The sequence below is a fragment of the Monodelphis domestica genome, chromosome 3 (genome assembly GCF_027887165.1).
Source record: "Monodelphis domestica isolate mMonDom1 chromosome 3, mMonDom1.pri, whole genome shotgun sequence".
In the NCBI taxonomy this organism is placed as follows: domain Eukaryota; kingdom Metazoa; phylum Chordata; class Mammalia; order Didelphimorphia; family Didelphidae; genus Monodelphis; species Monodelphis domestica.
In genome coordinates, this window is record NC_077229.1 from 99,694,519 (window position 1) to 99,838,697 (window position 144,179).

Consider the following 144,179-nt stretch of genomic DNA (forward strand, 5'->3'; position numbering starts at 1 on the left):
AAGACAGTGTCTTGTTTTAAATCAAATATAAGGTGGTCGCCAGGGAAATATTCCCAATTATGAAATATACCCAAGTCTACTGGGTTTTATAGAGATTTTAATTAATACAAATGAAGATTTAATGAAAGAGAGAAAGAGAGAATAAGGAATTAATGAGAAAAGGATAGGCTGGCCCAGGGCAGCCCTGGCCAACCCAGGTCTAAGCCCTAAGAGAAAGATCAGTCAGTCCTTAATCACTCACCACAAGATCTGTCCAAGCAAGGATTCTAGTGACACCAGGCCAGCTTCATCTCAGCTGACTCCACCAGTTCAATCCTGAATCTGAATGTGAATCTGAATGTGAATTTCCCCTCAGCTTTATCTGAGGTCCTATTTAAAGGGAATTTTCTCCTATGTCACCTCCCCTAAGTTTTTACATCTATCAATCACAGTAGATGTTTTTCAAAGGACAGACCATTCTTAATTCATACCTAAGAAGTCTAAACTTTTGAGTAATTCATGCCTGAGTAAGTTCTCACCTCTTTGCCTTTTGCAAGTTCACAAGTTGCCTGACCTTTATAGGTACATAGCACCCTTTTGTATTAGTTCTAAAAATAGGCACAGCTTAAGAACTTTTTGCCTTATTATAAGTATGGGTTTAAGTACTTTTCATGGTTCAGCAAAGAGTTTACAACTTTATCTTCCTCTAAAGTATGCTTAAGTAGGGGTGGAGTAGAGGTCTTCACATTCCTGATCTAAGTAGAAGTCTCACATTCCTGATCTAAGTTCCTTCATTGTTTAAAATGGGGAATGGTTGTAACCCAACCTTATGAAGTAGGGTCTGGGGATTTTTTAAGGTTTACAATCCTAACCTTATGAAGTAGGGTCTGAGAATTTTTAAGGTTCACAATCCCCCCTGAATGATCACTGGGAGACTAGTCTCCCCATTGATCATTTAACATAATCATTTTGTAATCCTAAATGCACTTCTAACTATAGATATATACAATATTCAATTTTCTAAGAGGAAATTAGAAATTAGAGTAGTGAGGGAGGAATAGAAAAGAAAGAAAGCAAAACCGATGTTTTTCTAGGTTCATTGACAGAAAACCAAATTAGGGGCAGTCCCTTTTGGCATAAATGTATACATTTACAATAAATGTTCAATCAATGTTCAGTTCAATCAACCATATCCAAAGTTCATTCTTGATCTTCTTGATGTAGTCTGGGTTTTCTGGCATCTTTCTGCAACAATTTATTCTCTGGATATAGAAGTTTCAAGCTTCTTTCTTGAAGATCTTTTCTCGAACAAAAATCAAAAATCTTGGATTTTTATAAAAATACAATCTTAAACAAAAATAAAAAAATTCCTGGATTTTAAATTAAAATACAACCCCCCCTGAAGTAGGCGTTAAAAAACATCCAGTTCAGCTCAGGATGCAATGTTGAGTTATTGGGGTGTATGAGTCAATTATCAAAAGAAGAGAAAAACAATAAAAAACATAAGAAAAAAACTCAAAATGGGTCCTTGTATAGGTCCCATTTAAAGTAATTTCTATACCACAAGTCTGTAGGACAGAATGCAGTAATACTTCACTTAGCCATTTGCAGCCAAGACTACAGGAAGTTGCCATAATATAAGAAGGAAAAGAACTAGAATTGTATTTTATAGGGAAGTGTCATTCCTTTGTCTGATTTTTTGTCATTCTCAGGGATATAGGGAGCCAGAATGATAGTCAAATTTTGTACTTGTATGAGTACTTCACAAAAAGTGTAGATACAAGGAAGTCCTATGACTTAACTTATGTCAAGCACCGCAACCTCGAGTCTCACATTAGTATTGTATGGTCTTTTGGGCACTTTTCAGGTTAAGTCTGTGCTCCTTGTTTTTTATCCCTTTTTCTGGAATCATACCTAAACATTAATCACAGTCCCATAACATTTTATCAATAAATGGCAGGTTCCCATAGTTTAAAGCTTTTGGGTTTGCATTGACATTATAGCTAGAATATATATATTCATATATATATGTATATATATATTAACTTGTATTACTGCAGAAAAATATTAATATTAATTATGTGTACCTTTAGTACAAGAAATGAGAAAAAATCAAATATTCTAATCAAAATAAAAGAAAAGCAATAATAAAAATAAGGAAAAAATCAGTAATTCATTGTGCCTTTGAAAAACAGCATCCATTTGTCAATGGATTATTATCTTCAATGCATGTGATAAGACACAGTCAATCAGTATCAGCAGAAGATGCTTTCTTCACATGTGAGCAATGAATCCAAGAGTCCTTCTCTCCAATCTTTATAGATGTTGGAGTTGTTAACAATATTTGGAATGGTCCTTCCCATGAAGGCTGAGTTGCTCCAGTAAGCTTGAAATTCTTAATATACACTTTATCTCCTGGGTTTAGGTCATGAAGAGAAAAGTCTAGTGGTCTGGCTTGTACTTCAGCTCCGGATTCATGAAGTTCATGAAGTTTGTGCTGTAATTCCTGTATATAGGAAGCAATAGTAGTGTCTCCCCCTGATAGTGATGTATATGCAGGGGAAAAAGGTTTAGCCTGTATAGGCAGATGTCCAAAAAGTATCTCAAATGGTGAGATGTCTAAGTTTCTTCTAGGCCTGCTTCTAAGATAAAATAGGGCCAGAGGGAGAATTTCAGGCCATTTTAAATGTGTCTCAGTGCATAATTTTCCAATCATAGTTTTAAGTTCTTTGTTCATTCTTTACTACTATTTGGAGTGGAGAAAAAAAACTGAAAAAGGTTAATTAATATCAACAAAATCAATAGAGTCTAAGAAGAACCACCTTCATTGTATTTAGGACATTCCTTGGGCACCCCCCCTGAAGGGCACTTTCCTGAGGGGCATTAGCACCTCAAGTATGTTTTGGACGAGCACCATTTCTTATATATTGTTGTTGGGTATTATCATTTTCTTCATTTTGAGCATTGTCATTATTTTCCCAATTCCTATTTCTATAATTTTGGTTTCTAAAGTTCTTATTTCTATATTCATTATAGTTATTTCCATAATCTTTATTATAATTTCTAAAATTTCTAAAATTCTGGTTTCTATGACCATTATCATCATTTCTATAGTTATTGTTTCTAAAGTTGTTATTAAACTGTGTATTTCTTCTAATCATCTTAAGAAAGATTCCACATTCCATCATTTTGTGGCCCTTCTTCTCACAGAAGTGGCAAGTTACTGATTTATTTGTGAATTCCCGCAAAGGGGCTATAGTCTCTCCCTTATTTTTCAATTGTCTCTTTAACATTTCAATTTCTTTCTTTAAATCTTCCACTGATGTATTGTCTTCCTCAGGTCTTTTTACACGACCTTTATAAACATAGGTTGCTATTCTCCTCAGTTCTTCGAGGTCCATAGAGTCCCAATTAGGACAGCTAGTTTTAAAGTAGTCTTTTACCACTGAATAACAATTCTCAATGAATTGCCTACGTATTTGTCTAATGTCTCTTTCTCTGGATAAATCAAGGTCCATATATGTATTCCCTACGTCAATAAGTCTGTCCATAAACTGGGAGGGTGTTTCATCAATATGTTGTCGGGTTTTTTCAAATTTTGACCATTTTTCAGGTCTATCAGAGCAAGCTCTCATGGCTGTCAATAATGCTTCTCTGGCCTGGTTTAGTTTTGTGTAATCTAATTCAACATTGGGGTTCCAATGTGGATCTTCGGTTGGCCAATAATGTCCTCTTCTACCTTGTTTTTTATTAGCCAGAGAGACGATATTATTTTTCTTTCTCTTTGTTAATAATTCATCTAATATATTCTCAACATCCAACCAAGTGGGGTCAAAAGTTCTGAATATGTTCTCTAATTTTTTTATAATTAATATTGTTTCTTCCTCAAATGATGGCATATCTTCCTTCAATTCATTTAAATCCTCAGGGCTAAAAGGTGTATGATGTCTTACAGATACCAAGTTTCCACCTTTATTAAAAGTGGGTATTTCCCTTAAAGGAAATAACCTATCTGAATTATTTGGTACTCCTATTTCTAGGCTTCTTGCTCCATTCTCAGTGGGGTAAGTATGAGAAGGAGAAGAGTTGGGCACACTGAAGGAGAGGGTTTGTTGTTGTCCCATAGTGCCAGAAAGATCAGAGGTAGGAAGGATCTGAGAATTGAATTGAGCAGGGTGGGAAGGAGGAGCCAAGGAAGAAGTGTGAAAGGATATAGAGGTGTTAGGATTGGAGGAATCAGTAAGGTGTGAAGTGGAGGCATTAGAATCAGAAGTATGGGTAGGGTGTGAACTTAGAGTGGATTGTATAGGGTTTGAAGCATGGGTGTGGTGTGTACTAAGAGTTGAGGGTGTGGGGTCAGAAGCATGAATAGTGGGAGGAGTGGGTTGGTTAGAAGGGTTAATGTTCAGAGCAAGTTGGGACAGAGATTCTTATAATGATCTTAACTCTCTTTTAATGTTTCTTATGAAAGCTACAATCTCTCCCTGACTTTCCTCTATAAGCTCAAGCCGAGTACTTAGTTCTGCATTTTGTTGAGTAGTAGAGGGAACATTCAGTTGGTTTGACTGAGAAGTGGGTTTTTTAAGGAAATACAATATTACAGCTATAATAATCAAAATCCCAAGGGGGGGGTACTGTGTCGATTATACTTTGCCATAAGTCCCGTGGTATGAGAAATTTTGGAGAGAAAAAGAATGCAAATATTACAAGGTTGGTCATGGAGCTGAATAGCCAGTTTTTAAGTATGTTGTGAACTGGCTGTAACCACATATTTTTAAAGTAACCATGTGGGAAGCAGGACAAGGCCAAAAGCTTTCCCAGGTTTTTTTTTTTTTTTTTAGTCCTAATTTATGCAGTTTCTAGCCAGGGCCTTAGGACCCTGTTACTAAGATCTAAAAGAGTTTAATTTAAGGAGAATCAAAATATTTTTTTACTTACCTGTTCTTACAGCTGTATTTTTGAAGCCAAGTTAGCAATGTTTTTTTTTTTTTTTAAATCCAACTGACTGATAGAGCAAGTAATAAAGCAAAGAGTTAAAGGAAAGAGATTTCACAGAAACTTTTTGAGGGTTTTCTCACCAACCTTGTGGTCAGCCATAAACATGACATCCAGGTGGAACTATAAGGCCAGTAATAGGTGATGTAGAATTGACATTTGATGAAGTCATCATCAACTTCTTCAGGCAACCAATTTTTGCCATGATCTTTCAGAAACTTTCACTATTAACTTTCAGAAGCTTTTCATCCTCACTACTAACAATATCAAAGTCCTTGGTGAGATGAATTAATGTTGTTTACAGACCTCTCTTCTGCTTTAGGAATTTCTCCTGGAGCTGTGGGAACCACATTTGAGCATTGTATCTAATTGTACAATATCATCTCTCATTGTTCAATGTCAGTGGAGTCAGACCAAGAGTAGAATAGCCAAGAGAAACTGAGACTGACTAAGGGCCCTTTTGACCAGTATCCACTGATCTGCCTGACTTCTCTTAATAGCAGGGTGAATAGATTGGAACCAGTTAGAAATTATCTCTGCATACTCCATAATATCTCTCTCTCTCTGCTTTTTATTTATTTTTCACCATGAAACAACTTTTAAATAAACAGATGCATAAAAAAATTACATGCAAAACCACAAACTCCACATTGTTTACAACTTGCTTAAAGTATTTAAAATATTTTGTGCCCTAATATAAACACCCTCTGCTTTTGAGTTCCCTTTGGATTTGTCTTACTATTTGTATTTTATTTTAAAGTTAATGGGGGGGTGGCAAAGCCAAGATGGATGTGTAGTAGCATGGAAATCCTAAAGTTGATCTGAATGTCCTTTCAAATCAATCTTTTAAAAGCATTTCAAAAGGACAGAAGTCAAAGCAGGATGAGCAAAGGGGCTCTCCCACATAATCCAGCATGAAAGTTAAGCAGAAAAAGGGGATTTCTACATTATAAAGGGGTAAATCTGCACAAGATTAGGTGAAGACTGACCCCCCTACCCTGTCTACTACACCAGTCATACAGCCAGGACATAAGCAACCTCTGCATTCTAGGAGATGGGCTACACCAAAGAAAAAGCACCAAATGCACCCCTGGAGGTTCCAGGCCCTGACAGTGAGATTAGAAGCTTAATAGCACTAGACTCACTTAAAGGCAGAAGTGGCAGTGTAGCAGCAGCAGCACCAGAAGATAGCCTCAGGGCAAAATGCTATGAAACATGCTACACCACCAAAAAAACCCAACACTGCAGACCTACCCCTGGAAATTTCTCATTGAAAAAACAATTGACTTGTAAAAAAAGAGAGACAATTTGAGAATTATTGGACTACCTGAAAGCCATGACCAAAAAAAAAAGCTTAGGCATCATATTACAAGAAATAATCCAAGCAAACTGCCCTTATATTCTTGAACAAGAGGACAAAATAGACATTGAAAGAATCAACAGATCATCCCCTACATTAAATTCCCAAATGAAAATTCCCAGAAATGTAATAGACAAGTTTAAGAGCTTCCAGGTGTGAACCTTAAAATTCTCAGACCCTACTTCATAAGGTTTTGGTTAAGACCATTCCCCATTTAAACAATGAAGATACTTGATCACGATATAGGAACTCTACTCCACCCCTACTTAAGCATACTTAAGTATGGTGTCTCTCAGAACACTAGAATCTTGCTTGGATAAATCTTGTGGTGAATGGATAAAAGACTGACTGATCTCTCTCTTAGGGTTTTCAGCCTAGGTTGGCTCATGCCGGCCTAGGCTGGTCTAGCACTTTTTTCTCATTATTTCATTTCTCTCTCTCTCTCTTTTATTAATTCCTCATTTATATTAATTAAAATCTCTATAAAACCCAGCTGACTTGGTAATATTTAATATTTGGGAATTTTCCCTTGGTGACCACCTTATATTTGATTTAAAACAAGACACTGTTTTGAAATCATATTTTCTGCAGTCACAATTTAAGCCAAAACACTCTTTTATCTGCCACAGTTTATGCCTTTCACTACTTTAATTGTCACACAGGTCAAGGAGAAAATACTGTAAGTGGCCAGAAAGAAAGAATTTAGGTATCATGGACCCCAGTCAGACTTACATAGGATCTAGCATCTTCTATACTAAAGGACCCCAAGGATTTGAATATAATATTCCAGAAGGCAAGAGAACTGGATCTACAACCAAGAATAACCTACCAATCAAAACTTACTATATACTTTCAGGAGAAAGTATGGTCATTTAATAAAATAGAAGGTTTCCAAGAATTACTGAAGAAAAGACCAGAATTAAATGGAAAATGTGATTCCCAAATACAAAATTCAAGAGAATCATAAAAAGGTAAATAAGAAAGAGAAAAATTTTAAGGGCTTCAATAAAGCCTAATTATTTATATTTCTTTATGGAAAAATGAAATCTATAACTCTTAAAAATTGTTTTCATTGCCGTGGGAAAAGAAACAGAGAAGAAAAACAACTGCTTGATCACATGGGTCAATGGAGATATGACTGGGGATGTAAACTCTAAATGATGACCCTGGTGCAAATATTAATAATATGGAAATAGGTCTTGATCAATGAAACATGTTAAACCCAGTGGAATTTCACATCAGCTTTGGGAGGGGGCTTGGGAGAGGGGAGGGAAGGAACATGAATCTTGTAACTATAGAAAAACATTCTAAATCATCTAATTAAAAAAATTTTTAAAAAATAGTTTTCATTACCATAGTAGATAGAAGAAATATACATAGGCAGTGGGAGTGGGATTAAGCTGTTTAGGATGATATGTAAAAAAATTAGAGGAAAAAAGAAAATTGTAGTAAAAGAAATGAAAAGGAAAAGGTAAAATGGGGTAAATTATACCAAATAAAGAGGGGCATAGGATAGGGGGGAGAATACTGTTATAAGAAAAGGAGAATGAGGGTGGTGACAGGTAATACTTAAATCTTAATCTTATTGGAATTGGTTCAGAGAAGGAAGAACAGTCAGATTTATTGGGGTATAGAATCCTATCTTATCCTATAGAGAAGTAGAAGGGGAATAAGGAAGGGGTGTGTGGGGAGGGGAGTAATATAATGGAGGGAAAAGTTGTGGGTGGTATGATTAAAAAACCTAAAGAGAAGTAGGAGGGGATTAAGAAAGGAGGTGGTGGGAAGTGGAGAAAATAAGGGAGGGGGAAAGGGAGGCTGATTAAAAGCAAAACACTGGTATGGAGGGGAAGAGTGAAAGGAGAAAGGACAGGATTAAAAGAGGAAATCAAAATGATGGGGAATATAAAGATAGTAATCATAACTATAAATATAAATGGGATGAACTCACCCATAAAATGGAAGTGGATTAAAAACCAAAATCCCATTATATGCTGTTCATAAGAGACAGAATTGATGCAGGTAGACAAACACAAGTAAAAGTAAGTTGCTGGAGCAGAATTTATTGGTTATCAACTAAGAAAAAGAAGACAGGAGTAGCAATCATGATTTTTGACAAACTAAAGCAAAAAAAAAGATATGATTAAATATAAGGAATATAATATAATATAATATATAATATATTAGATATAAGGAAGGTAATTACAACCTGACAAAACACAGTATAGACAATGAAGAAATATCAGTACTCAACATATGTGCACCAAATGGCATAACATCCAGATTTTTAAAGGAGAAACTAAAGGAACTTAAGGAGAAAATAGATAGATAAACTATACTAGTGGGGGACCTCAACCTTCCCCTGACAGATATAGATAAATCAAACCAAAAAATAAGTAAGAAATAAGTAAGAGAAGTGAATGAAATCTTAGAAAAATTAGAGTTAATAGATACCTGGAGAAAAGTGAATAGTGATAAAAAGAATATACCTTCCTTTCAGCAGCACATGTTACATATACCAAGAGTAACCATGTACTAGGGCATAAAAATGTCACAAACAAATGTAGAAAAATAGAAATAGTAAATGCAACTTTTTTCAGATCATAATGTGATAAAAATTATAATTAGTAAGGGTTTATGGATAGGCAAATTAAAAATTAATTGGAAATTAAATAATCTAAATGTCCAGAACTGTTGGGTTAAAGAACAAATCATAGAAACAATTACTGATTTTATTGAAGAGAATGACAGTGAGAAGATAACATATCAAAATTTATGAAATACAGCCAAAACAGTATTCAGGGGAAAATTTATATCTCTGTGAGCCTATATCAGTGATGGGGAACCTTTTGAGCTTGGTGTGTCAAAACTCACCAAAAAACTGAGCATAACTCGAGTGGTGGGTCACTTTGAGAAAACACCATAATTTCAATATTTTTCTAGTTTAAAGAACAAAAATATATCATTGTAATATTTAACTGTATTTAATAAACCAAAAACTAATATTTACCTTACCTGCTTAGTGACTTCTTTTTTCATCTGTCAGTCAGTTTCTATTGTTGACCTTGATATTATTTGACTTGTGTGGGTTGCCATGACCTAAGATAAGTGAGGGGAAGGGGAATTTCTTTAACTAACCTGTCTATTAGTGACTTTTTTGTTGCTGAATATCATTGGATAAATCTTCAATTGAAGGTTGGTATTTTGTACACTTCAAGCCCAAGTAAGCACTACTAACTTCATCTGTCAATCTGTTTCTTTTGTTGGTTTTGATATTATTTAATGCTGAGAATAAGGTCTCACAAAAGTATGTAGAGGGGAAGAATTGTGAGTAAAACCATTGTTATATTTTTCAAGGTGCTAAAAGTATATGGTAATGGTTCCACGCCCTCCTCTGTTGCCCGTGGGCCAGAGGCTTGCCAAGTCTTCCACTGGCCTGGCCACACCCCTTCCCTCTCCAGCCTGCCTGCCTACATGCTCTCCTTCCCTGTGTGGAGCTCCTCCTCCCTGCCCCCACAGGAGTGATCCCTAGCCACCTGGAGAGCACCTCGAGCTGCTCACCTCCTACCCCAACAACCAGTGTGTGGAGAAGCCCTCTGTCCCCCCTCTCCCCCAATGGCCGAGGCCATGGCTATGGGAGTGTGGCTCCCTGGGCAGCTCCCAGGCTCCAAGGTGCGATAAGTCCACATGAGGCTGTGTGTCATCGAAAATGGCCATGTGTGTCATAGGTTCACCATCACGGGCCTATATCAATAAAAAAGAGAAAGAGGAAGTCAATGAATTGGGCATGCAACTAAAAAAAACTAGAAAAGGAACAAATTAAAAATCCTCAGATAAAGACTAAATTGGAGGTTCTTAAAATCAAAACAGAAATTAATAAAACTGGAAACAAAATAACTATTGTACTAATAAATAAGACTAGGAACTGGCATTTTGAAACAAAATAGATAAAGTATTGGTTAATATAATTAAAAAAAAGAAAGAAGACAATCAAATTAACAGTATCATGAATGAAAAGGGCAATCTCACTTCTAATAAAGAGGAAATTAAAGGCAATTAGTAGGAGCTATTTTGCCCAATTATATGGCAATAAATCTAGGTGAAGTGGATGAATGTTTACAAAAATATAAATTGTCTAGATTAACAAAAGAGGAAATAGAATACTTAAATAATCCCATATCAGAAAAAGAAATTGAACAAGCCAAAAGGAACTCCCTAAAAAAATCGCCAGGGCCATATGCATTCACAAGTGAATGCTATCAAACATTTAAAGAACAACTAATCTCAATACTCTACAAACTATTTGAAAAAATAAACAAAGAAGGAGTCTTACCAAACTCTTTTCATGACATAAATATGGCACTGATTCTCAAGCCAGGAAGACCAAAAACAGAGAAAGAAATCTATTGACTAATCTCCTTAATGAACATAGATGCAAAAATATTAAAATACTAGAAAAAGACAACAGCGAGTTGTCACAAGGACTAGGTGGGATTTATACTAGGAATGTAAGGCTGGTTTAATATTAGGAAAACCATTTGCATAATTTACCATGTCTTCAACCAAAATAACAGAGATCACATGATAGTCTCAATAGATGCAGAAAAAGCCTTTAACAAAATACGTCTATTTTTATTGAAGACACTAGAAAGTATAGGAATAAAAGGGACTTTCCTCAAACTAATATGTAGTATTCATTTAAAACCATCAGCAAGTATCATCTGAAATGGGGATAAGTTAGAAGCATTCCCAATAAGATCAGGAGTGAAGCAAGGATGCCCATTTATCACCACTACTATTAATATTGTCCTAGAAATGCTAGCAGTAGCAGAAAACTAAATTATCACTCTTTGCAGATGATATGATGGTATACTTAGAGAATCTGAAAAAATTAACTAAAAAGCTAGTGGAAATAATTAATAACTTCATCAAAGTTGCAGGGTACAAAACAAACCCACACAAATAATTGGCATTTCTATACATTTCCAATAAAACTCAACAGCAAGAGCTAGAAAGAGAAACTTTATTTAAAATCACTCTTGGCAATATAAAATATTTGGGAATCTATTTGCCAGGACAAACTAAGGTATTATATGAACACAAGTATGAAACACTTTTCACACAAATTGAACTAGATCTAAACAATTGGGAAAAAACATTAATTACTCATATGTAGGGTGAGCTAATATAATAAAAATGTCAGTCCTATCAATTAGTTTACTTATGTTGTGCCATACCTATCAAACTATCCAAAACCTTTTTTGTAGAATTAGAAAAAATTATAACAAAATTCATCTGGAAGAACAAAACACCAAGAATATCAAGGGAACTAATGGAAAAAAAGTGAAGCATGGTGGCTTAGCAGTCGCAGATTTTAAACTGTACTGTAAAGCAGTGATAATCAAAACAATATAGTACTGGCTAAGAGACATAAGGCAGGATCAATGGAATAGACTAGAGGCAAATGATCTCAGTAAGCTAGTGTTTGATAAACCCAAAGATGCTAGCTTTGGTGACAAGAAACTATTATTTGACAAAAGCTTTTGGGAAAATCAGAAAACAGTTTGGGAAAAATTAGGTTTAGATCAACATCTCACACATTATAGTAAGATAAATTCAAAATGGGTAAATAACAAATATAAAGAGGGAAATTACAAATAAATTAGGTGAACACAGAATAGTATACCTGTCAGATACATGGGAGAGGAAAGAATTTAAGACCAAGCAAGAGACAGAGAACATTACAATATGTAAAATGAATAATTTTGATTATATTAAATTAGAAAGGTATTGTACAAACAAAACCAATGTAACTAAAATTAGGAGGGAAGCAACAAACTGGAAATATTTTTTAATAACAAAAATCTCTGACAAAGGTCTAATTTCTCAAATTTATAAGGAGCTAAGTCAATTGCATAAAAAATCAAGCCATTCCCCAACTGACAAATGGTGAAGGGACACAAATAGGCAGTTTTCAGATAAAGAAATCAAAACTATCAATAAGTACATGAAAAAGTGTTCTAAATCTCTCCTCATTAGAGAAATGCAAATCAAACCAATGCTGAGATACCACCTTATACCTAGTGCATTAGGCAATATGACAGTAAAGGAAAATAATCAGTGTTGGAGGGAATGTGGCAAAATTGGGACACTAATATATTGTTGATGAGTTGTGAATTGAGTCAATGATTCTGGAAGGCAATTTGGAATTATGCCTAAAGGGCTTTAAAAGAATGCATGCCCTTTGATTCAGCAATATCACGACTAGATTTATATCCCAATGAGATAATAAAAAGGGTTGTATAAAATATTCATAGCCATGCTCTTTGTGGTAGCAAAAAATTAAAAAATGAGGGGGTGTCCCTTGCTTTGGGAATGACTGAACAAAATGTAGTATATGATGGTGATGGAAAACTATTGTGCTATGAGGAATGATGAAGTGCTTTATTTCTATATGTATTGTAAAGACCTTCATGTCCTGATGCAGAATGAAATGAACAGAATCAGGAGAACATTACACACAGAAACTGAAACATTGTGGAATGATTAAATGTAATCAACTTTGCTACTAGTAGCAATGAAATGAATGATCCAGTACAATCCTGAGGAACTTATGGGAAAGAATGCTATACACACCAAGGGAAAGAACTGTGGGAGTAGAAATGCAGAAGAAAAGCATATGATTTAACACATGTTTATATAGGTATATGATTTGGGGTTTTGGTTTTAAAAGATGACTCTATTACAAAAATGAATAATATGGAATAACCCAGTGGAATTGCTTGTCAGCTTTGGGAGGGGGAAGGGAAGAAGGGAGGAAGAGAACCTGAGTCATGTAACCATGGAAAAATATTTAAAAATAAAAAAAAACATTTAAAATAAAACAAATAAAACTAATGTGGGGAAGACCTGAGTGTAGTGAAATACCCTATACTTCTGGTAACTGGGAAGGTTAAGGGTATTTGGATTGATTGAGCTTAGGTCTGAAACTAATTTAATTTCTGATAGGATGTCATCCTGCAAAGATTGGCATCAATATCATGAATTCCTAGGAGAAACAGTGGAACTTCAGGCAAGACAACTAGGAAAGGTGAATCAGCCTACATCAGAAATGGAACAGATCAGGGGCAGCTAACTAGCACAGTGGATAGAGCACCAGGCCTGAAGATGGGATGATCTCGGTTTAAATACAGCCTCAGATACTTCTTAGCTGTGTAGCCTTGGGCAAGTTTTTTTTTTTTTTAACCCTAATTGTCTAGCCCTTGCCCTTCTTTCTTAGAGTTGTTACTAAGTGAAAATAAAGATTTAAGAAAAAATAGTGAATAAGTTTTTTAGATGGTAATGAGCCATTAACCATAAAAAAGGATACAAGCTTACCCAAGGAGAAATTTCCTGAATTCTCTAGGGATATTAGCTGGAAATCAGGGACATGTAGGGGGCTCAGCTTTTCCTTCTCTGCCAGCAGGAGAATTAGTCTCTTTTGGTTCCCTGGAATCAGTCTTGAAGTGTCTTGTGTGTGTCTCTATTAAAATTAAAATGAAGAATGTCTTTCATTTCCAAAGCCCTCATACCAATTCCACTCCTCTAGCAGGAACTCAGCATTGAGGCATTCTTACCATCAAGAAGGAGATTCCTATGCAAAGTGCTCCAGCCTTGAAATCCAGGTTACATATATAAAAGAGTTGGATCAGATGAACTCCAAGATTCCCTCTAGCGTTCTAATTCATATTATAACAGTTTCACCAGTTGTAACTACTCCCAGGGTTTATGCCAGGTCATGAATCACTGTGTGACTTGGGTTGGAGCGCACAACAATGCAATCTCTGAAGCACATGAGTCAAAAACCCACAAGTGAAAGGGGAGTGTTGTGAGAGAATGGTACTTCTGACTTATTTATCAACACCAGCCTGAGCATTTTCTGTCTCTCTTGTTCCCAAGATAGGTCCATTGGAGGGACCTCCTTGACCTATCATCCTCTCTGACTCTAGAGGGCTAGGACAACATAGGAGATTGTGCCAAAGACCAAAATATGAATCTTGAGGCCCCCAGATGACATCCTGGTTTGCTTTCTCCCTTGTCTCAGCAAAATTCTTTGGAAAAAAAAAACACCTCTGCCTCTAGTCACCTGGGAAGAAAAAATCCTCATGTATTTGAAGGATGAACATATGAAAGACAAATTAAATGTGTGTGGCTTTTCTTGAGAAGGCAGAACTTGGAGAAATAAATGGTTAGAAGCAAAAGAAGCAGATTCTAGTTTGAAAACAGGAAAAACTTAAAAAACTCTTAGTCTTCCAAGCTGTCTAGAAGTAGAATGGATTGCCTTATCATATCAGGATCTTTCCTTCAGTGGAGGCCTTCAAACAGAAGTTGGATAACCACTATATTGCAGCTGTTTTAGAAAAGACTAGTTTGGCCATTGTTTAGACTAGGTGGCCTGAGATTCTTTCAAATGATTCTATGGGTAAGGAAGCCAACTGTTTCTGGGAATAGCACATCTAGGACCCAAGTGACCCAAGAAAGAATGCCTCTGGATGACTGTAATATCCCTGGATTCTTAATCCTTAGTGCCTATTGGATACTTTTCATAATCTTAATGACATGACCAGATATGCCATTGAAAGAAGTTTCAATGGTTACCAGGATATCTGATTATGTCAATATCAAGGGCCAATACTTCTTTCAGTGACCAACATCCCTGGCAGTTACCTAGATTAGTAAGGGAACCAACAGATCTTGTAATGTTTACAGATTTTGAAGAAAACAGATTAGATATAACTAAATAGACTCATTTTTTCCTAACCTTCTTTTTGATTTTAGAGGCATCTCCACATAACTCCCATCCTACCTACTTTTTCTCTTCTCAGAAACTAGTTGCTTTAATAGATCAAATGATAAAAGGAAATTGGGTGGCATGAAAGTCAGAGTGGTAGACTAGAAGTCAAGAAGTCACGAGTTCAAATTCTATTTCAGACACTTCTTGTCTATGCGATCCCAGGAATTTCACTTAATTTCTCTCAACCTCAGTTTTATCATCAGTAAAATGGGAATAATAACAACACTTATTTCACAGAATTGTAAAGATTAAACGAGATAATGTGTGCAAAGTACTATATAAAAGTTAGCCATAATTATTATTATCTGCAATATTTTTTGTAATGGTGAACTGAAATTCCTCCATATCTTCCCAACCTAGGTGATTCTTTTCAAGTGACTCCATATATTCTTTTTTTAAAAAACTCTTGCCTTCCATCTTAGAATCAATACTTTGTATTGGTTCCAAGGCAGGAAAGTGGTAAGGGCTAGACAATGGGTATTAAGTGATTTACTCAGAGTCATACAACTAGGAAGTATCTCAGGCTAGGTTTGAATCAAGACCTCCCAATTCTAGGTCTGGCTTTCAATCCACTGAGCCACCCAGTTGCTCCCCACTCCATATATTCTTAAAAAATATTTTTAAAAATTTTTTATTAAAACCCTTACCTTCCAGACAGAAGCCCACTCCATATATTCTTGAAGGAAAATTACATATTGGAATATGTAAATGGAGAGACAGAGCAAAGAGTCAAAGGTGACTGAATCATATGATCCTGGATGACTATGAAGAATGGTGGTGCCATCAATAGAATTGCCTTTACTTGACTTTGCATCAAGAAACATTTAAATGCTTATTTTGGGAAAGTCACCAGAAGGTGTTTTTATTTACAGGCTTTGATTTTGTGAGAGCATTCTCTTATAACAATGACTAACATGGAAGTATGTTTTGCATGACGATACATGTATAATGCAGATCAAAATGTTTGTCATCTCCAGGAGGGAGAAAGAAAGAGAGGGAGGGAAACAATTTGGATCTTATAATTTTCAGAAAATTTATGCATTACATGCAATTAGGAAAAGAAAATATTTCTTTAACTTTTTATTTATTTATTTAAAAATACTTTTCCATTTTTACATGGTTCATTTTCTTTTCCTTCCCTCTTCCCCCTCCACTCCCAGAGCTGACAATTAATTCCATTGGGTTGTATAAATGTTGTCACTTGCTCCCTATTTCTATATTATTCATTTTTGCTATAGAGTGATTTTTAACTCTTAAATCCCAAATCACATAACCATATATACACATGTGATAAGTGATATCATATGTTCTACTTTTGCATTTCTACTACCACAGTTCTTTCTCTCAATATGGTTAGCATTCTTTCCCATAAGTCCTTCCGGAGTGTCCTGGTTGTTGCATTGCTACTAGTAGCAAGGTCCATTACTTTGGATTGTTCCACAATGTTTTTCTTTCTGTGTACAATGTTCTCCTGGTTCTGCTCATTTTACTCTGCATCAGTTCATTGAGGTTCTCCCAGTTCACATAGAAATTCTTCAGATCATCATTCCTTTTAGCACAATAGTATTCCACCACCATCACATACCACAATTTGTTCAACCATTTCCCAATCGAGGGACATCCCTCATTTTCCAATTTTTTGCCACAAAGAGCACAGCTATGAATTTTTTTGTACAAGTATTTTTCCTTATTATCTCTGGGGTACAAATTTAGCAGTGGTATTGCTTGACCAAAGGTCAAATATTCTTTTAAAGCCTTTTGGGCAGAAATCCAAATTGTCTTCCAGAATGGTTGGGTTAATTCACAACTCCACCAGCAACGCATTAATGTCCCAATTTTGTCACATCCCCTGCCACATTTATTATTTTCCTTCACTGTCATATTGGCTAATCTTCTAGGCATGAGATGGTACCTCAGCATTGCTTTGATTTGCATTTCTATAATTATGAGAAATTTAGAAGGCTTTTTCATGTGATTATTGATAGTTTTTATTTCTTTATCTGAAAACTGCCTAATCATTTCCTTTCACCATTTGCAAATTGGGGAATGGCTTTATTTTTTTGAACAATGGACAGTTCCTTATAAATTTGAGAAATGAGACCCTTCTCATAAGTTTTTGTTATCCCTCCTCCCCCATTTATTGCTTCCCTTCTAATTTTGGTTGCATTGGTTTCATTTGTATAGGAACTTTGTTATTTAATATGATCAAAATCATTCATTTTACATTTTGTAGTGTTCTCTATCTTCTGCTTGTTCTTAATTTTTTTTCCTTTCCCATAGATCTGACAGATATATTATTCTATGCTCACCTAATTTGTTTAGGATTTTCCTCTTTATATTTAAATCATTTACCCTCACTGAGCTAATCTTGGTATAGGGTGTAAAATATTGCTCTAAGCCTAATTTCTCCTATACTGTTTTCTAATTTTCCCAGCAGTTTTTGTTAAATAGTAGGTTCTTGTTCCAAGAGCATGGATCTTTGGGCCTATTTAGCACTATCTTGCTACTGTCATTAACTCCAAGTCTATTCCATTGATCCACTCTTCTATCTCTAAGCCAGTACCATATAGTTTTGATGATCACTGCTTTATAGTATAGTTTGAGAAGGAAAATAAAATATTAAAAAAATTCAAAATTCAAAACAAAATAAGTATAAATATTTGAGGAAAAACATTATGTCTTTATTAAAATAGAAAGACCTAGAAAAGGCATGACGTTAGTGCTTATGACCGATTCCTGAAAACACTCACAGATCCTTTGTTTGGACAAAAGGATGAAACTACCTACCTCCACTTGGTGGCAGTGTATTCTTTTGAGTGGATTAGAACATTTTAGTACCAAGAGGGAAGGAATGAGCTTTATATTGGGCTCTACATAAGAGCTGTGGACTGCTGTAGGAGATGGTGAGGAGGTAGGTTGGTAGGTGGGATTTAACATGAGGGAATGGTAGGCAAGGGGCTTTGTCCATCTGTTTTCATAGTATTGATGTCCATTCATGATCTATACCCAAGGTAGGGTATAATCATCTCCTGATCCTCTGAGGGGACACTGCCTTCCCTGGGCTTTGTTCCTGCCCCAAACCTTGCAGTTAATTCCTATAGTAGCAGATAACTTCTGACTCTAACTACCAGTGAACTCAACAGTAGGTCAGGCACTTAAGACTCTACAGTAGCCTATATGGGGAAAGTCAGCTAGAAAGATGCCACAATATTAAGAGCCCATTGGTCTAATAATATTTGGCTTAATGGCCTAATAACATCTATATTGTGTTTGCTATGTGCCAGGCACTAACTTAAACATTTTAAAATTATTATCTCATTTGATCCTCTCAACACATACCCATTATTATTCCCATTTTATAGATTAGGAGACTGAGGTAAACAGATGTTAAGTGATTTGTCCAGGATCAAATGGCTAATAAGTGTCTGAGGCAAGATTTGAACTCATGTCTTCTGGATTCCAGGTCTAAAACTCTATTCACTGTGCCACCTAGCTGCCATAGTGGAGTCAGGTCTAACCTTAAGAAGATTTATCCTCAGATAATATGAATATCACTCACATAGAAAAGTCTTAATAGACCTCTATTTAAAGTCTTGGATTAGTCAGAGGCTTTCTAAGACTACAGTTTTGTGTTGTCTTCTGTTAAATTAAACTGGAAGATGTTGGCCGGTGTTAGCCAATGTCCCTTGTACAATTAAAGAATGAAGCAGTGGCAGTTAGATAGCACAAGGGATAGAGCACCAGGCTTAGAGTCAGGAAATCCTGGGTTCAAATCTGACCTCAGATACTTCCTATATCTGTGATCCTACACAGGTCACTTAACCCTGACTGCCTAGCTCTTGCCACTCTTCTGTTTTGGAACTGATACTAGGACAGAAAGTATTTATTTTTTTTTAAGGAATGAAGCAATGAGTTCAAGCTGAGGTTGAATAACTAATGTCCCTGTTAGAGAATGAGAGAATCTGAGTGTTGGAAAGGACCTTAGTCATAGTTCAACTGATACCTGATAGGAATCCCTACTCTAATATGCACAACAATGATTCATGTAGTCTCTGCTTATACTTCTTCAAGGAGATGACCTATTATTCCAGCCTGGGTGACCTGCCTGAAATCTCACTTATTCTCTATCCCTACCCAGACAAACCTAAGGAACAAGCTTGAAGCTCCTATACCCATGTCCATTGCCTAGCAACAATATTCCTGGCTGTTTTAAGCATTATTATTGATCCATCATCCATTACTACCACTATGACTTATGAGTTCTAACAATCTGTTATCCTCTCTATCCCTGAATTATTTCTTTACCATACAAATAAGGCAAGCCACCTCCATTCCCTACCTCCTGTTCTCTCATTGCCATATTCCACAAACTTTTGGGAGGAGTGTCTTCAAGTATGTTCAGGCATAGGGTGGATGAGTTGCAGGCTATAACCAGGAATCTTGGCACCAGATAAAATCTTGCCCTCAAATCAACAATGGTAGGATGAAACCCTAGACACTCACCTCACAAGGGGAGATATTTGGAGGGGAGGATTCTCCAATTTATGGGGATGAGGGATGTAAGTAATGGACTCACCTGGTCTCGGTTCAGGTGAGTAGTAACTGGAGACACACCCTCTAGAATCTTCCTAATTTAATTATTATTGCTAACTAGTTTCTATACTACAGATATCTTGCCTCTGACACTACCTGCATGAACTAAGACATTTTGAGTCTGAGCTTTAATTTGCTCATATGTCAAAATAAGGAGTTTGGATTAAATGGTTCTCAAGTTCCTTTCCAATTCTAGCTCTCTGAACCAAAGATTTTGCTTAAAAAATAAACAGAAATAGACAATATAAAATATTTGGGAATTGATTTCCCAAGACAAATCCAGGTGTTATATGAACACAACTACAAAACCATTTTCACACAAATAAAACTAGATCGAAACAATTGGAAAAATATTAATTGCTCATGTGTAGTATGAGCTAATACAATAAAAATGACAATCCTATCTTAATTAATTTACTTATTCAGTGCCATACCTATCAAACTACCAAGAAACTTTTTTTATAAATTAGAAAAAATTATAACAAAGTTCATCTGGAAGAACAAAAGATCAAGAATATCAAGGGAACTAATAAAAAAATGTGAAGGATGGAGGTCTAGCAGTATCAGATTTTAAACACTACTATTAAGCAGGAAACATCAAAACATTATAGTGCTGGCTAAGAGAAAGAAGGGAGGATCAATGGAATAGACTAGGGGCAAATGATCTCAGTAAGTTAGTGTTTGATAAACTGAAAGATCCCAGCTTTGGGGACAAGAATCCACTAGTTGACAGAAACTGCTGGGAAAATTGAAAAACAGTATGGGAAAGATTAAGTTTATATCTCATACCCTCTATAAACATCTCATACCCTATATACCAAGATAAATTCAAAATGGGTAAATGACTTGAATATAAAGAAGGAAATTATAAATAAATTGGGTGATCATAGAATAGGATACCTGTCAGATCTATGGGAAAGGAAATAATTTAAGATCAAGCAAGAGACAGAGAACATTACAAAATGTAAAATGAATGATTTTGATTACATTGAATTAAAAAGGTTTTGTACAAACAAAACAAATGTAACCAAAATTAGAAGGAAGGCAATAAATTGGGAATTTTTTTATACCCAAACTCTCTGACAAAGGTTTAATTTCTGAAATATATAAGAAATTAAGTCAAATTTACAAAAAATTAAGCCATTCTCCAATCAACAAATGGTCAAGGTATATGAATAGTCAGTTCTCAGATGATTGGTCAATATGGCAGCAAAGAAAAATGATGTGTGTTGGAGGGGATGTGTAAAAATTGGGACACTAATGCATTGCTGGTGGAGTTGTGAATTAATATAACCATTCTGAAAGGCAATTTAGAATTCTGCCCAAAGGGCTTTAAAAGAATATCTGACCTTTGATCCAGCCATACCACTGCTAAGTTTATCCCCCAGAGATAATAAGGAAAAATACTTGTACAAAAAAAAAGTTCATATCTGTGCTCTTTGTGGTGTCACAAAAGTGGAAAATGAGTGGGTGTCCATTGATTGGGGAATGACTGCACAAATTATGGTATCTGATGGTGATGGGATATTATTTTGCTGAAAGGAATGATGAACTGGAGAATTTCTATGTGAACTGGAAAGACTTTCAGGAATTGATGCAGAGTGAAAGGAACAGAACCAGGAGAACACTGTACACAAAGACTGATACATTTTGGTACAATTGAATGTAACAGATTTCTCTACTAGTAATGCAATGATCCAGGACAGCACAGAGGGACTTATGAGGTAGAACACGAGTAGAAATGTAGAAGAAAACCATATGATTGATCACATGGTTTGATGGGGATATGATTGGGGTTTTGGCATTAAAAAATCATTCTATTGTAAATATGAATAATATGGAAATAGATTTTGAACAATGATATATGTATAACCCAGTGGAATTGCTTGTCAGCTCAGGGAGTGGGGAGGGAAGAGGGGTGGAAAAATTCATGAATCATGTAACCATGGAAAAATATTCTAAATAAATGAATTTTAAAAAGGTTTTGTACAAATAAAACCAATGCAATCAAAATTAGAAGGGAAGGAGCAGCTGGGTTGTTCAGTGGATTGAGAACTAGGTCCTAAAAAGGGAGATCTTAGGTTCAAATCAGTTCTCAGACACTTCCCAGCTGTGGGACCATGGGCAAGTCACTTAACCCCATTGTCTAGCCCTTACCACTCTTCTGCCTTGGAAATAATACATAGTGTTGCTTCTAGGGCAGAAGGTAAGGATTAAAAAAATTGGAAGCAACAAACTGGGAAAACATTTTATAACAAAAATCTCTGAAAAAGGTCTAATTTCTCAAAATTATAAGGAATGGAGTCAAATGTACAAGAAATCAAGCCATTCCCCAATTGACAAATGGTCAAGGGGCATGAATAGGCAGTTTTCAGATGAAGAAATCAAAACTGTCAATAATTACATGATAAAGTGTTCTGAATTCCTCCTGATTAGAGAAATGCAAATCAAAGCATCTCTGAGGTGTGAACCTAGCAGATTGGCCAATATGACAGTAAAGGAAAATAATAAATGTTGGAGGCATTTCTGATGGCCTTGATGTAAAGCTCTGGTCACTTATTCTTAGCTAAGTCTCTAGCTAGATGAACCGTGAGGTCTCTTCAAGGTGAGAGAGTCTGAAGTTTTGAGATTTTCCAGCCATCTCCCTGGAGGACTACCAAAGTATAAAGTTAGAGGTATGTGTTAGTTTGAACTTTATCCTCAGAGTAATGGGGAATCACTGAAGATATATGAGCATGGTAGTAATGTGGTCCAAGTTAGGTTTTAAGAATATTCTGATAGTACATTCAGAATAGAGAGGAGGGTAAAAGACTAGATGTGGGAAGGCCTAGGAAAGTTTTTGAGTTATTCAGTTTATTGACTTTCTTTTGCTTTTGGATAACATTAATAGTGGGGAGGTTCTTTCTTATATTGAAACTAAATTGGATCCTTTATACTTTAAGGGGGGGAGCAGTCAAAGTATATTTCATTTTTACTTGAAACAGAAGGAACTTGAGCTACAATCTTATGCTGAAAAGTAATTTAACTTGTTCCAATTAGTCCTATAGGACAGAACTGGGAGCAATATATATGTGCATGTGTGTGCATGTGGGTAGGCATTTTTTGTGTGCATGTGAACGGATGGATGAAACTAACTAAAATTAATGAATGAATAAAAAAGAATTTATTAATAATCATTTGCTATATGTAAACATTTAACAAAGCCTTCAGGGAATAAACAGAAAAAAGTAAGATAGTCCTTATTCTCTAAGAGCTCACATTTTAATGGAGATATATCACATATGGAAGGTTTTGGGTACAAGTCAGATGGAAAATTCATATGGTTCTTCAGGAGAAGTGGCAAAGCAGATAGTAATGCCTCTTTGGAAATGCCATTTCCACTGATAAAAATTTATATCAATTTTTGGTTTTTAATCATATGATAGTACCAAAGACTTTGGGAGCAAGACCTTTTTTTCCCTTGTGTCATTAGTTGATGTGGCTGAACACCTGTAAGAGTAGTTACCAGGCTATATCCCCACAAGGACTGTTTTCCAGTATGATAGATGAGGATACTGTGGGAAGCATTATTATTCATAACACTTTGAGGTTCAGAATCATGGGCTATCTCCACTGAGATCTGAAGGGAGAAGATGATCAAGAAGGTAATGGTGGTTTTACTTGTCATATCCTACCTTTGTTCCTCCTTGGGAGTATCCTGCAGCTTCAGCTAGTCTGGTTTGCCTTCCCTGGAGATTGATAGCCAATGACAGTGTATAGAGATGGCTGGCCTCTTCTCCATAGGATGTGTGTGTGTGTGTGTGTGTGTGTGTGTGTGTGTGTGTTTGTGTGTGTGTGTGTAAAAGGGAAGATTTTGCCTTACAACATACACTTCTTAATAATTAGTCATCCCATAATGGATCATAGTATTGTAGATTCAGAGATGGAAAGGACCAGAAGTCTATTTGATCCCACTCCCTACTATTAGAGAGGATTAGGAAAGTTAAATGACTTTCCAAGGTCATCCCTGTAGGAAACCTCCAAACTGGAATTTGAACACTTAGGATAGAAGGAGGTCTTTGTTATGGAAGGTATTACAATAAAAAGTAATGGATAACCCAATCCCAGGGAAGCTACAAAGGAATTCTTGCTCAGATAAGGAAGGGGGATAGATTTTTGTCTCTGATGGTTTTGTTAGCTGGTGTATTGGAGGAGAGGGGCATTGACATCACACTTTCATGGAAGAAGTCTAGAGAGGTATCAGTCAGATGCCTGGTAGGCTTGTTCTGTCTAAGAAACCATAGAGTTCAAGGAACTGAAGACATTTTTTAGGATCAGATATGCTGTGCTGCAGGAAAGCACTCAGCCATCATGACTGGGCTACCCTGAGCTCCTTTAGTGTCTTTAGCACCCAAGCTTCAAAGTCACTTTCTGGGAACTGATAAAACCACCAACAGAAAATACACCAGCTTCTTGGAAGGCCTAATGCTTGAGAAATACACCTGAAGACCTCAATCTTAAGTTGTGGCAACCAGAGCAATTTAGGAGGTTCTAGGGTGTTACTACGTATGAGGGGAGTGGTTTGGAGTAAGCCATGAATCACTGTGACAGTCAGTGGGAGTCACACTGTGATCTGTTCTCAAAGAGATCTATGCAAAAACTGTTAAACTTTGTAGCCATGAGGTATTATTGCTAAGGAGCCTGTCCTCTCATTATCTTACTTATCACCATCACAGGCTCTCAAAGGCCATGTTGTACCTGAGAAGAAATTGTCCCTATAACGTACTGAATGAGTGACCACCCAAATTTTGCTTGAAGGGAACTATTTCCTGAGGCAACCCATTCTACTCCTGGATAACTTCACTGTTTTGAAGCTTTTCCTTCCATCAAGTCTAATATTTCTTTTTTGCATGATCTCTAATATCCCTTGCTCTTAGTTCTATCCTTTGGGACCAGGTAGAACCAGGACATTTCCTTCTTCTGTGTGACAAATCTACAAGTATTAGAAGACAGCTATCACATGTAAAACCCAGTTGAATTTCTCGTTGGCTATGGGAGTAGGGAGGGAGGAGAGGGAAAGAATATAAATCATATAACCATGGAAAAATACTCTCAATTAATTAATTAATTAAATAATAATAAAAAAGACAGCTATCAGATATGATCTCTGGCTACTCTTTTCCAGGATAGCCATTCCCAGATTCTTCATAAAAGCCCTACATGACATGATGGCAAGCTCTTCCTCATGTTCCTCCTCCAGACTCTTTCAGGCTTATTGATGCACTTCCTAAAGGGTGGTGTCCCAAATGGAAAATAATACTGTGATAGCTATGATATAGGTGACCCAGTGAATAGAGTGTCTGACTTGGAGTCAAGAAGATCTGAATTTAATAGGTCTATGACCTTGACTAGTAGCTTAATCTGTTTGCCTCAGTTTCCCTTTCTTTAAAATGCCAGGATTGTTGTGAAGATTTAAATGAAATTAATCATTGTAATTCACTTGGTGCACTGTCTGGCACATAGTAAGTACTATATAAATATAATAGCATCATCATCATCTGATCCAAATCTTTCTATACTGCCACTTTTCTAGTTCTGGCTACTATAGCTTTCTTAGCTCATTATAAGATTGCATTAACTTTCTTAGGTGTCATATTGAACTCATATTGAACTAATAAGTCAATAAAGACTCCATGATCTTTTTTAGCTTCTTTTAATGTGAAGTGGTTTAATTTGGAACCCAAATGAAAGACTTTACATTTATCCCAATTAAATTCCATTGTATTAGATTTTATTTGATAGTACAGCTTGTTTAGACTTTTTAAAATCCTGACTCATCTAGAATATTAGTTATTCTAATCAGTTGTGCAATTCTCAAATTAGAAAAGCACACCAACAGGTGGAATGTCTGCTTGTAGTAATGGTTACAGAAATGCTTGAGGTTTCTGGTTGGAGTACCTGAGGTCAATCATAGGCTAGGGTTTGAGAAGGGAACCTAAGACTATAAAAACTAGACTATGGAGTATAAAAACTAGAATAACTAAATAGGGCACAGGAAAAAACAAATACAAAATATTCTGAAACCTGATGTACCATACCCTAGCACCCTAGGAACTATAAAATGGAGATTTGAACCCTAGACTTCAATCCCCAAAAGTCCTTGGTACTTCCCAGAATTCCCTATAATCTCACCTCAGTCCTCAACTGGGCGAGATCACAATTAGTATTTAAACTGGCAGTAATGCCTACCTCGACCTCTTCCTCTGCTTTCCTTTGCTCTCGCTCTCTCTGCTTGTCCACTTACAAGATGTAGTAAGTAAGCTATAAAAGGGCTAATCAGCCCTAGGCATGTGTTTTTCTTATTTTGTATTTCTTTATTCCTTGATTTCTAATAATCTTTAATAAATCTCACAAAATATAATATTTGTATTACTAGAGACTAAATTTAATTTTTACAGTTATGGCAACCACAAGATTTGGATGAGAACTTCTCAATTTTTAAAAAATGAGATAGCCTAAATAATGTTTTTTAAACCACGTTTCTCCAAGGCTTTTTAGCAAAGCCTCTTGACTCAGCTCGTTCCTGTTGCCTGCTTGCCTCCTATCTGCTCCTGCCTGCATCCAGGTTGCTCTCCTGATCCCTATCCACCCCGGCCTAGCCCCAGCTGATCTCCATTCTTCGAGCCAGATTGCCCCAGCCAAGCCCCAGGACCCAGGCTGCTGGTAGCTGCCCCTTGTGTCTTCGGAATCAAACACCGGCTGGTAAAAACGGGGGTGTTCTTTCCTTATTCTACAATTAGCCTCCACGTGGTAGCAGGGGACCAAAGGGGGGGGGGACAATGAGGAGAAGGAAGAGATTTTTCCAAACAGGAAGTTGATTACAAGCATGGCATATTTCAAAGAATATCTCTTGAATGCACTGGTCCTTTTATTTATCTCACCTGAGATTCAGGAGAGAATTTCATCTCCCTGCACCTCTTTGGCCCAATTTGAGATTCCAAAAACCCACCCTCACTATGGGAAGGCATCTCAGTGGCTCAATGGATTGAGAGCCAGGCCTAGAGATGGGATTGGGTTAAAATTTGGCCTCAGACACTTCCTAGCTGTGTGAGCCTGGGCAAGTCACTTCAACCCCATTGCCTACCCCTTACCAATCTTCTGCCTTCTGACAACAGGCATCTAAATGGATAAAAAAATGAATTTTAAAGAGACTGGAGGTTATATTTTTAAGACTTTTCAGACTCCAATGTTTTATAAAAAAAACTCTGTATTTTATTGCATTTTTCTGATTGTTTTGTTTAAGGTTTAAATTTGTTGGTTTTAAGTTCATATATTAATACATTTAATACTATTCTGTTACACTGAATCATTTTAATATACTAGGTTTTATTCTGTTGCTTTTCCCCTATAACTATATTGAACAAATATTATTGAATAAGTCCATATATAAAAACAGCCTTTTTCTATTTTTGAATTTGTGAATTGTCCCCTAAAGGATGGATAGATTTCAAAAAAACTGGTTAGAATTGTATAAAAACCTTTGGAAAATTTAATGAGCTAAATATCTCAAATTGATTTTAAGGGATCTTTAGACATGATTTTTATATATTTTTTCCCAACAACTCTGGTCATTTTTCCTGCCCCTAACAGGAGGTAAGGTCCATTTTAGTAGCTGAAGTGAAATACAATTATAACCCCCACCTCCCACATTTGACATTTCCCTATAAAAATAAAAATCTGGTCCTTTTTTCTCTCCTATAGTATGGCAACTTCCTGTATCCTTGGCTGCAAATAGGTAAGTGAAATATTACTGCATTCTGTCCTACAGATTTGTGGGATTAGAAATTACTTAATTGGACCCTAATACAAGGGCCTGTGAGAAATTTATTCTTGCTTACTCAAAATTTTGTATACATAGATTTTTGATATTTTGATACTGATTTTAAATTCTTCTTAAAATATATGTGTGTGTGTGTGTGTATATATATATATATATATAAAATATAAAAGGGTTTAATTTTTCTTCCATTATTTTTTCTTTTGTATTTTGTTTTTGTTTAAATTGACACACACACTCCCATAACTAAACCTTGGATTCTGAGCTGAACTGGGTGTTTTTCAACACCTTCCTCAGGGGGGATTGTATTTTCATGAAATCCAAGATTTAAAATTTTTGTTCAAGAAAGATCTTCAGAGAAGAAGCTTGCTAACTCCTAAATCCAGAGAATGAACTGGTTGCAGAAAGATACCTAAACCCTTATACTAAAGGAAGATCCAGAATGAACCTTGGGGTTCAGTTGATTGAACTGAAGGTCTGAAGGTTGATTTAACATTTATTTCGAAAGTACACTCTTATGCCAAAAGGGGACTGCCCCCTAATTTGTTTTTTGTCAATGCACCCAGAAAAACATTGGTTTTGCTATCTTTCTCTCTTCTATTTCCCCCTTATCTCTAACTATTGTAGTTTTTCCTCTTAGAGGGTAAAATTTTGTATACACCTGCAGTTAGAAATTTTTTGGGTGCATGATGCTTATGTTTAGTGATCAACTGGGGAGACTAGTCCCCTAATCATTATCAGGGGGGATTGTGATTTTTAGATTTTCTCCATCTTGCTTGGTCTAGCACCCAGGAATGTGCACACCCAGGAATGGTCACACTACACGGGTATGTTCTAGCAAATGACAAATCAGAAACAACTGACTATCCCCTGGGCTGTCCTAAGCCAAGCTTGAGCCATTATTGGCATATGTAAGATGCAGGAAGTGATGTAGAGAACTGCCTCTGGAGTTCCCATCACTTTCTGTGGAGAGGGCTAAGTGTGAGTTTGATCCTGGAGCTCTGCAGACAGCTTTCAGATCAGTCATATGAGTGATAAGGACTGACTCCCTTCTTTCCCTTGGCTCTCCAAGACCTTAAACTCCCACCTGGCTCAGCCTGAGCCAGAGTGGTTTTGAGTTAACTCCTTTCCTCCTTTCTCTCTCTCTCTCTGTGTCTCTCTGTTTGTCTGTCTGTCTGTCTGTCTGTCTGTCTCTCTCTCTCTCTTTCTCTCTTTCTCTCTCTCTCTCTCTCTCTGTCTGTCTCTCTCTTTCTCTCTCTCTTAATTTCTTACTCCTGTTGTAATTAAATCACCATAAAATTCCATTCTGACGAGTGTTTTTTCATTTTAGGATTTTATAAATAAAATAAATAAATAAATAAAATCCTTGGCAACAAAATAATTATTATATTCAGTCTCAACCGTAAAAATTAACCTTTCCAATCCTCTGGGACTCCAACAAAATGCCAACAATTGTCTATTATCTGTCCACTAAACATTTAAAAAGTTAAATAAATGAGCAAGTAAAGAGGAAACAGCCCAACTATTGATAGGTATTATGGGGACAGAGAAGCCTTCAGTGCAAACATGGAGAACAGTGAAATAAAAACACTTCAGCAGCAAAGAAATACAATAAATGACCATAAGCTCAAAAAAGTACTTTTGGAAGATCTTTAAAAAGACCTTAAAAAACAAAATGAAAGAGATTGTGGAAAATTAGGGAAAAAAACAAGAGCAATACAAGAAAATGAAGAAAATTATGAAAGATCACCCAAATAGGAAAAGAGATATAGTAACTTGTGGAAGAAAATAATTTATTAAGTACTAGAATTGGATTAGGGGAAGTTAACGATTTCCTAAGAAAACAAGAAATTATAAAGCAAAATTAAAAAAAATGAAAAAATAAAAGAGAATATGGAACATTTTATTACAAAAACAAGTGACCTAGATAATAGAGCAAGGAGAGAGAACATAAGAGTAGTTGGACTACTAGAAAATTATGATAAAAAAGAGTTTAGACACCATATTCCAAGAAATCATCAAGGAAAATCACCCAGAAATTCTAGAATCAGAGGATAAAAGAAAATGAAAGCATATACTGATCACTACCTCTAAGAGATCCAAAGAGGAAAATGCATAGAACATCATTGCTAAGTTCTGCACCTTCCAGGTTAAGGATAAAATACTACAAACAACAAGATAAACAATTTAAATACTGTGGAGCTACAGACTTAGCAGTTCCAACATTAAAGGGCATAGAATGTATATCCAGCAACTCTAAGCATAATGCTAAGAAGTAAAAAATGGATATTTAATGAACTAAAGGAATTCCAACTCTTCCTGGGGGGAAATCCAGAATTCAATAGTTCTATAAGAATGATAAGCACTATAATCTATAAGAAGCAAAAAAGGTAATGATTAAAGATTAATCATAAACCACCTAAAAATAAAATTGTTTGATTCCTGTAAAGGAAAGTGGGTCAATTTGGAAGTAGGAGGCAAATGGAGAAGATAAGGAAAGATTTCTAAGAAGAGGTAGTGAAAAAATTGGAGACTAATTGGAGACTAAACAACTTAATCTTAAAGAATGAGTGAGTTAAAGAAGAAATTAATGAAATGATGAATGATTTCATTAAAGAGAATGATAATAATGAGGCAATGTCTCAAAACCTATGGGAAACAGCAAAGGCAATAATTAGAGGAAAATTTATATCTCCAAATGTTTATATTAATACAATAGAGAAAGAAAATATCAATGCATTGAGAATGTAAATTAAAAAACTATAAAAAAGAGCAAATTAAATATCTCCAACTAAACACCAAATTAGAAACCTTAAAAATTAAAGGTGAGATCCCATAAAATTAAATGTGAGAAAACTATTGAATTAATAAATTAATCTAGGAGTTGATTTTATGAAAAATTAACCAAACTGATAACCTATTGGTTAATCTGATACAAAAGAGAGAAGAAAACCAAATTACTAGCACTAAAGGTAAAAGGGTGAATACACAAGCAATAAAGAGGAAATTAAAGCAAGTATTAGGAATTTGGCTCAATTATAGGAAAACAAATTTAACAATGAAAGAAGGAATAATACCTACAAATAAGTAAACTGTTTAGGCTCTCAGAGTAAGAAATTCAGTATCTAAATAAGCCTATTCCACAAAAAGAAATTAAATGAGGCATAAATGAATTTCCTAAGATTAAAAGCACCATGACCAGATGGATTTACAAGTGAATTGTACCAAACATCTTATGATTAAGTACAACATTAAATAAATTCTTTGAAATAACAGGTAAAGAAGGCTAATACCCAAACCAGGAAGAGTAAAAACAGAGAAAGAAAATTGTAGACTAATCTCATTAATGAATATGGATGCAAAAATCCTCAACAAAATATTGGCTAGGAGACTACCTCAAAATGTCACAAAGATAATACTTTGTGACCAAATAAGTTTCATACAAGGAATACAGGGATGGTTTAATATAAGGAAAATTATCAACATAATTGATAATGTCAATAATAAAAGTAATAAAAACCATATGATAATATCAATAGATGCAAAAAAGTCTCACAAAATACAACACTCATTTCTATTAAAAATACTGGGAAGCAAAGGTATAAATGAATTTTTTTCTGAAAATCATATGAAGCATCTACCTAAACCCACCAGCAATATTATTTGTAATGGGGAGAAGCTAGAAGCATTTTTAATAAAATTAGGAATGAAACATTATCACCAATATTATTTAACATAGTATTAGAAATACTAGCAATAACCATAAGATATAACTGCAAAAATGTGGGTTTCAAGACTGTGAATTGCCAAAACTGTAAAGATAATTTTTAGTGTCTTGATTTAAATAAAAAAATAAGTGGTCGCCATGGGAAAATTCCCAAATATGAAAGTACCCAAGTCAGATGGGTTTTATGGAGATTTTAATTAATACAAATGAAGGAATTAAGGGAAGAGAGAGAGAGAGAGAGAGAGAGAGAGAGAGAGAGAGAGAGAGAGAGAGAGAGAGAGAGAGAGAGAGAGAGAGAGAGAGAGAGAGAGAGAGAGAAAGAAAAATAGTAGGAAGGGCCTAGGCCAAATGGTGTAGGCCTGAGCCTTAAGAGGGACTAGTCAGTCTTTTATCACTCACCACAAGATCGTCCCAAGCAAAACTCCAGTCCTTCACTGAAATCCTCAACTCCTGAACTGAGTTCAGAGACCCAGCTCTTCCAAACTAACTCCAAACTCCAACCTCCACAGTGAACTCTCTAAACTAAGTTCAGAGAGCTCCTTTTAAAGAGAAATTTCTCTTATGTCACCTCCCCTAAATTTTCACATCTACCAATCACAGTAGATGTTTTCCCCAGGACTGTCCATTCTTAGTTCACATCTTCTTTTGTTATCACCTTCTCTGATTAGATTATATCTTCTGAGTATTTCACATCTCTTTGCTCAGCTCGCCCTTTATAAGTTGCTTGACCTTTTAGTGATTAATTTAACTTTTATAGGTACTTAGCACCCTTTTGTTTTAGATCTAAAAATAGAACACCTAGCTTAAGGTTTTTGCTTCACTATAAATATGAGTTGGGGACTTTTCATTGTTCAGTAAGGATTTTGCAACTTTTTCTTCCCCCAAGGCACTGTCTGAGCAGGGTGGAGTAATTTTAAAGTTCTCAATACATTCCTGACCAAGTACCTGCATAGTTTAAAATGGGGAATAGCTTAACCAAATCTTTTAAGGTACAGTCTAAGCACTTTTAAGATTCAGAACTCAGAAAGAGAAGAAAAAGAAATTGAATCAGAATCACAAGAGGTAATAAAATTACTTGTTTGCAAATGACAAGATGATATATGTAGAAAGTCCTAGAAATTCAATTAAAATTAATTGAAACCAGAAATAATTTTGGCAAAGTAGCAGGATATAAAATAAACCTACATAAATCATTAACATTTTTACATATTACTAACAATATCCTATGAGGACAGATATAAAGAGGTACTCTATTAAAAAAATCAGAGATAGAATAAAATGTTTGGGAGTATACCAAACAAAACAAACATAGGAGTTACATGAATATAATTACAAAACATTTTTATACATTTTTATACAAATAAAGTCTTATCTAAATAAATGGAGATATAGTAATTGTACATTGATGGGCAGAGCCAATATAATTAAAACGACAATGCTACCTAATCTATTTATTCAATACCATCCCAATTAAACAACCAAAATTATTTTGAGTTAGAAAAATAATAACAAAATTCATTTGGAAGAACAAAAAGTCAATATCAAAAGAATTAATGAAAAAAAATAATAAAATAAAAAAATAATAAAGTGGTCTAGCAGTACCAGATTTAAAATTGTATTATAAAGCAGTAATTATCACAACTATATTGTACTGGCTAAGAAATAGGAAGGCAGATCAGTGGAACAGAACAGATATATCACAAGCAACAGTAAAAGATTATAGTAATCTTGTGCTTGACACAATCATAGATTTAGGTTTGTGGGATAAGGAATCATTGGTAAAAATTGCTGGGACAACTAAAAGCTATTTTGGCAGAAACTAGGTACAGATCAATATCTTACAGCATTCACTAAGAATGGATCAAAATGGATACATGACTTGTACATAAAAGAAAATTAAAAGAACAGAGAACATATTACCTGCTGGGGGCTCAGATTTAGCCAAGCTTACAGGTCAGGGGTCCACAGTAGGTGGAGTGACGTAGGTGGAAATGAATGGGAGACAGTTGTTTTTGTATCTGTCTGGGGCCATACTCTGCATGGAATGGCTACTTCCCTTGGCCTGGGTTTGGTTTTTTTTTCATACCCATTTTCTTGGCATACAGTTACATTATTCAACATACATATTCAAATGCAGATAAATGGGCAAGTGACATATTACCTTTTGACAAATCATTTGATTAATATTCTGTGATCATTCTATACACCTGAATTGTTACTCTTGATTCTGACAGGATGCACAAAGGTTTTACAAAAGATAAATAATTTCATCACAGGTGGCTTAATTTTCTCATTAAACTGTGAGGAGCTTGAGTTTACAGACAATTAAGCAAAATCATATGTTACTCTTAATAAAAATAGATAATCAACCAGAAGTTCTAGAGACAATCAAGAACACTATAGCCAAGTCAAGGGATCAAAGGGGGGGATATAAACATAACTAGTTCTAGTATTAAACTGATCATTTTTCAGAGTTTTATTTGGGAGTTTTGGTTGGTAAATCAAGTCACTGAGGCATGGTGTGCTAAGGCATATTGTGCCAGCCTTTCTTTATGGAGATTGATGTGCTGGCTTAGGAGAATTTGTTCTGAACCTGGGAGTGGGGAATTTCCAAGCACAGCTTTGTTGGGAGTTACAGAAGTTAACCCATGATGGTCTTTTGGGTTTGATATTTTAGTGGTATTTTTGGGGAATATTCTGTAAGTATTTGCTCTTATAGTATTCCTTCTGAGACTAGGAGGAGAACAATAATCATATCAGTTCCATCAGTAAGGGGTGTTGATGAGAGAAATCACACAGAAGGGACTGAATGGATAATTCTATCCTGCCAAGGAGCCACCTTGTGACCTCCTGGTCTCCATGAGTAACCATGTCAAGACATCATGGCCTGATGGCTCCCAGAAATTATCTCTCAGATTTATGGACAGGAAAGGAACTTATGAATCAACAAGAGACAGAGAATGATATAATTTTTAAATGGATAATTTTGAGTAAATTAATTTGAGAATTTTTTAAACAAATAAAACAAATTTGGCCAGGATTAGAAGGCAAACAGAAAATGGGGGGAGGTTTATAGACAATTTGTCAAATAGAGGTCTCATATCTAAAACATGAAGTCAACATTGTCAAATTTACAAGAATGAGAACCATCTCTCAAATGTAAATGGGGCAAAATATATGAACAATTTTCAGAAGAAGAAATCAAAGGCATCTATAGATATATAAAAAAAGCTATATATCACTACCAATTAGAGAAATACAAACAAAATCAATTCTTAGATGTCACCTCACATCCATCAGACCGGCTAAAATGACAAAAGGGCAAAATGATAAATATTGGAGGGAATGTGAAAAATAGACATTGATAACTGTTTGTGGAGTTGTGAACTAATCCAACCATTTTGAAGAGCAATTTGGAATTACACCCATAGAATTGTAAAACTGCATACTGAAGGAGATCAGGGAAAGAGGAAAAGAACTCATTTGTTTAAAAATATTTATTGCAGCTCCCTTTGTGGTGGCAAAGAATTAGAAATTGAAGGGATGCCCATCAATTGGGGAATGGTGAAACAAATTGTGGTGGTATATAATTGTGATGGAATACTACTGTGTTGTAAGAAATGATGAGCAGAACAATTTCAGAAAAACCTCAGAAAACTTAAGTGAACTAATGAATAGTGAAGTGAGCAGAACCAAGAGAACACAATACACAATAGCAGCAATAATGAATGATGATAAACTGTGAACCACTTAGTTATCTGAAATACAATGATTGATTACAATCCCAGAGGACTCATGATGAGAAATGCCATATGTGTTCAGAGAAAGGACTAATGGAATTTGAATGCAGCTTGAAACATACCATTTTTCACTTTATTTTCTTTCTGAGTTTGTTCTTGTATATACCATATGTGTCTTCTTTCACAAAAGAACAAGGAAAATATGTATTGCATGATAGCAAATATATAACCTATATCAAATTGTTTACTATCTCAGGAGAAGGGAAGGGAGGGAAAGAATTTGGATTGTAAAATGTTGGAGAAATACCATGGGCAAGGTTGTGAATGTTAAAAATTGTGAAGGCCAAACATTAAAGGTTTTGGCCAAACTGTAAAGATAATTTTACTGTTTTGACTTAAATCTAAAATAAGTGGTCGCCATGGGAAATTCCCAAATATGAAAATACCCAAGTCAGCTGGGATTTATGGAGATTTTTAATTAATATAAATGAAGGAATTAAGGGAAAAAGAGAGAGAGAGAGAGAGAGAGAGAGAGAGAGAGAGAGAGAGAGAGAGAGAGAGAGAGAGAGAGAGAGAATATCTAAGCAGTATAAGGGGCCTAGGCCAAAATAGCCTAGGCCTGAGCCTAAGGGAGAGTGAGTCAGTCTTTATCACTCACCACAAGATCGTCTCCAAGCTGGGTTCAATTGCGAACTCCATTCAAAATGTCCTTACTTCAACTCTGAACTCCAACTCCAATTCAACTTTCAAACTGAACTCCTTCTAACTCCAACCTGAATTCCATCTACATTACCCGAACTGCCTTCTCCTTTTAAAGACATTTTCTCTCATGTCACCTCCCCTAAATTTTCACATCTACCAATCACAGTAGACACTTTTTCCCAGGACTGCCCATTATTAGCTTTCATCTTCTTTGGTTCTCACCTTCTCTGGTTAGATTAAAACTTCACACCTCTTATATTTTGTAAGTTGCTTGACCTTTTAGTGACTAATTTAACCTTTATAGGTACTTAGCACCCTTTTGTGTTAGTAAAAATAGAACACTTAGCTTAAGATTTTTGCTTTACTATATAAGGTGTGAGTTGGGGACTTTTCATTGTTCAATCAGGAGTTTTCAACTTTATCTTCCCCTAAGGCACTGTCTAGGAGTAATTTTAAAAATTCTCAATACATTCCTGATCAAGTACCTTCATTGTCAAAATGGGGAATAATTTAACCAGATCTTCTAAGGTAGAGTCTAAGTAGTTTTGAGATTCACAAGGTCCAGCCTTACTCGTGACTCCAGGGGTTCCTGACAGGTGGCAAATGATCAGTCAAGAAAATAACAAAAGGAAGACAGCTGTATATTTATGGCCATGGGAATTCTTTGCATTTGATAGCTGCTCTGCCATCCCCAGGCTTGGTGTTTATTTTTATACCCATTTTCTTGTCACACAGATTTATTATCTAACACACATGTCTAAATAGAGATAATTGGAAAAGTGATACATTAACTTTTGACAAATACCTTGATTAACATTCTATATTCTTTATTGTGATTACAGAGTCTTGACAGCATAAAGGTTCCAAACAAGATAAATGATTTTGTCATAGGTGGCTTAATTTTCTCATTACCCTGTGAGAAGTTTTGAGCTTATAAACAATCAAGGAAATTTACTGATTACTTTTAATAAAAAGGAATAATTAATCAGAAGTACTTAAAAGACAATTCAACGACCAAATCATTGAGGTTGAGGGGTACTGGGAACACAATTCAGATTTATTATTAGACTGATCATTTTTCAGGGTTTACAAATGTAAAATGGAGATTGGAACCCTGGACTTCAATCCCCAGAAGTCCTTGGTACTTCCCAGAATTCCCTATAATCTCACCTGAGTCTCCACCTGGGCAAGATCACAATTTGTATTTAAACTGGCTGTAATGCCTACTTCAGTATCTTTTCCTCTACTCAGAGATTGCAAAATGTAGTAAGTAGTCTGTGAATGGACTAATCAGCCTAGACAAATGGTTTATTATTTTGTATCCTTGATTTCTAATAATCTTTAATAAACCTCATAAAATATAATATTTTTTATTACTAGAAACTGAATTTAATTTTTACTGTTTGGCGACCATGTTGGTTGTGACGAAATACCCTTAATCTTCTTTTTTTTTTAAAAATATATTTTATTTGATCATTTCCAAGCATTATTCGTTAAAGACATAGATCATTTTCTTTTCTTCCCCCCTACCCCCCATAGCCGACGCATAAGTCCACTGGGCATTAGATGTTTTCTTGATTTGAACCCATTGCTTTGTTGATAGTATTTGCATTAGAGTGTTCATTTAGAGTCTCTCCTCTCTCATGTCCCCTCAACCTCTGTATTCAGGCAGTTGCTTTTCCTCGGTGTTTCCACTCCCATAGTTTATCCTTTGCTTATGAATGGTGTTTTTTTCCTCCTGGATCCCTGCAAGTTGTTCAGGGACATTACACCGCCACTAATGGAGAAGTCCATTACGTTCGATCATACCACAGTGTATTAGTCTCTGTGTACAATGTTCTCCTGGTTCTGCTCCTCTCGCTCTGCATCACTTCCTGGAGGTTGTTCCAGTCTCCATGGAAATCCTCCACTTTATTATTCCTTTGAGCACAATAGTATTCCATCACCAACATATACCACAGTTTGTTCAGCCATTCCCCAATTGATGGGCATCACCTCGTTTTCCAGTTTTTGGCCACCACAAAGAGCGCAGCTATGAATATTTTTGTACAAGTCTTTTTGTCCATTATCTCTTTGGGGTACAGACCCAGCAGTGCTATGGCTGGGTCAAAGGGTAGATATTCTTTTGTCGCCCTTTGGGCATAGTTCCAAATTGCCCTCCAGAATGGTTGGATCAGTTCACAACTCCACCAGCAATGAATTAATGTCCCTACTTTGCCACATCCCCTCCAGCATTCATTACTTTCCTTTGCTGTTATGTTAGCCAATCTGCTAGGTGTGAGGTGATACCTCAGAGTTGTTTTGATTTGCATCTCTCTGATTATAAGAGATTTAGAACATTTCTTCATGTACTTGTTAATAGTTTTGATTTCTTATTCTGAGAACTGCCTATCCATGTCCCTTGCCCATTTATCAATTGCAAAATGGCTTGATTTTTTGTACAATTGATTTAGCTCTTTATAAATATGAGTAATTAAACCTTTGTCAGAGGTTTCTATGAAGATTTTTTCCCAATTTGTTGTTTCCCTTCTGATTTTAGTTACATTGGTTTTGTTTGTACAAAAGCTTTTTAGTTTGATGTAGTCGAAATTATTTATTTTACATTTTGTGATTCTTTCTATATCTTGCTTGGTTTTAAAGCCTTTCCCCTCCCAAAGGTCTGACATGTATACTATTCTGTGTTTACCCAATTTACTTATGGTTTCCTTCTTTATGTTTAAGTCACTCACCCATTTTGAATTTATCTTGGTGTAGGATGTGAGGTGTTGATCTATTCCTAGTCTCTCCCACACTGTCTTCCAATTTTCCCAACAGTTTTTATCGAATAGTGGATTTTTGTCCCAAAAGCTGGGATCTTTGGGTTTATCGTATACTGTCTTGCTGAGGTCGCTTTCCCCCAGTCTATTCCACTGATCTTCCTTTCTGTTTCTTAGCCAGTACCAAATTGTTTTGATGACCGCTGCTTTGTAATATAGTTTTAGGTCAGGGACTGCAAGGCCCCCATCATATGTGTTTTTTTTCATTATTTCCCTGGATATCCTTGATCTTTTGTTCTTCCAAACGAACTTTGTTATGGTTTTTTCTAAATCAGTGAAGAAGTATTTTGGTAGTTCAATGGGTATGGCACTAAATAGATGAATAAGTTTCGGTAGGATGGTCATTTTTATTATATTGACTCGTCCTATCCATGAGCAGTTAATGTTTTTCCATTTGCTCAAGTCTAGTTTTAGTTGTGTGGCGAGTGTTTTGTAGTTGTGTTCATATAGTTCCTGTGTTTGTCTTGGGAGGTAGATTCCTAGGTATTTTATTTTGTCTAAGGTGATTTTGAATGGGATTTCTCTTTCTAGTTCTTGCTGCTGAGCTGTGTTGGAGATATATAGAAAAGCTGATGATTTATGTGGGTTTATTTTGTATCCTGCAACTTTGCTAAAGTTGTTGATTATTTCGATTAGCTTTTTGGTTGAATCTCTAGGATTCTTTAAGTAGACCATCATGTCATCTGCAAAGAGTGATAACTTGGTCTCCTCCTTGCCTATTTTGATGCCTTCAATTCCTTTATCTTCTCTAATTGCTACTGCTAGTGTTTCTAGTACAATGTCAAATAGTAGAGGTGATAATGGGCATCCTTGTTTCACTCCTGATCTTATTGGGAATGCATCTAGTTTATCCCCATTGCAGATGATATTAGCTGTTGGTTTTAGATATATACTGTTTATTATTTTTAGGAATGACCCTTCTATTCCTATGCTTTCTAGTGTTTTTAATATGAATGGGTGTTGCATTTTATCAAAGGCTTTTTCTGCATCTATTGAGATAATCATGTGGTTCTTGCTAGTTTGCTTGTTGATGTGGTCAATTATGTGGATGGTTTTCCTAATGTTGAACCAGCCCTGCATCCCTGGTATGAATCCTACTTGATCATGGTGAATGATCCTTCTGATCACTTGCTGGAGTCTTTTTGCTAGTATCCTATTTAAGATTTTTGCATCTATATTCATTAGGGAGATTGGCCTATAGTTTTCTTTCTCTGTTTTTGACCTGCCTGGTTTTGGAATCAGTACCATGTTTGTGTCGTAAAAGGAGTTTGGTAGAACTCCCTCTTTGCTTATTATGTCAAATAGTTTGTATAGTATTGGGATTAACTGTTCTCTGAATGTTTGATAGAATTCACAGGTGAATCCATCAGGCCCTGGGGATTTTTTCTTAGGAAGTTTGTTGATGGCTTGTTGGATTTCAATTTCTGATATGGGATTATTTAAGGATTCTATTTCCTCTTCTGTTAGTCTAGGCAGTTTGAATTTTTGTATATATTCATCCATTTCTCCTAAATTGGTGTATTTATTGCCATATAATTGGGCAAAGTAATTTCTAATGATTGCCTTAATTTCATCTTCATCGGAGGTGCTGTCCCCCTTTTCATCTTTAATGCTGTGAATTTGCTTTTCTTCCTTCCTTTTTTTAATTAGATTGACCAGTACTTTGTCTATTTTGTTTGTTTTTTTCAAAGTACCAGCTTCTTGTCTTATTTATTAAATCAATAGTTCTATCACTTTCAATTTTATTAATTTCTCCCTTAATTTTAAGGATTTCTAATTTGGTTTTCTGCTGGAGGGTTTTAATTTGATCACTTTCGAGTTTTTTCATTTGTATTTCCAATTGATTGATCTCTGCTCTCCCTTGTTTGTTAATATAAGCATTCAGGGATATGAATTTACCTCTGATTACCGCTTTGGCTGCATCCCAAAAGGTTTGAAAGGATGTTTCGCCATTGTCATTTTCCTCGATGAAATTATTAATTGTTTCTATGATTTCTTCTTTAACTAAACGGTTTTGGAGTATCATATTGTTTAATTTCCAATTGGTTTTAGATTTGGTTTTCCATGTACCATTACTAATCATTATTTTTATTGCCTTGTGATCTGAGAAGGCTGCATTCATTATTTCTGCTTTTTTGCATTTGTGTGCTATGTTTCTGTGACCTAATGTATGGTCAATTTTTGTGAATGTGCCATGTGGTGCTGAGAAGAAGGTGTATTCCTTTTTATCCCTATTTATTTTTCCCCATATGTCTATTAATTCTAATTTTTCTAAGATTTCATTTACTTCTTTTACCTCTTTCTTATTTATTTTTTGATTTGATTTTATCTAAATTTGATAATGGTTGGTTTAAGTCTCCCACTAGTATGGTTTTATTGTCTATTTCTTCCTTCAATTCTCCTAGTTTCTCCATTAGAAATTTGGGTGCTATATTATTTGGTGCATACATGTTGATTAATGATATTTCCTCATTGTCTAGAGTCCCTTTTAACAAAATATAATTACCTTCCCTATCCCTTTTGATCAGGTCTATTTTTGCATTGGCTTTATCAGATATCATGATTACCACTCCTGCCTTCTTTCTATCAGTTGAGGCCCAGAAGGTCTTACTCCATCCTTTAATTCTGACCTTGTGGGTGTCAACCCGCCTCATGTGTGTTTCTTGAAGACAACATATGGTAGGGTTTTGGATTCTAATCCATTCTGGTATTCGTCTACGTTTTATGGGTGAGTTCATCCCATTCACATTCAAAGTTATGATTGTCATTTGTGGACTCCCTGGCATTTTGATAGCCTTCCCTAATTCTAACCTTTTCTTCTTTGGCTCTACCTTTTAGTCCCTGGCATTTTGATAGCCTTCCCTAATTCTAACCTTTTCTTCTTCGGCTCTACCTTTTAGTCCAGTGATTTACTTTGAATCAGTCCCCCTTGTCCCCTCCCTTGATGTTTCCCTTTTTAGTCCCTCCCTTTTTCTTCCCTCCCCCTCCCCCCTCTCTTTCCCTCCCTTTTTGTTCTCCCTCCCCCCCCCCTTGGTTTTCCCTTCTCCCTACCCTTGTTGGGTAAGATAGAATTCAAAATCCCAATGGATCTGGATGTTTTTCCCTCTCAGAGTTGATTTCCCTGAGATTGAGGTTTAAGTAAAAAAAAAAACCCTCCTCTCTTCCTCTCCTTCTTATAGGAGTTTTCTTCCCCCCCCCTTCCCATGTGAATCTTTGTGTGAGAACGATTATTCTATTTGGTCTTTCTTTACCCCCTATTTATACATTACATTTTCCCCACATATTAGTATACATAGATTGATATAAATGTAGTCCTTATAGAAGAGAGTTTGAGTAAAAGAAGAAGATAACATTTTTCCCCTTTCCTTAATATTTACCTTTTCAGGTATTCCTTGCTCTTTGATTTTCAGTATCAAACTTTCCACAGAGCTCTGGTCTTTTCTTTGCAAAAAGTTGGAAGTCTTCTATTTTGTTGAATGCCCATACTTTCCCTTGGAAGTATATAGTCAGTTTTGCTGGGTAGCTGATTCTTGGTTGGAGACCCAGCTCTCTTGCCTTTCTGAAGATCATGTTCTATGCCTTACGATCATTCAGAGTAGAACTTACAAGGTCTTGTGTGACCCTGATTGGCATTCCTTTATATCTAAATTGTCTTTTTCTGGCTTCCTGTAGGATTTTTTCTTTTGTTTGATAGCTTTGGAATTTGGCAATTACATTCCTGGGAGTTGTCTTTTGCGGGTTTAGTGTAGAAGGTGTTCTGTGAGCTCTGTCAGTGGCTGTATTGCCCCCTTGTTCTAGAATCTCTGGGCAATTTTCTTTGATTATATCTTGTATCACCATGTCGAGTTTGGTGTTTATTTCTGGCTTTTCTGGGAGTCCAATTATTCTTAAATTCTCTCTTCTCCCTCTATTTTCCAGATCTATCACCTTGTCGGTGAGATATTTTATGTTCTCTTCTAATTTCTTGGTGTTTTGGCTTTGCTTTATTAGTTCTTGCTTTAAAGCCTGGATTTCTTTTACAGTTTGGTCAAACTGGTTTTGTAGATGTGTGAATTTCTTTTGCATTATTTCCCACTTTTCCTCCCAGAAGGCTTCCATCTTTTTGGTCATTTCTGATTCAAATTCTTCATGGGTTTGTGGAGAGTTTCCATTTCCTTTGGAAGATTTTGGAGCATTTTCTTGTATATCTTCTTCTATCTGCTCTGTATTTTGTATTTTGGCTCCATAGAATGTGTCCAAAGTCGCCCCTTTCTTCTTATTTTTCTTGGTATTTTGGGGCTTCTGTGCTTCTGTGGAGTTTGCCATCTCTGAATGTGGAGGATTAGCTTTTCTTATCTCTGTCTGGTGTTCAGAGGCTTTAGTCCTGGGCAGATTGTCGGTTCTATGAGCTTTCCCTGGGTTAAACTGAATATGCCTCACTGGAACTGGAATGGAAGGGTCGGACCACGAGGCCACACTCTCCCCCCGGCTCTCTGGGTCGGGTTGCTTTCCGGAAGTTGCCTTCAGAATAGCTGGCCGTGAGGCTGTTTCGTCGGCCTGTGGGGGGGTGGGCTGCAGCTTCCCCAGCTCCGAGGGCAGGGACTTTCACTGAGACTTGGATAGCAGGATCCAGCCCGTGAGTCTATCTTGCCCGCCCTGAGGGTTGCTGTTGTTTCAACCCTGCAACTTTCACTGGGACTCGGATAGAAGGCCCTGTTGTTCCGAGGACCCTGCTTTCTGAGCCGGGCCGGGCTGCGGCTTCCCGGAGCCTTGGACTCTGCGCTCCTACCCCTTAGGTCCAAGGGATCTCGGGTTCTGGCTTTTGAGTGGGGCCGTACCTTTTGATTCGGGTCCGGGTCCAGGAGGAGGGTTCCCAGGGTCTGTGCTGTTGATCGTTTTGAATTTCGGCGCCTTAGGAGCTTATAGTTTGAGATCGGTCGGGAAGGGTTTTCCGGAGATCTGAACTTTAGCTTTCTCTAAGCCGCCATCTTATCTGGAAGTCCCGGGGAAAGGCTTTAAAACCAAGCAAGATATAGAAAGAATCACAAAATGTAAAATAAATAATTTCGACTACATCAAACTAAAAAGCTTTTGTACAAACAAAACCAATGTAACTAAAATCAGAAGGGAAACAACAAATTGGGAAAAAATCTTCATAGAAACCACTGACAAAGGTTTAATTACTCATATTTATAAAGAGCTAAATCAATTGTACAAAAAATCAAGCCATTTTGCAATTGATAAATGGGCAAGGGACATGGATAGGCAGTTCTCAGAATAAGAAATCAAAACTATTAACAAGCACATGAAGAAATGTTCTAAATCTCTTATAATCAGAGAGATGCAAATCAAAACAACTCTGAGGTATCACCTCACACCTAGCAGATTGGCTAACATAACAGCAAAGGAAAGTAATGAATGCTGGAGGGGATGTGGCAAAGTAGGGACATTAATTCATTGCTGGTGGAGTTGTGAACTGATCCAACCATTCTGGAGGGCAATTTGGAACTATGCCCAAAGGGCGACAAAAGAATATCTACCCTTTGACCCAGCCATAGCACTGCTGGGTCTGTACCCCAAAGAGATAATGGACAAAAAGACTTGTACAAAAATATTCATAGCTGCGCTCTTTGTGGTGGCCAAAAACTGGAAAACGAGGTGATGCCCATCAATTGGGGAATGGCTGAACAAACTGTGGTATATGTTGGTGATGGAATACTATTGTGCTCAAAGGAATAATAAAGTGGAGAATTTCCATGGAGACTGGAACAACCTCCAGGAAGTGATGCAGAGCGAGAGGAGCAGGACCAGGAGAACATTGTACACAGAGACTAATACACTGTGGTATGATCGAACGTAATGGACTTCTCCATTAGTGGCGGTGTAATGTCCCTGAACAACTTGCAGGGATCCAGGAGGAAAAAAACACCATTCATAAGCAAAGGATAAACTATGGGAATGAAAACACCGAGGAAAAGCAACTGCCTGAATACAGAGGTTGAGGGGACATGAGAGAGGAGAGACTCTAAATGAACACTCTAATGCAAATACTATCAACAAAGCAATGGGTTCAAATCAAGAAAACATCTAATGCCCAGTGGACTTACGCATCGGCTATGGGGGGTGGGGGAGGGGAAAAGAAAATGATCTATGTCTTTAACAAATAATGCTTGGAAATGATCAAATAAAATATATTAAAAAAAAAGAATACAAAAAAAGATTTTTAAACAATTTTTAAAATTTTGAATTCTTAGAGATCCTAAAAATTAAAGGAGAAATTAATAAAATTAAAGGTGAAAGAACTATTGAATTAATAAATAAGACTAGAAGCTGTTATTTTGAAAAAAACAAATAAAATAGACAAAGTATGGATCAATCTAATAAAAAAGGAAAGAAGAAAACCAAATTAACAGTATCAAAGATGAAAAGGGAGACCTCATCTCCAATGAAGAGGAAATTAAGACAATCATGAAAAACTATTTTGCCTAATTATATGGCAATAAATATGGTAATCTAGGTGATATGGATGAATATTTAAAAAAAACATAAATTGCCTAGATTAACAGAAGAAGAAATAGAATACTTATATAACCCCATATTATAAAAATAAATTGAACAAGCAATCAAAGAACTCCCAAAGAAAAAATCCACAGTACCAGATGGATTCACAAGTGACTTCTATCAAACATTCAAGGAACAACTAATTCCAGTACTATATAAACTATTTGACATAATAAGTAAAGAAGGAGTCCTACCAAATTCCTATTATGACACAAATATGGTACTGATTCCAACGCCAGGAAGGTCAAAAACAGAGAAAGAAAACTTTAGACCAATCTCCTTAATGAACATAGATGCAAAAATCTTAAATAGAATACTAGCAAAAAGATTCCAGCAAGTGATTATGAGGGTTATTCATTATGGTCAGATGGGATTTATGGCAGGAATGCAAGGATGGTTCAATGTTAGGAAAACTATTCACATAATCGACCATATTAACAAGCAAACTAACAAAAATCACATGATTCTCCCAATAGATGCAAAAAAAGCCTTTGACAAAATACAGCACTCATTCCTATCGAAAACAGTAGAAAGTATAGGAATATAGGGGCCTTTCCTAAAAGTAATAAACAGTATATATCTAAAACTACCAGCAAATATCATCTGCAATGGGGATAAACTAGAAACATTCCAAGTAAGATCAGGAGTGAAACAAGGTTGCCCATTATCATCTCTATTATTTAACATTGTACTAGAAAGACTATCAGTAGCAATTAGAGAAGAAAAAGAAATTGAAGGTATTAAAATAGGCAAGGAGGAGACCAAGGTATTATTCTTCACAGATGATATGATGGTCTTCTTAAAGAATCCTAGAGAATCAACTAAAAGCTAGTGGAAATAATCAACAACTTTAGCAAAGTTGCAGGATACAAAATAATCCCACATAAGTCATCAGCATTTCTATATATTTCCAACACATCTCAGCAGCAAGGATTAGAAAGAGAAATTCCATTTAAAATCATCCTAGATAATATAATATATTTAGGAATCTATCTGCCAACACAAATACAGGAACTATATGAACACAACTACAAAACAGTTTCCATGCAATTAAAACTAGATCTAAATAACTGGAAAAACATTAATTGCACATGGGTAGGATGAGCTAACAAAATAAAAATGACAATCCTATCCAAAATTATTTACTTATTTATTGCTATACCCACTGAACTACCAAGAAACTTTTTTACTGAATTAGAAAAAAACCATAACAAAGTTCATTTGGAAGTTCATTTGGAAGAACAAAAGATCAAGGATATCCAGGGAAATCATGAAAAAATGTGAAGGAAGGTGGCCTTGCAGTACCAGATCACAAACAGTGGTCATCAAAGCAATATGGTACTGACTAAGTGACAGAAAGGAGTATTAGTGGAATAGACTTGGGATAAATTACCTCAGCAAGATAGTTTATGATAAACCCAAAGATCCCAGCTTTGGGGACAAAAATCCACTATTTGACAAAAACTGTTGGGAAAATTGGAAAATCGTATGGGAGAGATTGGGATTGGATCAACATCTCACACCCTACACCAAGATAAACTCAGAATGGGTGAATAACTTGAATATAAAGAAGGAAACTATAATTAGGTGAATTATATATATATATATATATATATATAAATTAGGTGAACACAGAATTGTATACTTGTCAGATATTTGGGAAAGGAAAGATTTTAAGGCCAAGTAAGAGTTAGAAAAAATTACAAAATGTAAAATAAATAATTTGATTACATTAAATTAAAAAGTTTTTGTACAAACAAAACTGTGCGACCAAAATAAGAAGGGAAGCAACAAATTGGGAAAAAAACCTTCATAATAAAAACCTCTGACAAAGGCCTAATTGCTCAAATTTGTAAATAGCTAAATCAATTGTACAAAAATTCAAGCCATTCTCCAATCGATAAATGGGCAAGGGACATGAATAGTCAATTTTCAGATAAAGAAATCAAAACTATTAATAAGCACATGAAAAAGTGTTCTAAATCTCTTATAAACAGAAAAATGCAAATCAAAACAAGATTGGCTAACATGACAGCAAAGGAAAGAAATAAATATTGGAAGGAATGTGGCAAAATTGGGACATTAACGCATTGCTGCTGGAGTTGTGAATTGATCCAATCTTTCTGTACGGCAATTTGGAACTATGCCCAAAGGCACTGAAACATGGAAAAATACTTTAAAATGAAAATTTAAATAAAAGGGGCTTCATTTCTGTCCAAGGAAAATATAGAAGTACTTTTCCTCATGTGTTTTTCAGAGCCAGGATTGCTTATTATAATTGCATAGTGCCTGGCTTCATTTTTTGCATTCTTTTCTTTTAAATAGTAGTAGCTATTATATACCTTGTTTTCTTACTTTTGCTCCCTTCATTCTGTAGCAGTTCCTTCCTGAGATATATGTTTTTTCATTTTCTCTGAATTCATCATTTTTGTTGCTTCTAGTGGCCCAATAACAATCTGTTATCATAGAACACAATATGTACTGCCACTTCCCCACTAACCAGCGCACATTTTGTTTCTGATTTTTTTTTACTACCACAAAAAGTACTACCATGAATATTCTGATATATATGTTGTCTTCATTTTTATTTTTGGCCTCCTTGGGATAGATATCCAACAATGAAATATCTTCTAGGCCAAGAATATAGTTTAATGACTTTTCTTGTGTGATTCTAAATCATTTCCCCAGAATAGTCAGAACAATTTACAGCTCCATCAACATTGTTCTAGGGTGTTAGCCTTCATTTTAGCCCTTCCAACACTATTTCTGTCTTTAGTCATCTTTACTAATTTTCAGGTTCTGAGGTAAAATCTCGGGATTATCTTAATGTGCATTTCTCTTATTACTAATTATTTGGAGTCATTTTTTGTTTGTTAATATTTTTTCCTATTGCTTTTAAAAATGACATAGGACAGTTTTTTATTTCTTTCATCACAGAAGATATGGGATTCACCAAGTGCACAAACAAATGTAGGAAACAAAAACACTCAAAAGGCCCATCAGACTCCTTCTGTGAGGTAAAGATACATTACAATTAGCTCATACCACCTATTTGCCTCAGACCTATACCATATTAATAACTCACAGTGAAATCATGAAATGCTGGTAAAAGTACAAAGTTCCTGGCTTCTCGTTTGGCATGGCTTTTGCCCTTCACCTACAAGGTATTTGCAGCCCTTTTCTTCCTTTGAGAAATGCGCTGTTAAGGCAATATTCCTTTGGGGAGTTGATGTCCACTTCTTAGAACTCAGGAAACCTTGGAACCCCAAGGAGTCTCAAACTCAGGATTACCCCAAGTTTGGAAATTACAGTTGCTGATCTCTGACCTGTTCTCTGAAAAGGAACAGAAAGAAGGGCAAAGGAGAGCAGATAGGACTGAGAGGTGGAAGAATTCCCTTCTCATTCTGCATGTATGTGTTCTAACTTTAAGTTGCTTTTTCTTTTCCTTGCAAAAAGGATGGGGGATGGTGGTGGTATTTAAACTATTCCCCCCCCCCCCCCCCCCTTGCTGTACTACAGTTTGGGAGTCCATAGGAGAGAAAATTCACAAAAATGATTCCTTCCCATAGCATTCAGTTGGAGCTATTCAGATTTAATAAAGTTCTTAGAAAAAAATCAATAATCACTAATACTACTTTACAACCCTCTTGACCATGACAAGGAGTTTGGGAAGCAGTAACTTGCGTACCTACTGAAAGAACAGTTAAATCTTCCTTTGAGCCTGTGTATGCTTTGAAAGAACCTATGCAATCTTAGTAACACACATCCATATTCTTAAAGAACCTGAGAATCTTCTGTGAATCTTCTATGTTTGTTGCACCTGATCATCTTTTGCTGGACCTTTGCATACTCTGCAAAAACCTGGACATCCTTCATGAATTTGTGCTATCTCTGTAAGTACTATCTTTGTATTTTCTGTAGCAGCTATGCCTTCTTTTGAGAGCTAAATCATTAATCTGCTGTCTCCCCTGAACCTTTGAGAAGGTGGGGTTTCTCCTCCCTTTCCCCCCTCTCAATACCGAAAGTTCAAACTTCCCCTTGGTTACAGAATTCATTCACCAGAAATAAAGAAAATTCTCAGCAGTGCTTGGGTACCCTCCTTAAGTGTCCTCTCTTCTCTGAGGGCCTGGGCATCTTTTTTCAGGTACTGTCTATTCTCTGTGCATCCTCAATAAGGACCTCTGCATACATTATAGAGACTGCTTCACAGGGGCTACATTTTACTTTAGAAAGCGTTCTCTGTAGAATTTGTGTACACCCATACACTTATGGATATCCTTGGTCAGGGCCTGTGTATTCCTTTTGTAAATTACTACTTCCTCTACGTGGACTGTGTATTCTCTGTTAGAACCTGTGCATATTCTCTAAATGCTTTGGCATACTTTGCTGATGTGTGTGAATCCTCCCTAAGAGCCTCTGTAGCCTTGCCAGGGCCCTGTTGCTCTCAGGGTTTAGGGTAAGCCATGTGTCACTGTGGCTTTCGAGATATATTCACAGTGATATAAAGTCTGGAACACCTGGGACAAAAACATGCCAGCCAGTTGGAGATAAGAGATGTAGTAGGGACCCTTGGGATTTATAGCCATGCAGACACATACTTTCATTCTATGAGATAACTGAAATCTTGTTTTCCTTGGACTCACCCTCCCTGGCCCCAAAGCAACTGGAGTAGCCTGGAGTGGACAGTGTTGCAGAGAAGCAAATGAGTTTGTTGCCTAGTTTAGATTTGATTGTAAAATCTATACTAGGTTTGCATTAGTCCTTGCCACAATGACCACTCCAGAAAAATATGCATCTAGCTCCAACTCTGATAAGCTGGCTTTCATTTGCTAGTCTTGTTTTATTTAAAGCTGCTATTTGAATGAGATCTCTAAATTTTCTTGAAACAAGAGCTATTTGCCTTTCAGGCATATTAGCCTTTTATTGTCCATAAGAGTGTGTACATTCCAGGTACCAATGATGAGTGAAATACTTTGTAAAATTTTTTGGTATATCTTTTTGTATTTCAACAGAGTAGGATCCCCATTTGCTGTGGTAAGTCGATGGTAGTTAGGTTGAGTGAAACAGACAATTTTTAGAGCACCTTTTCTAGCCCCTTTCTCATTACAGGAGGAGAGCAGTATAATCTTTGAAAAAGGTTGCTCAGACTTCCAGTGGGCTGCTTACTCTCACTGCTGCTTCAGTCCAGTGAGAAGATGACTCTATACCCTGGGCAAGTTGTGTGCAGGGTTGTGAATACAGCTTTCAGTATATTTCTATCTATGGCTATGTCATTTACCTATTACCTCAGGACTTCAAGGTAGGAATAAAACAATAAAATAACAAAAGAATAAAATGGTAAAATGATTCAAGCAATGTCTTTTGATTCACACATAAATTGGATTTAAGTGAGATAGAGTTGTTTAAAGTTATCAGTCGGTCTCTTTCTTCTAGTCACCAAAGTCCAATGGCAAGACAAAAGTTAAGATAACTGGCTGATGGCCTGGGATACAGTGGATGACTTTGATGTTTTTGATGTCTGACTAAGATGTAAGTGATCCATAGCACCTACTTCTTGTCACTTTCATGGTAGTTGGAACAAATTATTCAGCTCCACCTATTCCACTAGAGAAGTATTCACATGCTTAGAGCAGAACCCCTGATTCATTGATGGGTTTAAGGTCTATTAATTATTCTCAACCTGACTTAGCCCATTTGCCAAGATGATTTTCCAAGGATATGGCTGCTGGGCATACTACAGTTTCTTGGAGCCACAGGTGAGAGTTGGGTGGCAAGTGGGTACCAAAGGAGGAAAACAGAATGGAAAAAAGGACTTGGCAAGGTATTTGTTTCCCTGAACATCCCATACATCCCCTGTCACAAGGTAGGTATGTTTAATAAAACTTAATAAAAGCTTTTTGAATGATTAATAAGCTTGAAATCTATTATCATTGTCCATCAAAGATATGTGTATAGCCTCACAACTGAACATAATGCATAATCATATTTCTTAATATAGGCAGTACTTTTTCTAGTTTTATTTTTCTATTTAAGGTGGTTTAATTGAACCCTTTTAAATAAGGGATTTAAAGCAATTTTAAGGGAGTCTGTGTTCAGAATAAGAAAGGTGATAATCTTATTGCTCTCCTTTATTTGTGACAGAACCAACATTTCTCTGGCACAGCTTCTTTCCTGCTACCTACAAAACAAAAAGATAAAAAAGTTGTCCTTGGTATCTGGTTGATCCCAGCTGTGCAGATGAAGCTTCTTGGTCATGTAAGGACATAAATGTCCCAACTACATGGTGCCTAGACTGTTCTTTGTGGTTTAATGAAGAACATGAAAGTTAGCATGTCCTTCATCATGTTATGCCTTGAAGACTCAGATGGGTCTATTTCTGTATAAAGATGATGGAGGATTTATCCAGAGAAGTGAAGTAACACTCTATCCTTGTTGTATACTTTTGTTATTAGGGCATAGTAAATTTCCTTTTTTTTTAAACCATTCAATGTCTTACAAATGCCTTACTTCTACCCAGCAAAACTGACTATATTCTTACAGTATGGTCATTCAATAAAATAGAAGAATTCCAAGGATTTTTAAAGAAAAGATCAGACCTGAAGAGAAAATTTGAAGCCTAAGCACATAACTCAAGAGAATCATCAAAAGGTAATTAAAAAAGAGGGAAAAAGAAAAAACAAAACAAAACAAAACAAAAACACTTTTTTAAAAGAGACTCAATAAGTTAAAATGATATGTATCCGTATAAGAAAAGAGGTCATTGGTAACTCTTAAAAATTGTTATTTTCAACTGGGCAGCTAGAAGAATTACACTTAGAGGGAATAGTGACAAACTGTATAGGCTGAAATGACAAGACATAAATAGGTATATAGATATATGTATGCATAAGTACATATACATGTATATATACATAGATACATATATGTATATATACAACTAGAGCTAAAAAAAGAGGTTAATACTAAAAGAAATGGGAAAAGAAACAAAAGGGGGTAAATTTATATGCCACAAAGAAGCTCATGGCTGGAGGGGGGAGAACATCAATACCCTGGAAGGGTAAAGAGGTTGAAGATAGGAAATACTCAACTCTTATGTGCATTGCAATTGACCCAAAGTGGGAAGAACAATTCAATCCATTGGGGCAGAGAATAGATTTGTGCCTTATAGGGGAGTAGAAGGGTAACAAACAGACTGGTGGGGAGGGAAGCATTACAAGGGAATGAGAGGGTGGGGGGCAATTTTAGAAAGACTATATATATATATATATATATATATATATATATATATATATATAAAGACTATAGAAAGAAAATAAGAGGGAGGGAGGTCAAAAGGGAAGTAAAATAAGGGTGGGAACTAGGGGGACAGATTATAAACAAACATTGGTGTAGAAGGAAATAGTGAAAGAAGAAAAGGCAGGACCAGGAGTAGAAATCAAAATGCTGGGAAATACACAGCTCGTAATCATAACTTTGAATGTGAATGGAATGAACTCGCCCATAAAACACAAGCAAATAGCAAAGTGGATTAGAATCCAAAACCCTACCATATGCTGTCTACAAGAAACACACATGAGGAAGCATATGCATAGGGTGAAAGTAAAAGGATGGAGCCAAATCTATTGGGCATCAATTGATAAAAAGAAGGCAGGAGTCGCAATCATGATATCTGACAAAGCCAAAGTAAATATAAATCTAGTTAAAAGAGATAGGGAAGGTAATTACATCCTGATAAAAGGCAGTATAGACAATGAGGAAATATCAGTACTCAACATGTATGCACCAAATGGCATAGCTTCCAAATTTCTAAAGGAGAAACTAGCGGAGATCAAGGATGAAATAGATAGAAAAACTATACTAGTGGGAGACCTGAACCTTCCTCTATCCAAACTAGATAAATCAAACCAAAAACTAAATAAGAAAGAGGTAAGAGAAGTGAATGAAATCTTAGAAAAATTAGAATTAGTAGATATGTAGAAAAAAATTAAACAGGGACAAAAAGGAATACAGCTTCTTTTCAGGAGCACATAGTACATTCACAAAAATTGACCATAAAATTAGGGCATAAAAACATTGCAAATAAGTGCAAAAGAGCAGAAATAATGAATCCAACCTTCTCAGATCACAATGCAATGAAAATAATAATTAGTAAGGGTACATGGGGAGGCAAATAGAAAATTAATTGGAAACTAAACAATATGATTCTCCAAAACCAGTTAGTTAAAGAACAAATCATAGAAACAATTAATAACTTCATTGAAGAAAATGACAATGATGAGACATCCTTACAAAATCTATGGGATCCAGCCAAAGCAGTACTCAGGGGGAAATTTATATCTTTGAGTTCATATATTAACAAATTAGGGAGGGCAGAGGTCAATGAATTGGGCATGCAAATTAAAAAACTAGAAAATGAACAAATTAAAAACCCTCAGATGAAGACTAAATTAGAGATCCTAACAATCAAAGGAGAAATTAATAAAATTTAAAGTCAAAGAACTATTGATTTAATAAATAAGACTAGAAGCTGGTACTTTGAAAAAAACAAATAAAATAGACAAAGTACTGGTAAGTCCAATTAACAAAAGGAAAGAAGAAAACTAAATTGATAATATCCAAGATGAAAAGGGAAACCTTGCCTCTAATGAAGAGGAAATTAAGGCAATCATTAAAAACTATTATGCCCAATCATATGGCAACAAATATGGCAATCTAGATGATATGGATGAATACTTACAAAAATATAAATTGCCTAGACTAACAGAGGACGAATTAGATTACCTAAACAACCCCATATCAGAAAAAGAAATTGAATAAGCCATCGAAGGACTCCCTATGAAAAAATCCCCAGGTCCTGATGGATTCACAAATGAAATCTATCAAACATTCAAAGAACAGCTAAACCCAATATTATACAAACTTTTTGAAAGAAAAAGCCAAAAAGGAGTTCTACCAAATTCATTTTGTCACACAAATATGGTACTGATCCCAAAGCCAGGCAGGTCAAAAACAGAGAAAGAAAATTATAGACCAATCTCCTTAATGAATATAGATGCAAAAATCTTCTCCAATTCTCCATTCTCCAATTGAAAAATTGGTAAGGGACATGAATAGGCAATTTTCAGTTAAAGAAATCAAAACTATTAATAAACACATGAAAAAGTGTTTTAAATCTCTTATAATCAGAGAAATACAAATCAAAACGACTCTGAGATATCACTTCACACCCAACATATTGGTTAACATGACAGCACAGGAAAGTAATCAATGCTGGAGGGGATGTGGCAAAGTTGGGACATTACTTCATTGCAGGTGGAGCTGTGAATTGATCCCACCATTCTGGAAAGCAATTTGGAACTATGCCCAAATGGTGATAAAAGACTGTCTGCCCTTTGATCCAGCCATAGCACTGCTGTGTTTGTACCCCAAAGAGATAATAAGGAAGAAGACATGTACAAAAATATTCATAGCTGAGCTCTTTGTGGTGGAAAAAAATTGGAAAATGAAGGGCTGCCCTTTAATTGGGGAATGGCTGAACAAATTTTGGTTTATGTTGGTGATGGAATACTATTGTGCTAAAAGGAATAATAAACTGGAGGAATTCCATGGGGACTGGAACAACCTCCACAAATTGATGCAGATTGAGAGGAGCAGAACCAGGAAAACATTGTACACAGAGACTGATTCACTGTGGTACATTCAATGTAATGGACTTCTCCATTAGTGGCAATGCAGTGATCCTGAACAACTTGAAGGAATCTATGAGAAAAACCACTATTCACATTCAGAGGAAACACTGTGGGAGTAAAAACACTGAACGAAAACAACTGCTGGAACACATGGATCGAGAGGATATAATTGGGGATGTAGACTAAATGAACATCCTAGTGCAAACATCAACAACATGGAAATAGGTTCTGATCAAGGACACAAGTAATACCCAATGAAATTAGGCATGGGCTGTGGGAAGGGTGGGTGGAGAGGAGGGAGGGAAATAAACTCATTATTGTAACCAAGGAATAATGTTCAAAATTGACTAAATAAACTAATTCAAATGGAACAAAAAACAAAAACAAATGCCTTATTTCATCCCAATAGCAAATCTGAACAAAGAGATTGCAGTATAAATCCCACCTGGCCATAGTAGATCATTCTTTTGATATATTTATGTTGTCTCTTAGTTAGTAAGTATATTATTTAAGATATTTACATCAACTTTCATTAAGGAAATTGTTCTGTAATTTTCTTTCTCTGTTTTTGGTCTTCTTTCTTAGATATCAGCACCATATCTATATCATTAAAATAATTTGGTAGGATTTCTTCTTGTTTATTTTGCAAAATAATTTATACAGTATTTCAGTTTGTTCTTCAAACATTTGATAGAATTCACTTGTGAATCCATCTGGACCTGGGAATTTTTTCTTAGGGAGTTCATTGATGGCTTGGTCAATTTTTTTTGAAGATGGGATGATTTAAATATTCTATTTCTGTTATAGAAATTGGTAATCTGTGTGACACTATTTATTACTGGTTGTAATAACTGCTAGTATGGGGACACACCCGAGAGCTGCCTAGTTACAATGGGGATAGCTGAGAAATAGAGAGAGATGGAGGAATGCTGCTACAGGTAGATAATGCTACAGGGGAATGCACTGGGGTCTGCCTACTGATCTTTATTGCATAACAAAAGACACTCTGATGAAAATTTCTTTGGAAAATTCAAACAGATTGAGATATTTCCTTTCTTCATGAGTTTGCACAGAAATTTAGAATGATGTACATATGTAAATCTGTACTAAGTTACTAACAAACTAATCTTTTAGAGTAATTTATTAATATTCTAACTACTAACGATAGTGATAGCCTAGTGAATTGAAGTCTTAGGAAGTAGAGACATATAAGTTCTGAAGTATAGAAGTTAGATTGCATCATAATTGTAAGTTAGCATTTGTTTGTGATAGTTAATTTTACTTAGTGAATTTATAGACTTTAGGAAATGGGACATCTGCATATTCTTAATGTTAGTAGACTTGTTGAGATGATTTTAACGTTGTTAATTGACTTGTTGTGATGTAAAAAAACTATGTGCATGTAAATGCCTTACCTAAACCATTTTCCTATAATCCACTCTTAGCTTAGCATTTAGGTAGATAGAATAGCTACGATTCGTTTAGGATTTTGTTATTTTTTTTTGGGGGGGGGTAAGGGTATATTTATAACAAAGCAGAGTTAAGATAGCTAGATGAAATTATTGTTAAGTTAAGTATCATTGAAAAATGCAAGTTGCATTTTTTTTGTCAAATAAAAGGGAAGAGAAATGAAGAGAGAGAGGTTTTGCAGGACAAGCCAAGCATGCAAGAAACAAAGCTGGGGACATGCTCTCCAAAATCAAGGTGAAGATTCCAAATGGTATGTTCCCAGGAGGAAGCAGTTGAAGTTGGAGGGGAAGGAATGGATTCTCTGGCTCTGGGAGTTGAAGCTGACCAAGGGAAAAACTGGGACTTGGATTCTCTCTGAGGGTTGACTGACCAGGAGACTTTGGCTCTCTGGATTTTTCTGACCAAGGTGACTGGCTGAAGGAGAGAAGCCCTGAACTGATCTTGTTAATTTCTATCCTAGACTGAAGGACCCTTGAGGGGGGCTTCTGAAATTAGGCTGAGACTTTGGTGGCTTTATGGAGAAGAAAGAAGATTTAACTGTTGTCCTCCATCTCTCTGACTGTCCCTCTGTCACAGTTGTGACTGGACTACTTTCTCAAACCCTCAAATTCTCCCTCATTATAGATTAGGGAAACCCTCATCCCTCTTACCTCAGTTTCCCATCCTGTTTCCCAATAAACCCCCTGACTTGAAAAAGGAAAAGAAGAGTGTCTTTATAGTCCACTCAAAGGGGGAGGGAAGAAGTCAAAGGCTTCAAGAAGAACCTGGGAGGGAGAAGCAGGAAGAAGGAAGGGGGGGTGAGGGAGTGGATGGGATCTGGGAGTGAAGGCAGGTGGAGGTTAGGAGATAGATTGATCAGCCAATCAATAGAGATTATAGGCAAGCCCCAGAGCACTCCCCTGTGGCAGCATCCCTCATCTGTAGCAGCATTTCTCAGTGTCTCCAAAGTACTTCTATCTCCATTGTAACTAAGCGGCCCTCAGGTATGTTCCCATACTAGCCACTCTCTCTAGTCACAAGTCAGAGTACATCAGTCACTACAACCAGAAATAGTTTACAAATAGCTTATCATTTCTATTACATTTCCTCTTTTGCTAACTGGACAATCTATATATTTTTTTGTAAATATTCATCCATGTCAGATTGGAAAAAATAGCTCCTAATGATTGTTTTTATTTATTCCTTATTGGAGGTGAATTCACCTTCTTCATTTTTGATACTGGTAATTTGATTCTCTTTTAAATCAAATTAATCAATGCTCTATCTATTTTATTTGTTTTCTTCTTCATAGAATCAACTTCTAGTCTAATAACTTCTAGTTATTAGTCCAGTAATTCTTTTTGTGACGATTAAATTAACTCTCCCCTTCCCATTTTTAGATTTAATCACCCAAAGCGTATACACCCCTCTTACATTTGAGTGTGTGTGTGTGTGTGTATGTGTGTGTGTGTGTGTGTGTGTGAAGTCTGCGATCCATGTGTGTGATAGTGGGTGACAAATCAGAATCAACTGATTGTCCCCTAGGCAGTCCTAAGCAAAACTTTAGCTGTGATTGGTACACATAAAATGGAAGAAAGTCAAAGGAAGTGACAAAAAGGAATGATCTTTAAAAATGCCAAGAACTTCCTGTGAAGAGTCTCTTCAGTCTTTCATCTTCTACTTGACTTTGGAGGAGCTCTGACTTAGGATCTTGGACTGCTTTTACTTTATTTAAACTGCCACGTGGGGTGAGTGAAAAAAACGCTAACTCCTTTCCTGGATTTTCTAAAGGGACTAGTCTCAGCAGAGACCTGCCCTTTTGAGAGAGGCTCCCTGCATCCCCAGATCCTCGGCTCTGGGCCGAGGCTCCTGGGGCTGAGGACTAATTAGCCCTGCCTGGGTTAAGCCCAGGCCAGAGCAAAATACTTAGTGCATAGGTTAGATATCTTACCCTATTCTCTCTCTGATTTTTCTTACTTTCACTTTTCCCATATTTTAAAAATAAATTATTAAAATAAATCTCTTTGGAATTAATTAAATTCCTGGAGACCCTATTCTTAAATAATCCAGTCCAACTTTTTATAAAAAACCCTCATTTTTACCCCTTACATTTTACTTTCAATTTTATTAATTTCTCCTCTGATTTTTAGGATTTACAATTTAGTCTTCAGTTGGGGATTTTTAATTTGTTCTTTTTCTAGGTTTTTTGTTTTGTTTTGTTGTTGTTGCAATCCAATTCATTGGTCTTTTTTGCCTCTATTTCATTGATACAAAAATTTAGGGACGTAAGTACTGCTTTGACTGTGTACCATAAATTTTGAGATGTTTTCTCCTCATTCTCATTCTTTTTAATGAAATCAGTGATTGTTTCTTGTAGTCGAGGCAGAGCCGTAAGGGTTAAAGCCCTCCTCTTCTCCCCGCTTGGGCTGCATAGTCAAGGTCGTGGGTTGAACTGTGTATGACCTGCCCAGCTGCATGCTCAAGGTTGGAATAGTCAGCAGAGGGAGGATTGATAAGGTTTGTGAGAAATTGTGAGAGACTGTGGGAAACTTGTTTCTCTGCCCTTGTTTGGAATCCTCTCAGTTCTTCCTTGTGCCTGGCAGGTAACGTCATGAATTCCTATGAATCTGCCCAATTATAGGTTCCTGCTGTTACTGGGCAGTAACATCATATATTCCTGTGGGTCTTAACCTATATATGCTTTGTGTGAACCCAATAAAGCTTTGTCGCTATGCATTTCATATAGCGTCCATTCATTACTCTTCATTTTGTTACCCCAAGTAAGGTCACACAGGGCTGGCTGACCCTGGTGCTGAGCCTTACAGTTTCTATGATGTGTTTTTACCAATCCCATTTGAAGAATTAGATTATTTAGTTTCCAATTAATTTTTAATTTGTCTTTCCATGAATCTTTAATGATTATAATTTTTATTGCTCAGTGATTTGAAAAGGTTGTATTTATTGTTTCTGCTTTTCTGCATTTGGTTGTGAAGTTTTTATGCCCTAGTAAATGGCCAATTTTTGCATAAGTACCATGTGCTGCTGAAAAATATGGTATATTCCTTTTTATCCCCATTCAATTACCTCAAAATGTGTTTCTTGTATACAACATATTGTAAGATTCTGATTTTTAATCCACTCTGCTACTATTTCTGTTTTATGGGTGAGTTCATTCCATTCATGTTTATAATTATGATTACCATGTGTATATTTTCCTCCATCTTGTTTCCCCCCTTTAATCCTACACTTTCTCCTTTCACTCTGCCCTGCCACATAAGTGTTTTGCTTTTAATAACTCTCCCTCCCTTATATTACTCCACTTTCCATCACTGCCCTTCTTATCCCCCTCCTACTTCTTTACAGAGTCTTTTAATTCCCCCTTCTTCCTCCTTTATTTTGCTCTCTTCCTACAACCACCTTTTTATTCCCCTTCTACTTCTCCATAGGGTAAGATAAGATTCTATACTTCAGGGACTATGTTAATCCCTCTACAAGTCAATTCCAGATGAGAGTAAGGTTTAAGTATTGCCTATTACCATTCTCATCCTCTCCTCTAGTATAATAGTTTTTTTCCTGTGCCTCTTTATGTGATATTATTTATCCCCATTACCTCTCTCATCCCACTTCTCTCAGTACAATTCTTTTTAATTATTCCTTAGATTTTTTTTTGCATATCATTCTAAACAACTTACTACTATACCTTCTGTCTATGTATACTTCTAACTACTATGATAATGATTAAAATTTTAAGAGTTAAAATATCATATTTCCATGTAGGAATATAAACAATTTGATCTTATTGAGCCTCTTGAATTTTTTCTCTTTCTTATTTATCTTTTTATGGTTCTCTTAAACTTTGTATTTGGACACCGATTTTCTGTTTAAGTCTGTTTTTTTCTTCAAGAATGCTTGGAAGTTTTCTATTTTATTTGTTGGAATACTTTCCCCTGAAAGAATATAGTCAACATTTATTGGTAGGTGATTCTTGGTTGTAAACTCAGTTTTCTTGCTTTCTGGATAGGTAAAAGCAGTCAGATTCTGTGTAATTCTGACTGGGGCTCCATGATATTTTAATTGGTTCCTTTTGGCTGCTTGCAGTATTTTCTCCTTCACCTGGGAGCTCCTTAACTTGGGTATAACATCCCTAGGAGTTGTCATTTGGGGATTTATTGCAGTCAATGATCTATGTAAACTTTCAATTTCTATTTTACCCTCTTGTTCAATAATATTAGGGCAATTTTATTGGATAATTTCTTTTAATATGATGTCTAGGCTTTTTTATCATGACTTTTCAGGGAGTCTAATAATTTTTAGATTATCTCTCTTAGATCTATTTTTGAGGTCAGTTGTTTTTTAAATGAGATGTTTCATATTTAAAAAAATTCATTCTATAGATTTTGATTTCTTGTTTCTTGATGTCTTGTGAAATCATTAGGTTCTATTTGCTCATTTCTAAATTTTAGGTTTTTTAAAAAACCCTTATCTTCAGATGGGTGGAATCAAGATGGCGGCATAGAGGCAGCAAAAGTTCAGACCTCTGAAAACCCTTCCTTACCAATTACAAACCAAATGCTCTTAGGGGATTGAAAATCACACCTAACAACAAGAGAGAGGAAAGGGACCCCTCCTGCTGGACTCATCTTAAAAGGTATGCCCCCAAAAGCCAGAATTTGAGAACAATCAGGTTTAAGGGGAAGCAAGAAGGAAGTTGCTGGAATCCCTCCTTCACCTAGAGACCTAAGTCTCCAGTGGCAACCAGAACTTCTAGGCAGGAAAGGGTGCTGGTCTGGAGAGAGTACCTTGCAGGCAAACCTGTGTCAGGCTCAGAGTGTTGAACACAGGCAGTGGGGAAGCAGATAAAAAGCACAGAGCACAGAGGGGGCAGCCTAGTTGCAGCAGCAGAGACACTCCATATTGTCTCCCTCTCTTCCTGAGGTTTTAGCCTCAGGGTACATCCAGCTCTGCAACTCAGCTGGGCTTAATCTCATCAAAGTCTCCAGAGGGCAGGGAAGCTCAAGTTCCAATACCCCTCCTTCACAGACTGCGCTCAGAGATTTGCTGACAAAGCTCCAAGAGTGAAGGCTGACAGAAAAGCCCAAACTCACAAAAAATGAGAGGAGCAAAAGTACAGGCAACTGCGGGGAGTAAATAAGGGGTAAATATGAGCAAACAACAGAAAGAGAAAAAAGAAAATAAAATTGACAGCTTCTATATAGGCAATGAACAAAGAGCAAATACAACAGAGAAGGATGAGGGAACACCAAGCAAAAATAAACAGAAACCCCAGCAAATTGGATACAGGCTTTGGAAGAACTCAAAATACAATTCAAAACACAATTAAGAGAGGCTGAAGACAACTGGAAAAAGAACTTAAAAAGTAAGATAAGTCATCTGGAAACAGGGCACTTGAACTAAAACAAGAAAATAGTGTCTTGAAAGCCAAAACTAACCAGCTTGAAAACGAGGCAAAGGAAATGAAAGATGACCTCCAAAGAAAATCAGAATAGAAGGAGAAGGATGACCAAAAATCCAGGGATGAAATTCAGCCTTTAAGAACCAGAATACAACAACTAGAAACAAGTGACTTCACAAGGCAGGAGGACAGTATAAAACAAAATAAAAAGAATGAAAAAATTGAGGAAAATATGAAGCACCTCATTCACAAAACAGAAGATTTAGAAGATCATTCCAGGAGAGACAACTTAAGAAGCATTGGTCTACCAGAAGACCATGACAAAAGAAAATCCCTGGACATAATACTACAGGAAATCATCCAAGAAAACTGCCCCAATATTCTAGAACAAGAGGGAAAAGTGGAGATTGAAAGAATCCACAGATCACCTCCTATACTTAATCCCCAACTGACAACACCCAGGAATGTTATAGCCAAATTCAAGAACTATCAACCAAAGAAAAGATATTATAAGCTACTAAGAAGAAGTCATTCAGATACCATGGAACCAGTGGGGATAACACAGGATCTGGCTGTCTCTACACTGAAGGACCAAAAGGAATGGAATATGATATTCCAGAAAGCAAAGGAACTAGGTCTACAACCAAGAATCAACTACCCAGAAAAACTGACTATATTCTTACAAGGTAAAGTATGATAATTTAACAAAATAGAAGAATTCCAAGCACTTGTAAAGAAAAGACCAGACCTGAACAGAAAATTTGATGCCCAAGCACAGATATCAAGAGAATCAACAAAAGGTAATTAATAAAGAGGGAAAAAAGAAAAGCAAAATGAAAAACACCCAAAATTTTTAAGAGACCCAATAAGTTAAAATGATATATATCCCTATAAGAAAAGTGATCTTTGGTAACTCTTAAAAATTGTTAACACCTGCGCAGCTAGAAGAATTACACTTAGAGGGAACAGTGACAAACTGTATAGAATGAAATGACAAGACATAAATATGTATATAGATATATGTGGATCCCAAATATTAATAATTGATTGCTGACACATTACTCATATCTCAAAGGTCGGCTCTTTCATGCCCTTTGCGGGATTCACAAACTTCTATCCCTTTTCTATTTTCCTACCATAAAGCTTCTTGCTGGCCGGGAGGCTTTAGTAAGTGACCTCAGCAAGACAGTCTATGACAAGCCCAAAGTTTCCAACTTTTGGGATGAAAATCCACTATTTGATAAAAACTGCTGGGAAAATTGGAAGACAGTGTGGTAGAGATTAAGCTTGGATCAACACCTCACACCCTACACCAAGATAAACTCAGAATGGGTGAATGACTTGAACATAAAGAAAGAAACTATAAGCAAATTATGTGGACACAGAATAGTATACATGTCAGACCTTTGGGAAGGGAAAGATTTTACAACCAAGCAAGACTTAGAAAGAGTCATAAAATGTAAAGTAAATAATTTTGATTACATCAAATTAAAAAGATTTTGTACAAACAAAACCAATGTAACCAAAATTAGAAAGGAAACAACCAACTGGGAAACAGTATTCATAACAAAAATCTTTGACAAAGGTCTAATTACTCAAATTTACAAAGAGCTAAATCAATTGTACAAAAAATCAAGCCATTCTCCAATTGATAAGTGGACAAGGGACATGAATAGTCAATTTTCAGTCAAAGAAATTAAAACTATTAATAAGCACATGACAAAGTGCTCTAAATCTCTTATAATCAGAGAGATGCAAATCAAAACAACTCTGAGGTATCACCTCACACCTAGTAGACTGGCCAACATGACAGCAAAGGAAAACAATGAATGCTGGAGGGGATGTGGCAAAGTTGGGACATTAATTCATTGCTAGTGGAGTTGCGACTTGATCCAACCATTCTGGAGGGCAATTTGGAACTATGCCCAAAGGGCAATAAAAGACTGCCTGTCCTTTGATCCAGCCATAGCACTGCTGTGTTTGTATCCCAAAGAGATAATAATGAAAAAGACTTGTACAAGAATATTCATAGCTGAGCTCTTTGTGGTGGCCAAAAATTGGAAAATGAGAGGATGCCCTTCAATTGGGGAATGGCTGAACAAATCGTGGTATATGTTGGTGATGGAATACTATTGTGCTAAAAGGAATAATAAAGTGGAGGAATTCCATGGGAACTAGAACAACCTCCAGAAAGTGATGCAGAACGAGAGGAGTAGAACCAGGAAAACATTGTACACAGAGACTGAAACACTGTGGTACAATCGAATGTAATGGACTTCTCCATTAGTGTCAATACAATGTCCCTGAACATTTGGCAGGGATCTAGGAGAAAAGAGTTAGGAAAAAAACAGACAGGCAGAGAGAGCAGAAGCAGAGAGAGTGACAGAGAGAGAGAGAGAGAGAGAGAGAGAGAGAGAGAGAGAGAGAGAGAGAGAGAGAGAGAGAACAGAGAGAAATGGAGAGAGGTAGAGAGACAAAGGCAGAGAAAGGAAGGGAAAAAGAAGAGAGAAAAATATAGAGGGAAGGAGGAAGAGAGAGGTATAGTTCTTAGTTAACACTTCAGCAGTGTGAGCTGAAATATTTTCAATGTTGGACTCTCTACATGTCCCCAATAAACTTATTGAAGGGTAATTGAAACATTTGTCCATATTCCAATTCCAGAAATTTCTTGAAGTACCTGGGTAGAATTTTACATTGTCTTTGCAACTTCCTTCCCCAATAGCTTGAATCAAAGAAAAACAACAAAGTCAATGTGGGGGGGTTGGCCTTTCACATGCCAAATTTTAAAAAGCAGAACAAGAACAAGCAGAAAGTCAAGTCTCAAACAGTTCCTTCATTACTGTTGATAAGTGAATTACCAATTATTTATGGAATTATTGCTTTATTGTGACCCAGAGTATTGTTAGTCCTGGCGCTCCTAGTTTATGACAAAGGGAACAGTAATTCAAGGAGGTTTCTCTTGGCCAAGTATGGACAGGCTCACCTGGTTCTTTGGATACTTGCTAGGGAAAACCATAATGGTAGCAAGCAGGGAGTAATGCTTTAATCTCATTTTAATAAGGCACAGAGAGTACAGAGGCAAAATGATAAGTCATGGGGATATATGGGTGAATAGGGATAGAGTTTGGGGTGATGGAGAGAGATAGACAGAAAGGAACAAAAAGTCCTTTTAAAAACCATAGATGGGAATTGGAAACACTCTGGCAGCATGGACTTGATGGAGGAGTGCTGGGAGTGGAGGACAACATTTGGGAAATCTCATTTTTATATATTTTATGGAGGCCACTTTAAAGTAGTTGATTAGTATATCCACAGCATCTCAAAATTTTCAGCAATACCTTAGGGTTAGTTCATTAGCATAACATTTTCTGGTGTTCTCCTGGGTTTACTATACATATTGGGACCTTATCTGAAGCTTACAAACCACTGGCAGTTACTGGGACCCAGGGGCTCTTAACAATAAGGTTTAGCTAGCTTCCCCTAATTTAGTATATGCCTCAGAATGTGGCCTGAGTTAGTTCATGAGACTGTTCCCAGCAGCTCCCCTAATTTGAGACAGTTTGCAAGTAACTATGTGCTTTTTTCATTTATAAAACCATCTATAAGTGACTTCTAAGTGCCCCTTTGAAATCTTACTTCCTACCTTGCTACTTTATACTAGCTACTTAAAAATTTTACTTACTATACTAACTATAAGGGAGGATGTGATCAGGAGGACCAGAAGAAGATAAAATTTTAACATATTAAATAATCAAAAGTTCCAGTGATATGCCTTAGTTTGCATTTTTTCATCAACTATCCATGAACTTTATATACCCAAAGGATGCTCATTCAGTTGCATTGTCATTTTGTAAAATTCCAAAATCAAACTGGTTCCCCCATTCACACACAAATAGGATTCCCTTACTCTTGAAAGGGGCCTTTTCTCGCACTTGAAGATGACCTTTAGAAATACAGATTTCCAGTACATTTAATTCTTAGGTATTTGTCCATTTTGAAATAAAGGGAAAATTTTAATACCCCCAAATTTAATTTCTGGATGCTTGGAAGTAAACTGAGTTGAGTGAATGCCCAGGAGAACTTGGAAGAGGTTTACATTATGAAGCTGAGAGACCCCACAGAACTAGTGAACTTAGGATAGTTTAACACAATTATCTTCTAGGGAAAGTTTTTATAGACTCAGACACTAATAAGTATCTTCCTGCTGAATGGCCACAAGCAGACTACTCTAATCTCCCAGTGGCAGAAGGCATCTTATGGTAAGTGTGGCAAGGCCCCATACATATTGCCAGGGCTGTATCCCCACATGTATTATACAGATGTTCTTGTGTGGCTCAAAGGGAAGCAGAATAGGACTCTCTCACCCCATTTCTCTCAGCCTTCTTTAAGGGAGACTTAATTGTCTGTCAGGAGGACAAGCAGAGGGGGCCACCACTCTGCTCTCCTCAGAGAGGGATCACGGGATTACAATGCTGTCTATTTACCCCTTTAAATAAGGCTAGAAGATGGGAGTTTTAAGTTCAAACTAACTTCTGATCTCTGCTGCAACACTGGGTAGGGGAAAGGGGACTCCATGCTCTATTACCAAGGCTTAGCCCCTTTCCCTGCAAATAGCAGTTCCACAATGAACAAACATAGCAATCATTAAAGAAAACCCACTTATCCAAATCAGTATCAGAATAGAAATCAGGGTTTTTTGAGAATCAAATGAGATAATGCATGTAAGATACTTTGCAAACCTTAAAGAAATATAAAAAGTTGGTTAGTTTTAGTATGTAAAAGATCATATTGTAAACACATTTTGCTCCATTGTCATACTCCTTCTCTAGACCTGAAATGTGGATTCTTTATTTTGCCTCACCCACTATATACAATAAGATGTCAAGTCCCACTTTTTTAACCCATATCTTCTGCCTTAGTATTAATTATAAGAGAAAACAATGGCAAGGACTAGCAATTTGGATGAAGTGACTTGTTCAGGATCATACAACTAGGAAGTGGCTGAGGCCAGATTTAAACCCAGATCCTCTTGACTCCAGGTCTGGCTCTCTATCTATTGTTACCCAGCTACCCCTTGCCATGTCCTGTTGAATCTACTCAATAACTCACAGTTCTCACAACTCTCTCATCCCCTCTTTTACTACCCTGACTCCTACTGCCTCAAAGGCCAGGTGGATTAGATTTTACTCCTTCTCCAAGGCTCTCCAGTTCCTTTAAAGGGAATTTGGGAGCACTTGGCTCTCTGCACATAGTTCCAGATTCCATCAATGTTGCTCCTATAATTGTAGAGAGTTCTCCTACATTACCATTCCACTAAGCCACTAAGTCAGATTGTCTTTTAAGCAGAAATATTTTATTCAAAAGGCTTAATCACAAATATTCAACTTTTCTTCCACCAAAAAGGGGAGCCATAATCCTCCATCTCCTCCTTTAATTCTTCAAGCCCTGTATAGGGGAATGGGATTAGGTTTATAGCCATCTTGGTTCCCATAGAGCACAGCTTCTTTACCAAGTCCAAAAATCCCCCCAAGGTGATTCCCAGGCACCCTAATCAGAGCTTTCATGGGATGCTAGCTGGCTGCTCCAAACCACCAGGAATACTGGCTCCAAGGTTGCCATGGTCTGAATTCCTAGTGCTATGGAGATCAACTCCTGCACCTGAAAGTGAAGAGGACAAATGACATAGAACAGAAAAGAGCAGGTAAAGGGGAGGGAGCAAGGGAAATAAGTCCTTCCGCTTTCATTGTTTCACTTCAGGCATACTTGCTGAAGGTGAATTGAGATCTTTATCCTCTGTATGTAGAAGAAAATTGTTGAAAAGGGAGCAGCAGAAAAAGCATGGAAGAAAAGGGCAATAGACTTAGTCTCACTAGTTTTTAAGATTCACACAGCCAATCAAAGGAGCTACTTGTGATCCCATGGCATGGGATCTAGTAGTCTCCATGTTAGGTGAACTGGGCAGCCAGAGAAGCCAAAACTTCTCAAGTTTTCATTTCTACCCCATGAACCATTGAAAAATCTCCTACTAGGACTTACTATCTCTATTCCTTGCCCCATTGAGCCTCACCATCCATCCTCTATTCACACACTAGAGTATTCTCCTTTAAGAGTCTAGCTAGTTGTCATTTTTTTTGCTCAAGAATCTTACTAAGTTCAGATATTTTTCCTTGATATTTGAATGGTCCACTATGTATTTCCACCTATCCTTTCCTCAAAGTAAAATGGACTTACTTAAAAGAGAAAAGATTCCCTTTGCAGGGTTTCAAGCAGAGGCTGGCTATCCACTTGCTCAGTATGTAGACAGGATTTTTTTTTAAAGAATAGGTAGCATTATATGGCCTATGATATCTCCCCTAATTCTGTTTTTCTATAGTACCCTTTGCTTTCTACATGATGCTGGTGAATCATGAATAGAAATAGGCCCCACTCCAAATGCTGGGATCCCTCAGACTTGGGAACCATTAAGTTTGTCTTTTATAATAATAAATCTTTGGGTCTTAAATAAGCCCTGAGCTTTTCTCCCTCTGTGCCTTTTCCCATCATGCCCCCTATCCTTAGAATGTTCTCCCTCACTCCTTATGCCCATTTATTCCTACTTATTTCTAAAATTCAAACATAAGTTGCCTCTCTTTCAAGAAACTCTCTCTAATCACTCTCTTCTTCATTGGACCTCATATACTACTTTGTTTTGCGCTTCATTTCCCAGGGGAATACAATTACCCAAAGAAAGAGGCAGTGGGAGAATTTTTAGAGAACACAAAGAGATTCCTGTGCAAATACAGATTGGTTTAGATGCCCTCTCTCCAAGGCCATCTTCTCTTAAAATTCTAATTCTATGACCACAATGGTTACATATTAACTCTGGGTCACTCTTCCAGGAGGACTCACCAGACATCTAATCCCCAAACTCCTTGTGGGATTTAGCTAATAAGATCTTGGCAGTGGGGATGATGAGTTCAAGTTTATACCCATTGACCTTGAACTACTATAACAATATCCAGCTAGAAATATCTAAACGTCAATTTAAGCAAATGGAATTTCCATTTCTGTAGCAAGTTACTTTTCTTAATGTGATTCCATATTGTTTTCCATAATTGTTGGACCAATTCACTGAGCCATAATCAGTGTGCTTGCTTACCATAATTACTACAATATGGGATATTCCTAACTTTTGTCATCTCTTTCATTTCACTGGGATGATTTGATTTGGAGAAAATGTTCACATGGTGGCTAATCAATTACCTTCCCTTTACTGAGATTCTTTGACCACTTATCCATTAGGGAATGGATCTTTGTCTCATATATTTATGTCAATTCCATATAAATATATTGAATGCTCTGTCCTTAAAAGAGATATTTCATGCAAGTTTTTCCTAGATGATCACTTCACTTCATTTTTAAAAATTTGTTTAAATTCTTTTTTTTTTAAATAAAACTCTTACCTTCCATCTTGCAGTCAATGCTGTGTATTGGCTCCAAGGCAGAAGAGTAAGGGCTAGGCAATGGGGGTTAAGTTACTTGCCAAGGGTAACACATCTAGTGTTTGAAGTCAGATTTGAATCTAGGACCTCCCATCTCTAGCAATGATTCTCAATCCACTGAGCCATGCAGCTTCCCCTGATCACTTCTCTTCAAATCCTAGTGCTATTAATTTTGTTCATCCAAAATCTTTTGAATGTTATGCAATAGAAATTATTTTTTCTTTAGTGATCAATGGAATCAACCTCTCTCTCTCTCTCTCTCTCTCTCTCTCTCTCTCTCTCTCTCTCTCTCTCTCTCTCTCTCTCTCTCTTGTTCTCCCTTATAACTGTGAAAGACACCTAATTTTCTGTTTATGCTGTGATCTTTAATATTCCAAATTCCTTTCCAAATTAAATTGATGTCTTTCTGATTCCAGTTCCAGCATTTTATTTTTTTTCTGTATCAGCTTTAGATAACATGTCAGTTTTCAAAGCCCTTGATTACTTTTTAATTTGGATGATTCTCAGTAAAAGTATAATTTGTATTATTGTAGTCTGAGGATGATCATTTTTCAATGCTTATCTTTCTTTTATTTTTATTTGGTCAATTTCAAACATTATACCTTGGTTACAAAAATCATATTCTATGCTACCCTCACCTCCCCCCACTCCTCCCATAGCCTATACGCAATTCCACTGGGTATTACATGTGTCTTTGATCAGAACCCATTTCTATATTGTTGGTGTTTGCCTTAGGATGTTCATTTAGAGTCTACATCACCAATCATATCCCCTCAACCCATGTAATCAAGCAGTTGTTTTTCTTCTGTTTCTACTCCCATTGTTTTTCCTCTGAATATGGATAGTGTTCTTTCTCATAGATCCCTCCGGGTTGTTCAGGAACACTACATTACTACTAATGGAGAAGTCCATTACATTCGATTCTACCACAGTGTATCAGTCCCTGTGTACATTGTTCTTCTGGTTCTGCTCCTTTTGCTCTGCATCACTTCCAGAAGGTTGTTCTAGTTCCCATGGAATTCCTCCACTTTAATATTCCATTGAGCACAATAGTATTCCATCACCAACATATCCCAGAATTTGTTCAGCCATTCCCCAACTGAAGGGCATCCTCTCATTTTCCAATTTTTGGCCATCACAAAGAGCTCAGCCAAGAATATTCTCGTATAAGTCTTTTTCCTTATTATCTCTTTGGGATACAAACCCAGCAGTGCTATGGCTGGATCAAAGGGCAGGCAGTCTTATTGCCCTTTGGGCACAGTGCCAAATAGCCCTCCAGAATGATTGGATCAATTCACAACTCCACCAGCAATGAATTAATGTCCCAACTTTGCCACATCCCCTCGAGCATCGATCACTTTCCTTTGCTGACATGTTAGCCAATCTGCTACGTATGAGGTGGTACCTCAGTGTTGTTTTGATTTACATCTCTCTGATTGTAAGAGATTTAGAACATTTTTTCATGTGCTTATTAATGGTTTTTATTTCTTTGACTGAAAATTGACTATTCATGTCCCTTGTCCATTTATCAATTGGAGAATGGCTTGATTTTTTGTACAATTTATTTACCTCTTTGTAAATTTGAGTAAATAGACCTTTGTCGGAGGTTTTTGTTATTGAGATGGTTTCCCAATTTGTTATTTCTGATCTAATTTTGGTTACATTGGTTTTGTTTGTACAAAAACTTTTTTAATTTTGATGTAATCAAAATTATTTATTTTACATGTTGTGACTCTTTCTAAGTCTTGCTTGGTTTTAAAATCATCCCCTTCCCAAAGGTCTGACATGTATACTATTCTGTGTTCACAGAATTTACTTATAGTTCCTTCTTTATGTTGAAGTCATTCACCCATTCTGAGATTATCTTGGTGTAGGGTGTGAGGTGTTGATCCAAGCCTAATCTCTACCACACTGTCTTCCATTTTATCTAGCAGTTTTTTTATCAAATTGTGGATTTTTGTCCCAAAAGTTGGGATCTTTAGGCTTGTTGTAGACTGTCTTGCTGAGTTCACTTACCCCAACACTATTCCACTGATCCTCCTTTCTGTCTCTTAGCCAGTACCAAATTATTTTGATGACCACAGCTTTATAGTATAGTATGAGATCTACTACTGCAAGGCCACCTTCCTTTGCATTTTTTTCCCATTATTTCCCTGGATATCCTTGATCTCTTGTTCTTCCAAAACTTTGTTATAGTTTTTTCTAATTCAGTAAAAAGTTTTTTGGAAGTTCCATGGGTATGGCACTAAATAAATGAATAAGTTTGGGTAGGATGGTTATTTTTATTATGTTAGTTCCTATCCATGAGCTGTTAATGTTTTTCCAATTGCTCAGATCTAGTGTTAGTTGTGTGGAAACTGTTTTGTAGTTGTGTTCATATAGTTCCTGTGTTTGTCTCAGCAGATAGATTACTAAGTATTTCACATTCTCTAGGGTGATTTTAAATGGAATTTCTCTTTCTAATTCTTGCTGCTGAGATGTGTTGGAGATATATAGAAATGCTGATGACTTATGTGTGATTATTTTTATCCTACAACTTTGCTAAAGTTATTGATTATTTCCACTAGATTTTTGGTTGATTCTCTAGGATTCTTTATGTAGACCATCATATCATCTGCAAAGAGTGATATCTTGGTCTGTTCATTGCCAATTTTTGTACCTTCAATTTATTTTTCTTCCCTAATTGCTACTGCAAGTGTTTCTAGTACAATGTTAAATAATGAAGGTGATAATCCTTGTTTCACTACTGATCTTATTCGGAATTCTTCTAGTTTATCCCCATTGCAGATGCTGTTGGCTTATGGTTATAGATAGATACTCTTTATTATTTTTAGGAAAGACCCTTCTATTCCTATACTTTCTCATATTTTTAAAAGGAATAAGTGTTTTATTTTGTCAAAAGCTTTTTTTCTGCTTCTATTGAGATAATAATGTGATTTTTGTTGGTTTTCTTTTTGATATGATCAATTATATATGGGGTGTATGGGGTGTTCAGGGAGGGATAGTATCTCTGGTAAGGAGGGCTTGTCATGCCCTCCTAGTGCAGCTCTCCAGCCTCTGACCCCCACCTGACACCCAGCTCTCACTTGTGGCTCCTAGTAGCTGCTAGCATGCGGCAGTGGCCACACCCTGGGCAACGGCTTCGACAGGCTGGCCAAACCTTGTGAGGGTAGCCATTGGATCATAGACCCCTGGTGAACTAGGGCTTTGCTCACCCAGCATGTGAAGACTGTTTCGGCGGAACAGGCAGAAGAAACCAATAAGAAGGTTCAACGGCTGAGATGGTGATGCAGCAAAGCACTGTGTAGTGCTTAGGGCATGTTGGAGCACAAAGGACAACATGGCCATCCAATGCAGCTGAGGAAGTCTCCAGGTGTAACAACTTTTCGTGCCATTGTACCCAGCCTTCCAACACCAAGAGAGTGGGACTGTCTCTGTGCATCAACTTTTCCACTTAAATCTCCTTCATGCACAAGTGTCTTTGTGCAATAAACGCATAAAGATAATTGTCTTTCTCTGTTACCGAGAGACTACTACTATACTATACTATACTATACTATGATCAATTATGTGGATGATTTTTCTAATAATGAACCATTCTTGCATTGCTGGTATAAATCCAATCTGATCATAGTGAATAACCCTTGTGATGGCTTGCTGCAGTCTTTCTGCTAGTATCCTATTTAAGATTTTTCATCTATATTCATTAAGGAGATTGGTCTATAATTTCTTTCTCTATTTTTGACCTGCCTGGCTTGGGAATCAGTACCATATCTGTGTCATAAAAGGAAAAAGAAATCCCTCTTTGCTTATTATGTCAAATAGTTTGTTTAATATTGGGATTAGCTGTTCTTTGAATGTTTGATAGAATTCACTTGTGAATCCATAAGGCCCTGGGGATTTTTTTCTTTTCTTAGGGAGTTCTTTGATGGCCTGTTCAATTTCTTTTTCTGATATGGGGTTATTTAAGAATTCTATTTCTTCTTCTTCTGTTAATCTAGGCAATTTATATTTCTGTAAATATTCCTCTATATTGCCTAGATTGTCATATTTATTGCCATATAATTGGTCAAAATAGTTTTTAATGATTGCCTTAATTTCCTCTTCATTTTTTAGGGTGAGGTATCCCTTTTCATCTATGATACTGTTAATTTGGTTTTCTTCTTTCCTTTTTTTTATTAATTTGACCAGTACTTTGTCAATTTTGTTTGTTTGGTTTTTTCCCCCAAATACCAGCTTCTACTCTTATTTATTAAATCAATAGTTCTTTTACTTTCAATTTTATCAATTTCTCCCTTAATTTTTTAGGATCTCTAATTTAGTTTTCTTCTGGGGGTTTTTAATTTGTTTGCTTTCAAGTTTTTTGATATGCATGTATAATTCATTGACCTCTGCTTTCCCTTATTTGTTAATATATGAACTCAAGGATATAAAATTTCCCCTGAGTATTGCTTTGGCTGCATCCCATAGATTTTGAAAGGATGTTTCATCATTGTCATTTTCTTCAATGAAATTATTAATTGTTTCTATGATTTGTTCTCTAACTAACTGACTTTGAAGAATCATATTTAATTTTCAATTAATTTTTGATTTAGGTCTCCATGTACCCTTACTAATCATTATTTTTATTGCATTATGATCTGAAAAGTTTGCATTTATTATTTCTGCTTTTCTGCATTTGTTTGCCATGTTTTTATGGCCTAGTACATGGTCAGTCTTTGTGAATGTACCATGTGCTGATAAAAAGAAGTTGTATTTCTTTTTGTCCATATTTATTTTTCTCCATATATCAGTTAGCTTTAATTTTTCTAAGATTTCGTTCACATCTTTTAACTGTTTCTTATTTATTTATTTATTTGATTTATCTAAATTTGATAGTGGTATGTTCAGGTCTCCCACTAGTATAGTTTTACTATGTATTTCCTCCTTCAATTCTCCTAGTTTCTCAATTAGAAATTTGGGTGCTATACCATTTGGTGCATACATGTTGATTCCTGATATTTCCTCATTGTCTATACTCCCTTTTATCAGATGCATTTACCTTCCCTATCCCTTTTAATCAGATCTATTTTTACTTTGGCTTCTTCAGATATCATGATTGCAATTCCTGCCTTCTTTCTATCAGTTGAGGACCAATAGGTCTTTCTCCAACCTTTAATTTTCACCTTGTGAGTATTTACCTGCCTCATGTGTGTTTCTTGTGGACAACATATGGTAGGTTTTGGGATTCTAATCCACTCTCCTATTCATTTACATTTTATGGGTGAATTCATCCCATTCATGTTCAAAGTTATGATTGTGACTTGTGAATTCCCATGGATTTTGATATCTTCTCCTAGTTCTATCCTTTCTTCTTTTGCTATATCCTTTAAACCACTGGTTTAATTTTAGTCAATACCCCTAATGCCCTCCCTTAATATGCTTCCCTTTCTGGCCCCTCCCTTTTTGTTCTCTTCTTGTTTTTTTTTTTAGGGTCTGTTAAGTTCCCTCCCCCTCTCCTTCCCTCCCTTTTTGTACTCCCTCCCCCTCCACCCCTTAGTTTTCCCTTCTCACTTACCCTGTAGGATAAGATAGAATTCAAGATCCCAATGGATCTATATGCTCCTCCCTCTCAGAATTGATTTCACTGCGAGTAAGGTTTAAGTATTACTGATTAGCACTCTCTTCCTCTCCTTATAAGAATATTCCTTCCCTCCCCTTCCCATGTGTATCTTTGTGTGATAAAGATTATCCTATTTATTTTATTTCTTCTAGTATCTCTTGGTGCCATCTTTGATTCCCCCCTCCCTTTTTCTTTTTTTGTATATTCTTATAGTCCTTAATGCTCCAATCTCTTCCTGTGAATGATTATTTTAATTACAATAATAATGGATACAATTTTTGAGAGTTACAAATAACATTTCCCCCATATATTTATATACATACATACATATATACATATATATATATATATATATAATTTGATCTAATTGTAGCCCTTAAAGAAGAGAGTTTGAATAAAAAAAACATTTTCCCCCTTTCCCCTCTCTTTCTTATTTACCTTTTCATGTTTCTCTTGATCTTTGTATTTGGGTATCAAAGTTTCCACTTAGTTCTGGTTTTTTCTTTACTAATGCTTTGACATCTTTTGTTTTTTTTTGAATGTCCATTCTTTCCCCTGGAAGTATATAGTCAGTTTTTATGGATAGGTGATCCTTGGTTGAAGACCCAATTCTCTTGCCTTTCTGAATATCATGTTCTACACCTTGGGGTCCTTTAGTGTGGAAGCTGCCATGGCTTGTATGATTTTTATTGGTGTTCCTTGGTATCTGAATTGTCTCTTTTTGGCTTCTTGTAGAATTTTCTCCTTAGCTTGAAAGCTCTGGAATTTGGCAATTACATTCCTGAGAGTTGTCTTTTGAGGATTTAGTGTAGAGGGTGTTCAATGAACTCTTTCAATGTCTATTCCCCCTCTCCCCCCTTTACAAGAACATCAGGGCAGTTTTCTTGGATGATTTCTTGTAGTATGATGTCAAGATTTCTGTTTATTTCTGGCTTTTCAGGTAGACCAATGATTCTTAAATTGTCTCATCATGATCTGTTTTCCCGATCTATCATCTTGTCAGTGAGATATTTTATGTTTTCTTCTATTTTGTCAGTCATTTGACTTTGCTGTATTAATTCTTGCTGTTTTGCAAGATCATTGGTTCCCAGTTGCCCAATTCTGGTCCTTAAGGCCTGGTTTTATGTTATAATCTTTTGGTTTTCTGCATTAATCTTTTGATTTTCCTTTTCTGTTTGGTCTATACTGCTTTTCGTGGCTTCCAGTTGTTTCTTCAACTGGGAGTTCTTGTCTTTTAGACTGTTATTTTCTCTTTGAACTATTTCCCACTTTTCTTGCCAGAAGGCTTCCATCTTTTTGATAAATTCCAATTTAAATTATTCAAGAGCTTGTGGACCATTTCCTGTTTTTGGAAGGTTTGGGGTTTATTTGAATTTCCTCCTGTATTTCCTCTTTAGCCTGGGTTTTTCCTCTGTAAAAATCTTCCAAGGTCAATGGCTTTTTTTTTTTTTTGGGTGGAGGGAGTTTGAGGCTCCTTGGCATATTTTGCCATCACTGTGGGTTTTTTCCTTCCCTTTATATTCAGAAATCTGAGTGAGATCCCCAGGTTCTCTGTGTATGGAGTTAAGGAGCAAGGATTTTGCCCAAGGCAAGCTTTTGAATCTCAGCAGCTTCAGCTGTTTGCTGATCTTCCCTGTGCCACCTTCCCAGGAGGGCCCAAGGTCTGCACTCCACAGCCCACCAGGGTTTCTGATGTAGCTGTTCTCTGTGGTAGGTCCTTGGTGGTCTTAGTCAGCTCCCATGACCTAGAGGTCCCCTTACTAACTCTAGAGTACCCTTACTCTAGAGGTGCCCCTTGCTCACTCACTGATTCTGGCATGCGCTGGCTCTGACTCTGGTTCTGTTGGTGGGGTGGGGGAGGTTAGATCAGCTCACATTTGGGTGGGAGCTTTTTCACCCCCTTATAGTGTTGAAATGTCCAAATCCCATATACCTTCAATGCTGTGCCCTACTGTTCAATCCCTTCGTTCTTATGAATTTGTTTTTTTCCTGTCTTTTGAGGTAGTCTATATTGGTGGGTGCTGAGGAGAGGAAGCATCCTGTGTCTAGACTGCCACCATGTTTTCCCAAAAGTCTGGAATCCTTTTCTTCATTGGATTTTTTAACCTCTTTTTCCAGTAGGTCAAATCTCTTTTTTTAAGAAACTCTTTTCCTCTTTTTTTTTTTTGCCTTTTCCCCCACTTGACTAATTTTGCTTTTTAGGCTGTTATTTTCTTTTTGCATTACTTTCATTTCCTTTCCCCTCTTTTCTCCCACCTCTCTTATTTGAATCTTGAATTCCTTTTTGAGCTCTGCCAGCACCTGAGACCAATTCCCATTTTTCTTTGAAGTTTTGCATGTAGTTTTGAAGATAAGATTTACTCTCCCCTTGCCCATTTTTAAATTGATCAACCAAAACTGAAAACACTCCTACTTAACTGTAAATAAGGGGGTTCACAAGCCACTTAGAGAGCTCCATACTTTTAACGTAATCAGTCAGGAACTTGTGAATCCTTTGATAAGAGTTCATACCCTCATAGGATGAGAGGTAGATTCCACAGACACTGCCCCCCTGGGCAGTGCTAAGCAAATTAAAGATTGCAATTAGCTCACATAAAGTCGAGTAAGGGACAGGAGGTGATGTAGAAAAAAAGACCATAAAAAGGGCCTGAAAGTCCTGCCCAAGGTTGCTCAGTCTGAATTGGGGTCTTGGAGGACCTCTGGCTTGGACTGTGGCTTGGAAATACAACTTGGGACTTTTGACCTGGGTCTCTGCTTCTTGGATTTCTTCTGGTAAGACTGCTCCTGGGATCTTCTCCTTTGGAGCCCAACTTGAATGGGTGAGGGACTGACTGCACTTCCTAGCTTCTGGAGAGATTAGCTCCCGAGAGGCCTTTGCCTCTTGGGATGAGGCAGCATGGGTGGAACACCTGTTTTAAAACATCACCAGGTCCTCTGTCTGAGGGTTAATGAGCCCTGTTTGGCTGGGTCAAAAACATTGTGATAGGCTAGACATTATCTCTACCTTTTTCTTACATTTTCTCTACTTTCACTCTTTCCACCATTTGTAATTAAAAGCTACTAAAAGTCAATTTGACTTGAGTTATAGTATTTTAAAATCAGTGACTACAGTGTTATCTTAGATTTCTTATATATTTAGTCAACCTATAAATTTAATTCTTTACAGGTTTCTTTGATACCTTTGGCCCTATTGAATCTGTCTTTTCCTTCTTTGTCTCCATATAATTTTTCTGTAGTTAGGTGTTTCTTTTGCTGTTTTCTCTTTTTTTCTAGCCTTTTTTTGGCTTGTGGACTGGGAGTTTCAGAATGAGTCTTCCTCAGAATGAGTTTTTCCAGAATGAGTTCCAGCTCTTCTCTGAGCTCTTATTTTTAAGGGCAAAATCTCCTATGTCACCTCCCCTAAGTTCTTCCATCTACCAATCATTATAGATGTTTTCCAAAAGACAGCCCATTTTAAATTCACAGCTGACTAGATTAATCTCTTTAGTAAGTCAGAAAAAATCCTGCTGTGTCAACTAATTTCATTAAGAGAAAACCTCTGAGTAAGTTTTCACCTTTTAGGTCTAAGTAGTTTACAAGTTACCCCACCTTTATAGGTACCTAGCATCCCATTGTATCAATTCTAAAAACAGGCATGGCTCAAAGAACTCCTTTCCTTTATAAGTATGGTTTTCAAGTACTTTCATTGTTTAGCAAGGAGTTTTCTGCCCTAAAGCAGTCTTAAGTACAGGTGGAATTGAGGTCCTCTCATAGCAAGGAGTTTTCTCCCCTAAAGCAGTCTTAAGTAGGGTGGAGTAGGGATACTCCCATAGCAAGGAGTTTTCACATTCAAGTAGAGTTCTCACTATTTAGTAGGGATTTATTTCAAGTAGGGGATTGGAGGATTCCTCAATGTGGAGTAAAATTTTTAACATTCATAAGTCTGTGAAATTTTAAGGTTTACAGTGAGTGGGTAGGGTGGGCAAAAAAGAGAAACATAGCTTAAAATTTTTTTTTTTTATCTAGGCTATCTTTAAAAACAATTGAGAGTTTTTCTTGTCCTGGTAGCCAACTGTAAAAATTTAAATTATATCTTAAATAATAAAAACATATTATATTTTAGGAGGTTTATTAAATGATCATTAGAAATCAAGGAATAAAGAGGATACAAAATAAAAACCATTTTCCCATGGATGATTAGCCTTTTCAAAATCCCCACCTTACCACCATCACTGCTGCCTGCAAGGCAAAAAAGAGGGCAGAGCCTCAGTGCCCACTGACTTTATCCTCTATCTACAGGAAATACATAATGACAGGAAGTCAGTGAGCTCTTGGGATATGAGATTCTTTTTAGGGTAACAGATTTTCAATTATACAGTATAAAGCACTGATGTTACCAGCACTGAAGGTTGGCTTGGTTCCTTTAGATAATAATCTTGTTTATAATATAAATAATATATCTATATATTTAATCAATAATTTAATTAATATATTGAATAATAAATAAATACTAGTGTATAGTAGTAGTCTCTCAGTGTCCGAGAATGACAATTGTCTTTGTGCGTTTTCATCTACGGTGTACCCTCATGTGGCTTTGGAGTCCAAAGGCTGAGGCGCAAACTTTGTGGCACATGGGGCATGGGACACCAGTTGTTATGGGAGGTGCGGTTGTGGCCTGGTGTCGGCGTTCACACGCAGTGGCAAGACATCGACGTCATTCATCTTCAAAGGTGTCGGCGGCATGGTTAATGTGGGTTCGCCAGCTGCTTCTGTCAGAGGCAGCAAGTTCTAGTTGCTTTGGTGTCATGCCAGCCCACTTCAAGTTTGACTTTAGCTGATCCTTGTATCTTCTCTTTGGTTGGCCTTATTTCCTGAGTCCAGCTGATCGTTCACCATAGAATACCTGTCTTGGTATTCGCTGTGGGTCCATGCGGATGACATGTCTAGACCTTCATAGCTGGGTTTTGAGGACCAGGACTTCGATGCTGGTGGAGTTGGCTCTGTCGAGGACTTCCTGATTGGTGATTCGGTCCTGCCATTGGATCCTCATGATTGACTGGAGGGAGTGTTGGTGGAATTGCTCCAGCTGTTTCATGTGCTTCCGGTACAGTGTCCATGTCTCACAACTGTACAGGAGTGAGCTGAGGACCACTGCGTTATACACTTTGAACTTCGTCACAGTGCTTACACCTCTGTGTTGGAGGACTTTGCAGTGCAGCTGCCCAAGTGCCTGGCTGGCCTTTTGGATCCTGGCATTAATCTCGTGGTCTAGGGACCCGTCGTTGGCGATGGTGCTGCCCAGGTACTTGAAAGTGTTGACATTAGAAAGCTGTGTGCCGTCTATTGTAATGCACGGCTGGTTAGTTGGCCTCCCTGGTGCAGGTTGGAACAGCACCTCTGTTTTGCTGAGGCTGATAGTCAGGCCAAACAGTTTTGTTGCGGTGGAGAACCTGTCCACAATGGTTTGGAGATGATTTTCTTGGTGGGCCATGAGAGCACAGTCATCTGTGAAGAGAGCTTCCAGGATGAGTCTCTCTGTTGTCTTTGTTTTTGCAGTCAGGCGGCGAAGGTCAAATAGTGAGCCATCCAGTCGGTATTTGATGTAGACGCCCAGGTCTAGATCCATCACAGCATGTCGTAATATTTGGGTGAAAAAATAGATTGAATAGTACCAGAGCGAGGACGCAGCCTTGTTTCACGCCATTGGAGATGTTGAAGTGATCGGAAGTCTCTCCACCAGATAGGACTTCCCCCGTCATGTCGGCATGAAAGAGCTGGATCAGTTTGACGAATTTTGTATAATAGAAAGTTACTTTAGACCCTGTCATTTAGTTAACAAGCATTCATTAAGAACTGTATATCATACATTGTGCTAAGCTCTAAAAATCCAAGGAGAAAACCAAAACAATCCCTCCCCTCTAAGAGTTTACATGATGCATAAGAGTTTGATGCAAAGCAAACATGTACATTGATACACAAATATAAAATACATAAAAAGTTGTGCCAGAAACAAATCAGAGAAACTTAGTGAAATTACTATCAGATTTACAGACAAAAGTTAATGCTAAACATGTAATGAAAAGGATCACAAAAGATAAAGTGTATACATGAAACTTAAAAGTTTTTGCACAAACTTGGAAAATATTCCTTACAGTGTTTCTATGGAAAAGACCTCATTTCTCAGATATAGACGAGGAATTGGTTCAAATTTATATGATAAGAAATCATTACTCAGTTGGCAAGAGGCATAAGGATATGAACAGGGAAGAAATCCAGGGTATTAATAGACATGGGAAAATATTCCTAATCACTACTACAGAAATGCAAATGAAGGAAATTCTGTAATTTCATCTCACATCCATCAGAGTAGTAAAGATGTCCCAAAATTAAAATGAAAAATGTTATTTTAGGGACTATGTTTTTAAAATGTGTTTCTTATAAGCAACAGATTGTAGGGTTTTGTTTTCTTTTCTAATCTGTTGCTCTATTTTGTTTTATTGGATTATTTGTTTTATTTACCTTTAAACTCATAAAAATTAGATTTACACTATGAGATACAGATGATAAAAATGAACAATTTTGAAAACTTTTTAAATTAATGAAGAATAAAATTTTAAAAATAAAGTTTATTTTTATAATTATAATGCTGTAAAAACAAAAGCTTTTGAAGCTATAGGAACTATGATTAATAGAATGACCATTAAAGAGTCATGAAGAGCAAAGGTGAAACATGCTGTTCCTTACAGAGAAGTAATGGAATTTGGGTGCAGAATGACATATATATATATATATATATATATATATATATATTATCATACATGTCTTTTAAGGAAATTTGTTTTATTTTACTATGAATAGTTAGAGCAGATTGCAATAGGAAAAGATGGAATTTTGTAAGAAGAGTGAATGACAGCAGAGACCATTAAGGAGCAAAGAATTCTGGGAGAGAAGAAGAGAGTTGAGGGAACTCTGTGAAGAACTCTGGGGGCTTTTGGAGCTGAGATCTCTATCTTGGGAGGGTGGTTTTCCTTGCCAGGGATATTTGCCAAGAGCTAGAGAGATGATTTCATCTGTGTCTGTCCAGAAATTACTTCCATCAAGTTACTTCTACAAATTATAACATCTCAATGGAGTGTCTAAACTCTTCTGACATTGGGAGACTGAGGACTCTTGGCCAGAGAGCCTGACTCTTCCCTCCTTTCCATTTGCACCTACTCTATCCCTTCCTTAACCCAATAGTATTATAAATAAGATTTAGAGATTACTGGGGAGGGTTGATGAAACTCAAGTGGACTGAAACAAGGATAGATTAGGGAACCCGACTTCCTTGTTCCAGCTCCCTAATTCTCATTGCTATTTATCATAAATTATTAACATGCAGTCATTATTTGCTTGGGATTTATTATAAGGAGCAAAAGGAAAGAATACCTGTTGTGACTAGACCTGCCACAACAGAGTGCTGGCCAAGAACCCTCCCCCTCTGGGTCAAGGATATTGGAGAGGTTTGTCATCATGTCTGCTTCGTGCCTGAAAATCTGGGGTTATCCCCTGGTATACCTGATAGGAGAGACCTTCCTTCAACTCCCCATCACCATCTCACATCAGGGTATCCCCTATTACCTGTGCAGCACCCCTTAACACTAAGGGGAGGTGAAGGAGAGTAGGAGCCAGCTCATCTAAGTTCCTATCTCTCAACACTTTGTTTCCTTTTCTATAAGCTCCCAATAAAACTTCATTATAATAACATCATAAATATAATGAGAATATGACATTCTTACAATATTTAGTTTTTGAAATTTAATTTAACCCCCCCCCCAATTACATGTAAAAATATTTTCCAACATTTTAAACAGAATTAGGTCTTGAATTCCCTTCCTCCCTCCTTCTCTTCACTTCTATCTTGCTGAGATGGTAAGTTATATCACGTAGATTTTATATGTACACTCATGTAAAACATTTTTCATATTAATCCTTTTGTGGAAGGAAACTCAAACAAAAAATCAAGAAAAAAAGTGAAAAAAGTTTGCTTTGGTCTGGATTCAGATTCTATTGATTCTTTCTCTGGAACTAGATGGCATTTTTTATGATGATTCCTTTGGGATTGTTTTAGATTGTATTGCTGAAAATAGCGGCTATTTGCAGTTATTCATTGTGCAGTATTCCTGTCTCTTTGTACAATTTCTTCTGGTTTTGCTTATTTCACTCTGCTTCAGTGAGTGTCTTTTCAGGTTTTTCTGAGTTCTTCTTGCATATAATTTTTTTATACCACAACAGAATTCTACTATAATCATACACTATAAGTTATTCAGTTATTCCCCAATTGATGGTTATCCTCTCCCTTTTCAATTTTTTGCCCCCACAAAAAGAGCTGCTTAAAACAACCTTTCACATCAAATCAAATATTCGAGTGGTATAGCCAACAAAAGTTTGGGGAGAGACATTTTCTCAGTCCAAGACAATCTAGGTGGTTAGAATGAGAAGTCTGTGACATTAGAGTAGGGGCCAATCTGGAGCACATACGTGGCAAAACCAGTAGTGGGCCTTGGAGGTGACCGTGGTAGCAGTAGTAGCAATTTCAGGAACTTCTAGTTCAGACATGATAAGGGTATTAGACATCTGGTCAGAAAGAGAGTATAGAGAATACTAATCTGACACTTGATATGGTATCAGATGCTTTTTGGCAACTTCATTGTCCATGTGTAATTCTAAGCACAGTTCTATGGTGGAAAGGAACACATGTGTTTGGTCACAAGTAAGCAGGGGTCCTGGTATATTCCAGGGCAGAGAGAAGCAGAAGTGTTTGTGGCTGCAAGGGAGCAGGAGGTACTGCTAGGTAAAGACCACAAAACAGTAGAATCATCTTTCAGATCAGTGTATTTATGGTTTTATTTTGGGAGTTTGGTTACAATGACCAATATGAAAGTGTATTTTGCATGATGATGAAAAAGAACATTACAAAGACCAGAAGAGCTGTGACCACACTTCTCCCAGGATAACATTATCTTGAAAGTACTAAAAATTTGTAGACACCCAGATCTATCTCTGAAAAGAGAAGTGCAGAAAGCCTGAAGTATGGGACAATGCTTCCCTATCTATAGGTGAGGAGAGCTCAAATTTAATTTTAAAAAGTACAAAGTCAAGAAATAGACTGAAAAAATTAATAGACAACAACAAAAAATTCTGACCATAAAAATCTAATCTGGTTTCAGGAAAAATCAAGGCCCATACTTAAAAGAGGATAGTGTTAGTTTTATGGTTGGACTGTCCTGGGAGTCACCAAAGACCATGCTGTTTGACATGGTCCATGTGGAAACCAGGGACTGCAAAGCAGGCCCCAGGAAGGATGGAAATACTCACTGAAACCCCCCTAAGTGACATTCATTATTAACATCCCCTTATTATTGGAATTGCCATGATTATTACTCTTAATTAGCCCCAGGAAAAATAGATGAGAGCAACATGCTTGCAGAGTTAATACAGATGTCCCACTCTGTCCCCCCCAGGATATTTACCAGGAGAGCCCACTTACAAAATTAAACCTAAGGATTCTTATATACCCACTTAGATAGGACCCTCTTTTCTAGGCATAAAAACTTCTGGCAAATCTGTGCTCTGAATTCCCTAACCTATATCTGGGTCATATTGCTTCTATCCGCTGATCCTGCCCTTAGCAACAGTGTTTTGTTGACTATCTCCCTAGGCTTCTTGTCTATTGTTAAGTTCCATGGAAACATGTATGTTGAGAATGAAACTGTGTGCCAAGTAGATGTGTGATCATGAGGGTATAAAATAAAGTCAGGCCTTAGCCAAAGTGGAGCAGATTATCCTATGAAACCTTTGTTGTGGATTGAATGTGAAATCTGTGTCCCATCTATCATTTTGCTGACAGTGTCCCACCTCCAAGACCCCATCCTCTGTGGGAGGCTGGCCCACCCCACAGCAGGACTGAATATTTAATTGGTTGCTAGGGATTTAATTTCTAAATCCCAAAAATGAATTACTAAAGTCAAATGGAATCTATGGTAGTTTATTTTACAACAGAGGGAAGATATTTAAGGAAGAGAGAAAGAGAAGAAAAGGGGAGAGAGGGCAAGCTCTGGCTTCCTCTGAGCAATTCTAAGGTCCCAGCCAGGGGAAAGGAGTCTCAAGATGATGGGCCTTTTCCATAGGCTGATGCCTCCAGAAAGGCCAAGGAAAGGAAGTCAGCCTTTACCCTCACCACATGTCAGTTCAATCAGCAGATTCTTTATCAGCCTCAACTCCAATAGACTGCTTCTTACAGGAAGCTCCACTCTAAGTATGTCTCTTTCAAACTCCCAGAAGAACCAACCATGTTCAGTCCCTTGTCTCTTTCCTTTAAAGACCTTTTTTCTTGCATCACTTCCCCTAATTCCACATCTACCAATCATAGCTGATGCTCTGCTCTAGGACTGCCCAAAAGGCAGTTAGTTGAATATAATTCGTTATCCACTATCACACATGTGGGTTGTAGACCTCCCATTTCAGGATTAAGTGGGATATTTACACCTTTGGTTATTAGATCTTACATGGGCAGATCTTCCCACTCAACTTTAAGTACTGTGCTTACATTTTTGGGGATTAAATCAACAAACAGATGATTACAATTTAATCTTCACAATCAAGGAAGAGCTAAGTACCTTCATTGTTACAATCAGAGAAGAGTCAAATCCAATCTTCACAATAGTAACATAAAAGTAGTTATAATCAAAGCCTAGAAGAAAAACAATTATATTTGGACACAAACCCAGAGGTAGAAAAAGGCAGGAGTAGCAATTGTGTTATTAGACAAAAGAAAAGCAAAAGTTTGCCTAATTAAAAGAGATAATCAGAGAAACCATATGCTGCCAAAAGGTATGGTAGATAATGAAGTAATATAAAAAATGTTTATAGTAAGTTTCTCTGATAAAAACATAATTTCTCAAATATATAGTCAAATTTATAAAAATAAGAGCTATCCTTCAATTGATAAATTGCTAAAGATATGAACAGGAGAACATTATACCATAGCAAAATTATTGTAATGACAATCACCTGTGGAAGATTTAGCTACTCTGATCAATACAATGATATAAAGCAATTCAAAAGGACCTATGTTGAAAAATGTTATCCATCTTCAGAAAGAGAACTGATGAACACTGAGTATAGATTGAAGCATACTTTAAAATTTTTCTTTGTTTTTCCTTGCTTTTTTGGCATCATAAAAAATATGGAAATATTTTTATATTACTTCACATGTACAACTTATTTGTGTGGAAAGGAAATAAGACTGACAGTTTGTGGGGGAAGGGGACAACTGGGTGTGGCAGTTGGGTCTTGTGACTAGTACTTCCTTCCTGCCGGGAGAGGTCTTGCTTCCTGGTGTTGGAGGAGAAAGGAGCTTGTTCAGCCCAGTCTGGAGTGGCATGCTCTTCTTGGTTCAGCCCAAAGACACAGGCTTCTAAAGGTTAGAATTGTTCTTGTTTGCTTTCTGTCTATTGCTAAGATTCTGAATTAGAACAACGAGAGTAGATGGGAGTGGGACAAACCCTCCGCCAGCCTCTAGGGCCTGGCCCTATACTCTGAAGCTAAGGAAAAACTCCAATTCCAACTGGATTATTAAACTTTATATTATTTAAATTCGCAGTCAGATAAGTGGACTATCTTTTCTGGTCATAGAGGGAGTTAAACTTATGTTCAGTCATCAAGGCAACAAAGAGTCCTTATTGGACCCGTGCAGCTTCCTCTCAGCAGGGAGCATCTCCCTCCCTTGCCTCACCAAGCAATATACCCTCTCTTCCCTCTCTCCTTCATACCCTGCTACAAACCTCCCATTTATTCCCATTTTTCCAATCCTATTTCCTTTCCCAATAAATATTACATTTGTCTTCTCAATGGGTGGGGAAGAGACAGGAGAGAGGGAGAAAATTTGGAAGGAACTCAAAATGTTAAAAAATGAATGTTAAAATAATCAATGAACCACAAAAATTGTCAATATAGTTTTTAATAAGAAAAAAGAAGCCCCATATGAGTATTGTATCACCATGTGAACCCCTGATGATCTTCAACCCTCAAATTGGAGTTGGAAAACTTTCCTGGATACTTGCAAGAATATGCCCATATAGTCTCTCTGCAGGAACACCAGGGTTCCATCAGTGACTATCTGAAATATTCCAAACCCTTTGAGAGTATTTATTGACTCAAATGTTTCCAAACCTACAAGGAGACTTATCATAGTAAATATCTAACAATATCCCCACCTGAAAACATTGGTCAACCATGGTTTGTACAGATGCCCACCAATACAAGGTCCAGAGAATACATATGTATTCTAGTCATCTCTGTGCAATCAGAGTTGATTATTAAGGTTCTTCAGTCCTTCTTAACTGTTGCTCAGTGTGATCACATCTTACAATAGACCCTAGGGTGCTTTCCCTTCCAAAGCTTCTCCTGTGTTACCTGACTTAGCCTAGGGGTAGATTGATCAGTTTCACACAATGGAGCTGGTAGGGGCAAGGAAATCAGATCATTTAATACAGCCATCTCAGAAGTGACATGGAGGCATGATCTGAGGCTCTGTGAAAGTGAAGCCTCTCCCAAATAGCTAGTCTGCTGGCAACCCTGCTGTGTAGCTGATTTGGATGTATATCCTGAGGTCCCTCACACTTACTGAAGACTTGTCTCTGGACTTCATGACCTTGATAAGTTCTCATGGGCATAACTCCAGGAACTCTCATCTCACTTCCTGTCACCCTCATGTTTCTCCACCCTTCCCAAGGTCTCTCTCTGGAGATGAAGGTTTTAGGCATCTTCCTATATCACAGTGAGCAGAGCAATGGGGAAATTTTGGTCCTGGAACAAAACTGACTGTGTTACCATGTAAGTTTTCATGATTTTAGGGACTGTGTGCAGGGATAGGGGAAGCTTGGGGTGGAAATCTCACTCCATTGATTTCCAAGAAGTCTACAGGGGTCAGGGTTAGGGGCAGCTTTGTGTTGGACTAGTGGTTCTTGAATAGTGGTGATTTTTTTGTGGCTAACAGTTCTAGATAGGTTCTCTCTCCAGTCCACTCCAAACCCCCAATTCTGTCAATCCCTCCATACTCATGACCCCCTATATCCCCAGTATTGGGAATCTTCTGATCCTCAGAGCCTTTGATAATCTAGGAAATCTCTAGACCTAGGGTCCATTCCTATAAACAGGACCCACACTGACCCTTGGGATTCTCTAGATCCTGCCTACACCTTGGCTTTTTCTGTTGCCCCAGGTGCTTTATTTTCCATATCCTTCCCTAACTTGGTCTGGAATAGGTATCTGGAAATGGTTTAGTATTGGGGTTTGAGGGAGTTTAAGAGAAAAAAAGCTTTCTCTCCCAGAAAAAGTAATGAATTGACCACTCCTGCTCAATTTACCCCCATCTCTGCTTCATTTAGTGGAAAAGACGCTGCTTACAGAGTCAGGAGGAGGCACATACCAAGCTGGAAAGACCCTGAGTCTCAAATGCCAAACCTCTGGCTTCCAGTTCAAGACAAGTCAACTTGACTGGTACCTTTGGACCCCTGGCCATGCCCCGCTGTGGTTGACTGGTCTGAATAGTAGTTCTACAGATGCCACTGAGGGCAGGATCACTTCTTCCAGAGAAGACAACAAGAATCAAATTTTCCTACAGATTGAGGACCTGGGCCTTAGGGATTCTGGCCAATACCACTGTGCAAGGAGGGTAGGCAATGGGGACGACACAGACAAGTTGGTCTTTGGTCTTGGAACACGTGTGATTGTGGAGCCTAGTAAGTGCCTCTACTATCCTAGTTCTAAGGAAATCCTAAAGCTTCAGGTTACATAACGAGTCAATGTTGGGACCCAGACCAGAAACAAAGTTCTTTATCTCTCATCCCCCTCTTCTACCACATTGTGCTCTGTGACCATGTACAGGAAATATTCAGGGGGATGGATTAATAGGTCATTAATGAGGTCACATCATAATAAGATCTATGGACTTGAAATATACAGTAATGAAATCATGAGAATTACCAATACCAGTGATAATCACAAGTTGGGGGAGTTAGGAAAGGGAAAGGAAACTGTGGGAAGAGGGCAATATGGGCATGTGAGCTGAACACATGGAAACCAGGATGAGGCTGGGGTTTGGGGCAGGAAATGGGGCTGAGGTTTGTTTTTTACAGTTACTTGGTCACATGAATTTGCTCCCCACATATAGGGCTAGACAGAAGTTAAGAGGGGAGCAGAAAACTTGGTGGTAAAGCTTGTTTTTCACAGTTATTTGGTCATTTGTATGCATTTTATACATATTGAACTAGGTCTAGATAGGTGACAGAAAACCATTATTTGATTGCAGGACCTCAAGCCCCCCTGTCACCCAGTGTGTTCTTGGTGAGAGATCAGAATGCTGTTGCCTGCCTGATCAGGAACTTCTACCCCAAGGAACTCCATGTATCCCTGACCTCCTCTGGGACTCTGATCTCAGCTCAGAACCTCACTCTGGCTCCAATGGCCACTGGCACCTACAGTGCTATCCACATTGGCAGGGTTGGTGAGAATGATGCAATAACCTGCTCAGTGAAGCATCTTGAGAAAGAGATACATATGTCTCACCAGGCAGGTATGAGCAGTCCCTGGTTGACAGAGATTGTGGGGAGAGGGAGTGGGGAAGAAGGATGCTTCAGCTATAATATCTGGAGAAGGGCATGACAGAATGTTAAGGAAAATTTTAATCTAGGGAAAAGAATACTAGAATTGGAATGTGTGTCCTATGATAGAAAGGAGTATCCTAGGAAAGGGAGTCATTTACTGGAGATAAGAATTCTGGTGTAGGGAGTATGTTCTGGTTTGATGCAAGGCTGTTAAGATCAGGACATGGTCCTAGTCTGGAAAGGTGATTCCTAACATTGAGAGAGAGTTGTGCCCTGGGGAGGCCAGTCCTGGGCTCATTGATGATCAGAGTTGTGTTTGAGGATACATTTCTAGTTTCAGATCATACTGGACCAGACCCTGGGATTGCCTCTGAGCTGAAACTGTCTTGCCCTGAGCAGGATATCACAAGTGAGTTAAAGATCCATGGTGAAAATGCAGGGATAATAAGATTGAACCTGAGAGCCTCATAGGAAAGAAGAATGCAACAAAGACCAGAAGGGGAAAGCGACATCCTGAAAATTACCAAAAGACAAAATTAGCTTTGATCATGTAAGGAATAAGTTTATGGTTATTAGGACTATTCAAAAGTGGAATGGAAGTTTTAGGAGTCTATGGGGCCACTTAATTGAGACTCTTTCAGCAAATCTTGGATGATTTTTTAGGGTTATGTTGTGGATGGAATTCCTTCTGAGGAATTTTAAAATTCTAACTAATTTGAGTAATTGACCACTCAACGAAGTTCTCTGAATCTATAATCTTGCTAATTTCCATGTGTCCTACTTTGATAGTGGCTCAGAGTGACAATAACCTCAGTCATAGACTATGATGGTCCATAGTTCGGGTATTTCAAAATTCAAAGTTCAAAGTGTATAATGTTATCCAGGGCTCAGAAAATGTAATATCACATAAGCTGAGCTTTTCATCTCTTTCATAATTCACTCCTTTGGTAAGTATTCTTCACAATGATTGCTCCAAATAACCTTCTATTTGTTCCTTCTACTCTTGTCTTCCAAAGTTGTAGCAGATATCTTAGTATCATACTCTAAATGGAGCTTATTATCATTTCCTTTAAACTTATTCCATCTATTGACATCACTATTTATGTCACTGTTCCATACATTCACTTGTCATTCCATATTTCAATCATTTATTTTTGATTCTTCCATCTCTTTCAAATTTCATATCAAAACCAACATAATCCCAAAGATATTTACTACCCACATACTTTGTGAAAGATTATAAGGATTCAGTGAAAAAAAAAAAAGAAAAATAGTCCCTGTCTTTGCCCTCAAGGAACTTACATTTTACTTGGGGAGGGGCAGGCTACCACATACAAACAGATAAGTATATATCATTGTTTGAGGTGGGAAAGAGCACCTATAGATAAAGAATGAGGCAAGACTTCCTGCTTGAATTACTGCAAAAGCTGGGCATTCTAAGAATGGAGGTGAGGAGGGAATGTGTTCTAAACTGGGGTGAGGGCGAGCATATTAGGAAATAGATTATGAGTTTGGGGAATGGTAATAGGCCGGATTGGTTGAAACATAGAATGTTCCAATGAGAGGGAAGTAATGTGCATTAAGTAAAGAATAGATTAGATTAGAATCAAATTGTGAAAGATTACAATTTATCTTAGAGTCAATAGGGAGCTACTGAAGATTCTTGAGCTGGGGAAATAACATGGTCAGACTTAAGGAAGATTATTTTGACAATTATATAGCTGATAAATTTGATAGGGAAGAGAATTGAAGCAGGAAGATCAATAAGGAGGTTGTTGCTATAGTTTATGTAAGAAATGATGGAACTGTGAACTAGGTTGGTGACTATGAATGGACAGAAGAGGAAGTATAAAAGAAATGCAGAACTGAAAAGACTTGACAACAGATTGAATATGTTGGGTGAGGAAAAGGAAAGAAATGAAGATGGTGCCAAGGTTGTGAATTTGGATGACCAGAAGGATTGTGATTCCTTAAAATAAATAGGAAAGGGTAGAGGAAAGGCAGGTTTAGGGGGAAAGATGATGAGTTCCATTTTGGTCATATTCTATTTAGAATACCTAGGAAACACCTAGTTAGAGTTAGAAGATTTAAATTTGAATATTGCATATGGTACCTATTAGCTGTGTCACTTTAGTCAAGTCACTTAAATTCTCTGTATCAGTTTTCTTATTAATAAAATGGTGGGTCCTTACTTCAACAGCACAAATATTAAAATTGGAACAACACAGAGAAGATTAACATGGTCTCTGCACAAGGATGGCACTTGAATTTACAAAGCATTCCATATTTTAAAAATATATGTAAAATGTTGGTAATAACTATAATTCCTATCTCATTGTATTTTGGTGAAGATCTCATAACATCTTTGTGTAGATTGTTTTGTAAACCTTAAAGCACTTCATAAACGTTAGCTAGGATTAATGTTCCCATTGCTTAGAGTAGGCTCCTAGAATCCAGCCTGTTTCCCATTGATGCTAAGCCCTTACTCTGACTATTGCTCTCTACAAAAGGACCTGAGCAGGGAAACAAACTACTCCTCAGTATGCTGGGCCTGAGATTGCTATTCATGAAGACTGTGGCCATCAATGTCATATTTACCACCATGACCTTGATCTTCTAAGGTAAATGTCTAGCTTTGTCCCATATTTCCATTCTTTCTGGCTTCTTTCAGACCATCAATCTGGGTCTCATTTCTGTTCCCTCAGATATTCCTTTATACTTCTAGCCATATTTCAGCCACACTCTTTCCTTCAGTCTCCATTTGTTCCTATCTGTTCTCTGTCTGTCAGACCCATCCTCATCCTTTTGCTGTAAACTTTGTTAATTTCTCACAGAATCCTCTCTGTCCTATAAGGATTCCCTGAGACTATATGGCTTCCTACTCATTCACTGTGCCCCATTTGCCTTTCAACCTCCTCTCTGCTCTGATCTCTTCTTTCTCCTCTCTAATACCCTCCCAGCTTCCCTTAACTTTGTTTCAGGCTCCCTGCTCCCACCTTTGTTTCTTTTCTATCCCCCTCTTCTACTTGAGACTTGATCATGAGGGACAGATTAAGGGATAGGGAAATGGGTTTGGCATCTGATCACCTGACTTCTGACTTTTGTTCTCCAGAATGAACCTTGTGGAAGATCATCTAAGAAGCCACTATTTGGATCCTGGATACCTTTGGCGACCCCAGAATGAACTCTGGATTACCTCAAGATAAATCCAGAATGACTCCAAGGACTCATAATTAACCTAGTTGCATTCAATCTCCTTTGAACTACAAACTTCATTTCTAGGTCTATGTCTTCCATGATATATTATTTTTCATCCCTTGTCCTATAATAAAGTCAAGAAAGCCTTGCCCTGGTCTGGCCTTTTATGGATCATAGTGTGATATTGAAAAGCCAAATTCACTTGGAACTCACAACTTAGTTTTCTCTATTGGAGGCTCTATTTGATGCTTACTAGGGGAGAAACTCAATCTAATGGGAACCTGACCATGTATGCTAATTGGTGCCAGGAATGAGACCATGTGAGTCAATGAATAATGAAGATAATGATAACAATGATAATAATAGCTAACATAATATATGCACATATATTAACATTTCAAGGTTTGTAAAGTGCTTTACAAATATCTCATTTTATTCTCTTACAACCATCCTGGGAGATAGGGGCTATTATTATCTCCATTTTTTAAAACTGATGCAAACAGAGGTTAAATGACTCACCCAGTCACACAGCTACTAAGAGTTGGAGGCTGGATTTGAACTCATCTTTCTGATTCCAGGCCTACCACTGTGCCACCTAACTTCTTCTAGTTGCTTGGGATAGGGATCTTCTGGGGAAAAATATGCTTCACCATCTTCCTTTGTCTGACTCAACAGAGTCCCTGGGAGGTCACTGTGCTTCCTCATAGAATCACTTTCAGAGTGAAAAAGTGGTCATAGCTGAGAAGTAATCCAGTTGTATCCATATCTGAAAAAGAGCTCCTGTAAGTTTATCAAGTAAGTGATCATTGAGTCTCTACTTAGTAAGGAACAACCCATGACCTTCTGGATGACCAATTCAAATTTGGAGTAGTCCTATTAGAGCTTTCCTCCACCAAATCCCAAATTTCTACTTTACCACTACTAGTTTGCCCATTCAGGTAAAAAAGAACAAGTCTAGTCACCTTTCCTAAAATAACTGGACATCATAATAGCATAACTTCCTAATTCACAGAATGGCTATGAAGGTGCTTTGTAAACACTATAAAAATGAGAATGATTGCAGGGCCTGACATCTCTCCTGGGCCCCTGATTCCCATTGCTTATTGTCCATTGGATATTTCTAGCTGCATATCATTACAGCACTTCAAGGTCAATAGGTCCAAATCAGAGCGTATCACTTTCATCAACAAGCCAACTCTAGACCTTTTGTGACTTTGGCAGAAGAATGCAGAACTATCATAAACCAAATGGCATTGAGGCTCAAGTGCACACACACACACACACACACACACACACACACACACACACTCATATGTTGGCACAAAATTTTAAAGGTGTCCAAGCCACCTTTAGATCAAAGTCACCAAGATATCAGACTCTTGACTCCTTCAGTTTAGCTTCTAGCCTCATCTCATAAAGCCTTTGTCTTTTGTTGCTACCTGTTGAGTACAGAAGGGTAATTCCAGGGGGAAGTTGGGTGGCTCAGTGGATTGAAAGCAAGACTCAGAGATGGAATGTCCTGGATTCAAATCTGTTCTCAGATACTTTCTAGCTGTGTGACCCTTGTAGTAAGTAATTAGAGATTCTGAAGAATAGAAAGATGGTTGGCTGGAGAGATAGTCTTGAGGGGTTCTGGGGACCCTTAATTGAGAGAAAGGAATGTTCAGGACAGGATGAGTAGAGAATTGGGAGTGATCCTAAAGAGAGGAGAGTGGGATTAACTGCCACTCTCTCTGGTGAGAGTTTGTCTGGAGAGGTTGTTGGTGACTTTTCTCTGGAGAAGATCAGCTAGGAGTTTATCTAAACTTAACTGGGAAACCTCACAGGAAGATCTTTGAAGGTAGAAAGAGAATTGTCAGTTTGGAGAGCACTTATCCCAGAAGGGGGAAGCTGCTTCCAGCAGGAGGAGCTGTTTGGCTATCACTGATCCAGCCTCAGGTCTAACTCCCTGTTGAGCAGAGTGAGAGAAAGCCATCTTGATCTCTAACAACAATCAAGAAAGTCATTGGGGGGGCGGCGGGACAGCTGGGTAGCTGGGTAGCTCAGTGGATTGAGAGCCAGGCCTAGAGACAGGAGGTCCTAGGTTCAAATCTGACCTCAGACACTTCCCAGCTGTGTGACCCTGGGCAAGTCACTTGACCCCCATTGCCTAGCCCTTACTACTTTTCTTCCAAGAAGGAAGGTAAGGGTTTAAAAAAAAAGTCATTTTTGATCCTGAACAACAAACCCTGTTGTGAAGATAGAGGAAGTCAATTTTTGATCCCTAACTGCCATTGTGGGTCAGTTAGGGAATAGAATTTTTTACTTGTTCATAGTTAAAGGAAATTAATCAACATACATTAGAATAAGATAGATAGTTAGATTTTGTATTAGGCAGAAAGTGATAGTGTAGATTTCAAGGAGGATCCTATCCATCTGTTTCTAATCTTAAGAATCTCTGATTACTTACTATACCCTGGGCAAGTCACTTAACCCTCATTTCCTAGCCCTTATCAGTCTTCTGCCTTGGAACCAATATACAGTATTGAGTCTAAGACAGAAGGTGAGGGTTTTTAAAATAGAAGGGCAATTCCAATCTCAATTTAGAAGGAAGAATAATGCTTTATCATAAGGGACCCTGTTCCAAGGAGCAAGAAAAGCATCTGCCTGCTTCTTTCTTCTCCCTAATGGGAGGAAGCACTGGCTACTAACTCCTTTGTTTATTTTCTCCCTTTATGGATCAACTTAAGAGGGCAAGTATCTCCCTTGATTTTGTAAAAGTGCTCCTGAAAAATCAGGGACTATATGAACTAGGTCCTGGGCTACACAAACACTGGGCATAAAAACCATAGCAAAGAATAGTCTTTGTCTTCATAGAACATACAAACTACTAGAGAGAGCTACATAGGTAGAGGGGCCAAGACAATCTCATTTGAAGGGGGATTTGAAAAATTTAACCTAAGGGGTGTCACCAGAGATGAACCTTGAGAATACAAAGAACTAAGAGTTCTAATACTAGGAATTGAACAGTGTCCACAGACAGGAGACAGCTTGTATGAAGCCAGGAAGCCAGGAGATAAACTATTGCCTATAGGGAAGAGAAAGTAGGCTAGTTTATCTGGAACAGTGAGGGGGAGTAAGTGAAATATCTGTGAACCTTAAAAATTCTCAGACGCTACTTCATAAGGTTAGGATTGTAAACCTTAAAGAAATTCCACATTGGGACCATTCACCATTTGGGCAGTGAAGGTACTTAGATCAGGAATGTGAGAATTCTACTTAGATCAGGAATGTGAGACCTCTACTCCATCCCTACTTAAGTCTGCCCTAGGGGAAGATAAAGTTGTAAACTCTTTACTGAACAATGAAAGTACTTAAACCCATACTTATAGTAGGAAAAAAGTTCTTTAAGCCATGCCTATTTTTGGATATAATACAAAAGGGTGCTAAGTACCTATAAAGGTCAGGCAACTTGTGAACTTACAAGGAGCAAAGAGGTGAAAACTTACTCAGAGCTTTCCTGGTGTGAATTACTCAAAAATTTACCACTTCTTAGGTGTGAACTAAGAATGGTTTGTCCTTTAAAATCATCTACTGTGATTGATAGATGTAAGAATTCAGGGGAGGTGACATAGGAGAAAATTCCCTTTAACTAGGAGCTCAGATAGAGCTGAAGACACATTCGGGTTCACATTGAGATTCAGGATTGAGCTGGTGAAGTCAGCTGAGATGGAGCTGGCCTGGTGTCACTAGAATCCTTGCTTGGACAGATATTGAGGTGAGTGATTAAGGACTGACTGATCTTTTCTCTTAGGGGTTAGGCCTGGGTTGGCCAGGACTGGCTAGGGACGGCTTATCCCTTTCTCATTATTCCCTCCTTTACTCTCTTTCTCTCTTTCTTTAATTCCTCATTGTATTATTAATTAAAATCTCTATAAGACCCAGTTAACTTGGGTATATTTCATAATTGGGAATATTTCCCTGGTGACCACCTTATATATTGATTTTAAAAAGACACTGTAGTGAAAACATATTGTCTGCGGTCACAATTTACTCATCCACTCTTTTATCTACTAAAATTTATATCTTCCACTATTTTAACTCCTACAGTTTATGGCCTCAACTATTTTAATTATTACATATCTGAGTATGAAGGGCTTTCATTACTAATCTGAGGAGTTTGTTTTGTATCCTAGAAAAAATGGGGAGCCCCCAAAACTTCTTGAATAGGAGAGTAAGAGGGCCAGATATGTACTTTAATGTCTGTTTAGGCAGCTTTGAGAAGAATGGTTTGGAGAAAGGAGAGCCTGGAGTAAAGGGGATCAATCAGGAGACAACTGTAGTAGTTCAGAGGACAGGTTATAAAACCTCAAATGAAGGAGATAACCCTGTGAGTGGTAATAGATGTGAAGAGTGTTGGGGAATTAGAACTGACAAGACATTGATTAAGTGATTGGATGGAGGTGGTGGGATTATATAGAACATGAAGTGTCAATACTTGAGTGACTAGGAGGATGGTGGTGGCCTCAAAAGAAATAGAGAAGTTTAAATTATGGACAGGTTGGAGGAGAAGATAATGAATTCCATTTTGGATAAGTTTGAGATACATTCTGGACATCGTAGTAGAAATATACATCAGATAAGTTGGTGTTCTGTAGAGCCTGAGTTTAGGAAAGAGATCATGGTTAGTTATATAAATTTGGGAGACCTGTGCAAAGAGAGGCCAATTAATTGGAGTTGGTGAGATCATCCAAAGGGAGTTCGTAGAGACTAGAGAGGGCCCAGGATAAATTCATGCTTCTCTGGGACTGACTACTTATTCAAGGAGTTTTCCTTATCTATAAAATGGGAATGATAATATTTGTACTACCTCATCAAAAGGCTGTTGTTGGGAAAATGCTTTGTAAATCTTAAAATCCTAAAGAAATCTGAGGTATTAAGAGTCAGTATTTTCATTGCCCCAGACTTGGAGCTTGGGAATCTGCAAGATATCTTCAAAGAAATAGGAAAATGTCCTTCCTTTCCAAGAGCTCTTGTGATACTGGGATTGTGACTGGTGGAAACCCCAAATGAACTATTGCTTTTCCATATTATAAATGAATACGGTAACATTGCCTCCCTAACAAATGGTAATGAGGAGGCACCTGTCAATGTTAAGCTGCTGGAATCACCAATATAATATTCAGAAAATCAAAGAGAATCATAGTGTCTTTGATCTAGAGGCGACCTTTTAGACTATCTAGTGCAGTGACAGTAGCCTTTTAGAGGTGCAAGCAATGGGAGAAATGTCCTTAGGAAAGGGGAAGAGGAGTGTCCCAGCCCTGTGTCTCTCTGGCTTTCTAGTAACAAACTTTGGTGAACTGTGCTGGGGTAATGACCCATGTGCCCAGAGAGGGTTCTGAGTCCCACCCCACCACATGCATGCCATAGGCTCACCACCATGGATCTAGTCCAACCTCTTCCTTTTATAGATAAAGAAACTGCTGACCAAAGAAGGGAAATGACTTGTCCAAGTTCTCACAGTTAGGGGGTGGTAGGGAAAGGACTTAAAACCCAGATATTTGGCCTCCTCTTTCACTGTATTTTCCACTAAACCATATTATTTTTGTAGGAAGAGGTTTTTATTCTTTTTATTAATAATTGAGCCTAGAAGTAGTTGTGTTGTTTATGTTGAAACACAAGCATTCATAATTGCAATACCTACTAACTTGGCACAAATTACATCATAGGCAAGGTGCCCTCTGAATCTTTTCCTTTTGTAGCATCTAAAGATAACGATAGAGTCAAGATGGTGGTTTAAATGCAGCAAAAGTCCAGACCTCTAAAACCCTACCACAATATTAAAAAACAAAGTGATTCAAGGGGACAGGAAACAAAATCTAACAACATGACAGAGCTGGGGGACCCTCCTTCTGGATGAAACTTAAAAGGTATGCCCCCCAAAAGTCTAAATTCTTGAATTCTCAGGTTCAAGGGAAAGGAAAAAGGAAGGTTCCAGGACCCCTCCCCACCTACATTACTGAGTTTCCAGTGGTGGCTAGAATCTCTGGGCAGGAAAGGGCACTAGTCCAGAGGAAGTGCCTTGCTGCCACAGCTGTACAAATCTCAGGGTGTTGAATACAGGTGGCAGGGAGGCAGCTGGAGGCAGATAGGGCAACCTAGACACAGCCAAAACACTCCATCTTGCCCCACCCCCTTTTCTCGAGGTTTTGGCTTCAGGGAGCATATAGCACTGTAGATCAACTTTACCATGGTTTTATCTTATTAATAGGGCCAATAAGAAGCCTCCAGAGGGTAGGGAAGCGCAAACTCCAACACCCCTACCCCATAGACTGTGCTGAGTGTAGCTGTAAGAATCCAGCTGACTCTGATCACAGGGCAAAGGCTATAACCACTACAGAATATCTTGCTAATGGGGCTGGAAGCACAGCTCCCTTCACCTACACCTTCAGTTTCTGCTGTCAGCTGGGGAAGATCTGACCTCAGGGACCATCAATACCATCAGCCTAACCTAGTCAATCAGCAGAGCAGAGAACCCTTCAGGACATAATAGCCCAAACCCAGAGATCCAGAAAATAACCAGAGGAGCAAGATTACAGACAATTACAGGCCGGAAAGAAGGGGAAAATATGAGTAAACAAGAGAAAAAATAAAAAAAAGAAATTATAATTGACAGCATCCATCCAGGTAATGAACAAAGAACAAATGTAATAGAGGAAGATCAAGGAACACCAAGCCAAAACAGAGTAACTCCAGTGCATTGGACACAGGCTTTGGAAAAACTGAAAACACAATTCAAAAAACAATTAAGAGAAGGTGAAGACAATTGGGAAAAGACCTTAAAAAGCAAAATAAGTCATCTGGAAACAGAAAATAGTGTCTTGAAAGGCAAAATTAACCAGCTTGAAAAGAAGGCAAAGAAGATGAAAGAAGACCTACAAAGAAAATCAGACCAGAAGGATAAGGATAACCAAAAAGTCAGGGATGAAATTCAGTCTTTAAAAATTAGAATCCAACAACTAGAAGCAAATGACTTCACAAGGCAGCAAAAGTCTATGAAACAAAATCAAAAGAATGAAAAACTGAGGAAAATATGAAACACCTCATCGACAAAATATCAGATGTTGAAAACAGATCCAGGAGAGACAATTTAAGAATTATTAGACTACTGGAAGATCATGACAAAAGAAAAAGCCTGGACATCATTCTACAAGATTTTATCAAAGAAAACTGCTACAACATTCTTAAGCAAGAGGGAAAAGTAGAGGTAGAAAGAATCCACAGATCACCTCCTGTATTTAATTCCTAATTGACAATGCCCAGTAATGTTATAGCCAAATTTGGGAACTACTGGACCAAGGAAAAATATTACAAGCTGTTAAGGAGAAATCATTCAGATACTATGGAACCACAGTTAGGATAACATAGGATCTGGCTGCATCTACCCTGAAGGACCAGAAGGCATGGAATATGATATTCCAGAGAGCAAGGGAACTGGGTCTACAACCAAGAATCAACTACCCAGCAAAACTGACTATATTTTTGCAGGGAAAAGTAGGGTCATTTAATAAAAATAGAAGACTTCTAAGCATTCATAAAGAAAAAAACCATACTTAAACAGAAAACTTGATGCCCACAGAACTCAAGGGAATCACCAAAGGGTAATTAAGAAAGGAGGGAAAAACTTTTTTTAATATTAGGAGAAATGGGAAAAAAGACAAAATGGGGTAAATTTATATTTCACAAAGAAGTGCATGGTGAGAGTGGGGGAGAACACCAATACACTGGAAGGATAAAAATGTTGGAGAGAGGAAGTACGTAATTTTTATGTGCATTGAAATTGACGCAAAGAGGGAAGAGCAATCAAATCTATTGGGGCAGAGAATTGATTTATGCCCTATAGAGAAGTAGAAGGGTAACAAATGGACTGGTGGGGAGGGAAGAAATACAAGGTAGGGAGAATGTGGGGATAGTTTAATAAGACCCTAAAGAAAATAAGAGGGGAATTACAAGGGGGTAGAAAGGGAAGTAAAATATGGTTGGGAACTAGGGGAACTGGTTAAGAACAAACATTGATGTAGAAAGAAATAGTGAAAGATGAAAAGGCAGGACTAGGAGTGGAAATTGTGAACTTTAAAAAAATTCTCAGACCCTACTTCATAAGGTTAGGATTATGAACCTTAAAAATTCCCCATTGGGGGTTCTAATCAAGAACACATGTGATACCCAGTGGAATCAGGCGTCGGCTATGGGGGGTGGGGGGGAGGAAAAGAAAATGATCTTTGTCTTTAATGAATAATGCTTGGAAATGATCAAATAAAATATTATTTAAAAAATTCCCCATTGGGACTATTCCCCATTTTAAATAGTGAAGCTACTTAGATCTAAAATGTGAGAACTCTACTTAGATCAGAAATGTAAAGACCTCTACTCCACCTGTACTTAAGCCTGCTTTAGGGGAGAAAACTTCTTGCTGAACAATGAAAAATACTGAAACCCATACTTAAGCCATGCCTATTTTTAGAATTAATACAAAGGGGTGCTAAGTACCTATAAAGGTCAGGCAACTTGTGAACTTACAAGGAACAAAGAGGTAAGAACTTACTCAGAGATTTTAGTCTACTCAGGTGTGGATTACTCAAAAGATTAGTCTTCTTAGGCGTAAACTAAGAATTGTCTGTCCTTTGAAAAACGTCTACTGTGATTGGTAGATGAGAGAACTTAGGGGAGGTGACATAGGAGAAAATTCCCTTTATAAGGAGAGAAAAAGCTGAGTCTCAGGACAGTCAGAAGAATCCCTCTCTGGAGAAGGATGGCTGGCTAAACTGGTGTCTATATTCTTACTTGGACAGATCTTGTGGTGATTGATTAAGGACTGACTGATCTCTCTCTTAAGACTCAGGTCTAGGCCATGTTGGCTTAAGGCCCTTCATACTTATTCCTTTATTACTCTTTCTCTCTTTCTTTAATTCCTCATTGTATTAATTAATTAAAATCTCTATAAAACCCAGTTGACTTGGGTATATTTCATAATTGGGAATATTTCCCTGGTGACCACCTTATATATTGATTTAAAAACAAGACACTGTAGTGAAAACATATTTTCTGAGGTCACAATTTACTCATCCGCTCTTTTAGAGGCCACAATTTAAGTCTTCCTCTCATAGTTTATGAGGTCAACCATTTTGAGTCTTACAAAATCAAAATGCTGAGAAATACACAGCTCGTAATCATAACTCTGAATGTGAATGGAATGAACTCACCCATAAAATGCAAATGAATAGCAGAGTGGATTAGAATCCAAAACCCTACCATATGCTGTCTACAAAAAACACACATGATGAATGTAGACATGCATTGGATAAATGTAAGACAATGGAACCAAATCTATTGGGCATCAACTGATAGAAAGAATGCAGGAGTTGCAGTCATGATATCTGACAAAGCCAAAGTAAAAATAGATCTAGTTAAAAGACATAGGGAAGGTAATTACATGCTGATAAAAGGCAATATTGACAATGAGGAAATATCAGTACTGAAAATGTATGCACCAAATAGCTGTGAGGCTGGCACTAGCAGAACAGTACCAGACTGAAGAGTATGTGAAATTGATCACCTTGATGGGGGAGGGGCCCCAGGAGTGGAATCCTGAGGAGAGAAGACTCTGGCTGGGAGAGGAGTAGATGGTCTCTCAGTCTTGAGATGTCAAAGAGAGGAGATGGATAAAGACTTTCTCCTGAGGGTTGCCCTCTTTTCCTGCTGGTGACTGGACATCTTTCTCCCCAACACTTCCCAATTGAAGGGACTTCTGAAGAGAAACCTGAGCATACTTTATCAGCTCCATTTGCCCAGGGGTGAGTCAACCTGACTTTCTCTCAGGGGGCTCAGGCTGCCAAGGCCTGAGTTCCCCCCAAACGTGAAGAGGGAGGGGAAAGGGTTTAGATAGAGACAGGGACCCCATTTTCTCACTTTCCTTTTCCCCTTCTTCCCTGTCCATTATTCCTTTTGTATTATCTGATTGAGTTAACATTAAAAGTAATCTGTTCCCCAAGCTAAGTGTGAGTGAACAGATCTAGGGGAGACATTTTGGTCTCGAGTAGTTGAGGGGAGACAAGCAGGACAAGAGTGAACTGGGGCGAGCAGCTTTAGCTAAGGAGGGAAAGACAGAAGGGGGAAATCTTCAAACCCCTTCTCTTCTCTCTGAGCCAACCTCTGCTGTCTCCCTGGAACCCCACTTTGAGAAGGGGATTCTCCTTCTTTCCCCCCTCTCTATACTGAAAGTCCAAGCTTCCCTTCAAAGGACAAAACTTCCATTTTTTATCTTTTTTTTAAGACAGTTGTCACCCTGGATGGGACCCGAACCCACAATCCCTGTTTTATGAGTTGAGGTAAAGTCTGCTCAGGATTCTCTTCAGAAGTCCCTTCAATTGGGAGGTATTGGGGGGAAAGATTTATAGTCACCAGAAGGAAAAGTGGGTAACCCTCAGGAGAAAGTCTTTATCTATCTCTTCTCTTCAATGTCTCAAGACTGAGAGACCATCCACTCCTCTCCCAGCCAGAGTCTTCTCTCCTCAGGATTCCACTCCTGGGGCCCCTCCCCCATCAAGGTGATCAATTTCACATACTCTTCAGTCTGGGACTTTTCCGCTAGTGCCAGCCTCTGTCACATGGCATAGCATTCAAATTTCTAAAGGAGAAACTAGTGGAGCTCAAGGCTGCAATAGAAAGAAAAACTATACTAGTGGGGGACCTGAACCTTCCTCTATCAGAACTAGATAAATCAAACCAAAAAACAAATAAGAAAAACATAAGAGAAGTGAATGAAATCTTGGAAAAATTAGTTAGTAGATATGTGGAGAAAAATAAATAGGGACAAAAAGGAATACACCTTTTCATCAGCATATGGTACATTCACAAAGATTGACCATGTACTAGGGCATAAGAACATTGCAAACAAGTGCAAAAGAGCAGAAATAATAAATGCAACCTTTTCAGATCACAATGCAATGAAAATAACTATAGACCAATCTCCTTAATGAACATAAATGTAAAAATTTTAAACAGGATACTAGCAAAAAGACTCCAGCAAGTGATCATGAGGGTTATTCTTTATGATCAGGTATATTTATACCAGGATTGCAAGGATGGTTCAATATTAGGAAAACCATCCACATAATTGACCATATCAACAAGCAAACCAACAAAAATCACATGATTATCTCAATAGATGCGGAAAGAGTCTTTGACAAAATACAACACTCATTCCTACTGAAAACCCTAGAAAGTATAGGACTAAAAGGTCTTTCCTAATTATAATAAATACTATATATCTAAAACCATTAGCAAGTATCATCTGCAATGGAGATAAATTAGAAGCATTCCCAATAAGAGCAGGAGTGAAACAAAGATGCCCATTATCACCTCTTTTATTTAACATTGTACTAGAAACAATAGCAGTAGCAATTCAAAAAGAAAAAGAAATTGAAGGGATTAAAATAGGTAATGAGGACATGAAGCTATTACTCTTTGCAGATGATATAATGGTCTACTTAAAGAATTGTAGAGAATCAACAATAATGCTAGTGGAAAAAATCAGCAACTGTATCAAAGTTGCAGGATACAAAACAAACCCACACAGCTTCTCAACAGTCGACCAAAGCGCCCTTGACCAGATCCCCCAAAACCGCTCCATTGAACAATTTGACTTCCCTCCTTCATTAGAAGTAGTCCAAAAAGCCATTAAACAAATGAGTGCAGGCAAGGCACCCGGTAAAGACGGGATCCCAACTGAGGTGTACAAGGCCTTAAATGGAAAGGCCTTCCAGGCATTCCACATAGTGCTGACCACCATATGGGAAGAGGAAGACATGCCCCCAGAACTCAGAGATGCCTCCATCGTAGCCCTATATAAGAACAAAGGCTCACGAGCAGCGTGTGACCACTACAGAGGCATCTCACTACTCTCCACTGTGGGAAAGATCCTTGCCCATGTTATACTCAACAGACTCCTGTCATCTGTTTCAGAGCAGAACCTGCCTGAATCACAATGTGGCTTCCGACCAGATCGCAGCACCATCGACATGGTCTTCACAGTGAGGCAAATGCAGGAAAAATGCCTTGAGCAGAACCTAAGTCTCTACATTGTCTTCATAGACCTGACAAAGGTGTTCAATGCAGTGAACAGGGATGCATTGTGGGTGATCCTCAGCAAGCTCGGTTGCCCAGAAAAATTCATCAAACTGATCCAGCTCTTTCATGTCGACATGACAGGGGAAGTCCTATCTGGTGGAGAGACTTCCGATCGCTTCAACATCTCCAATGCTGTGAAACAAGGCTGTGTCCTCGCTCCAGTACTATTCAACCTATTTTTCACCCAAGTATTACGACATGCTGTGATGGATCTAAATCTGGGCGTCTACATCAAATACCGGCTGGATGGCTCACTATTCGACCTTTGCCACCTGACTGCAAAAACAAAGACAACAGAGAGACTCATCCTGGGAGCTCTCTTTGCAGATGACTGTGCTCTCATGACCCACCAAGAAAATCATCTTCAAACCATTGTGGACAGATTCTCCACCGCAACAAAACTGTTTGGCCTGACTACCAGCCTCAGCAAAACAGAGGTGCTGTTCCAACCTGCACCAGGGAGGCCAACGAACCAGCCATGCATTACAATCAACAGCATGCAGCTTTCTAACATCAACACTTTCAAGTACCTGGGCAGCACCATCGCCAATGATGGGTCCCTAGACCACGAGATTAATGCCAGGATCCAAAAGGCCAGCCAGGCACTTGGGCGGCTGCACTGCAAAGTCCTCCATCACAGAGGTGTAAGCACTGCGACGAAGCTCAAAGTGTATAACGCAGTGGTCCTCAGCTCGCTCCTGTATGGTTGTGAAACATGGACACTGTACCTGAAGCACATGAAACAGCTGGAGCAATTCCACCAACACTCTCTCCAGTCAATCATGAGGATCCGATGGCAGGACCATATCATCAACCAGGAAGTCCTCGACAGAGCCAACTCCATCAGCATCGAAGTCATGGTCCTCAAAACCCAGCTACGATGTTCTGGACACGTCATCTGCATGGACCCACAGCGAATACCAGGACAGGTATTCTATGGTGAATTGTCAGCTGGACTCAGGAAACAAGGCCGACCAAATAAAAGATTCAAGGATTAGCTAAAGTCCAACTTGAAGTGGGCTGGCCTTACACCAAAGCAACTAGAACTCGCTGCCTCTGCCAGAAGCAGTTGGCGAACCCACATTTACCATGCCGCCGCCACCTTTGAAGATGAGCGACGTCGACGTCTTGCCGCTGCGCATGAACGCCGACACCAGGCCACAACTGCCCCTCCTGTAACAACTGGCTTCCCATGCCCCATGTGCCACAAACTGTGTGCCTCAGCCTTTGGACTCCAAAGCCACATGAGGGTACACCGTAGATGAAACTGCACAAAGACAATAGTCATTCTCGATCACCGAGAGACTACTACTACTACTACTAGGAATTTGGTATTTTGCAAGAGAAAATTTCTAAACGTTGTCTTTGACTAAGGTTATATGAATTGTTTTAAAAAATGTGTACAATGTATAGGAAAGAATTTAAGAGTATATGATATGCAAACTACAGCCTTGAAATCAAAAAGGGCTTGTCATAAGGATTAAATACAATTTAGGATAGTACCTTTCCTCTACTTACAATACTGGTAAAGAGGAGAAGCCAGAAGAAATAAGAGTAATGGATAGAGATACTAGTTGATACTGTGAATTCTAGTGTTAAATAGATACAACAAATTATAAATTGGAATTTAATCAGGTATGTAGCAAGATTTTGAGCTAATAGAAAACTAAACTGTAGGTTTTATTCTACTTTAGGCAGAACTTTGAGAGGAGTGCACGTAAAATGCTTTGTACTTCAGTTTGGTTAAACACTAAAACATTGCTAAAGGACTTAATCAAAGTTATTTGGGAGTTGTGGACTTCAAACTAAAATCCACTGAGAGTAAATTATTATGAAAGAGATTTGATAAATTCAATATTTTAAATTATAGTAAGCTCACTTGTTAAAGAAGGATGATACAAGGCTTTTAGGTAATAAATCTAAACTGAGCCAAGCAGCCTTGAGATAAACTTTCTCAGAAGCTATTAACCCCTTCCTTGCACACAGGAAGGAGAAAGAAGTGCTTATAATTATTCTACTCTGATACTTAGGAACTGAAATAGGAACCTCAAAGAGTTAACAACCACTGTGTGATATAAATTAAGATGAGTATATTTTAATTGTAGAAATTGAGGTTTTAAAACACTCAAACAAACAAACTTTGCCAGTTGAAGCTGTGAATTTTAGTGCAAACATTCCATGTCCAGAATGATAAGATTATTCAGCCAACAATATGTAGCTTCAGCCCTTCATTAAGACTACATTTTCCTGCTCTGCCCATCATCCATTATATAGATTATATTCTTATTGCGGCTGAAGATGAATCTCAAATAAGCAAGTGCTATAGTTAATTGGAAATTACCTTGCAAAAATACCATTTAGTCATTGCTCAAGAAAAGATTCAAAAAACAAGTCCCATACTCTATTCAGGGGCTCAGTTATACGTAACAGCTGTTATGCATCAAAAATATAATTAAGAAAGGACTATTTTAATACCTTAATGATAATAGAAATTATTAGGTAATATTCATTTCTTACTACAACTGAATTACAATCGTTATTCAAAATACTGGAAGGGAGTTCTGATTTGAATTTCCCTGGAACTTTGACACCTGAGGCCTCTCTTGCTTTAGAGATAGTAGAAGACAAATTGAATCAGGCTCCACTTAACCACTATTAGCCTCAATTAGCTGTGGAAGTGAATATTTTTGCAACATTCATGTTACCAACAGGTGCCTTAACTGAGAAACAAAAAGTCATTGAATGGTTAAATCTAAAAGCAAAATGGGAAAGGCATAGAACATGTGGTCTCAGGTTTAGGACAGTATCCTCATGAAATCCGGGTACCCATTGCTAAAGATATAATACAGAAATATTTACAAAGTCATGACGAATGGTCTTTACTATTAGTGTACCTTATTGCTATTACCACCTACACTCCACAAGGCTTATTTTCTTTTTTGTCACAACATCCTATTGTTGTTCCTAGTATTCTAAGAGATTGTCCGGTATCAGGACCTAATATTTATGTTGATGTAAATGCTAATTACAAGGCAGGAGTATACAAGGAAAGTAGCTCACCTGTCATTTTTACCCTCCCTAAAACAGATAAAGGAGCTGCTTATACTTCCAAACAATTTTTTCTTTTTTGCCAACAAGGACAAACTATTGTGGAGCACAGTAATCAGATCTTAAAAACATTTCTTTTTAAAACAAAAAGGGGGAGACAGTGCCTCACATCGATGATTGGCAATAGCTGTATATACTATAAATAATTTGATTTTTACTTCCAATAATTTATCCAGAGCTGAAAAATTTTTTCTCTGCATTTTCTTATGTACGAAATTCAGGTACCACTCCTGTGCTCCCTGACCTAGAACAAAAATGTGGCATGTGGAAAGATGATAATCAAACTTGGCAAGGACCACCCAGTGGTCCTGCAAGGCCAAGGTTCTATTTGTGTCTCCACAGGTAAAGATGGAGTATGGCTCCCTCCCTGCTGAGTTTGAGAAATTGACCATAAAGAGAAGAACAAGGGGAGGGCGCAAGAAGCCTCGCAAGGAGACTTGACGTCTCCATAAGATACTGACTCTTCTGCTTCTATTCCAGAATTTAAGAAGAGCTACTGGAATAAAGAGATGGGTTTTTTTTTGGGAACAACCACCTTGGGTAGAGTATGTCAGCCTGGGACACGCTTTACCGGAAGTCATCTTATGTAAAAAAAAAAATAACTGATATTCCTGGCATTTACCATTTTGAGAGACAAGCTAAGGACAACCATCAGGTCAACAATTTGTTTGTGCCTTTCAATTGGAACTGGACTAGTTGAGGCACCCCCAGTGTGCCTCGCAAGAGACCATCCTGCATGTCTGCCCCTCAGATCTCTGCAGGTGCATTATTATGGTCATTCTGACCTGTCTGACTTTTTATGGATAGGAACTTATCGTGTAGACAAAGGGGTAAAATATGAAGGTTACGGCCAACTGCAATATCTATGTTGGCTAGGGGAATCTTGTGATTGTATTTAGGGACAAGAAAGACCTATTTGTCTATATGTTATGGGATATGAACAAAGAGACACTGTTAATATGTTTCCGCCCTTGCTGTCATGTAGATCTAAAAGGGTATCATGTATTCATTGAAAAATATGATTTGGGTGTATTTGTATAATGACACAAGGTGTATTGGAAAGAAACCGGATTCTTATAAATTTCATGATTGTTTTATAGGAGGCTACAGCTCGCCTTTGTGGGTGATGCCCCCAGAACTAAGTGGGTACATTCTGCTAATTTCACACAGATTTTGACTGATTATGGAAAGATAGCCCTGGCATTGGAAAAAGTAAACATGTCTCATTATGTTAATATTACTTATAATGGAAAAAACAGTAAATAGAAGTGTTACATTAGACACTCAAGCTAGACACTCAGGGGGATGGTATCACTCACCAGCAGACTGAGCAATGGAAAGATTATCTCAACTAATTAGCTCTAGGGAAAAGAGATGTATTTCTTGCATAGTTTTAGGTATTGTAGCCTTGATAGCCACCCTTACTGCTACAATTGTCAGTAGTGTTTCTCTAGCACAAAGTGTAGCTAATGTTTGTGTCCTGGAACATGATGCAGAATATTTACACGGGCTTGCACAGAATGTAACCAAAGCTTTGCATATACAGCAAGATATTAATACAAGGGTTTTTTATGCTTTACAACAAATATCTAAAGATGTATTGTTATTAACTAATCAAGTAGAAATTTTAGCTATTATTGGTAAATTAAGGTGTGACTGTTGTTATTCAGCTTTTTGTCTTCTTCCTGTTAAAGTTAACACGTCTGATGCATTTGAAAAAATTAGAAATGATCTACAAGGTCTTTGGCTAAAAGGCAATATCTCTGAAAACATCCAACAATTGAACCATATTATTGAAAAAATGGATAGTTCCTTAGCTGAGGATGTTTATTCTGAACATATTGCTGATTCTATATACAATTGCATTAAATCAGGCCAAAGTTGGCTGTCTCCTTTAGCTCAAATGAGTATAACCATATTGACTTTCATATTGTTTATAGTTATCTTGTTAATCCTTCTTCCCTGTCTATTCCAGCTCCTTGTGTCCAGCTTGGGTAGGATTGGACAAGTTCTGACCCAACACCGCATACTGTTGCAAAACAAAAAGGGGGAATTGTAGTTGAGGCAGAGCCGTAAGGGTTAAAGCCCTCCTCTTCTCCCTGCTTAGGCTGCCTAGTCAAGGTCGTGGGTTGAACTATATACGACCTGCCCAGCTGCATGCTCAAGGTTGGAATGGTCAGTAGAGGGAGGTTTGGTAATGATTGTGAGAAAATGCAAGGTTGGAATAGTCAACAGAGGGAAGTTTGATAAACACTGTGGGAAACTGTGAGAGACTTGTTTCTCTGCCCTTGTTTGGAATCCTCTCGGTTCTTCCTTGTGCCTGGCAGGTAACATCATGAATTCCTATGAATCTGCCCAATTATTGGTTCCTGCTGTTGCTGGGCTGTAAGGTCATATCTTCCTGTGGTCTTAATCTATATATGCTTTGAACCCAACAAAGATTTGTCGCTATGCATTTCATATAGCGTCCATTCGTTACTCTTCATTTCGTTACCCCAAGTAAAGTCACACAGGGCTGGCTGACCCTGGCGCTGAGCCTTACAATATAGATGTGTATATAGTTTAATTGTTGCAAAGTTTTTATTTTATTAGTATAGCACTTGATTCTGAGTTTTAATGTAGTTAGTTTTGGTTTTCTGTATTAGCATAGTAAAAAGCTTCATTGGAATTATTCAAATATGATTTGAATATTTGACTTTGCATTTGAAGATGCAGTTTTCATAAGTTTTGCATAGTTATTATTTTAAATACACTTTAGTTTTTTGTAAAACATAAATTAGTTTTGGTAACTGTATTTTATTGTTTCAATACTTTTTCAAAAGATGACATTTTGTATTTTGCATTTTGGAATTCTGTAATTGTATATTTTGCACTTGCATTTGTGCAAGTATATTTTCATTGATTATTTGTTTTCATTGAAATGTTCTTTTCTTTGATTTATATTCCTAGTGTAGGTTAGCATAAATAAGGTATAGAAATAAGAATAGGATAGGATAAGAGTAAGATTAAAACTATAATTTTAGGAAATATAATAATATTAGGTATAGCTTTAGGATTTCTTAGGACAGTGAGCATATGGGAGAAGTTTTTTTTTATTTTTTATATGCTGGAAGGGGGGAAATTATAAGGATGATATTAGAAATTAAGTCTTGTTACATTAGTTTAGAGATAAGAAGTGAAGAAGCTTTTTGAAATAGATCAGACAGTGTCATTTTTATATATTGACACTGTAATGGTTTTTCTGTGGCAATTGGTCTCTGGGAGTAGCACTCTCTCTGGGTGTGGCTGTTACTCTGAGGGAGTTAGCAGTGGCTCTCTCCGAGTGGTGGGAGCAAGTGACATCTTTTCTCTCTCTCCTCATTGCCTGAGGTAAAATGAAAGAAGGGAAAAACCTGAAGGAGTTAAGTGATTTCCCTTTTCCAACTTGGGAAACACTAGTGACCCTCTTTTGCTGTTTCATAGATTGTTTTATCTCTGAGAAGATCAAAGAAAAACCTCGTCCTTTGGACTCTGAGTCTGCTAAGGCTCAGATTCCTAACTTGGTTCTTGCTGAGGCTCAGCCAGCTGGCCTTTGTTATGTTTATAACTTGGAGACAAAGTTAAAAATTACATACTTCTTATAAGGATAATAGTGTTAGAGTAAGTGTAGAATAGGGAAAATTTGGGTCAGTCATATCAGGAAGGATAAGTGTAGCCTGAGGAAACAGGAAAAGTGATTCCTTGCAGAACCACCTAGGAGTTTTATTTGCGTGGAGTTAGAATCCCCTAGAGTTAGAAATCCTTTTATATTCTTATATTCTCAATAAATTGTTTATTTTTGTATAACAAGAGTCTCCTTAGTGTCCTTGTGCCTGGCCCTAAAGAGAAGTTCACTTATGAGCTTCCCTTCAATTATATAAACTGAAGATACTTTGTTAGCACAAAAATCAGAGAGTCAAATCACTTCATAATCAATAATCAATTCATTGCTTATTATTTTTAGTTTTGGCATATTTTTTACACTCTTCATTTCTCTTTCTCTGAACTCTCTCTCTCTCTCTCTCTCTCTCTCTCTCTCTCTCTCTCTCTCTCTCTCTCTCTCTCTCTCTCTCTCTCTCTCTCATTCTCTTTCTGGCTATATGTTTTGTTTTTAATTCTCTGTCTCTTCATTTGGTTGCTGCTTTCTCTTTTCAGCATATATACTATTCTAAAGGAGTCTCTAGTTTTGATGCTCTTTTGCTGTCTGTCTTTCCCTGTATTTAGCTGGATGATCCCAAGATGGATATTCCTTATATGACAGCCTTGTGAGTTCAAGATATCAGGAGCTTGGATTCCCTCCGTGAAAAACAACTGGTAGGGAAATAGAGTTTCCTACATTGAAATGGAATATTTAATCAAAGACTTATTTGTCATGCTTTTATGCAGATTCCTTTTTAGGTATAGGTTGGACTCAGTGGCCTCTGAGGCACTTTCTAACCTGAGACCTACAGCAGTGAAAATAGTTGGGCCTCAGCAGTAATAGTGCAAAAGGTCCCAATATTTGGAAGAATAGATCATATCCCAAAACCCTTCCTCTTCAGTGGAGGAGGAGGTAATGTAAGCATCTTTGAGACATGGTTGGCTAAAGGGAATAAAAGTTCAAGCTACTGACATCATTTTCAGGTTATCTTAAAATAAAACAGAACAAAAGATCTCTCTGTCTTGTGGAAAGGAAACAAGACTGACAGTTGGTGGAGGAAGGGGCAACTGGGAGTGGCAGTTGGGTCTTGTGAGTAGCACTTCCTTCCTGCCTGGAGTGGCACTTGGGTCTTTCTTCCTGGCGGGTTGGACTTCCTTCCTGGTGTTGGAGGAGGGAAGAACTTCTCGAGCCCAGTCTGGTGTAGTGTGCCTCTTCTTGGTTCAGCCCGAAGATTCAGGCCCAGTCACTTCTGAAGGTCAGAACTGTTCTTGTTTGCTTTCTGTCTACTGCTAAGATTCTGAATTAGACAAAGTGAGGACTGATATAGAGTAGACAGGAGGGGGAGAAACCCTCTGATAGCCTCTGGGACCTGGCTTCAGCTCTGAAGCTGAGGAAAAAACTCCAATCCCAACTGGTTATTAAACTTTATATTATTTGAATTCAGTCAGATAAGTGTACTATCTTTTCTGGGCATACAGGGAGCTGAACATCAGTTCAGTCATTCAACGACAAACAGTCCTTATTGGACATCTGCTGCTTCCTCTCGGCAGGGGGCATCTCTCTCCTTTGCCTCACCAAGCAATATTCCCTCTCTCCCCATAACTCCTCCATACCCCCACACAAACCTCACTTTATCCCCAGTTTTCCCTATCCTCCCTATCCTTTCCCAATAAACATTACAGTCTCTTTATCTCCATGCATCTCTATCTATCTCATACTTCAGTGGTAGAAAACAATGGACAACTCAGGTAGAAGATATCTCCTCAGATTAATCAATTCAAGATATTCTCAATGCCTACTCTCCTTGAATATGCTCCTCCAGCTATGGATAAATAAATCTTTTGGCTAAGTGTTGATAATCCCATTTTTTTCCAATACTAAACGTAAACTAGTTTGAGTCTGGCTAAGTGCAAAACGTGTCCTTTGGAGGGTTTCCAGCAAATGAGTACTTTTTAGATATTTCTCCCTGGAGTTTCCTTTTTCAGGTATGGAGTAGACCACAAAACATAAGTATAGAATTTTAGAGTTAGAAAGTACCTCAGAGGCCATTGAGTCCAACCTATACCTGAAAAGGAATCTGCATAAAAGCATGACACATAAGCCCTTGATCAAATATTTCTAGTGAGAAGGAACACAGTTCAACCAAGTCATCTCACTGCACTTTTGGAGAGCTCTAATTGTTAGGAAGTTTTTCTTGATATAAAACTTCAATTGGCTTAAAAAAAAAAAAACTTTCACCCATTGCTCCTAGTTCTGTTCCATGGGGCCAAATAAATTGAGAGGTTGTAAAAAATAAAATTTATATAATGTTTACTATGAACCAGGCACTCTGCTAACACTTTACAAATATTATCTCATTAAATCTTCAAAACAACCTTGCAAGTTCAATGATTTTATTATCTCAATTTTGCAGTTGAGGAAATGGAGGCAAATAAAAGTTAAGTGACTTGCCCAGGGTCACTTAGCTAATAAGTATCTCAGGCCCAATTTGAACAAAGTTCATCTTGATCCCAGACCAAGTCTTCTAATTCTGAACTTCTGTGGTTTGGGGCTGATGGTTGTAACTGATATGTAAAATTAAGAACAATTTTTCATGGAAGCCTTCACACTGAAAACTTATGATATCTGAACTACTTGGAATGCAAGCTTTCAAAACATATAGACTTAAAGGGAGAAATTAGAACAAGAACAAGAAGTTCATATAATTCCCATCATTCTGTCTTCTGTCAGAGGTGTCCTGAACTGGCTTTCAGTGAGCCTACAGATGACAAATGTATACACCAATGTTTTTATTCATTTACAAAGAGTAGTGTAATAGCCTGAAGAACCTTCTGTTTATTCTGTATTCTTGGGTGTTAAATGAAAGACCTAGTTTCTTTGGGCTCACTGTCTCTTCATTGCAAGTATTAAGTTAAGGTGAGAAAGAATAAAGTCTGTGACTCAGGAGATCCTCATAGAACAAGCAGCAAGGGTTCCATCAGGACAGGCTTCAGGGTTATTTGGTGCTTCATGTTGATGCTGGTCTTATTGTACCCATGGTGACAGGTAAAACAGAATGTGCCTGTGGAAAAAACATGAGTCCTAATATTCCTTAGGATATATCTTGGGATCTGTTCAGACATCTTGGCTCTAACAAGGACAGTTGAGGAGTATTTTCTGGAAAGGTTGAAAGGAATAACAGAGAGGAAACAGAATCCCAACAAAGAGTCCTAGCAACTGAGGCTAAGTCATTGGGGGAGGAAGGGGTGGGGACATAAGGTATATGTTACTTGAAGGTGGGCTTTTGGGCACAGCCACTCCAGGCTCCATTGCTGAGGTAGATTGAAGACAATAGCATGAATACTGAGCTTAATAGTTTACTTGAAGTAGGGGAGATAAAAGTGTAGCCCTCTGTTCACCTTGGGAGATTTTTCCAGGAGAAGAGCCTGACTATCATAAAGCAGTGTGGATTGGAGGGATGGTGAGGTTGTGAAGGAGCTGATACTAAAAAGGACAAAGGACAGAAATCAGCAATATAGACAATATTATCTTTTTTCTGCCAGTACTAAGAATTCTTTTAGCCTATTGTCCTATGATTCAGATAACTGGGGCTTGTCCAATAGACTGGGTGGGATAATGAGAATGGCCATATGACCCCAGGGAAGTAATTGAATAATCCATATCTTTACCCTGAGGTATAAAGATGCTCAAATTAGGAGGGAAAGGGGGAAGGTTCACAAAGGCAAGGCTAACAGAGATAACTGATGAAAGGGAGGGTTCAAGGAAGAAGGTGAAGAGGCTTAGGACTTGACCTGGTGGAACCTAGGGAAGAAAGTGTGGGCTTTGACACAAAGCAAGATCATGATACCTTTTTTCTCCTACTCCCTCTCTTCATCCTTTCAATTTCCCTCTACCCTCTTTATTTCTTCTCATTGCTCATTTTCTTCTTCCTTCTTTCTGTTTATACTTAAAGTAGCGCCCAGGACTACCAAGGTGTTCCAGGACACAAGCAGGACAACTAAAAGGACTGTGCCCCTCACTCCTTTATTCTTTCCTGGGGTTAAATGGGACACTGCTGCTTCCCGTTTTCTGACCTTTGTCCTTTTTAGTATCAGCTCCTTCACAACCACTGTCCCAATTCTCTCAGCTGAAAATAACTGAAAATAAATAAAAGGAACTGAATTAAAGAGATGTGAATCTTTTGTGATCCTATCACTCCCAAAGACAGCTCATTACTACTTCTTTGTATCCATGTTTTCTTATATAAGGGTCATTCCAGAAGATAGAGACCACCATCCACAGGGAAAGAAGGAGAGGTAGTTGGAGGATCCAGGGACTGAGAGAAAATACCTCAGCTCTAGTCACAGACTTTCAAGGAAAGAGGAACTCTAATTGTAAATGTGATATATTTAGTATTCCTATAACTTTTAGGACTATATTATTTTATAACTAACTTATGGGTAACCCCTCCCCAGAAGATCCCAAATGATATTTATCATGGGGGCTACTGATGCTATTGTTGGATTAAATGGATTATGATTAGGTGGTAGCAATGAGTGCTCATATTCTTATACCTTCTCTGCTCAAACTGGCCCATACGTCTCAGGAACTGTGACTTACTTATATACACTATACTTACTTCTGATGTAGAAGGTGACATATGTAGAAAATGTAAATGACATTATCCACATGCCAATGGTGTTTCTCATCATATTGGCCACCCAGGTATCCATTGATATCTCCTCTTCCACGCCTGAAATATATTATGATAACTCAGAGGCAACTAACCTGAACATTCTGGCCAAGCACAGGAATAGGCTTCCCATGTGGGTATTTTTTGCTTCAACCCTTACCTTCTGTCTTAATGCTAACAGTGGCAAGGGCTAGGCAATTAAGGTTAAGCAATTTGCCTAAGGTCACATAGCTAGGAAGTGTCTGAGACCAGATTTGAACCCAGGTCCTCCAGATTCCAGGAATGTGCTCTATCCACTGAGCTATGTAGAAGCCCCTCCATATAGGACTTTGGGAATTTACTCCCCAAATAGAAGGTCAACTATAGGGACATCTTCCCAGAAGAGAGGGAAATCTTTGACCCTGCTAAAGAAGGAGGATGCAGATCTGGCTGAGCATTGGGAGAACAGTGGTTATTACCACACATTCTAGGTTGATGCCAGTCATATTTTTCTCATTAAATTATTAGGTATAAAATCATGTATATGATAAATAAATGCAGCAGTTTCCCACATCAAAATATCAGTGACTTACTACATTAAAACCACATTAAGGTAATGAATTCTGTTGCCAAATTTACTCTCAACCTCCTGTACCCCTTCCATTATTCCATAACATATTCCATGGCCCATCCTTACTAGAATGATGTGTCCTATCAATGTACTTGAAAGCCCAAAGCATTCCTCAGTCAAATCAATCATTTGTACCTTCTAGTAACTGTACATGTGAACACACATCTGGGATAGGTCACTAGAGTTGGACTAAATGATGCTTCTTTTACATCTCTCCTTTGTTACTTCCTTTTTCTTCCTTAGTTTCCCCCTTTTCTATTCCTTCTTCTAAATCTTCCAACTTTTTTGTTTTCTCCCTTCTGTTGAACCCTACAAAATTGGCATTGGATTCCCAAGTAGAGAAGAAGAAGAAGACAAATCTTATCTGAACACATGCTTCATGATGGGCTATCCCATCGTGAGTTGAGTTGAATTTCTTTGGATTGGCAATTAAAAGGTATTTAGCTAGTGTAATCAAAGAATATAATACTTGTTTAAAAATATGTTTATGTCAGACTTTTTAATAAAATGCATTTCCTATATTAGGCTGGCTGGTCAAATGTAATAAATGATAATCAAAACATAGTCATCAGAGTAAAGTTGGAGACAAACTGCTACACACATGGTGGAGTGAAGGTCTAAGGCAGCTTACTAAATGAAAGTTATTTATTTCTTCTTAGTAGTAGGTAGAGGAATAGAAAGGAGGAAAAGTATTAAAAGATATATAATCCCTAGTAACTAATATTTCTTCTAAATAACACTCTCCCACCCCAACTGCTCCTCAAGGAGCATCTTCTTCTCTGATAAATCAGATCTTCACTGGACTACATTATCTGAGTAAACAACCCTGTAACTTACTTAGCCTATTTCCAATACTTAAGGAAACACACACACACACACACACACACACACACACACACACACACACACACACACATATATATATATATATATAATCTTTTACAGTTTGAAAGAAGCTCTATGTCTGCCCAACTTGAGATTTAGCTGTCAGTTCTCAGACAACTTAGGTCTCTACTGCCCCCTGTGGTGCTTTAAGGAAAAGCACTCAGTAAAACCTATTTAGTAGAAAGGTTTCTCTTCTTCAGTTTCTTAGTTTTCTTATATCTCTTCTTTTTATCTTCAAATACCATCAGTCATATTTCAGACTGAGAGATCAAAAAGTTGCCACTGTCCTCTCCAAGTGTCAGAGAAGAATGGCTCCTAACTGACCCCAAACTCCTAATTACTCAACTTCTTCATTCCTCATGACCAGTTACTCCTCTGCCCTACTTAAGTCATAGAGAAAATGATCATACACTGATATTGCCACATCTATACATGGACCGCTTCTATGTTTATAAGTTCTGAGATGCCCTTTCTGATCAGAATCCATTGTAATTTCACATCCTCTCCTGATTTGCAACTCTCCAAATTGTTCTTCATTCACGTGACAATTCCTAGTCTTTCTGTCTCTCAATTGTCTTCTAGGAAATTACCCCTGTACTAGCCACACTCTCCTCCTTTCCTCACTTTGACCTCTTGGTGAATACATTTAAGTTGGCAATATCCTCTTCTATTCAATCCCTTACTCTTCATTCTCTTGCAATCTTACTATGTCGTGCCTCGGTCTTGGATAACTCCCACTTTTTGCTTCCTTATCTGCTATGTACTGATGTTGAATGAAAGTGGAGAAAATAATGAAATTGTGTTAATTAGGTTCACTACAAATTTATGATATATGACCTCAAATGTGTCCTTATTACTGAAAGACAATACCTTTATACTTTCCATAAAAGCTCAACCTTTGCACTCTCCACAGTTGCTCTTCCAAATCTTTTTTATCCCACTTTAAACTTTCCATGACTTGTCATTATCCCACCCTTCTAGCTAAGAACCATGACTCATATTATTACTTATTCCTCCAACTTATTGAAATTATTGAAATTATGTGCTGTGATGAAATCCACATTTGTAATATGTTAGCATTATCCAAATGTGAAATGAGGCACTGTAGGTTAGGAAGATGCCAGAAGTGAGAGGAGGAGGAAAGATAAAGAACACAGGATAGAATCTGGGGGTAGTTCTGGTTATAAGAGAATGGACTGGGCAATAAGTGAGCATGAAGAGGAAAGGACAGAACCTCAGGACCAAGTTTTCAAGTCTTAGGCAATTCACAAGAGCAAATAGCCTTACTTGAGGTCAATGTGGGCATCTCAATAAGGAGAAAGGAAACTAGAAAATGTCAGAAAATAGAGCTCTCTGGCTTGATGGTCTTCATCACACCTGGGAGGAAACAGAAGAGAGGAGGAAGGACATATGTGATGGTAACACAGAGAGTCAGTGTTTGTGAGGCGGAAAAGGTGTCATTGAATGTGATAGGAACTGTTTGTTTGTAACTGCTGAACTGTTTGTAACAAGGATATAAAAGTACAGTATTTTGGCAGGGATAAAGATGGGAAGATAGTCATAGGGACAGAGGTAGAATCAAAGAGGATCAGTAAATGCAAGAAGAACATAGGAAAGCCAGTATCTTGTGACAAGAACGTAAGATGTTAATTTTGGTGATGGGGTGGTGAGAAATCATCAAATATGACAGGTATACCCACTGGATTCCTAGGATCAGGCAGCTACCATTAATGGCATGGAGTAACTTTCTTTGGAGACACTAGAAGGTCCTGAGAAAGAAGCATATAGGCTAGACTCTCTCTTCCATGCAGATAATCTTCATATTAGTTTGGACCAAGAGTAGCTACACACACTGGAAAAGGATGCCTATGACTCCTCATACATAGTTCCTGCAAAGAGCAAGGGATAGAAGGATGAAGATTGTGAAAGGCAGACCCAAGAGCATCAGCCCCAGGGATAAAAGTAGAGAAGATGAGTTATGAGACTTGAAGAAAAGGAAGCATTCTTAAACTAGTCTCTCTAACATTGACTAATATGAGTTTAGGTAGAAGAAGACACTCTGGGGAGAATATCAAAGATAATCTCTTTCTTTTGTGGAATGGGGCAAGTGGGATGTCAGTAGAGCTATCTTTAGTTTTTAGTTTTCCTCAGCTTCCCAAGGGCTTGGAGATGTGAATTGGGATAAAATATGAAATGACAAGACTTTATTAGGGGTAGGTTAGGGAGGCTTGTAGAACTCTGTACACTGTTCCCTTTGTTTGTTTTAGGGTTGGTGTGATGACCAGAGTTTCCTTTAAAGAGGAGGAGTCTGTGTTCCCTTATAGGGCTATCCAGTGAGGCTCATATGCTTACAAATGGGTGTAATATACCCTCTTTCTTTCCAGAAGAGGCAACCTCAGTGGCGTGTGTGTGTGTGTAAGTGTTTGTGTGTGTTTGGTGGAGTATGCTTATTTTGGGGGAGATGGATCCCCTAGCCTTCCACTCTAAGGTGGATAGAAAGTTTTCCCCAGAGCTGCTTTTTGGTATAAACTGTGCCTGGATACTGAGCCACCTCTTCCCACTTCAGATTAGCCTCTTGAGGTCCGTACCTCTCCCTCTTATGATCTTTGATCTTGAGTGGAGTTAAAAGTCAGAAGAGACACCTGAGTTCAAAGGTGAAAATCACCATAGCCTAGTATAGGAAAAATGTAAGTTCAAGAAAGAGTTCCATGCTTTCAGCCTGTTTCCCATTCTTAAACAACAGTCCTATATGTCAGTGGGAACTCAGCCTTCACATGGATTAATCTGGCAACTACTAGTTAATATGGGAATGATTATTTCCTAGACCAGTAATGGCAAACCTCTTAGAGATGGAGTGCTGAGTTCCACCTCCAACCCCCTCCAGAACAAGTGCTGTGCCTGCCCTTCCCCAGAAACCAAGTGCTGTGCCCTGCCCTGCCCCCTTACCCTTTAAGCAGGGGAGGGAGAAAATGCTCCCATTGGGCTGTTGGGTGGAGAGGTAGGTGAAGTGAGGAATGTCCTCAGTGAGTGTAGAGAGGAAGAGGGGAGTGACCTGAGTGCTCTTCTCCCCTCCAGTTCTACTGCCTCTGAGCTGCCCACCTTACCCTGCTGAAGTTCCATTAGGCTGCTGGGCAGAAGGAGAGGGGATGTGAAAAAATGTCCTCAGGCACAGTGGAAAGGGGGAGGAGAGCAGCTCCACTCAAGACCTTTTGCCTCTCTAGTAGCAAACTCTGGAGGGGGGGGCTTATGGAGAGGGCAGCTGTGTGCCCCCAAAGAGTGCTCTGCATGCCATCTCTGGCACCCATACCAAAGGTTCCCCATCATTGCCATAGACCTAATTAATTCTTTTCCTTCTAGTGCTTCTTCCACTGTCATTCTACCATTTATTCCTTGCTCTGAACACATTTTTTGGTCCTGGACAGTACCCCTTTCCCCCTGTTATTTCAATTCCTTATCCAATGAGTTCTCTCAGTCTCCTTGGTCTAGAGGTGACTTCAATCTCCAATGTCCTTTAGCCTCCTGTTGGTCCAGAGGCCTCTTGTGCATTATGGAGTCATATGAATTGCAAGTTCTAATGGGGATCTGTTTCTGGTCATAGTTCTTATTTGGAAATATCTGAATTTTACTGCTTGGCCTTGGGTCTCATGAAGAGAAAAGTTTCATATCTGTTTTTTCGTTACTAGGAGTAGTCCATTTTGAATTTGAATTTGGAATTTGGAGAGCATTTTATAGACATCATTTCAAATGGATCTCATAACAATTCTGAGAGAGGCATTATGGATTTAATCATCCCCATTTTAAAGATGAGAAAACTAAATGTCAAAGATTTTAAAAGATTTTCCAATTGTCACAGAATTAGTGTCACCAGGTGAATATGAACCTAATGTTATTTGATTCTAAAACTTTATCTAATACCTCATATGTGCTCTGCTCACCAGGATACTCTCATGAATTCACACAGATTAAACCCTCTCCCACCAGCCTCCATAGATCTCTTTGGAATTCCTCTCTAAAGCCTCTCTCACTCATGTTTCTCTGGTCCATTTCCTCTGGGAAGGTAGGGGGTAGGGAGATGAGGGTGTGGGGAATTCTAATATTGTGGAGCCACGAAGATGGATGGCACCTTGGAAATTATGAAATCCAACATTCCTCCCATCCCACCACTATATTCCACTCCACATTCATCCAGTCATTCAATCAAAGAGAAAATAGCCAAAAGACAAAAGGTGGCTTGCAGAAGATCACACAAAGCCTCCCTGACAGTGCTTACCCTGGCACCTAGGGTACATCTCCTAGAGAGAGTCCATTGCTCTGTGTTCTACCTAAAGTGAAAGTTAAGAATGTGGAGAAAGTCAGGGCAGTGACTTTGGAATGGCAGGTGCCCACAGGAGAGGGGTGGGGCAGGCAACAAGCAGGAAGTTCCCAAGTAGGTGGAGCTCTGGAACAGTATTTGGGTCTAAAGAGATGAAAAGCATCTTGAAATAACAGGCTGGAGTGTCAGCAGTCCTGTTACAAGAAAACCTAAAAATTATAGTGAAGGGAGAATTGGAGCTCAGGAAAGAGCAAAGAGATTATACAAGGCAGCATTAGGGACAATATCTGAGGGGGATTTAGACTGCTTTTCTCTGATGCTATTGGCTATTCTCTTACTGTGTAAATTTCCTGTGGTTCCCTATTTTCTGTTTATGTTCCTTACAAAATGGTCTCTGGCATGTGACTGGCCATAATGAGGTAGGGCTGAGAAAATTAGCAGCATGGGGACCTGGTCATGAGATCACCTGTGGGGATGGGAGTGGGGAACAGAAAAGATGAGCTGATCATCTGAAGCCTTCAAGTTCAAGATAAGATGTATTATGTGGTTTCTATAGGCAAGTCTTTGTTCTCAGTTCTAGTAGAGAGAAATAGAAAGAAAGAGAGAAGAAAGAAAGAAAGAAAGGAAGGAAGGAAGGAAGGAAGGAAGGAAGGAAGGAAGGAAGGAAGGAAGGAAGGAAGGAAGGAAGGAAGGAAGGAAGGAAGATAGGTAGATACTGTATTACAATACCGGTTAGAATATAATAAGTGCATAGGGGAGATCAAGCAGTGGGATGAAGGAATGTGGACAGGGACATATCTTCTAATTCATAGGATCAAGTATGTCTTCTTGGAAACAGTGATCATTAAGTCAGGGCTTAAAGGAAGAAAAGGATTGAAAAATGATCATTCTAAGGCTAAAATAATGCAGATTGTATTTTTACTGAGTATCTTCAAATGATAGGATAATCAAGGACTGTGCTAACTTTAATGTGCAATATAAAAGGTGGCACTTTGGCCAGATAAAGGTCTGGACCTATACTCAGAAAGACAAAATCTGGAAAAGAATTTGGAAAAAATTGGTTTAGCTTAATCATACCACATATAACAATAAGCTAATGATGGATTTGACTTGAATATTAAAAATCATACCATAAAAGAGAGAATCAGGAGGTTGAGCCAAGATGTTAGGGTAGAAGCATGAAAGCTGATACTTCCCCGAAAGGCTCCAACAACTAACCTTAAAATGATGTGTGAAAAGGTATACTAGAATAGCAGAACCAACAAAGCAATGGGGTGGGGCAATTTTTCTACAGAAGACAACTAGAAAGGTAAAGGGAAAAGATCTGCTTTACTGGGATGAGAATGCCTGCAGCAGTACCATACAATGAGCCCTAGAGTAAACCAATAGCAAAGCTCCATCCTTTCTCCAATGCTTGAGGTTCTGAACCCCAGCCCAAGAGAGCAGAAAGACCATGAAATCCAGGCTAAGCGAACATCAGAGCATCCCTGTGCACCCCCATCAAAGTTCTAAGCTCTGGAGCAATCTTCCAATCTGGAGCTCTTGGGCAAACCTGTAGAAAACCTGCTATGGATATAGTGCTAGACCTGTAAATTGGGAAGATATGAGTCCAAATTGGAAATCAATTTGGAAAAAAAAAACCTGAGCTTTGGATAATCACAGCATATATCCTAATAAATATGAAATAATTATATGACTTAACTGTGAAAGATGTGAAAGATCCTATCACTAAAAAGAAGAGAATTACTTATATTTTATAGTTATAATTAAGAGACAAAGTGTAAGGATGCAAATTATTCAGTGGTATATACGTACACACAGACACATATGTTTAATACATACACACACTCACACACATATTATGTTTATTGAGGGTGATTAGGTTGAAGAAGGGAGTATACTCTTGAGACTGGCCCAGTGGTGGCAAAGTAACAAATAGTGGATCCCTGCCACTCTTTTATGTCAGATCAGATCATACAGAAACAGAACAAACAATTATGGCCCATGTTCACATGTAAATTTTCCCCTAAGGAGGCAATGAAAGACTCTATAACATCAGGTAGTTGTTCTAGGACCATGATGGTGACCTTATGGTGCATGTACCAGAGAAAGCATTCAAAGAGAGCTATATGGGCACACATGCCTGGGGACCCAGCATGCCTGTGTGGGAGCACAGAGTTCACCAGTGTTCCTTACTAGAAAGCCAGAGGGAGGCATAGCTGGGCTACTCCCTGCCTCCTCTCCATATGCACCTGATGACATCACCTGCCCCTCTGCCCTACAGACCAATCAGAATGTTTCCTTCCTCCCTTGGGTGGAGTAAGTTGAGCAGGTCACATGCTGTAGGAGGGTATGGTGAAAATGGCAGCCAGGTGATCTGTTGTGAAGGTGATTCCTGTGGTGGGGTTGGAGAGGAGTTAGGTTTGAGGGGAGCATAGCTCACAGAGTGGCACATAGCTGGAGGGGAGCAGAGTACTCAGGCAACAGTACAGGCTCTGTGGCACCAACCCTGCATGTGACTCTGGTCCTGCCTTGTTGCCCTCTAGAGGCTTATCTATAAGAACATCACACAAACTAATTTCTATATGATCTTAAAGGTAAAGCACAGGATTGCTTTTCCAAATCTATTGAAAAAGAAATGTAGGCAAAATTTCATTCATGAAATATAGCATGATGTAGCCATCCAAGTAGGATATTGCTAGTTTAATAAAATAAATGCCATCTTACACAGTATGGCTTTTATTGACAGTATTTATATTTCACTTTTCTAACTGCTACCTGTTGCTAAGGGTCTCACAATGTAAAAAGAAGCCAAAGAACACCAGCAGACAGTCACCAGAAGAAAAAAAAAACACCACTGAGGTGTGGAGGACCAGTTACTCTTCCCCTGCTCAGTAAAAGAGGAATGGCTACTTACTGTAAACCTTAAAATTTCTTAGACTTATAAATGTTGGAAATTTCACCATTGGAATGTGAACCCCATTGGCAAGGGAGGTTCCTCCTCCTCCCTTCTTAAGATTACTTTAGGACAGAAACCTTTTGCTGAACAATGGAAAGGGCTGCAGCATAGATCAAAATTTAATTATTCCAATCTCCACCCTACTCAGGGTAACAGGATTTAGGAAGGGCTGCAGCAAAGGATCAAGATTTAATTATTTGAGAATATGACCTTCAACAGACATGTGCAAAGCCACAGACCTCTGGGTGGTCCTGGGTTAAGCTAGAGCCACCATTGGCACAGGGAAGAGATGGACAGTGATGGGTAGATGTGAGAACTGAGGGGAGGGAACTTGGATGGTTTCCTTAAAGATAGCGGGGTCTGAGGACTAGAGGGGGGTGGTTGGAGAGTTTTTGCTCTGAGAGGTGGTGCTCTGAGAAGCTTGCTAGGAAGGAAGCTGGAGGTGGAGGCCCCTGAGACTGTTTCTCCATTTTGGTCACGTGAGTGATAGGGACTGATCTCATTTCTTTGCCTCAGCTATCTAAGGGTTTGGACCTTTTGGCCTAGCCTAAACAGAGCCCTATTCCCTTCTCTCCCCTTTCTCTCTCTCTCTCTCTCCCTCTCTCTCTCTATTTCTAATACCTTTCTTCCTCCTGTTTGTAATTAAACTCCATAAAAGGTTGACTGCTGACTTGAGTTTTCATTAAGGAATTACATAGCTGAATTCCTTGGCAACCTTAAATTAATATATATCAGTCTTTTAAAGTGATTTCCTTGTCACATTACCCAGAATGTCATTAATCTGTGGAACTCATTGCTGGTGGGTTATGGGTTGGTTCTGTCATAGAGAGCGATTGCTGTCCATTGCATGAATGACATCCACGTTTCTTGATATCTGTTCTGTGCATCCAGTACATGACAGGTTACAATGCTACTGCAGAACAGCAGGTTTGTTTCCTTGACATCACATGACCTATGTAATGCTTGGGCTGCTGGGATAGATTAGTGTGTGGGATTTGGCTCTCTATGGCCCGTGTGTGTGCTCAAGGAGAGGACAGGACAGATGTGGTACTCATTGTGCTGGGATTGTCAGGGGGAACTTTGTATTGGCTGCTGTCCATAGCAATCAACCTGCGTTCCTGCTAATTGGAAAATGAGAGCTTGTATGGATGATGAAGTTCCGAATGTAGCCAGTGTAGGGGAAAGGTGCTCTGCACCTCCACTTCATCTTCTTCATGCAAATTCCCCAAGAAGAAGGTCCAAGCACATACAACAGAGGTGAATCAAAGGTAGAAAATGCACTCACATGCCTAGACTGAGTCAGACTAAGTCCAGAACATACACAGTGGAGGTTTTCTAGCAAAGGTTAGATGATATAATACAATAACAGACTTTTAACATTAGAAAGAATCACTGAATCTATTTAGTCAACCCACATCTGAAAAGCAATGTATGATTTTTGTGGGTTTGCTTGTTAATATGGTCAATTATGTGGATGGTTTTCCTAATATTGAACCATCCTTGCATTCCTGGTAGGAATCCTACCTGGTCATAGTGGATAACCCTTGTGATGACTTGATGGAGTCTTTTTGCTAGTATCCTATTTAAGACTTTTGCATCTATATTCATTAGGGAGATTGGTCTATAGTTTTCTTTCTCTGTTTTTGACCTGCCTGGCTTTGGGATCAGTACCATGTTTGTGTCATAAAAATAATTTGTTAGAACTCCCTCTTGGCTTATTCTGTCAAATATTTTGTATAATATTGGGCTTAGTTGTTCTTTGAATGTTTGATAGAATTCATTTGTGAATCCATCTGGACCAGGGAATTTTTTCTTAGGGAGTTCTTTGATGCCTTGTTCAATTTCTTGTTCTAATATGGAGTTGTTTAGGCCATTTATTTCTTCCTCTGTTAGTCTAGGCAATTTATATTTTTGTAAGAATTCATGCATATCACCTGTGAATTTTAAAAGTCTCCATTTTGGTCTAGCACCCAAAAATTGTGCACACCCACACTACACGGGCATGCGCTAGTCAATGACAAATCAGAAATAACTAACTGCCCACCTGGGCTGTCCTAAGCCAAGCTAGAGCCAACCATTGGATTTGTGAGACACAGGAAGAGAGGTAGGGAACAGCCTCGGAGATTGGCGGAACTTCCTGTGGAGAGAGCTAGGGGGAGGTTGGTGTTAGGAGCTTGGAGAGAGAGGACGCCCGCAGACAGCTTTCCTTCAGATCGGTCACGTGAGTTAAGGACTGGTTCTTTCCACCTGGGCCTTTAGGCCTAAACTCCCTCTGCCTTGGTCAGAGGTTGAGTTGCCTCTTTCCCTTTTCTCTTCTCTCCTTCTCTCCCTAACCTTTTCCCCACTCCCAGTGTGATTAAACCTCCATAAACCTCATTCTGACTTGAGTGTTTCATTTTAGGAATTTCATAAGTAAATTCCTTGGCGGCCATTGTTAAATATTATATAAATCTTGTAGCCACATTTGTAACCATTACTATATTATAACCTTCTCCCAGAAGCCTTAAATTTCCACATTACAGTTTTGGCTAACCACTACGGGAAAAAGAACCTTATCAGTCTTCTGATCTCCTTACTATCACCTGGGAGAAATCCCACCCCGGCTACCCCCTCTGGCTCTTGGCCCTGCCTTAGTGCTTGGAAGGTTTCTAGAACCTCAATAAATTTCCTGAATTTTCTTGCCTTTTCAACCCACTTATTGCTCACTCCCTCAGTCCTGTTACCAAATACCTTGGCTTAAAGACACAGCTGCCAGAACAGGTGAGTATAAAACACCTTTTCTCTTTTCCCTTTACCCCTTAAGTTAAATTGGGGTCAACAGGATTTTTTTCCTTCTCCTCTTTGTCTCTCATTTCCATCTCCTTTTACTTTAAGGAGGTGGCTCAGTAGAGAGAGGCAGGCCAGGCTTACCTAATCAACTAAGCAAGGAGGAACCTCAGGAGAAGGAGCTCTTAGGAGCTCCTAGCCCGCAAAAAACAGCTGAATACAGCTAGGGAGCTAACTTAAAACCCATTTTTTTTTTCTGTTTCCTGGCCTTTCTAGTCTTAAAAATTTAAGTGGGCTTTGCTCAAGGAAGATAGCACATGGTCATAGCGGCTTTAGCCTGAGGGCCAAAGAAGATTGCTGGGACCCACCCACATACACTTTGTAAAGAAGGAGAATTTACAATACAATAGGCCCTTAGCCTGTATAGGGTTGTAGACTCAGAGCCACCTACTGTAAAAAGAAAAAGCCTGTGGAAAGTTTGTTGCTTTGCCCTGCTCCCCACTTGCTTTGTGAAATTACAAAATATACATATAAAAATGAGTACTATATCCTTTGACAATTATAAGGCAGCTGAAGAAGTAGGGGCATTGAGGAATGAAGGATACCTCCAAATTTTTATATTAATAGGTACTGTCATTTTTGTACTCCTCAATACTATATTTAGAGATGAAAAAATAAAAAAAATTGAGGATAAAATAAAACAAAATGAGGAGAAAATAAAACAAAATGAGGAGGAAATAAAGCAAAATGAGGATAAAATAGAAAATATTGAGGATAAAATAGAAAATGTTGAGGATAAAATAGAAAAAATTGAGGATACAATAGAAAAAATTGAGGATAAAATAGGAAATATTGAGAATAAAATAGAAAAAATTGAGGATAAAATAGGAAATATTGAGAATAAAATAGGAAATATTGGGGATAAAATGGGAAATATGGAAGATAAAATAGGAAAAATTGAGGATAAAATGCAAGCCCAATTAGAAGATCTAAAAAGTTTCTTACAGGATCAATTGACAAACAACCACTCTACCAGAAATAGACCTGTTTCTGAACCTTTGAATGAGGAAATTTCCTTCCCTGAAATAGAGATGGAAAATACCTTTCCTATAGCCAAGTTAACAGACTGCTTCTCTCGTGTAGTGCAAATCTTGTCTGAATTTAATCCCCAAAACCCTTCCCCGGCAATCCCAGATTCTCATGTTCCTTCTCCTACAGAAAACCAAATTCCAATGCAAGAGAGATCTTGTCCCCCTAGAAAAACCTGTCCTTGTCAAACTGACCCACAGGTGCAAAATCCAACTAGAGGCCTGTTTCCTCTAAGAGAAGTACCTGAAATAGGACGAAATGGGGATGTGGTGACTTTAAGACATAGGATACCGTTTACTCCCCAAGAAATAAATGAATTTACACGAAATATTCCCACATATGAACAAGATCCTTTTCTAGTAACAAAAAAGATGGGAGACATATTTTTTCAGTATAATCCGTCTTACAAGGACGTTGAGAGCTTACTCCAGGCTTTTTTAAGTGAACGTGAAAAAAATAAAATAATTGCTCATGTCAACAAAACCAGGGGGCGTAATGCAGCACATTGGCCATCTCAGGATCCCGAATGGGACTATAACAATCCTGAGGATTATCTACAACTATACCGTTGTAGAGAGGCCATCCTCACGTCCATGAAGGAATGTGCGGACAGTACAGATAAGTGGATGGAACTGGAAAAAATTAAGCAAAAGGAAAATGAAACACCCTCCAGATTTATGGACAGAATTATCGAGTTTGGGGACAGATACTTAGATTGGGACTTAACTAAAGAGAGTAGTATAAGACAAGCTAGAAGAATCTTTGTAAACAATTCTTGCAAAGCAATTAAAAATTATTTCAAAACACAATGCCCAAGATGGTCAGATATGGACCTTGAAGAATTGCGAAAAACAGCTATATATGTTTTAAAGGGAAACGAAGAAAAGGAGAAAGAAAATGATGATGACATGGAGGAAATGAAGAAAAAAATGAGATATTTAATAGATAGGATAACTAAATTAGAAAGTGGGCAGGGTAATGAACCAACGACAATTGCCCCTCTCCAGAAATCCAATTATCAATCCATTACTTGCCACTTCTGTGAGAAGAAGGGCCACAAAATGATGGAATGTAGAACCTTTCTTAAGATGTTTGGAAGGAATACACAGTTTAATAATAGTTTTAGAAATAATAACTATAATGAATATAGAAATAAGAACTTTAGAAACCAGAATTATAGAAATAGGAATTGGGAAATTAATGACAATGCTCAAATTGAAGAAAATTTTAATGATAATACTCAACAATATATGAGAAATGGCGCTCGTCCAAAAATTACTCGAGGTACTAATGACTCTCAGAGAGGTGCCCTTCAGGGGGGTGCCCAAGGAATATCCCAAACACAATGATGGTGCCCGGGGGGGGGCTAGGGCACAGGAATCAGAGGATACAACCTTTGATTTCCCGGACCCTGATGTCCTACTACCCGTTGTCCCTATCCACTGCCCTCCCCATACTAATGAACCCCATGTTACCTTAAAGGTGGGTAACACCTATTATGATTGTCTATTAGACACCGGAGCTTCCTGGTCTGTATTGAAGAGAAAACCTGATTTACAATGTTATTCTATTGGCTCAGAGAATGTAATGGGAGTATCAGGAATAACCCAAAGAGTTAAAAGACTTCCTCCTAGAATGGTGTCTGTAGGACCCCTAGAGGTACAACACTCTTTCCTTTTGATGCCTGACTCCCCTTTAAATTTGCTGGGGAGGGACCTTCTATGCAAACTCAGAGCCACAATAACCTGCTCCCCAGATGGCTCATTATCATTAGAAGTACCAGAGGAATCTTTAAAATTACTCCCTGTACTTCTCTCGGAAAACCAGGACGCAAAAGAGCCTTCCATTTTCGAAATACCTAAAGATATACCTGAGTCTCTTTGGGCCACATCTTCTTCTGATGTAGGATTGCTTAAATCTGCTGTTCCTGTGCAGATAAAAACTAAATCTAGCCCACCTCCTTCTATCCCTCAGTATCCCCTCTCAAAGGAGGCAATTGAGGGTATTACACCAGTTATTAACTCATTAATAGAACAGGGAATAATAATCCCTTGCAAATCTGAATACAACACGCCCATCCTACCAATTAAAAAACCAAAAAAAGGGCCCGATGGCAAGCACATCTATAGATTTATACAGGATCTAAGGGCAGTAAATAATCACGTTATAAAGAGACACTCCGTAGTTTCTAACATACATACTATTATTTCATCTATTCCTAGCACAGCTACATACTTTACAGTAGTAGACTTGTGTTCAGCCTTTTTTTCAATACCAATACATGAAAACTCCAGACATATTTTTGCTTTCACCTGGAAGGGCTCACAATATACCTGGTGTCGGCTGCCACAGGGTTATGTCGAAAGTCCGAGCTTATTTGAGCAAATTTTGAGCCAAGACACAGACAATATAACATTTAAAAATAGCAAATTAATCAAATATGTAGATGATCTACTCTTGGCTTCAACAGATGCAAAAACATGTCAAGAAGATAGCAAACACCTTCTTTTGGAATTGCACAAAAGAGGTCATAAGATCTCGAAGGACAAAGTTCAGTGGTGTCTCCCCAAAGTAGAATATTTGGGGTTCATTCTGACAGCTGGTGCCCGCTCTATTTCTCCCAAGCGAATTGAGAATATTCAAAAATTGAGTGCTCCTACTACTAAAAAACAGTTAAGAGCAATTCTGGGAGCAACAGGGTTTTGCAGACAATGGATTCCTTGTTATGGGGAAATTACTAAACCTCTTATAGCACTAACAAGGGATGTAGTCCCTGAACCCCTCAAATTAGAGCCTGAACACCTGTCAGCTCTATCAGAGCTAAAAAAGGCTATCTTATCTGCCCCTGCTCTAGGCATCCCAAATTACAACAAGCCATTTACTTTATATGTACATGAGCGAAGAGGAGTAGCCTCAGGCGTTTTAACTCAGACTTTGGGACCTTCTCAGCGCCCAATTGCCTATTATTCTGCCCAACTAGACCCAGTAGCAGCAGGAGCACCACCATGCCTTAGAGGAGTAGCTGCTACAGCCTTACTAGTAACAAAAACCGTTGATTTAGTATTGGGATGTCCATTAACAATAATGTGCCCACATGAGATTGAAGCATTATTGGTAAAACATAGAACACAGGCATTCTCGGATCAGAGAATTACAAGGTATGAAATAACCTTATTAAATAGTGAAAATATTACCTTGAAACGCTGTTCAACTCTTAACCCTGCCACCTTGCTTCCAGATTTACCTACTTCAGGAGAACCACTACATAACTGTGAAACATTAGTGTCCATGGCAGAAAAGCCTCGAGATAATCTCTTGGACACTCCCTTAGACAATGCAGATCTGATCTTATTTACCGATGGTTCCTCTTTTATGAGGGATGGCATACGTTACACTGGAGCTGCCGTAGTCTCAGAATTTGCCACTGAATGGTCAGCTTCACTGCCCTCTAACATTAGCGCTCAAGGAGCAGAGCTCATAGCTCTGAAACATGCCTGTATAATTGCCAAGGATAAAAAGGCAACAATTTATACAGATTCTAGATATGCTTTTGGCATTTGTCACTCAGTCGGGATGCTATGGCTCCAGAGAGGATTTTTAACCTCAGCTGGAAAATCCATAGCTAATGCAGAAATTATTAATGAAGTTCTTTCTGCTCTCAAACAGCCTAAAGCCCTAGCTGTAGTTCATTGCTCTGCCCATACAGGAGGCTCAGACCCTGTCTCTAGAGGAAATGACCGAGCAGATGCCGCTGCAAAACTAGCAGCCATAGAAGGACCTGGATTAATTTTAACATTAACAACCACTGATAATTTAAATTTATCACTCTCCTATAATGAAAAGGAAGTGGAAAAATGGAAACAAAAATTTAAAGCAAAACAAATTAATGGAGTATGGGTGTCATCTGAAGGAAAACCCCTGCTCCCTAGAAGTTTCTATAACCAAATTTGCCAATCTATTCATAAAAATGGTCATTTTGGTACCCAGGGCATCGTGGACTCTGTTAAGAGAGTATGGATAGCCCCTGGTATAACTACCATAGCCTCTAAAGTGTGTTCATCCTGCCCTACCTGCCAGGCATATAACCAACATGCCTTTCGTGGTAAAGCCTTTGGTGGACGTCCTCTGGCTTACACACCTTTTGAGCACCTGCAGATAGATTTTATAACGATGCCAAAGGCTGGACAATATAAATTTTGTTTGGTCATAGTAGACCAACTGACCAGATGGCCAGAAGCATTTCCTACAGCCCGAGCCACAGCAGCTTTTGTTGCTAAGGTGCTTTTAAAAGAAATTATTCCTCGTTTTGGCCTACCAGCACGTATTGACTCCGATAGAGGGAGTCATTTTACCGATTCTGTCTTAAACCAGATATATTCTTGCTTGGGGATAACTCCCAAATTCCATGTTCCATATCATCCCCAGAGTTCAGGCCAAGTTGAGAGGATGAACAAAGAACTTAAAACTATGATTGGAAAATTATGCACTGAGACCCATTTAATATGGCCTGAAATTCTCCCTTTGGCCCTATTTTATCTTAGAAGCAGGCCTAGAGGAGACTTACATATTTCACCATTTGAGATGCTTTTTGGACATCCGCCTATACAGGCTAAGCCTTTCTCCCCGGCTTATACATCGCTATTAGGGGGAGATACTACTATTGCTTCCTATATACAGGAATTACAGCACAAACTGTGTGAGCTACATGAATCCGGAGCTGCAGTACAAGCTGGACCACTAGACTTCTCCCTTCACGACCTGAACCCAGGAGACAACGTGTATATTAAGAATTTCAAGCGTACTGGAGCAACTGAACCTTCATGGGAAGGACCATTCCAAATATTGTTAACTACTCCAACATCTATAAAGGTTGGAGAAAAGGACTCTTGGATTCACTGTTCTCATGTAAAGAGAGCATCTTCTGTTGAGACTGATTGACTGTATCCTATACATGCATTGGAGATAACTATACATTGACAAGTGGAACTGTTTTATTCTGCTTTTGACACATTGAATTCCTAAATTTAATTTTTTTCCTTTTTTCCTTTTTTTTTCTCTTTTCCTTATTTTATTATTATTATTATTTTTACATTATTTTATTTTTTTCCCTTTTTCTCATTTCTATGTACTTAAGGTACATATGATCAATATTAATTTTTATTCTACAATATTAGTTTAAATATATATATACTTGTTGTTATTATTAATACGCACCCAAACAGCTTTAGACTATGGGAACCTGCCATTTATTGATAATTGTTGTGGGACTATGATTAATGTTTATGTCTGATTCTAGATATGAGATCAAACAAGGAGCACAGATATAACCTGGATAATGCCAAAAGAGCTCACAGGTCTAAAAATCAAAAGACCAATCCAGGTAGGATTAATACATTTCTAAGCCAATACTAAGGACTTGAACCTAGTGTGAGACTCGGGGTTGCGACACTTGACAGACGTTAAGATGTAGGCCTTCCCTGTATCCACACTCTTCGTGAAAATACCTACAGACAAGTACCTAAGGTTGGCTACCATCCTGGCTCCATCCATCCCTGAGAACGAAGGTAAAATCAGACGAGGGAATGACACTTCCCTAGATATAAAATAAGAATCTGGTCCTTTTTTTTCTCTCCTATAGTATGGCAACTTCCTGTAGCCTTGGCTGCAAATGGGGAAGTAAAATATGCTGCATTCTGTCCTACAGACTTGTGGGATTAGAAATTACTTAACTGGACCCTAATACAGGGGCCTGTGGAAAAAAAAATTTTTTTTATTGCTTTCTCAAAATTTGTATACATAGATTTTTTTTGAATTTTGATACTAATTTTGAATTCTTCTTTAATATAAATATGCATATATAAAGGGTTTATATTTTTTTCCCTTAATTTTTTCCCTTTTTCTTCTTTTGATTTTGATTTTATTTTCATATCGTTTTGTTTTTCTTTTGAATTAACTCACACACCCCCACAACTGAAACTTGAATCCTCAGCTGGACTCAGTGTTTTTTCAACACTTTCTTCAGGGGGGATTGTATTTCATCAAATCCAAGATTTAAATTTTGTTCGAGATAAATCTTCAGAGAAGAAGCTTGCTAAATAACTGAATCCAGAGAATGAACTGTTTGCAGAAAGATATCTAAACCTTTTCACTACAGGAAGATCCAGAATGAACCTTGGGGTGTGGTTGATTGAACATTCTTTGAATGTACACTCTTATGCCAAAGGGGACTGCCCCCTAATTGGCTTTTGTCAATGCGCCCAGCAAAACATTGGTTTGCTGTCTTTCTCTCTCCTCTATTTCCCCATATTTACAACTATTATAATTTTCCTCTTAGTGGGTAAAAAAATTTTTGTATACACATATAGTTAGAAATTTTTGGGGTGCAGTATGCTTATGTTTAGTGATCAATTGGGGAGACTAGTCTCCCAATCATCATCAGGGGGGATTGTGAATTTTAAAAGTCTCCATTTTGGTCTAGCACCCAAAAATTGTGCACACCCACACTACACGGGCATGCGCTAGTCAATGACAAATCAGAAATAACTAACTGCCCACCTGGGCTGTCCTAAGCCAAGCTAGAGCCAACCATTGGATTTGTGAGACACAGGAAGAGAGGTAGGGAACAGCCTCGGAGATTGGCGGAACTTCCTGTGGAGAGAGCTAGGGGGAGGTTGGTGTTAGGAGCTTGGAGAGAGAGGACGCCCGCAGACAGCTTTCCTTCAGATCGGTCACGTGAGTTAAGGACTGGTTCTTTCCACCTGGGCCTTTAGGCCTAAACTCCCTCTGCCTTGGTCAGAGGTTGAGTTGCCTCTTTCCCTTTTCTCTTCTCTCCTTCTCTCCCTAACCTTTTCCCCACTCCCAGTGTGATTAAACCTCCATAAACCTCATTCTGACTTGAGTGTTTCATTTTAGGAATTTCATAAGTAAATTCCTTGGCGGCCATTGTTAAATATTATATAAATCTTGTAGCCACATTTGTAACCATTACTATATTATAACCTTCTCCCAGAAGCCTTAAATTTCCACATTACACACCTAGATTGCCATATTTGTTGCCATATAATTGGGCATAGTAGTTTTTAATGATTGCCTTAATTTTCTCTTTATTAGAGGTGAAGTCTCCCTTTTCATCTTGGATACTGTCAATTTGATTTTCTTCTTTTCTTTTTTTTAATTAAACTGACCAGTAGTTTGTCTATTTTATTTGTTTTTTCAAAGTACCAGCTTCTAGTCTCATTCATTAAATCAATAGTTCTTTGACTTTCAATTTTATTAATTTCTCCTTTGAGTTTTAGGATCTCTAATTTAGTCTTCATCTGAGGATTTTTAATTTGTTTGCTTTCTAGTTTTTTAATTTGCATGCCCAATTCATTTACCTCTGCCCTTCTTAATTTGTTAATATATGAACTCAAGGATATAAATTTCCCTCTGAGTACTTCTTTGGCTGTATCCCATAGGTTTTGAAAGGATGTCTCACCATTCTCATTTTCTTCAATGAAGTTATTAATTGTTTCTACTATTTGTTCTTTAACTAACCGGTTTTGGAGAACCATATTGTTTAATTTCCAATTAATTTTTGATTTACCTCTCCATGTACCTGTACTAATTGTTATTTTCATTACATTGTGGTCTGAGAAGGTTGCATTTATCATTTCTGCTCTTTTGCACTTGTTTGCAATGTTTTTATGCCTTAATATATGGTCATTTTTTGTAAATTTACCATGAGCTGCTGAAAAGAAGGTATATTCCTTTTTGTCCCTATTTATTTTTCTCCACATGTCTACTAACTCTAATTTTTCTAAGATTTCATTCACTTCTCTTACCTCTTTCTTCTTCTTCTTATTTTTTTTTTTTGGTTAGATTTATCTAGTTCGGATAGAGGAAGGTTCAGGTCTCCCACTAGTATAGTTTTTCTATCCATTTCATCTGTGAGCTCCACTAGCTTCTCCTTTATAAATTTGGATGCTATGCCATTCAGTGCATACATGTTGAGTACTGATATTTCCTCATTGTCTATACTGCCTTTTATCAGGATGCAATTACCTTCCCTATCTCTTTTAACTAGATTTATATTTACTTTGGCTTTGTCAGATATCATGATTGTGACTCCTGCCTTCTTTTTATCAGTTGATGCCCAATTGATTTGGCTTCATCCTCTTACTTTCACCCTATGTGTATATACCTTCCTCATGTGTGTTTCTTGCAGACAGCATATGGTAGGGTTTTGGATCCTAATCCACTCTGCTATTTGCTTGCATTTTATGGGTGAGTTCATTCCCTTCACATTCAGAGTTATGATTACTAGTTGTGTATTTCCCAGCATTTTGATTTCTACTCCTGGTCCTGCCTTTTCTTTTTTCACTATTTCCTTCTACACCAATGTTTGTTTTTAATCAGTACCCCCCCCCCCAGTTCCCACGCTTATTTTACTTCTCCTTCTTCTCCCCTCCCTTCTTGTTCCCCCCTTATTTTCCCTGTAGTATTCCTAAAATTACCCCCCACCCTCTCCCTCCCTTGTACTGCCTCCCTCCCCACCTGTCCATTTGTTACCCTTCTACTCCCCTATAGGGCACAAATCTATTCTCTGCCCCAATGGATTGGATTGTTTTCCCCTCTTTGGGTAAAGTTCAAAGCATGTAAAAGTTGAATATTTCCTATCTCTGTCCTCTTTAACCTTCCAGTGTATTGATGTTCTTCCCCCTCCCGCCATGAGCTTCTTTGTGACATATAAATTTACCCCCATTTGTTTATTTTTCCATTTCTTTAGTATTAACCTCTTTTCTTCTCTCGTATATATATATATATACACACACACATTTTTGTATGCATATATCTATATAACTATTTATTCCTTATCCTTTCTTCCTATACAGTTTGTCACTGTTCTCTCTAAGTGTAATTTTTTCTAGCTACCCAGGTGTTAATGACAGTTTTTTAGATTTACTAATGACTTTTCTTACAGGGATACATAACATTTTATCTTATTGAGTCCCTTAAAAATAAATTTTTTGTGTTGTGTTGTTTTTTTTTCTCCCCTCTTTTTATTTACCTTTTGATGATTCTCTTGAGTTCTGTGCTTGGACATCAAATTTTCTGTTCAGGTCTGGTCTTCTCTTTACAAATTCTTGGAATTCTTCTATTTTGTTGAATGACCATACTTTCCCCTGTAAGAATATAGTCAGTTTTGCTGGGTAGTTGATTCTTGGTTGTAGACCTAGTTCCTTTGCTTTCTGGAATATCATATTCCATGCCTTCCAGTCCCTCAGTATAGATGCAGCTAGATCCTGTGTTATCCTCACTGTGGTTTCATGGTATCTGAATGACTACTTCTTGGCAGCTTGTAATATCTTTTCTTTGGTCTGATAGTTCTTGAATTTGGCTATGACATTCCTGGATGTTGTCAGTTGGGGATTAAGTACAGGAGGCGATCTGTGGATTCTTTCAATCTCCACTTTCCCTCTTGTTCTAGGATATTGGGGCAGTTTTCCTGAATTTTCTGTAGTATTATGTCCAGGGATTTTCTTTTGTCATGGTCTTCTGGTAGACCAGTGATTCTTAAATTGTCTCTCCTCAAATGATTTTCTCAATCCTCTGTTTTGTGAATGAGATGCTTCATATTTTCCTCAATTTGTTCATTCTTTTGGTTTGTTTTATAGTGTCCTGCTGCCTGGTGAGGCAACTTGATTCCAGTTGTTGTATTCTAGTTCTTAAAGACTGGCTTTTTGGTCATCCTTTTCCTTCTGGTCTAATTTTCTTTGGAGGTCATCTTTCATCTTCTTTGCCTCATCTTTCATCTTCTTTGCCTCATTTTCCAGCTGGTTGATTTTGGCTTTCAAGACACTATTTTCTCATTTTAGTTCAAGTGCCTCTGTTTCCAGGTGACTCATCTTAGTTTTTAACTTCTTTTCCCAATTGTCTTCAGCCTCTCTTAATTGTGTTTTGAGTTCTTCCACAGCCTGTATCCAATTCGCTGGGATTTCTGATTTATTGCTTGATGTTCCCTCCTCCTTCTCTGTTACATTTGCTTTTTGTTCATTGCCTGTATAGAAGTTGTCAATTGAAATTTCTTTTTTCTTTTTCTGTTGTTTGCTCATTTTTACCCCTTCTTTGCTCCCTGTATTTGTGCTCTTGCTCCTCTCGTTTTTTTGTTTTGGGGGCTTCTGTCAGTCTCCCCTCTTGGAGCTTTGACAGAAGATCTCTATGTGCAGTCTCTAGGGGAGATTTGTTGGGAGTTTGAGCTTCCCTGTCCTCTGGAGGCTTTTGATTGAATTAAAGTCCAGCAGTCAATTAGGAGGGGTGTGGAGCCTGGGCTTCCCTGAGTTCCTGAGGGTTTTGATGGAATTAAGTTCAGCTTGGTTGGGCTGGGTGGGTTCTGAGTCCAAAACCTCCTGGAAGTCTGGAGCAAATATGGAAGATCTACACAGCTCTGGCCAGGCTACCAGCTCTGTGCTCCCTCTCTAGCTTCTTTCTTGCGATCTGTGTCTGACACTCTGAACTTGGCACAGCCCTACCCACAAGGTGCACCCTCTAGATCAGCACCTTTGCCTGCCCAGAAGTTCCTGCTGCCATTGGGGGCTCTGCGCTCTGGGTGAGTGGTAGGGTTTCGGGATCCTTCCTTCTGCCTTCCCCTTAAACCTGAGTGTTCTCAGATTCTGGCTTTTTGGGGGGCGTACCTTTTGAGTTGAGTCCAGCAGGATGGTTTCTTGGCTCTGTCTTGTTGTTGGGTTTGATTTCCAATCCCCTAGGAGCATTCAGTTTGCGATAGGTGAGGAAGGGTATTCAGAGGTCTGAACTTTTGCTCTTTCTAGGCTGCCATCTTAACTCCACCTCAGGTATGATTCTTTGTTGACTGACTACAGTGGACAGCTTAGACAGGGGGAGTGTCATTCACCAGAATCAGCAAGGAATGTCCTTAATGTATATCCTTGTTGAATCTCTTTCAAGTCTCTCTGATTAAATAAATCCTCTAGTTATCATGTAAACTGAGGTCCCCAAGGATAAAGGTAAGGGGTATAGAGTAAGATTGTGAGCTAGGTATTGAATTTCATGAGAAAGGGAGAAGAGTATGGGAGAAAGACCTGGAAATGGGTTGAGAATAGCCACCAGGATTTGTATAGTATGATATATTTGGGTGAAGTGAAACTCAAAGGAGAAGTTTTTGAGTGATAGGCATAAGGGGGAGTCTCGAATGGTCAACAAGGAGAAAGAAACATTTTTTTTTCTCCTGTCCACCTCATCTCCTCACCTTGGTGACTTGCCCAGGGTCATACAGCTAGGTTGTGTCTGAGGCCAGATTTGAAGTTAGGACTTCCCAAGCCTAAGCGTGGCTCTCAATCCACTGAGCCACCCAGCTGCCACCAAAAAACTTTTTGATAAGAGACTTTTCTTAGTATCTTGAGTAAACTGAAAGATGAATTTCTACCCCCAGAAGTGAAAAGTCATCTGCAGTTATAATGGTGGTTGAAGGCAACTTCGGATGTAATCTTCCTTAAAAAAGAATATTTTAAATAGTTGTTTGTATCTTTATGTTATTATTGGTTTCATTTTTCAATAAGTAGCCTTGCAAATGACTTTAATATTAGAGAGATATGCCACAATTAAATGATTAACAAAAAAATACCCAAATATGCTCCTGGACTATCTAAATATTAAGATGATCAGAATGAAAATGGGAAGAAGTCATATAGCAGGCTATGGGCAGACACATAAGTGAGTTTTGAAGGCCAATAACTCTTTGCTACAAATAGAACAGGATTCCATATATCAATCAATCAATAAACTTTTTAAGCATTGGATATATGTCTGGCATTGTGCTAAGCATTAGAGAACCAAAAAAAGGAAATCCCAATATTTAAAGAATTTATCATTTAATAGGGAAGATGGCATATATATTTATGAATGTATATAACACAAACAAAACAGTTACAAGGGAGACATATATTTGGCCAAGTCTCTCATACAACCTTGTGTTCAATATGGAGAATAGCCCAACCCAAAGAATGAATATTATGGAATAATTTTTTTTTGACTCTGGATTATTGAAAATTTTTATGAATGATTTGGAATAGGCATAGATACCATTCTTATGAAAATTGCATATCACACACAAAAGTTGGAGGGATAATAAGCCCTTGGATGATAGGCTCTCAAAAAAATCTTAATAGATTAGAATGAGACAAATATATAATAAATTTTAGTAGGATGTCACAAGTCCTAGATAAAGAGTAAAAGTAATAAACTTGCTAAATATGAGATGGGGTAGAGAGTTATGATCAGAGAGCAATTCACACACAAAAAGTTTAGCAGTTGCAGATAACCAAGGTTCAATGTGATTCAATAATGTGACATGGCCACTGCAAAAGCAAATAAGGTCCTAGACTTCATTAAAAGAGGGATAGTTTCCCTAAGGGAAGAAGTGATGAAAGTGGTCACATCTAAAATATTTTGTTCAATTTTGTCCAGAACATTTTAGAAACAATGTCCCTAGGAGGTTGACAAGAAGCAGACATCATGCCAAATGAGGATAAGTTGAAGGCACTGGGAAATTGTGGCAGGTGAAGGATGCAATGAGTAAGAAAACAAAGGTCTGATCTTCTAAGCTAATTATTTTATTAAGCAATGCCTGTCTGTTGCCTAATGAATTGGGACCAGACCTTTTCAACTCAGGGTTAGATTCTGAACACAGGGGGAGACAGACTCTAATCCATTACAAATAATTAATTAAATAAGGTCAATCAATTAAAAAGAATAATACAACATCAGGTAATCTGATTTTAATTAGATGAAAGATTAGAGACTTTCCAAATTGGGAGAAGAGTGAATGGGTATAATTCCCTGAAACCAGAAAAAGTGGTGTCACACACTCCCCAAATATTTGTAAACAATCAAAGTAACATGGAAACAACCTGATTAGTCAGTATGATACCTATTTTCAGATAAGACATATGGGTTGCTGGAGATGTACAATTATGAGAAAACTCCTTGCATCAGTCTTAGTATCTGATTGCATTTCTGATCAACATAACCTAGGTTTTTAGTTAGGCTCTCTAAACAGCCAGCTACAGATGGTCCAGTTTCCCAGCTACATAGGGCTAGTGTCAAAAAGTTAAATACAATTTTCTTCCAATTACCACAATTGAATAGTTTTCTCACAGAAGTTGGATTAGCCCCTTAATTGAATAGAAACAGAACTGAGCTACCTCCAGAACTGAGTTACAAGACTGAATCAGTGTAGTTCACTCAATGTCCTCATTTTATACTACCACTTGCTATCCTAATCTCCTCAATTCTTTCAATTTTTCTCTGTCTGATGGAGAAAAGACTTAGGAGAGACACAATATAGCATTTTCAAATATCTGAAGGACTAAAAGAGGGATTAGATTGTTCTGTATTATGCTAGAGGGTAGAAGAGGAGCAATGCAGGTATGTTACAGAATGACAAATTTAAGCTCAATGTCAGGGGGAAATGTCCTACAAAGGTGTCAGAGCATCTCAGAGGGACCAAGTTCACTTTGGGAAATTTCTCATTTCTCTTAGATGCAATTTTTTCCCAAAACTATTATCTTGACACCATTTGAGTTTTTGAGTTTATGAAAGGTATGCAATAAAGTTTTTTTTTAGTTATAAGAAAATAAAACTCCTAGAAAAGCTTCCAGCAAGTGGTGTCTACCCCCCAAAATCCATCCCCCAAAATTCTTCCTCCTTCAGTTCTGCTCAGTGCCCTTGAATCAGGTTTTCTTTCCAAGTCAGAGGTTGGTAATTCTCAGGAGACAACTTTGGTTCTTGGAATTTTTCTTCAGAGCAAACCTGTTGGGTGCTTTTTCAGTCCACTGGGTAGGGATCTAGTTTCAGAATGTTGCCATTTCTAGGGGAAAGACTCCCCCATTGCACCACCAAATACAGAGAAACAGACTGAGAATTGCTTTGTCCTGGGTCTTGCCCCTTCATTCCTATCCTTAGCACAACATTCAACCTTCATCTTGATCCTGGGCTCAGAAAACTTTGTCCAGGGACTTGGAATCCTATTTCTCCATCTCCAAGAGATTTCTAGTCACCAACACCAGGTTTAGCTGTTAAGTATAAATCTTTTTAAAAAACAAATTTGAGTTTAATTTTTCTAGTCAAGTTAACAAATATTTATTAGTCTTTGCAAAAACAAAATAGAACAAAAAGACTTTACTATGTGCCAGACACTGTGCTAATCACTGGGGATACAAATACCAGCAAAAAGAGACAGTTTTTCAATGAACAAATATATATATATATATATATATATATATATATATATATATATATATATATTTCCTTCTCCTTTGATCACCTGCCTTCTTTCCACACACTGAGGTGAGGAAAAAGAAAAAAAAACAACAACAACCTTGTAACTGATATGTATAGTTGAATTCCCACATTGATGACATCTAAAAAACTATGTCCTATTCTGTACCTGAGTCCATCACCTCTCTATCAGGAGATGGGCATGTTTCATTATGGGTCATACCCTGATGGGTAAGTCCACTGATTGATTTTTTAAAAAAATCTCTTAATTCATATTAAATAGTTTGTATGATTACTGCCTTTGCATGTAAGTTGAGATCTGGTCCTTTTAGGGCCCCTTTATGCCATGGTCAGGGTCCAGCCCCACTCCCAACTCCAGGGTTCCTGACTGGTGGCAAACAATCAGTCAAAATAAAAAACATAAAATAAATAACAAATGGAAGACAGCTTAATCAGTATGGCCATGGGACTGCTTTGCATCTCAGCTGCTCCGACATTCCCAGGCTTGGGATTTATTTTTATATCCATATTCTTGGCATGCAGATACACAAAATCAAAGAGAGATAATGGGAAAAGTGACACATTCTTTTAACAAATCACTTGATTAATATTCTATATTTTTGTATTGTGATTACAGACAGAATACAAGACCCATGATACTCTTTTTGGGATTGGGTTTGAGAGTCTGATCTTTTGGTGATGTTTTGGAGAATTAGGGTATGTGTGTTTTGCTCTTGCATTATTTCTTTTGAGACTAGGGGGAATAATAATGTCAACTCATAGATAAGGGGCATTGATGAAAGAAGTCATGCAAGGGGGATAGAGTGCACAGTCACATCTTGCCAAGGACCACTCTGTGATCTCCCCAGTTACCACGCTTGACTCTGTCAAGGCTTCATGGACTGATGGCCCTCAGCATATCCCCCTTTCTTTTTATTTTTGAGCTGAAGAGACTTCAGTTCAATTTGGACTTGCCAAATGGTGGACCCTAGGTATTGGATGAGAATTGGAAAGCAAAAAAGAATAAGAAAAAATAAGACAAGAGCAAATCCACAAGCAATAAAGGTATGGGTCAAATCACTGTTGGAGATAAGGGAGGAGATGTTATAAAATGAATTAGC

At 37.8% G+C, this 144,179-nt stretch overlaps 1 protein-coding gene, 1 long non-coding RNA gene and 1 other non-coding gene across 3 annotated transcripts; all 3 read left to right on the forward strand.

The window, feature by feature from the left end:
• The first annotated feature begins 6,028 nt into the window (after positions 1 to 6,028).
• Positions 6,029 to 89,978, forward strand: LOC130453572 (immunoglobulin alpha-2 heavy chain-like). The gene is made up of 4 exons (XM_056821006.1): positions 6,029 to 6,086; positions 9,851 to 10,003; positions 88,142 to 88,495; positions 89,065 to 89,978. The coding sequence occupies exons 1-4, from the start codon at positions 6,029 to 6,031 to the stop codon at positions 89,415 to 89,417; spliced, it is 918 nt and encodes a 305-aa protein (XP_056676984.1). The 3' UTR covers positions 89,418 to 89,978.
• A 1,565-nt stretch (positions 89,979 to 91,543) lies between these two features.
• LOC130458581 (U6 spliceosomal RNA) lies at positions 91,544 to 91,650 on the forward strand. Its single transcript, XR_008917997.1, has one exon. It is a non-coding gene; the product is annotated as a U6 spliceosomal RNA (small nuclear RNA).
• Positions 91,651 to 91,875: 225 nt separating this feature from the next.
• On the forward strand, positions 91,876 to 92,705 carry LOC100015335 (uncharacterized). The gene is made up of 2 exons (XR_008917439.1): positions 91,876 to 91,980; positions 92,472 to 92,705. It is a non-coding gene; the product is annotated as an uncharacterized LOC100015335 (long non-coding RNA).
• The last annotated feature ends 51,474 nt before the right edge of the window (positions 92,706 to 144,179 follow it).

What these genes read in the sequence shown, in the direction of transcription:
- LOC130453572 (XM_056821006.1), top strand. Translation starts at nt 6,029, where the DNA reads ATGGGCTACACCAAAGAAAAAGCACCAAATGCACCCCTGGAGGTTCCA. An exon ending in GGAGGTTCCAGGCCCTGACA is followed by an intron (nt 6,087 to 9,850) that starts GTGAGATTAGAA and finishes CTGCCCCCACAG; the next exon opens with GAGTGATCCCTAGCCACCTG. An exon ending in GGCAGCTCCCAGGCTCCAAG is followed by an intron (nt 10,004 to 88,141) that starts GTGCGATAAGTC and finishes TGCTTCATTTAG; the next exon opens with TGGAAAAGACGCTGCTTACA.